This window comes from Dreissena polymorpha, chromosome 12 (genome assembly GCF_020536995.1).
Source record: "Dreissena polymorpha isolate Duluth1 chromosome 12, UMN_Dpol_1.0, whole genome shotgun sequence".
In the NCBI taxonomy this organism is placed as follows: Eukaryota; Metazoa; Mollusca; class Bivalvia; order Myida; family Dreissenidae; genus Dreissena; species Dreissena polymorpha.
This window is the reverse complement of record NC_068366.1, coordinates 11,941,815-12,068,547: the sequence shown is the minus strand read 5'-3', so window position 1 is coordinate 12,068,547 and position 126,733 is coordinate 11,941,815. Positions and strand designations below refer to the sequence as shown.

Below are 126,733 nucleotides of genomic sequence, written 5' to 3'. Positions count from 1 at the left end.
CGAAAACCTAGTGATTAATATAATTATAACAAAAATATGCATGTAAAATTAAAATAATCATTCTTTTCGGCGATTGAGCCAACGCATACTAATCATTATACAAAATGCTCAAACATAAATAAGTATATCTGCTTGTCGTCAATATCATTTTTGCACAAAATGAACTTTCCTGGAGACTATGTAAGCCTACCTAACTGTTATATCATATATCTAAGAAAAATGACAAAAATCATATACTGTTAACTACTTAAGCTTTATGTGATTTCTTGGTGAATTAATGATTATACATAAGCTGTCCCATGTGACTGACAATAGTAAAAACATAAATTACTTTAAATGACGTCGTTAGCAAATATTCACGCCACGCTCGTCTGTCTTCATATAACAAACACACTAACGTATACATGCACGCATCCCCCACACATACACCAACACCGACCCGCACACGCACACGCACACGTACGCGCGCACACCCGCATGCACACACGCACGAAGCACGCACACACTCCTACACACACGCACGCACACACCGAATTACCCACATAATTGTATTTCAACATTATCAAAATTTATTGAATGGGATAATGATATGTTATAAATTCATAGGTTTAGAGACTTCTTGTATAAGAAAATCTGACTTCGACTGAAACAAGTTCTTAACCACCTTAATTCCCTTGTGAGGTTATTTTACATACCTTATCAAGTAGTCGCATATATTTGATACGGGTGAATGTTACTATTGGTGTACGTTTTTGGTCTAAAATAACGATGCTCGGGGCTTTATGTACGATAACAAAACAAGGCCGCCCGGCGATAAATGTAGTATGATCAGCCGTCTACTATTTCTTCGTTGTCATAGTAGTGAGAAGACCAGTGTTTTGACTACAAGTGAACGTCAACTTCAATCAGGCGAGATTCTTCAGAAGCAGCTTGGTACACATTCGATGTAGAAATATGCTTTGATGGAACGATCTTCTTCCTTTTTAACAAGAGTAAAGAGTTAAGGCTTTTTTCCTTGACATGTCTAGAAAAAACATTATGTTGGATAATTCTATTCGGCATCCAAAATCTACAATATTGCTGACCATGTTCGGCCCATGTGTACACAGACGATGTTGGACAAGAATTAGAATCATGAATTGCTATGTAACATGCGAAGAAGAACTAGGCCTCCCTGCATAAGGCTCAGCAACCCTTTCCTCAAAGAGTTAATTTCGGCGGTCAATATTGATTAATAATCTGCCTCCAATTAAGAACAATACACTAGTTTAAGACGGGATCCTTTATTTAAGTCTACCGAAGGTTAACTGGTAGACGCGAGACAGGAGAAAGTTTGAATATACATCCTTATTTTGTAATCTGGCTGTTTACACCGTAAACTGTAAATCACGGTTTCTTCTTGTTGTTTGTCTATATGTTGCTTAATTCTAAAATGTTGCTTTCAGGAATGCATTTAGTTGATTTTCGTTTTGACTCCACTTCATCTTGCCTCGGAAAATTAGTCGTATGTTGCGCTGGTGCATAATTAACCATTAAGAAAAAATGCATTTTAATGGAATGTATTTTTGCTTTAATTGCATTAGTATAGGGTTAATATTTATTTACACTGGCATGTTAGTGATACATTCTGGGTTAATTATGAATTTCTACGCGTCATTTGACCGGTCTTAAACCTCAATGTTTCTTTATTGACCGTTTCAAGACGGTGATCACAGCTTATAACATTTTTATTTGTATGTCGTGTTGTTTGTTTCGCCCAATATTGTAATAGCATTTCCTCAATATATAAAGAACGAGTGTGATTTAATATGCATTTCTTTTCGGATAATGTATCAAAAGTAAACATACGGCGTTGACAAATACAAACCATTTTTCAAACGAATAATTCAATAATTTTATGTAAACGTAGTCTATGTTGGTTACCGCATTGTCATTTATCATAAATTCTGTAAAAACTCGACGACAACGTAGATGAAAAGGGTAGATATTTGCTTCTAAAGCACACCTATCGTCGAATCAAAGCGCCTTGTATGTAGATCTCCGTGTTCAAGAAATATTCACGGGAGGTAAATTCCTTGATGAGCACTATTATCTTTTCTATGTATCAATCTTTTCGTCCAGAGAATATAAACGTATGTTTATGTCGCGAAAAGTTATTTTGTATTTTGTATAATTATTGAATCAAAGCTAACTTCCTTGATGCGAACAACCTCGATTTTATTGATACAATTTCTGTTTGTGTGATTTAATCAATAGTATTTGAATGGACTTATTAACGACATTTTCCCCTAAATATAACTTTGCATATACCCTTTTCAAGCAAATATGTATCTGTGCCGGATTGACTTCGTAGAGGCACATAGGCAAAGAAACTGTTGGGGCCCGAGCCTAATGCCTCTAGTCAGCCTTGTGAATATATGAAAGCGAGTGTCTAGTCGATTTCACTCTTTCACTATTCAACTCCCACTGCTGGCAAGGCATACAATATGACAATGCAATTAATATTATATATGTATAAAATGACCTCTCGAAAACGAAATCGCCGGAAAAACAACACGGTTTTGAAATTAAGATTGGTTGTCACTTGGTTAGACAATGCCAGGCTTTCAATCAGAACATAACATTGATATAAAATAATTGAATTTGTCAAATCATTATAGCAAGCTAAGTAAGTAAACACATTATTTCGTCACAGTCTCACGGGGCACCTAAAAGTCGCGGGGCCCATACGCAGTTGCCTGCTCTGTCTAATTGCTATTTCGGGACTGTGTATCTACTTACAATATCATATTGCTACAGTTGTTCAAAAATATACAATCAATATATATATATAAATATATATACAAATATATATATATATATATATCACACTATGTATATATTATACATTTTTGTACAAATGCCAACAGTGTGATTCGAACCCACCCCTTTAAAATGTCAATAGGGACAACTGTTTATAAATAATAAACAAATATTGTATAATATCACACACTATGTGTTTGCCTAAACATTATGTGACCGTGAAGGAACCATTACATAAATACTAAATAAATAATATCACTGAATAAAACTTCGAATAAAATAAACTTTTCAAATATTGATGAAAAGATATTTCGGGGAACGACTTTTTCTATCTGAGTAACATAAGCCACAATTAGTAGTACACAGCATTCTGTTCAATCCGAGTATGAAACACATATTGTGTTGAGCAAGGAGATTGACTCCAAACTGTCGGGTCAATTTCTATTTTGGGCACCGTAAGCAGGTAAACGGCATGACTGGTAGTGGAATGTATTGCAGTCCATATGTATACAATAGATAAACTAATATAATTTTTGCGTTTAAAATTCATTGAATGCGACGAAAACTACTTTCCCTTCAGTATGTATTTGCCACTTGGGGACGCTGTAGTAGCACGATGATATTCGTGCATGAGAGCACGGTGGTCAGTTTTTATTCATTTAGCCTTGGGAACTCGCATGGTGGACATATTATTTTTGTAGTGAATATTTCATATTATGGGAATGATATATGGAATTGAATAGTAGTTGATGCATGAATCGAACTAAATTGACATAGGATACTACTGTATGATGGCTGAGTAACGATTGTATTATCATGTGTGCTATTGTGTGATGTATATTTTATAATGGTTTTTAGGATGTTAAGTTTAATAATAAACGGACAGCCGGTGTAAGGGAAACACGGAATTAATAAGTAGAATGTGCTTATAGGAACGCTGTCATGCTTTCGCAATACTCGTGGCTGTTACTTCCCGTACCCAGGTATCACCGACATCGTTGTCAAAATCTATATATATATGGATTGATTTAAATAAAGAACCGAAGTCCTACAGTCCTCGCAATGTCGCCGTAACCAAGTACCGCTTACGTTACATCGTTCGTGTGAGCATTTCGTCGGCAAATTAATAATCTTCATAGATGTTTAACATATATAAGAAACAATGCATGATGTTACTGCTGCGAAAAGAAGATAAAAGCGGCTTGTGAATTTTAAATGTTTTCTACATCATTTTACTTCAGAGTGATTGTAACAATTTTCAGGTAATATTAACAACTGGCTGTATAAAAGCTATTAAAAATATGTTTCATCCACTTCGTATAATCTGAATATTTGCCACAGCATAAAGTTGACCTACAGAAGTTGGGTTAATAAATAATCATTCAATTTAAAATATACACAAAACGTATTGTTTCTAAAGATTATGTCAAATGGCAATGCTTCCTGTTGTCTACATTTGATTGGCTGTGCTTTGAAGACAACTCTGCAAATCTCACATGATACAACGAAGTTTGTATCTCGCTTTACTACAAATGTAAGAAAGTTTACTGTGAATAGATAACCCAAACCAACTTCCTCTAACCACAAGTGTGTTATAGCGAGTGTAGTGAATTTCAAGACGCCAATGATGATTGTACTAAGAAGTCGATGTTATTCACCAAATATGTTATAGGTTGGTTAAAGCTAATTATACCTCCTTTGATTTTCAAATGAGCAAACCGAAAGGTTTTGACCAAATTTTAAAGATGAAAATGCCGATCATGCTTCGTGACAATTGTCAATGCGGTTTATAATAAACTGTTTGCGCACAATGGGCGACCTACGACGGACAAAGGCGATTCCAACAGCCCATCGCTGTAAATTAAACATATAGATTGTATCACTTTATAGTATGTACCTGTCAACACAATTTAGTTTTATTAACAGGCAATATTGAGCCCACTGTGCAAAGAACGCCGTGCTCGACTTGGGAATTTCTGCCAGCATCGACATTAATATGTTTTGTATGCATCTGCAACTTAGAAGCATATCTGTTTGCTCCGTTATTGCCAAACATATCAGGCCATTTACTTTGTATCCATGTGTTTTCTTAGAAGAACACGACGGCTCTTTCAAAAATAGGGGACAACATTATTAAAAGCGTAATCGAACTGTCACGTTGCGCAAACGTTCAGTCCCTTACCCCCTCCCCCACCATCCCCACACAAATATCGACGAAAAATAATAATATGTACACCTAAGTTAAACGATCATCCGCAGTATAGGGCAAGCGGCCAGATTATTTTACACAAAAAGTCCTATGTTCTACTCTGCGTCTACACAATCTGATCGCCGGTAATATTATGCATGCGAGCCGCTGTACGTAATCAAGTTTTATGGCATTGAACAATGATTGGTTTGTGACAATTACAAGAAAATCTTTAAAATAAAATATGTCTGAGTAGAGCACACTTTAAGATAGATGTATCGCTTATTTAACTTTAGCTAATTAGTAATTTATAACGTAAAAGGAAGCTACACGAATGTTACTTCCAGTGCTGCTCTGCAGATGGCGGTAAAACTGACAAACATACCCGGAGATCAACCTTTCTGATTACTACTTAGTAGACAGTATCAGCGATGGAATACCATCCGTTTGACGTACCGGTGATTGTAGAGAAATTAGCGTCCAAATCCTCAAAATCGGGTCGTGAGAAATGTACAAAATGATGGTGACCAGATAAAATCTGAATTAACTGTTGACTGTTTTGATGACAAGTCAATATTCAAACGATTGTAAATAATTTAGAAAAAATGTGTGGGTACTTAAATAAAGCAAAATATTATTGATCCCGCCGGTAATCATAGTATATGATATTGTCGACAGTTTAAAGTATTACATGTTTTGTGTGTTGTAATGGTTTTGTGTAAATTATGTCGTGTTTTTTCTGCATATCGTAAATATATTTGTTAGATACATTTATGCATGCTGATATGATATATGTATTGTTATTGTACTGAGATGCAAAATATTACCAAACAAACTATATTTACCAAAATATCTATATCACTAGCGGATCAAATGGATGCGGATCCTGCTTCTAAATCTATCGGAACATATGGACATATACGAATATACAACTTTCAAATTTGAAAGTATTTTTATTATCAGTTCATTGCAGTATGCGTTGCACTGTTATTTCCCCGGCTATGTCTGGTATCTTCTGTATCGTAGGAAATGCTTGAAAGTCAATAATGCTGTTTCAAACGCAACTACAGCACTTTAAATGACACTACCCAATTTACACTGTATGGTCAATTTATTTTCATTTTCTATTTCGCCAAATCGAACGTATGATAGTAATACCCAAAATAGAAATATATGTTCAAATGCAATCAATATTCAACCAACGTACTATCAAACATAGAAATACATACATTGATAAGCATAAACTTTACATCACAAAAACACACTGGTATCACATAATACATCAACATCTCAACATTAACCACACACGTTTTTAATAATTAACATAAACAAATGATACACACAATCCCATAGCTCGCGACAAACGTGTATCTCAAAGTTTACATCAGCATCTCAACACTGGCTCAACGGGTCTTGTATGCGCCACAACCATACAATAATACGCAAACATCGCATTTCTCATGATTAGCATGCATCTTTTCAATTCCCATCGATATCTCAACACTAACCCCATGGTTCATTTTACACATAACAAAATTACATACATAGATTGGAACACAAAAATCTCACCTTTCGAGAGAAAAAAAAACTTTTCATCATAATTTAAGCCAACCACTCAACGCTGATCTCCGGATCTGTTAATACATCAGATCAAAACATTGACACGTACAGATTGTATATCTCAACATTGTGTATCTTATATTTTACATCAATAGCTCGATATTAACCACACGGGGCTTTATGCATCACATCCACACGTTGATACACAAACATCTCAAACCCCGTGACAAATGTCATTTCTCATAATATACATCAAGCTCTGAGGACAGATCCCGCGGATAACTTCTTGACTTATAATATGCTTCTGAAGAAGCTGCGTTTTCTGAATATGATTTAGGCCTTATTAGCCATATCACTTACGAAGAAATAATAATGCGTATTAATACATTAAAAATGGAAAGTACACAGGGGTTCGGTGATATAGATGCAGAGTTGTATAAATACTACGCTAATGTTATATGTCCAGTATTTCATTCGCATATGTTTGAATCATATTCGTAATACAGGAGTATTTCCTGACATAAGGGCCCCTCATTGAGGGGTGAAAGCATTATTGGTCCCTTACATAAATGCTGTTCTCAATTTGAACCGAGAAATTACAGAGGTATTTCTAGGATAATTGAAATGTATAAATATTTGGAAATATTACTTATTCACGACTGTGCACTTGGTCGGAAGAATTTGGCAAATCAGATGAGTCGCAAACTGGTTTTTGGAAAGGTTATTTTACAATCGATAATATGTTCGTATTGCAAAACATGATGCAAAAATATATAACTAAACCAGGAGGAAAGTTTTATGTCTTATTCGTTGATTTTCAAAAGGCCCATGGTAGGATATTTCACTATAAAGTATTTGACATAATGAAACAAATTTGGGGAAAACTATATAAAGTCTTTGTTTCTTTTACTCAAATCAACGGAGTCGAGTGCTTGCCATAAATAACTATGTCACCACTGATTTGAAGTGTCATATTGATACAAGGCAAGAGGGCGTAACTAGCGCGATTTCTTTATTTAGTCGTCAATGAGTTATCCCTTTACCTACTTTACCTTGGCCATAAAGGGATTTTAATTACTAAAGATATACCAAATATGCAACGTATATTATTTGCCGATGATCTTGCGAGTTGTTCTGAAACCTATTGAACTACAGCGTCAATTATATAATATTTTTGAGTATGCCTAATAAGTGGCATGACTGTAAATGAAAAGAGAACCCAACACATTTCATTAAGAAATGGTGGTTCATTGCGGCAATATGAATATTGGTTCTTTAATGGAAATCGTGTGAATGTTTCATCAGTGTACACGTAATGAGTGTACTGTTCACTCTTAAATTAAATTGGTTCACGGCTTGATTAATAAGTTGGCAATGCAAGCTAAAATCTATTTATTCTGTTAACAATTACCAAGGATTTAAAAAAAAGACATGGTAAACTCCACCCTTACATAGAGGATATTTGTTGGATTATATGGAATATCGATTTTATTTCACGAGTGATCATATAAAATAATATTTTCACGAGTAGCCTTCCCACGAGTGAGAATATGTATTTTTTATGATTACGAGTGAATTAAAATCGATATTCCATCGAATCAAACAAATTATATTTTTTATTTTACGATTTTTAAACCGTTTGTTGTCATTATAAAAGAGTTTAACTTGATAATTTCGCTGAATTTATGACGTCACTTCGTCGAAAAAATGACGTCATTTCACAGTGAAACAGTGAAAAATATCGATATGTTTCACTGTTTTTTTTTTCACTATTTAAAACAGTGAAATATCAGTTTTATTTCACTGATGTTTTTCTATAAACCACCGGAAAGCATAACATAAATACGGGTATTACATATGTGGTCTAACCTTTTATGAAAATATCAAATAACTCCAGGCTCAATTTTGAAAAGATTGTCTTAGTCTAGGTAAAGAAACAATTGCATGGCTCAAGGGCAGGTCGCTATATTAGACTTTCGTGTAGAATATTATTTCAAGTGTGTTAAATACTGGTGTAAACTTATTCACATGTCATTGCATAGATATCCCAAAAGCTGTTATAATATATTGAAACGCCAGGATATAATCGGAAAGACAAATGGGTCTACTTTTGTTAAAATATGTTATTTAATTATTGATTTTGTTATGTCTGGGCTTATAAGGATGTTGGTTATGTTGATGTATTTGTTCAGCTGTTTATAGATCGCCTTATTTGTTGTAACACACAAAAATGGTCAGTGAGTTTATTCTACTTGTCTAGATGTGAAACATATAGAATGCTTAAATAATTTAAATAAATTGCTTGAATAAGAAAATAACTTTCGCCACAAATTCCATTCTACTATTTTTTAAAAGCATTTGCAGAATTCAGATGTTTCAATCACAAGTTTCTTCTTGAAATTGCGCGACATCTTGGTATAGAGCATGATCTTAGACATTGCACATATTATTTTAATGAAGATAGCACGTGTGTCATTGCAAACAAATTTAATGTTGTTTTTAATTGTTCTTAATTTCACAAAGAACGTAATACTCAACTTTTTTTCTTGGTATAGTGGAAACAAAGAAGACATCAATTTTATTATTTTATTAATCTGATGAAAACAAAAAAGTGATCTGACAGTATTTGTATATATCTTAATGCGAACAGTATAAACATAAAACTATTCAAATATGACATGTTTGTAAGTAATTTGATCTTCGCCTCACGCAAGGCTGTAAATAAATCCGTATTTTTTACCAAATCGACAAAATCTGACTCGAAAAATGTTCAATGCATTGCTTCGTGCTCATGTCGTACCATGGTATTGCGTCTCTGTCAAAATTATTTATTCGATAAAATTAGTTGATTGTTAGTATCCTTTGCCAAGTACCTTGTTCAATTTAATCCGTATTTCTTGCACTGTGTTACGATGGTCATGCAAAAGTTTATGCTACCATTGTATAAAGAGCTGTAAATCCAAGAAACTCCTATCCTATGGCGAGTTATTCGTCATCGAAAAATCTCAGTTTTGAGATATCAGCAGTCTCATCCGCTAAGATTTAGAATCCAGTTGAACTGTTTGCTGTAATAAAACTAACCTATCCGATGTTCGCATAGCCTCATCAGTTCATTTTTGATTCGAACAGAGGTATACATGGTCACTTGCGAGTTTCATAGGTAAGTTCAACACATCATCACATCACATTCGGTTCGAAACGATATTAAATCATTTCAATAGCCGGACTTGGAATCTTTACCTCATAGGGCAATGCTGCCATGGGTGTCACAGAAGACAATGCTTGACACAATTGTAATTAATTTTTTATACGGTTCATTGAAGGCACTGTCTCAAAATTTGTCGATACGACGTCCTGTATTTTTCGTGTTATAGGTCGTTATTCTTTCGACAAGTGGCACTTACTTGTAACCTCCCAGATACACTTGATTATATATCATTATCTTGCCTTTTTTTCAAAATGTTCATCCCCGCCCCCCTGATACCCACCTATAGGATTATTCCTACGAACGCCCACGATTTATGTATATTATATTCTGGGCCGATGGCAAATTACTACGAAATAATTTGTCGTGTCTTGTCTTGTATAACACATCTACATATTGGTTCACGGTTCAGTTAAGTTGAACACCTCGACTCAACGGCTTATCACATAATCAAGATTCATATTTAAACACAGAACCTCAACATGTGTTTTTAACCAGAACGATAACTGAAAAACAACCGAAATATACATCAAAACATTCAAATACATTAATATTAATAGTATTACCAAATTATTTTGCTGTTAAGACTAAGCTATTTTGGTTGTAGGTATGCGTAATGCTAAAATCTAGGATTCTTTCTATCTTGCTTTCAAATCGTAAAACATACATAACGTTGAATCCACGACATCACAGACAAAAAATCATTCAGAACAATCTACTAGAGATAGTCTTCTGTAAATCATTATGCCTGTTTAATATATGTATACAAGTCTTAAAACTGAAAAACTAGTTTATACTTTATAATCAGCGAATAATATAACTGGTTTACAATCTTTTACTTTTCAAATTTATATAAATTTACTTGGAGGATGTATATTATTTTTGTATTTTTTTAACTTTAAATCTCCATTAGTACTGAACACACACTACTAAATATGATTGATGAAGTGTGCTGAAAGGTGAACTCGATTGTATTTTAACATGATATTTCATGAAAATAAATATTCCTTTATTAAATATAGGCAGAAATACATCTAAATATAAATTATACATGATACAAATTTGCTAGAAAACAAACAATAATTTAAATAGTTATCATATGAGCGTTGCTGTGGGGAAATGGGGCTTAGTACGTACACACAGGCAAATCATGGACATTACATACCACCTTATGTTGATATTTGTTCAGAAGACTCTTCTTTTAAAACCAAATATACCATTTAAAAGTAAAGTGACTGCACAGGCTAATCTTGGGATGTCACTGAATGCGTGCATTTAAGCCCAGTTTCCCAGAACAATTATCAAGTATCCTTAAACAGAAAATTACCTGCAAAACCATAAACTTGAATAACTTAAATTATTAATAACTTGTTCCAAATTTTCAATTAAGTTTATTGGTCATTGACACAAATGTTGTTGTTGTTGTAGGAAGGTGATCAAGTGGCTGAAGCGATTGTACCGGCGTAAGTGGCTGAAGGAGACAACCGAGCAGAAGGCCAAGATGGCCGCCTGGGAGAACGACTATCAGCTAGAGGAACACTCCAGCCTCTACCATGAGTACCTTGAAATGGGTAGGTGACTGCGTTCATTACTTCCTCCTGTTGTATGTCTGTGACCGATCCCCGTACACATCTTCGATGTTGTTATATTTTCAGCCTTCTGAGGCTGGTAAAGAATTCAATACTGCTCCAGCAGCTGGAGTTTATATTGAATTGCACAACAGTTTGGTGTGTGCTGCGTGGATGCAGTAGCGTGTATCCCAGTACACATCTTCGGTGTTGTTATATTTTCAGCCTTCAGAGGCTGGTAAAAATTCAATACTGCTCCAGCAGCCTGAGTTTCACTTTTTTATATTGGTCTGGGAAAACTGGGCTTTATCCATGAGCAAAATTGTCCTCCTATGTTAGCCTGTGAAGTCTGCACAGGCTTATCTTGGATGACACTTTCAGCTTTTTTTAAATCTTTTTAAGGAGTTTTTCTCTTGAACAAAATCAAGCTAATGCAGAAAGTGTCGTCCCTGATTAGCCTTTGTCGACTTCACAAGCTAATCAGAGATTGCACATTACGCACCTGCAATAATCCCAGTTTTCCTAGAACTATGCTTCAATTGTTTAGGTTGTGACATTATTACCTCTCTTGTTACCAATAGGGAGAGGGAGCTATATCGGACTCATTCTATCACAGAATTAACTCGATCTGTCTGTCTGTCTTCAAGGTGAAGGTGATAGGTCAAGTACAGAATGCCATTTGACCAAGCCTCAACAGATAAAGATACATCTCAAATATTGATAAAACAGTTTTGTGCGCTTCTAAACAATGCGACTAGATTTGGTGTTATTTTGAAGTCAAAATGAAAAAACATGATCGTCAAAATTATACACTTTTGAGCATGCATTAGAATAGTTTGCAAAAACATCGAACACATTTAAAAATAAACAAGAATCACATTGATGTCTCATTTGTAAATACTAGAGATCAAATGTCAAAATGCAGGATTCAATACAAAGCTCTACATCTGTGTTAAATTGGTATGTGGGAGGATTAATTACTGTCATTGAGCACAATAAATTGTTGACTTACCTTGTAAAGGAAGGTCTTCAGAGCCTGCACAGGCTTATCAAGGACCACCCTTTCTGCTCTTGCAGTATTTTTCATTTAAAGGGATTCCCTTCTTGGTAAAAATCCAGTCTAGGTGGCAAGTGTTTCCCTGATTAGCCTGTACAGACTGCACAGGCTAATTTTGGATGATACTTTACATTCATTCATTAAAACAAGTTTTCCCAGAACGAGGCTCATACATCTTCTGTATGACTTTTCAGTGTTGCAGTATGGTTTCCTCACCATCTTTGTTGCTGCGTTCCCCCTTGGCCCACTTTGCTGCCTACTAAACAGTATCATTGAGATTAGAACCGACGCTGTTAAATTCTGCACTGACCTGCGACGACCTCTGGCTGAGAGGGCTGCTGATATAAGTAAGAATATCACCAACAGAGTGCTGTATTCAATTTGTTGTTGTTGGTTACTTATGTGTTTTTTCACCAATTTGGGAATAGAGACGGGATTTTTGGATTCGAAAACAACTTTTGTATTTTGACTAAAATTTGTAAGTTCGTGAAATTTATGTTTTGCTAACAAATACTTAAAAAATTAGATAAGTTTTTTCCATGTAAATTTACTAATGTTAAACCCATAGAGCTGCATAGTAAAAATTGTGAAATTTAGTCAGTCATTGAAGACAAATATATACACGTTGATATTGTGAATGATGCTGAATAACGGCCCCGAATTTTAAACAAATGGGTCGTGTTCTGAGAAAACTGGGCTTAATGCATGTGCGTAAAGTGTCATCCCATATCAGCTTTTGCAGTCTGCACAGGCTAATCAGGGACGACACTTTCCGCTTCAACTTTTCGGTAAGGAGGGACTTCATTGAAACTAAAAATACCATAAAAGCGGAAATTGTCAACATAGTTTGTATGCCCCCGGATCAAATGATCGTGGGTATATTGTTTTTGGCCTGTCTGTCTGTCGGTCTGTCTGTCTGTCTGTCTGTCATTCATTTATTCATTCATTCATTGCGTCTCAAAACTTTAACCTTGTTTAAAGTTTGATAACTTTTGCAATATTGAAGATAACAACTTCATATTTGGCATGCATGTGTATCGCGCGGAGCTGCACATTGTGAGTGATGAAAAGTCAAGGTCAAGGTCAACCTTCAAGGTCAAAGGTCAAATATCATTGTATTTGTCTCTTTTTAAAACTTTAACCTTCATTAAAGTTTGGTCATAACTTTTTGAATATTGAAGATTGCAACTTGATATTTGGCATGCATGTGTATCTCATGGAGCTGCAAATTTTGAGTGGTGAAAGGTTAAGGTCATCCTTCAAGGTCAAAGGTATTTTTTTTGCTCAAAGCCGCGCAATAGGGGGTATTGTGCTTCTGACAAACACATCTCTTGTTGAAATAAGCTTCATACATCAAAGGCCTGAGATGTTCATTGGTTTGCCAGCTTGTTCTTCTAAAGGTCTCCGGTTCTATCCATGGGGAAAGCAAACTTTTTATTTTACTAGTTTTCTTTGTTTTATAGTTATTTAAAACTGTTTATTTAATAATAAATGCATGTCATTTCATTTAAAAAATTTGAAACTCTATAAACAAGCCCCTGTTCATGATTGGCTTGGTACAATCAATTATATATACTTTACAGTACTCATTTACCTTTTTCGCAGGAATCTGGTATGAAAACTTGTATGCTATATCGCGGTTGGCAATTGTGTCCAATGTAAGTATTCTGTTACCTGGTTTCTCTTTACTTTAATCTTTTTGTTTCGAGAATTATGCTGCTGGAATGTAATTTTATATGATTTTACCACTTAGATACGTATTTTTACGCATGTGTAGACCCTCAGAAAGTAAAATTTAATTAAAGACCTTCCTTACAAGATTCAAGTTTAAAAGGCCTCATTTCCTAACATTAGATACTGGTGAGCAGCAAACAGCATAACACCTGAACAGACAGCGAGTTACTCGCAGGCTGTTCTGGTTTTATGCTGTTTGCACATAGCCATTTTCACTTTGCTTCTGAGAGGGAAAGGATTAAATACATGCACAAACATTGTACGGAAATATTTTGTGGTGCTTTTGAAAACAGTTAAACAGCAAAGCTGTTTAACTTTTCGGAACAATTGATGAATCAAACATTTATCTGGAGATGCAGTCAATATTGGCTTGATGATCTATTGATATGCTTTTTGCAATCATGATTTCTGGGTAAAAGTTATCTGTGAGACAATTCCTTAGTATTTATAAAAATTATCTTCCTCCCTCATTTTGGCAATCTTCAATTACTTGTCATACTGTGTTGTTTTTCCATTCTGGGCTTTGTGTTAGTTCTTTTAACATATCTAAGACATATGTTCTCCTGCCAATAGGTTCCCCAGCTGATTTGCCTAAGTTTACAACATTTTGTCTTCCACAGTTTATTTTATTTTGATTAGATACGGTCAAATGCTGTATAATTGTAAAACCCTCATGCCTTCAAATAATTTGTAACTGATTAAATCTATACTTTTCATTTGACTATTTCGTATTGCTGAGGTGTGTTGATTTTTTATTGATGACTGATGAACAAAGAAGTAAATATAAATCCATCTCTTGAGTATGTTTAAGTGCTGTATACATGTAAGTCCTGTTACATAAATCAGGCTGTCTTAAATTGATATTAAAGAACTACTCAGTAATAAGAAAATGTGCTCTTGTCAATCTCTTTGATATCTAACTCAAAGTTCAAATTGTCAGCTACCCTATCAGTGATTTATTTCACTGAATTATATGAGCCTTGTTCTGAGAAAACTGGGCTTAATGCATGTGCGTAAAGAGTTGTCCCAGATTAGCCTGTGCAGTCCGCACAGGCTAATCAGGGACGACACTTTCCGCTTAAACTAGATTTTTGGTAAAAAGGGGCTTCCTTTAAATAGAAAAATACCATTAAAGCGGAAAGTGTCGTCCCTGATTAGCCTGTGCGGACTGCACAGGCTAATCTGGGACGACACTTTACGCACATGCATTTTGCCAAATTTGCACGTAGCAAGACACATATTTACCTTACAGTTTAAATGTTGGTACATTACTAAGCTGTGTTGATATGTGAGCTGCACACATTGTAATACGGCTTTCACATTTCCACATTCGTCAACAGTCACTAGTAAAGCTGATTAAAATTGTATAGACATACACTGATATCCACTTTTAAGGTCGATTTCTTTTGCCTACTGCAAGAAGCACTCTGGCATAGGTTTACAGGGAGCTGTACCATTTATATGTGTTTTGTTCCAAATTTTTCTTGCAGCATCATGTTCATGCAAATATTTTGCTTGTGTTGCTAGTAGTAGTGTTATATGCTCCTCGCAAGGGTTTTAATCAGGCAATACAAGCAGTTGCTCAGAATTATATTTTCGAATGCCATTCCTTATCTAATTAGTTCTGTATATATCTTCAGAAAATCGTTGGATCCAGGACTTTAAAACTACATTGTTGCAATCTGCAACTGTTGGCCCCAAAAACAGATGGCTTAATTCATTGGTATAAAACTTGATATAAAAATGTTTTGTTTCATTAAATCACTACATCTGCATTAAGTGTAATCCCAGATTAGCCTGTGCAGTCGACACAGATTAATCAGGAACGACCCTTTCTGCCTTAACTTGAATTTTGCTAAGAAGAGAGTTACTTTAAACAAAAAATATCATTTAAGTGGAAATTGTTGTACCTGATTAGCCTATGTGGACTGCAATTGTGCGATATTGCTCTTGAGGTCGCCATGGCGTAGTGGATATGGTGTCCGCCTAGCGATCGGGATGTCACGTGTTTGATCCCCACTGTGGGAGCGTTCTTTAGATCTCCCCCATAGACACCAAGGAAACGGACTCTAGAGCGTTTCATATAAGCCTTAGGCTTGTTACGCAATCGAGCTTAAATAAATAGGTTAAAAAAAAATAATTGTGCGTTTTTACTCTTGCAGGCGTTCATTATAGCCCTAACGTCAGACTTCATCCCACGGCTGGTCTACGTCTACTACTACAGTAACAACCAAACACTGGTCGGCTACACACAGTGGGGGCTCCCCAAGTTCAACACGTCAGACTTTGAGCCGGACAAGAGAGTCCTTGGGTCCGATGTTTGATGGTGTGTGACAAAAATATAATATAACAATATAATAACATATTTTGTTTTGAAAGACATTGACATTTTTAATTCTATTTTGTGGGTTGATCAAATATTTGACGTGTTAAAAAAAAAGAGTACTGTTCCTCCTGAACGAAGTTAAAGAGTTTACACTCATGAAATCCACATCACACATACATTTCATCACTTGGGCATAAATCTGTAATTTAATATGTATAAGGTAGTAACTTGTATTTCATGTGATTTTCTTCAGCTCAAATTATTTCAGATTTTAAGTTTTCTTTTTCAAAAATATTCTTGCAATGTGCAGTGACATTATTAAATGTGACCCAATGCATTATCATATTAATGGTTGTCTATAAGGATATCAATTGAAATACTTCATAGTCAGCATTATTTCAGTCGCCGAGATTTCCACTTACCCTCATCCTTGTACTCAGATTCTTTGAAACTAGAATATTGATTCAATTTCTACTAACATGAGCCACATTCTGGGAAAACTGGTCTTAATGCATGTGCGTATTGTCATCCATGCATGCTACCCGGGAACAACACTTTCCACTTGTATGGAATTTTTGTTTAAATCAGGTGACTCATAAATAAAATCCAGTGAAGGCAGAAAGTGTTGTCCCAGATTAACCTGTGTGGACTGCACAGACTGATCTGGGTTGACAGTTTACACACATGCATTAAGACCAGATTTCCCAGAAGATGCTCATACGATAACTATTCTAGTTGGTTAGATTTTTACTACCCATATCTTTATATTAAAATCATTTTTTTCTATAATATTAATTCATTAATCTAAGAACGCTCTGGGAAAATTGGGTTTGATGCATGTGCTTAAAGTGTCATCACAGATAAACTTGTACAGTCCGTACAGCCTAATCAGGGATATCACTTTTCCCTTATTAGTATTCTTTGTTTAAAGAAGGTCTCTAATTAACGAAAAGTTAGTGTAGGCGGAAAGTGTCGTTCCTGATAAGCCTGTGGGGACTGCACAGGCTAATCTGGGACAACCCTTTACGCACATGCATTTAGCCCAGTTTTCGCAGATGGTGGATCATATGACTACTATTTCAGGTACCGAGATTTCCGCTACCCTCCCGGCTACAAGGATGAGACAGGGGGCCAATGCAGTATGAGTACTCTGAGAAATTCTTGCATGTCCTGCCTGCTCGCTTTGCATTTGTCGTAGTCTTTGAGGTGAGATGCTCACACTGTATTATTGGTAATGAATGCATTTTTGTTGTTGATGATTATGCAGTCAAAAATGATGAAAATATTTTCACCTTTATGATCTGCTTTCACTACATATGTATTTGTATTATTTTGTAATATTGCTTATGTAATTTTTTGTTTTTAATTAAAGAGTCAGAAATGGGAAATGATTTTTATCTATTGTTGTTGCACAGTTGTTACACGAGTGCCTTTTCCTAACTTTAAACATATATCAGTACTCAAATGTTTCTTTCATTTGTGAAAACTTTCCACTTAAACTAGATACTATTTAATTTTTAGTTGTATTACTTCATAAAACATTTTATCCCATCCATTACTAATTGATCAAAATAAAAACTATATTTCTCCGCCCATTCCCATAATGTAATTTATATATCTCTCCCCTACCCAAGAATCTGCTGTCATAAGACATATCTCCCCCTATCCATGACTCAAAAAACAGATACTCTTACTCAAGTCATTTCATTGTATAATTTTGATTTCTCTCCCAAACTCACTCTGAATTATCTCCCCTACTGACTCTGATTTTTCTCCCCTACTCACTCTGATTCTCTCCCCTACTCACTCTAATTTTTCTTCCCTACTCACTCTGATTTATCTCCCATATTCACTATGATGTCTCTCCCATACTCAATCTGATTTCCCTCCCCTACTCACTCTGATTTCTCTCCCATACTTACTCTGATTTATCTCCCCTACTCACTCTGATTGTTTCCACTTCTTACTTTGAGTTCACTTCCATACTCACTCTGATTTCTCTTTCCTACTCACTCTGATGTTTACCACTACTTACTCTGATTTTTCTTCCCTACTTACTCTGATTTATCTCCCCTACTCACTCTGACTCATCACTCCTACTCACTCTATTTTCTCTCCGCTACTCACTCTAATTTCTGTCCCCTACTCAATCTGATTTTTCTCCCCTACTCACTCTGATTTTTTCCCCTTCTTACTTTGATTTCACTTCCATACTCACTCTGATTTCTCTCCCCTACTCACTCTGATTTTTACCCCTCTTTACTCTGATTACACTCCCCTACTCACTCTGATTTATCTCTCATACTCACTCTGATTTCTCTCCCCTACTCACTCTGATTTCTCACCCCTTCTTACTCTGATTTCTCTCTGCACTCACTCTGATTTCTATTCCCTTCTCACTCTGATTTCTATCCCCATACGCACTCTGATTTCTCTCCCCTATTCTAGAACCTGGTGGTGGTCACCACAAGCCTGGTGGCCTACCTGATCCCAGACGTGCCGGCCAAGGTGAAGAAGGAGCTAAGGAGGGAGGCGTACATCTCCAGTGAGATCGTCATACAGGTAATTAAGCCTCGCTCTGTGAAAAGCATGTGCTTACAGTGTCATCCCAGATTAGCCTGTACAGTCCACACAGGCCAATCAGGAATAACACTTTCAGGCTTAACTTAAATTTTGTCATGAAAAGTCTTCCTTAAAAAGAAAAAATACACTAAAAGTGGAAAATGTTGTCCCTGATTTACCTGTGCGGACTGCAAAGGCTTATCCGTGAGGACACTTTATGCACATGCATTAAACCCCTTTTAACAGAGCAAGGCTCAATATCATTTGCTAAGCCAAAAAGTAATGACTCCAAATCCCACTGTTCTCTTGGATATTTTGAAGATATATTTGCATACAATTGTACTAAGATTTTGCGCCATTTCTCGACGATAGAATATATTGAAATAGAGTTTTGCACAGTTTGTTGCATTTGTTTCAAATATGAAATATGTCAAATTCTTTATATTGTATACTAAAACTTCACGACATTCCCCATCTGTAAATAAACACTACAATAAAATCAATCACTACACAGATAACATAATAAAAGCCAGAGCACAACTTCCTATCACTTTATATTATTATGGAAATTATCTCCATTCAGACTGAGCTTCAGAAGGCGAAGGAAAACACAGTAACGGACATCCTGCTCGGTAAACTGCGGAAGGGAGGGGCAGAGGGTGATAACGGGTCAAGCGCGCGGAAACGCAATGGGAGGGGTGACAACAATGATGCGATTGTGCGGGTTGATGAAGTGTCAGTGTCCAACATTTGATGAGAGATATGAGGATAGTTAAAAACTTGGAGAATTCTCTGTAATCTGTTTAATCTCTGCTTTGGTGTATTTTCAACCCTTGCTGAGAGCACTAATATTTTGGTAGATGGAATATGCGACATGTTTTTTCCCCAAAGAAATGGTGTAAATATTAGGGCTTGTTCAACCAAGCTGCATTTGCAATGATTTATTTAGGGATTGGTTGTCAAAACATTTTGAGGATTAAGTTTGGAAATATATAATCCGATAAGGACATTTTTAAAAGGTGCAACACTTTTCAAGTGATTGCCTTGTGTGATTATATGATTGTTTATGTATACCTTTATAATTAGATTGTTTGTCTTCATTGGTTGTGTGACTGTCTTATTTATATCATATGTAATTGAAGGATCCCCATTTTAATGATTGTGCTTTTTTTACCAGACTGATATAATGATATACTGGAGTCACATGCCAACGTTTTAAATATTTTCTATATCTCAAATTGGATTAACAGAATTCAAATGCAGACTAAAGATTCACCATGGAAACACCAGTTATAAGTTTCTGGTAATTTATGTGCGATTTTGGTTACACAAATTTAAATTTGTATATTAAGGGGTTGAGCAAAAAAGTATTTTATCTCCTTCGAATATCTATATAATAAAAAAATCTATATTAGTTCTGATTATTTTTTATTTGTCCACTTATGCGTGGTTAGTAAAGATATAATTGTTTAAGGTATTTAGTGTTTGTTACGTATTGCATATATACTATTTTCCATACATGTTATGTATGTAGTTAACAATTGGAAACACTTGTAAAGTGAAAGAAAGTTTTACTATGTTTTAATAATAGTACTTTGTTTAAATAATTATATATTTTTACTTATTGATACAATTTTAGTGTTTATATATTCATAGTTATTTTCATTTTAATGCCTTATTTTTGTATAAATAATGTTTAATGTTGCTTTTTATGTTAATTAAGGGAATACAGAGACAAATAGTTAAACATTAGTATTAAGAAAAAGAGGATTTCTAAGAAATGTGTAATGACACTGGTTGTTATTGGCCAGAGTTGTCTAATTTTTAGTTTATTTCAACATTTTAATCATACACTTTTTCATTGTGTTGATATGTACATACGTTATGCTTAATTTTAACTGCTTTCATCTATTGAAAATTCAAAATATCAATAAACAATTGGGATGATAATAATCGAAGGAACTTTATTTTACATTCAAGCCGGTTGTGAAGCACCATGCTGGTAACACATGATGCTTATCCTGGTCCCATTGATTGCTGTGTTTGATTTCTACCTCCTGTGGCTATACAAAGGCTCAAACATAAATGCTACTTGTTTGTTTTTAGGCATTCAGCATTTGGCATCCATTTATTTACATGTTTAGGTTATAATAGATTTCTTATCTGAGTTATATTGCATTTTCTTTGATAAACATGAATAAGGGTAGTGTATATTTTTAAATACAATATTAGGTTGTCTGTTCTTAACTGTATGACAATATGTCATAAATTGAAATTGACTTAAATTGTAAATACTTGTGTCTTTATGTGTTCACAACCATTTTTTCAATAATAATGATAATAAGTCATACAACTCAAAGCACATACGTGTCCTTTTATTTTATGCTTTCCGGTGGTTTGTAGAGAAATATCAGTGAATTAAAACTGATAATTCACTGTTTCAAAAAGTGAAAAATAACAGTGAAAATTATCGATAATTGTCACTGTTTTACTGTGAAATGACATCATTTTTTGACGAAATAACGTCATTATTCCAGCGAAATTCTCCAGTTAAACTCTTTTACAATGTAAATAATCGGTGAAAAAAAGCAAAAATAAAATATTTTTTTTAGATTTTGTGAAATATCGATATGGATTCACTCGTGAACATAGAAAATATATATTTTCACTAGTGGCTGCGCCACTTGTGAACACATTATGTTATATGATCAATCGTGAATTAATATCAATATTCCACCGAACCCAACAAATATCCCCTATATATTCCATTCAGGGATTATTATTTTTTATTAACTTCTTCTAAATATGTTTGCTTACACAATTAGCAAACTTTGATTTGAAGTAATATGCAAATAAATTCAGTTTCTATTACAATGTGTGTAGTATTTCATTTATTTTTTTCTCTATTATTATTAATTATTTTTAACATTATTCCCTACTGTTTTATAGTTTTGTTATTATTCAACATTTCTGTTTTAAAATAGTTCTTTCAACTTATGGCTGTAATTTATACCCAATATTTGTATGTGTATACTGTGCAATATGTGTATATTTTTATACTGTTCATTTTTATGTAACATAAGACTTGAAAAGGTGCACACAATGCTTGTTTTCTATTTTGTTAAACACTATGTGACCTTGAAAAACGTATGTATTAATTGGTGATATCATTGAAGAAATATACTATTTTATTCTTTAAACACATGTTTTAGCATTATATTACTAATTTTAATATAAGATCTAGTTGTGTTATTTCTTGAAGTTTTTCTTTATGAATCATTCACCACTTTCAGATCTTTTTTATTGATAACTGCTATTCCAATTATATGCATTGTTTGACATATGTATGGTCATTTATAAAGAACAAATACGACATAATGAACAAGGTAAAAACTAGATTTGGTGTAAAAGCTTAACAAAATTAAGGTTAGTGAACTAAAAAAGTCTCAATCCGAATGTTAAGAAAACATTGTTATCTATTGGATTTAACATAATCTGAATTAACTGAATAACCATGCGTGTGGATAGGAACATTAATTTGAGAACTGCATCTATAATACATCACGGACTCTACATGAGTCAATATACGCTCCGTAAATACATGTATTGTTGATATTTACACAGATATCAAAGTGTGACGTTAATTATTGTAATATCTTTAGAGTTCTTTTACCCAAGCATAACTGTAACAAATGCCTGAAATATTTTTGAAATATTTGAGATATTGATTAATTTGTTTTCATTTGTTGATGTATTGCTAAAGCCTATGCCAACCTTCGCACAGCCCTTCCCCCACACCGCTTAGAGCATTGTCCGTGTCCAGAGTGAAGGGGAGTGTTGTTCATAACATATAAGTGTGTACCATATGAATATCTCAAACTATTTGATACTGCATGCATGAATCTCTTATGTGTATCTTACCATGTTGATATCTCTATCTTTTATAAATTAATAAAAACAGTATCAAAATAATTTGAATTTCTCTTTAATCATACCCTTCAATGAGAAGTGCAATGCCTTATGAAAACAACGTCACCCGTTTAACAAGCAAAATGTGAATACCCTGTGGTGAAGTTTGTACTTCGCCCCAACGGAACATCAACCCAAAATAATTGACAATAAACAAAATAAACTTTGTTTCAAATGAGCCAATTATTTTTTATTCGGTTTAATATAGTTTAAACCTTTTTATTTTAGCTTGATTGCATCGACAAGCATGATGCTTATTTAAATGCTCTCGAGTCTGTCTCTTTGGACTAAGAACCAGTACTTGTTGTCTGAGGATGACAGAGGAAACGCTGCCACAATGGGGATCGAACCCAGGCCCTCTTGGTTGCTAGGCAGACACCATATATGCTTCACTACGGCAACATTATTAAAGTTGTTGCAAATACAAATTTCCATCTTTTAAGGGACCAGTTAACAGTTTGGAAAAAAATATTTTTTTTTAAAGATAACCTTAAATTCAAGAAAAAATGTGTCCATTGTAACCATACAAGCAAACTAAGACTCCTGACTAAGAAACATTTTACACATGTCTTTTTGTTTATGTCAAAGTGTCAGAAAATAAAGCATTTGTTATCCATTTATAATCTTATTTGAAATCTCTTACGCTTTATCACGGCCGGAAGTTGTGTCCAATGTAAGTATCTTTCATAATACTTCATTCATGCTGATCGAACAGTTTAGTGCTGAAATTTAACCTTAACTGATCCATTTAATGTACAACTGATGGACGGGTTTTAAAGGCATTTTTTATAGCATTTAAACACGTTCAGCATTTTTACTTTCTGTGAATTATTGATGAATAAAACATTGATCTGGATTTGCAGTCAAGAGTGGATTGATGATGCATCATTACGCTTAATGCAATTAGTTTAAACCTTTGTATTGTGTCGCCTGACTAAGGTAAGGGGACATACAGGTGTTACTTTTTTGGCGGTGTCGTCGGCTTTGTCGACGGCGGCGTCGCACTTTTAGAAAAATGCTAATAACTTCTGTGTCCCTTCAGATATTACTTTCATATTTTGTATGCATGTGTATCTGGACAACACCTTTCTATGCGTATACAATTGTTTACCATGTGACCTTGACCTCAAACTTGATATCAGCGTTCAGGTTTCGATATCTGCAACAGCGATTCGAAAAAGGCTCATAACGTGTGTGTCCCTTTAGATATTGCTTTCATATTGGGTATGCATATGTATCAGAAAACACCTTTACATGCGCATACAATTGTTTATCCCTTTGACCTTGACCTTGAACCTGAGGTCAGCGTTCAGGTTTTGAAATCTGCGACCGCGATTCGAAAAAGGCTCATAACTACTGTGTCCCTTCAGATATTGCTTTCATATTTGGTATGCGTGTGTATCTGGACCAAACTTTTTCATGCGCATACAATTTTTGACACCATTGACCTTGACCTTTAACTTAGGTCAGCGTTCAGGCTTCGGAATCTGCAACCGCGATTCGAAAAAGGCTCATACCTACTGTGTCCCTACATATATTGCTTTCATATTTGGTACGCATGTGTATCTGGACAACACTTTTCCATGCGCATGCAATTGTTGAACTTGGGGTCCGCGTTCAGGTTTTTTTTAAATCTGCGACCACGATTCAAAAAAGCTCATAAAGTCTATGTCCCTTCAGATATTGCTTTCATATTTGGTATGCATGTGTATCTGGACAAGACCTTCCATGCGCATAAACGTTTTGAGCCTTGTGACCTTGACCTTGCAGTAAGGGTCCGCATTAAGATTTCGAAATCTGTTACCACGACCAAAAAAAGGTTCATAACTTCTATGTCTTGTGCTTTATTTTAAACCTTTTTAATTATAATAATAAAAATAAACGACTTAATATTTGTGAACTTTGACAGTTATAAAGATGTTGGTGAACTAGAAACGTACTACATCCACTACAAACCTGTGTGGATAGCAGTTTAGAATTGAAGAGAATTCACAATTTATAGCACAAAGGAGGGCATATTGTGTTTTGTCTTTCTGTGTGTTTTTGTTTGTTTGCTATTAGATTTACAATATTCATACAAAATTATTATGGTCATTCATTAAAAACAGTTTTGCTTATTCAATATGTTACTAAATAAAACAAAAAAGGGTATGTAACAACATGAAGAATTAATGCCCCATCCCCGATATAATAGTAAACAAGTAATACAGGTATGCTACCATCAGACGACACATCAAACTTGCGGAGTTCTAGTTTTAGCTCGATTGCATCGAAAGCCACAGGCTTATCAAAACGCTATCAAGTCCGTTTCCTGGGCCCACAACCAGTACTTGGTTTCTTTGGGGAAGATCTAGAGAACGCTCCCCGAGTGGGGATCGAACCCACGTCCTCCCAATTACTAGGCGGACACCATATCCATTACGCCACGGAGAACTCACTTTGTGGTTTACCAGATTTACCAAGTCGTATGTACTAAACAGCCCTTGTATTTTTAGACATTAAATCGTCGGTTTTAGGAACAATATAAGCAGTGTGACTTGTATTATTCAATGTGTGTGAGGTATAATTAAAAAAATATAATTGCTTAATAACTTTGGCTGACATAAACACTAATATTCAATATTATTTCCAATACCAACTTTGGTCTTCTTATATTCACGTCTTTGTATTTATTTGCGTCTACTATAAAGAATCTCAAATGTTCGCTTATTTTAAAAAGAAACTCTGATTCGGATACAAAATGTAAGAAGTACTATTTTCAGTGCACTTTTAGAATTGACCAAAATTTATAAATGAGAACACATTTTTACCCACTATTTGTTTTATATTAAAGTAAAAGAGATTTAATACAAACTGCATTTGTGCGAGATTTTAGGATGTTTTATCATACTGTTCTGCTCTTGAAAGACAAGCCTTTTAATTTTTGTCAGTTATTCATGTTCTTAAACGCTTTCCACTCAGAGTGAATATTTAATTTAACTAAACATACCCGTTCATTGTTTTGCAAAGTGTACTCAAACTGATATCTTTCATCCAATGCAGATACCAAATCACTCTTGAAAAATGAATGGCAATGTGGCTTACACATGAATTGAGTCATAGGTTATCATTGGTATGGAGTTGTTTGCCGAACACTGGTGAATTAAATAGTGTGGTCTTTGTCAGATTATCAGATTTCTTAAATGTTGTTCTCTAAAGTAATTATAATAATATCATGCACACATTCATTATGTTCACAGAAAGTTATTACTCATTTACTCAATTCATAGTGGTTATTCATTGTACCCCTCTTAAGTGTTTTATATGTCGGCTCCCTATTTTGATAAAAATATATATTGGCTTTTCATCGCCCTCCAAGGGCAGAGGGATATAGAATTGGCGTTGTCCGTCCGTCTGTCCGTTCGTTAGTTGAACAATTTTCCAGGGCTATTTCTCAGATACCATATTATCCTTTAACATGAAACTGCATGGGTTAATTGATATTAATGAGGAAGTGCCATGCTTAGAACCATAATACTTCATTTTCTTAAATAAGTCATTTCCCTTTTTAGATTGTGTTTGATGTAACTTTTCTAGGCTCTATCTCAGATACGATACAATATTTCAACATAAAATTCATGGTTGTGTAGAAATCAATGGGAAAAAGTGCCATGCACAAGCACCATAGCCCTAATTTTTTAATAAGAGTTAGTTCCCTTTTTGTAGGATGTAACTTTTCAGGGCTATATCTCAAATACGCTACGCGATTTCAACATGAAACTGTATGGTTGTATCAATAAGGCGAATGGCAATGCGTAAAAAAAATAACCCTACACCTACATTTAAATATGTTTTAGGATTATACCGTATATGAAGGGAATTGCGTCCATTTATAACACAAAATATATTTTTCGGGGGATATCAAATCACCGAATTTTCTTTTTTATTTTGTTGTTATCATGTCAAATTCTGTATTATTCTCCAGCACGAATGCATACAAATAATTTTAAACGGATTAAATGTTGATTTAGCTATGACGTATTGCTGATGTGTGTAATATTGATGTTTGATTAATGACTGTTTTTTAGACACAAGATTGAAGTATATATGTCAATTCAAGTCTAATCATAGGCAATTGTTCAATGTGTACCTTAAAATAAATCACGCTGTCTTCAGCTGATAGTTACGAACAACTTGGTAATCTAAGACCTAATGTGGTTGTGTCAGTCTCTTTAAAATTCTATGCCTGATTTTATTGCATGGGTTTAATTAATCAGCTACCTTATCAGTGCTATATTTGACTGAATTATATTAAACTAACAGTTTAAACATTGGTACTCTTTATTTGCGTTGATGGATTTGTTATTTCCAAAGTTCTAATGTAGCTTTCACATTTCAAAAAGTTCGACTACAGTCATTTGTTAAACCAATTTAAATTGTAAATACAGACACTGATAACCACGTTTGAGGCCAAGGTCTTTAGCTTAAAGATAGAAGCAATCTGGTATGACTCAACTAGGAAGTGTTCAGATTAACTGATAGTAATTAAAGTTAATATCATTATCATATCGTAAGTCTCATGATGATAGTTTAACGTTTATAAAATTGAAGGAACAACAGTTTTCATTTAATTACAAAAATACATTAAATAAAAACTGTTTTCATGAAATTAACAAGTGCCATGCTTTCACATGAGTCACGAAGTCATATGTGTTTGTATCGCTTTAAGGAAAAAAACGCGACATTTAAAAATAGCGAACGTTTTTGTCTTAGCCAGACGATCAAATCCAAAAGATTATTTGTCTTGTGGATTTATGCGAACATATTGTGCAACCTGTCCCTTATCTCGTGGCACATGACCTAGTATTAAATAATCCTCCTGGATTTCTTATCACCCACGTAGTGTACCCAGTTACTGCGATCTAGAAGTACCGAACTGCCGACAAAGCATTTTAGTTTAAATTGAACCTCTGATTAAGAAGAAATGCCTTTATCGTAGAAAATGGATTGCAACAGAATTCTACTGTTTTTTCATATTGTTATATTCTGCAATGTACAGCCGATTGTGCCAGGTATTTTGCTAAATGTTCGGATATTGTTTCATACAATTTAACGTGTATAAATATTCCCGAATAAAGGAACTTTTTATCATTTATAGCATTATCTGTTGTGTGAGTGTGTCTCTGCGTTTCTTTTATTCCTCTTTTTTACAACGATGGATATAACCAATGATGTATGTATAACTGTGTATGTGTAAGTTTTTATATAAGCAACTGAATATTTTATACGATCTTTTGTTGGAGTGTTGCTTAATATAAGAGTTGAGTCAAAATTAGTTATAGATGTTACATCAGACTCAAACCTATTCAAGAGACCATATGTTTGCGTCATTTTTTATCGAAGTCTTACGGAAAGTTATTCGTCGCAACTTTCGCGAGTCTAGTAAATTAATAAGGTTGGAGTGCTAGATACAGCCCAGGTCTACATTTACGCAGCTTCAGGCGCGGGCGGACCTCATTAACTTCGAAATTCACAGCCCAAACGGCATGTAAACAAAATGACATAGGGTCGCGTGGCCTTTCTTTACAAACTGTATTGTGTGGCCCCGTTTAAGTATGAGCTAGGTAATATACAGTACACAGTTGTAGAGTGTATACTTAAAATTTCTTATGAGTGTTCATTGTTCTATAGTGTCATTTAACATACATTATTATTTTCGAGCTCATAGTCCGTGTAATGTGCGTACATTTGATGTGCGTACAATTTATATAATGATACTAAAATAACTATAGTTCGCCCTCTATCTTTTTGTCGGCCTGTAAAAACTGAACTCAATCAAAAAGTAAATACAATGTGTTCTTCAAACTTGGTTTAAACTTTTAAAGAATGATAACGTATAACAATTACGCATATTGAACATAGTGAGCATTAAATACAATTTTGGAAATAAAAAAAGTTTGTTTCAAAAAATACTTTATTATATTGCTTAAGGCTAAAACCATTTCAAGAATACTATTTGGTCGTTTAATTTTATCATTGCGATCATCTGAGTTGTATATGAGGAATCAAAACAAAATGGTGGTCACATCAACTTTATATTTTAACATTTTATGACAGTAATGAATATTACAATCTTCGCCTGTCATGTCTTAATCTCGATGAAATATATGTGGCGTATTTGTGTCCTAGTCACGAGTTCGTATTCCCTGTCTACGACTTTCCGGTACTAATTTCTAAGTCGTTCTCACTAGTTGTTTGCATGACTTAATATTTGCACTTGCAACATCTATCACACCCTACTTTATAGATACCAGATATTGATTGGGACTTTTATATTGTATTCTTGTATATATTATTGTTGTAATGTTTTGTTGGGCTACCGTATAGCAAAATAAGGAAAAAGCTCTCTTCTTGGCTATACGTGTTGGTAGCCGTATGACAAACTTAGCGAAAGCTCTATTCGTGGCTATACATGTTCTTCGATCAATATACAAATTATGTTACAGAGCTTTATCGATACACGAGTTTACGCATTGACGGTGATTTGTGGTCATTTGCTGATACGAATGGGTCCGACTTTTTCGCTCGGATGTTGAATATATATATCAAACTTTTATTGAAATATCTTAGCTGTGTTGATACGTCACAGATTGAAGCCGCATAATGCATAAAAAATTTCCCATTGCTTTCTAAAAATAAGTGAATTAAAGAACCTTTATGATAAATACAGCAACAGTTACATTTAAATTATTTGAATGTCTTTTTTCAATTATTAAATATAATGATTCTGTTTACCATAAATGTTAAAGCTGATTCATACTGTTGCATTTCAAAATATTTTGTATGATACATCGATGTTTGAGCACTGAATCTACAATGCCTGTATTGTTGATATTTCCAAAGTTATTGCAGTGTGACGTTAATTCATTTAACATTTTTACCCAAGCATAACTGTAACAAATGCCTTAAATATTTTTGAAATATGTGAAATATTGAGATATTGATTTTTTTTTTCATTTTATGATGTATTGCTAAAGCCTATCACAACCTTTGCACATCACTTATATTTATAAGCTTTCTCCACACCGCATTTACCGTGTCTTGAGTATAAGGGCGTGTTGTTCAATAGATATAAGTGTGTACCCAAACGAATTGATCTCAAACTATTTGATACTGCATGCATGATATATCCATATTTTATAAATTAATAAAAACAGTATAAAAGTAATTTTAATTTCTTCATTAATCATACACTTCTATGAGAAGTTCAATGTCTATGAAAAACAACGTTGCCAGTTTATACACTTTCAAGCAAAATTTGAATACCCTGTGGTGAACTTTGTACTTAGCCCCTAACGGATAATCAGCCCATAATGATTGACAATAAATCAAAATATACTAATAAACCTTTTTCGAATAAGCCAATTATTTGTTGTTTGGTTTTATTTAATTTAGTTTAAACTTATTTTCTTTACCTGGCATCAACCTGCATGGCTTATTTTAATGCTCTCGAATCCGTTGACTGGGACTAAGAACCACTACTTGGTGTCTTTAGGAAAGATCGAAGGAACGCTACCACAGTGGGAATTGAACCCGTGACCTCCCAGTTGATAGGCGGGCACCATATCTACTAAACCACGACAAAATTATTATTCAATTTCAACATTAAGTTTGTGCATATACAAATTTCCTCCTTTAAAGGGACCAGTTCACAGTTTGGAAAAAAATTGCATTTTTTTTCTTAGATTCAAAAAATAATGTATTCATTGTAATTATACAAGCAAACTAAGACTCCTGACTAAGAAATATTATACACATGTATGTTTGTTTATGTAAACTTATCAGAAAGTAAAGCATTTGTATTAATCTATTATCTGGTTTGAAACTGTGTATGCGATAACACGGCTGACAGTTGTGTCCAATGTAAGTACCTTTGATGTGGCTTTAATAATACTTCATTCAGGTTGTTAAATCAGTTAAGTGCTGAAGTGTAGCCTTATCTGAGCCAGTTCATGTACAACTCATGGATAGTTTTTAAAGGCACTTGTTATGACATTTAAACAAATAAGCATTTTTACTTTCTTGGAATTATAGATGAATCAAACATTGAATTGGGCTTGCCGTCAAGAACGGATTGACGATGTAACGTTACGCTTTGTGCAATTGTGGTTTCAGCCCTAGTATTTGTAGAAATTAAAGCGTTGATACGAGGAATCTTGTAGCATTTTGCATACCTATGACTTTAATTATTCAATTGCTTGCTACTTAATTAATTGATTATAATTATTAAATAAATATGACAGACATCAACACTTAACTTCAATATTGTTCCCAATACCAGCATTGATCTATTTATAGTAATGTCTTTTTTAGGTGTATCTGATATACAGTAACTAAAATTTTCAAATACTAGTACGTTAAAACGAAACTCATTGATTCTGATAGTACGTGTAAAACGTACTATGTTCAGTGCACTTATAAAATCGATCCAAATATAGACCTGAGAACACATATGTATCCGCTTTTTGTTTTATGATAAAGTAAAATAGATTAAATACAAACTGCATTCATGTCAGATTGTAGGATGTTTTATCATACTGTTTTGCACTCGAAAGCAAAGCCTTTGAACTTTTATCAGTTATAAATGATCTGAATTATTGTCTTTCCTTTTAGAGTGAACAAATCAACGTGCCCATTCAAAGTCTTGCAATGTGTACGCAAACTGATATCGCTCATGCAATGAGGATACCCATGCACCCTTCAAAAATGGATGTACATGTAGCTTACAAATGAATTGAGTCATAGGTTATCATTGGTATGGGCTTGAAAGCCGACCACTTGTGAATTAAATAGTGTGGTCTTTTTCAGATTCTCAGATTTATACAATTTCGTTCTGTAAAGAAATGGCATAAGTATTATGCACACATTTCTTTTTTTGCAGTAAATTATTATATATTTACTCAATTTATAGTGGTATTTTAAGGTACCCCAACAGTGTTTTATATGTTGACTCCCTTTTTTGGCAAAATTTAACGTATTGTTTTTTGTATTAGGTAATATTATAAATTATTCTCCAACACGAATGCATACAAATAATTTTAAACGGATCACAACTTGCTGAGGTTATTTATGTATGATTGATGACGTTTACTTTGACACAATATTCTAGTACATGTGAATCCAACCCTGGGTATAGTCAACTGTTCAATAAGGCCCGTCAAATAAATCATGTTGTCTTTAGTTGATAGTGATGAACTACTTGGCTATCAAAGACTGCGCTTGTACAAACCTCTCTGATGTCGGAAGCATGATAGCAATGCCTAGGACTGATTGTGTCAACTACCGCATCAGTGCTTTTTTGAAACTAATTATATTTACTTAACAGATTAAATATTTGAACACTGGTAGACTTCGTTGATTTATTTGATATTGCTAAAACTCTTATTTAGCGTTCAACAAGTTGAACTTCATTCACCAGTAATCCCATTTAAACCGTATAGATATGAACTGATATCCACTTTAAGGCCAATGTCTTTTGCTTTAATCTAGAAGCCATCTAGCATGGCTGAAAAAGAAAGTATTCAGATTGACTGGAAGTAATTAAAGTAAATACCATTTGCATTTTAAGTCGTTACTTGGTATTTTGATATAAAGGTTATAGAAGGAAAATAGCTTATTTACACGATACACAAAATTAAAACTAGAAAATGGATGACTGCATTACAACAACTGACATGGTTTTACATAAATGTAGGCCTTACATAAGGCAATACATGTATATTGTTGAATATTATAATGAACACAATCATGCTATCACAGAGTGTTTTTGCAAGGCATGTTTAATGTCTATGATTATAATTGGCCAGAGGTTTTAGTATACGTATATTTCAACATTTTAATCTTAAATAAATATATACCGTTTTGAAAAGTGTTCTTTTCATCTGATGAAAATCTAAAATGACTCTCAATAATCGTTCCGACGAGACGTCATAAGAGTTGACAGTGGATGGTTGCTAACAGAACCTACTTCTTTTATTCTTCTAAAGCAAATAAATAGACCAATTTCTTAAATTTACACATTTATAAATACACGGAATTTGTTTTGAGCCTTAGGCAGGCGACAAAACGAACCGGATAATGTTGATCTGTGAGGCACTATTGTTCAATCAGTCCGTTATCTGGAGGTTTATGACCCAGTATTGAAAAAAACTCTTGGTGCTTTCTTATCGCACTCGTAATGTACCCAGGTACAGCAATATTAAGATACCAAATTACCGAGATAGACCGTTCAGTTCGAATTAAACAACCGTTTGTGAAGAAAATGACTTCATGACGCTAAAAGCCATGCATTGTCACAAACTGCTACTGTGGATTTATATATTTATATTCTGCACTGTTTCGCCGATGTACAAGGTATTTTGCTAAATGTTTGGATATTGTTTTTATAAAATTATACATGTATAAATATTTTTAAATAAGAGCTCATTAAATTTCAATATATGTTGTGAGCGTGTGTCTCTGTGTTTTTTTAATATAAATATGTATTCATCAGTTATTTGTTAACAACGATGAATATAACCAACAATGTATGTCTGTATTAAATCTAAATGTGACATTAAAGTTTAACTTGTTTTTTTATTGTAAAAGCATGCACATCAACTTAATATTTAAAAAATATATATATTAATCCCATTGTTTGTTTATTTAAAGCGCTTGCTTAAGAGTCGATATACATGCAATCTTTTGTTGGAGCGTTTGCTTATATCAGAGTTAAGTGTAATTATTTCTATACGTTACATAAAGCTCAACCATATTCAATAGACTATATGTTTGTGTTAAATTGTGTCGCAGTCCTGTGGGCAGCTATTCATCGAAACGTTCGTGAGTCTAGTAAGTTAATACGGTTGGAGTGCTAGCATACAACCCAGGTCCTACACGTATGCAGCTTCAGGCACGGACGGACCTTATACACTTCGAAACTCACAGTCAAAACGTCATGAAACAATAGGATAGAGGGTCGCTTGACCTTTCTTTGTAGACTTTCGTGTGTGAAACACTTGCCCCGTCCTATTTTAAGTATGAGCTAGGTAATATAGATGAGAGTGTAATTCTGAGATATTTTTAATTTGTTTGCGTTAAGCATTTTTTAAGACAAATGTGGGATTTGCCGATTGTATAAAATGTGGATTTTTACAAATAGTGAGTCAACACTGTACTTGTCTTCGAGTTATTTTTTAATATGATGAATTAATATACACGATTGGTGTCACTCTAGGGACTTTAAGCATTCTAAAACTTCCAAACCTCTTTAACATTAAAGGCATCTTAGCAGGATTTATCCCCCTCACACATAATGACGTTCCTAGTGCACCACACTATACGGAAATGAATCCTCCGTACAAAGATTTTACGCATGAAATATAAAATTATTTCATCCTCGAACAATGGCTTGAAACAAGTTTGGTTTTCCAAAGAACTTGCTTTTAATGTACCTTAAAAACGACTTACGAATTACTTCCACGCCAAATGTAAGAGGTTTGAACTATATACAAATAAATGATTGTCGGTCAGTGATATAAGTCGTCTGTGGTGTTGTAATGTATTTTTTTAATTTAAGTTAGGCTATAATTTTAGTGTCACAAACTGGAACCGTTTTTCCCCACTTTTAAATGTATGTTTTTTTCTAGTTGAAACACCATTCACGGGTTATATCATGGTAGACATGGGGTAATGATTGTCTAATGCTATGTATTTATTTATGTATATAATACGGACGCTACGACCATTACATTTTAAGATTTCGATTTTCTTTTTAAATTCAAGTTGCAGGTGCCTCTACATACGAATCATCGACTGTCGCCACTAAAACGACGGTACCGACAACAACCGCACCGTACTCTACCAACGAATCATCGAGTGTCGATAACAAAACGACAGTACCGACAACAAGCGCATCGTCATCCACACATACATTAAATGCCACTGACGATCAAGGTTCGTTATCATATATGAATAAATAGTATAGCATAGTTTTCTTGCTCACAAACAAGATCAGTCTGACGTTGATGTAAACAGTAAATCAATGGTTTGATATCTTTGTTTTGAAGCAGTCCGTGAATATCGATTATTTTAATAATGCTTTGTTAATGTTGTAAATGTATATTGCATGATGTTTTACACATTCGTCAATTTACAACAATAACACCTTGTAATTTGATTTCTTTTGGCATACAAAAGTAAACCGAAGTTATCTATAATTGTAATATAAAGACATAAGTTAGTAAGTTCAAGACGAAACGCTTCTTTTGTATTAGTATATTGAAGTCAATTGCAATAATCATAATTCAAATTCAGTTTATTGCATCTGCATACACATGTAATGGAACATAAGCAATAGATTAAATTTAAGTACACAGTTGTAGAGATTGAACATAGATTATCAAGTGGTATTTCATTTTTTTAAATCTCCTTCAACATATAGTATTATATTCGAGATTATAGTCCGTGTAATGTGCTTACAATTGATTTAATCAATAATGATATTGGCATAGCTATAGCTCGCCATTTTTGCGGTCGGATATTGAATATAATATCTTACTGTTTATTGAAAGATCTTATCTGCGGGTTTACTTGATAGATTACGGTCGCATGTTCTATACAATATTTCCAATTGAATTTCATTTCAAAGAAATGAATTATGATTGGGGCAAACTAAATTACATATATTCACATGGTATGAATTCAGAACAAATAAACTTTTTTTCTCAAAATAAGTATATTTAAGAAAATTCATTTGTAATCAAGCAACGATAACACTGGCTTATATGAATGCGTTATTTCATTTATTCAATGTACTTATGGTGTTTAAAGTGCCCATTCGCGGAATAGATTGCTGTTTTGCATAAAAATCGTAAAGCGAGAGATAAACTTTACATAAATTCGTTGAAATATATTTTTTTTATCGAGGTTGACATCGAAATCCTGGTCAAAATCGGTTTTGACTCTATAAAATAATATATAAATGATCATTGATAAATATAATAGGCGAAAATCATTGCACCGTCGCGAGTTATGCAAATTATATATATATTTAGCTTTCGCTAAACATTATTAGCATATGGAAGATAAATGCATAGATTTAGCAAAAACGTAGCGTTGCAACTTAGTTTCCGTCTGTAACAAATGTATTTACATTTGTTCTTACCTTCTCTCCGTTAAATTCGCTCGTTTCCGCAATTTTGTTTGTTTATTTTGAATTAACATGTCGAATCATGAATATTAATTAGTTCGTTTTCGTGCTTTACCGGACTCGACCCCAAAATAAAAATTGCTATATTGTTTGTTTTCGATTTCAACCGGACTTTCAGTGATATTCTCAATAAAAACACGTTTTTTACGATTCTGCCCATATATATCTCCGCGAACGGGAACTTTAACATAAATGTAAAAGCCGATCCCTCCGTTTTCGGATTGCATTTTGCATTTTCATATATGGCGTTATTTCGTACTATAAATCGATATATATATATATATATATATATATATATATATATATATATATATATATATATATATATATATATATATATATATATATATATATATATTTATATATATTATTTTTCACTAACTTGCGATATGGCAAATAGGATTACCTGTTACTTGCAGTTTGATTATTTTAGATTGAATGTATAAACCAATACCAAGTGCCTTATTGAATAATATATTAGTTGAAGTCTTCACGCTTCCAACTGATTGCTAGTCAATGCAAGCTTCGTTATATCTTGATACCTAAACATTCCGTTGGTTAAGAGCCTGGTTAACGAGGTTCAATACCTGCAGCATATATAAGGTTCGATTGACTCTCTTTCAGCGTCCCTTACCATTCATGTTGACACTGATTAAATGCCTACATCCAATACCGAAGTTTATGGGGTAAAACGTTGCAAAAGTATTGACTGTAAAACGTGTGCAACATAATCTTGATGCGACGGGAATCGCAAAAAGTGCTAGGTATTTATAGCATAATCCTTTTTAATATCTTAGCCGGAAGTGTAATTGCTTCTACTTCAAACGCTTTGTCGAAGTTAATAACAGCGAATTATGCAGCAACAACTACTACCGCACCACCAGCAAAAACTAACATGATGTTCCAGGTAATTGTTCTTATTCCAATTAATGCAATATTATCTGCAAACGAGCCACAGACGTGCTATATTTTTAATACAAATGTCAATGATTAAACGCATGCATAATCCGTTCAAAGGCGCTAATGCTAATCATGTAAAACAGGAAGTCTCGGTAACGTGTGTTACTATTGTTCTGGTAGTTATTCGTGGTTATATTTGATTTTTAGCTCGGATATTTTCGGAGAAAACCCGAGGTATTGTCACAGCCAGCTCGTCGTCCGCCGTCCGGCGTCTGCCGTCCTCCGTCCGTGTCGTGCTTAAACCTTAACATTGGCTCTAAAAATAAAGTGCTTCCACCTACAACTTTGAAACTTCATATGTAGCTGCACCTTGATGAGTTCTACACGCCATACCCATGTTTTGGTCACTAGGTCAAGGTCACTGTGACCTCTTATATAAAACTTTAACATAGGCTCTAAAATCTTAGTGCTTCTACCTAAAACTCTGAAACTTCATATGCAGATGCACCTTGATGTGTTCTACACGCCACACTTTTATTTATTGAAAACTGCACCCACAGCCGAGCGTTGGCACCCGCTATGAGGTGCTCTTGTTATATGATTATGTTTTACATAGTGGACAAAGTATTATGTCACAGTATAATATTTTGTATAATTATCCAATTCACTTTAGGCATGCTAAAACATCGTATACAGCTTACTACTTTTTTAAATAAGTGGGCAATATTGATAAATTATATAAACAAACGAATAAACATTCAGCAGATAACATTTTGATTCTTTTCATGATAACGTATTTCGTTACCGGATTGTCAACCATCGAGCGGTGCTAACAATAAAACAACGGAAAACCGGAAATGATCGAACTGCGAAATTACAAATGTGCCATGCAGTGAGTTATGATATTTATATCTGTACACTGTTTTTAATAAACAACAACACAATATTGTATTTAGCTAGAAAGATTTGCGATTTCGTTTTTGTTTTTAGAAACCTATAGGTTTTCGTTACGTACAAACCGTGCTAACAAGAAACACGATTTGTTTCTGAAATCGCAATGACTTGTCAGAACATGCCTTTTAGTTTTCATTCGTATTTGTTTCGTTAATATGTATTCGATAATCGTTTCACAACACATTAAATATGCAAATCAATTTCCAATTATATGTGTAGCCACTGCTCATTATATATTAGTGTGAGAATACGTTACACATAGGTTGCCTTAATTTTACTGTTCATCCAATACATAGTTTGTTTAAACACTATATATTAAATGTATTAATCTATTGTTAATCACAATCTATGTTCCGAATGTAACCTCATGTTTTTAATGGACAAAGTCATAGGCTTTGGTAACTTCCCATTGACGTGCCATCCTGTTACCACGACACGTCAATTCACAGTTTTGAAATGTGTACCAAAACTGACAACTCTCATACAATGCAGATAGCCATACACGTTTCAAAAATGGATTGATATTTATCCCATTTTCAACGCGACATTGACGGTATAACACCTTATGGAATATAGTAGCCTGTATTCAACACTGTGGGATATACCTGTCACGTGCACGGACTACTATTTACTTTACAACTAAATGATTTTTCATAATTAATAAAGTCGAGACAACTTTAGCTGCAAAATTATACGACCTTCAACCTTTAAATCTAGTCATATGACATAATTTTTCGCCATCCGTATAATGAATCAGCTGCTTGATGGCGTCATAAAATGACACTTATTGCGTCATTTTCCCCAAAAAAAATGACGATTTATTATAAACGCGACTTATTTCACATGTACATGTACTGTATATCGACATACGGTATTTGAATTGTCAATTAATCACATTTTCCTTATTTCTTGTAATCTTAATTGTTTATAATCCATGCATATACTTTTGACATTTAAGAATGTACAACAAGCCATACAAATATCGCACAATTCATAAATAATCTGCAATATTTGCTATCCGATTTAATTCGCGTTAAGCATAGAGCTGTGTAAAGTATAAGATGGTAAAAATAGCACCACACTGGAATTCAGAACGTCCCATTTTGTACACGGGTATTATCCACTGATTTATCTGTTGTGTAATGGAATGTTTTCCATTCTTTGTGTATTTATATATTTAAATTATGTTCGTGTACACAATAAGGATATATATCATAGACAAATAACATTGTGCAAGTTTAAACATAATTATGTTTGTATGCAGAAATCTGCAAATGCATCCGAGTTTACCAACGGCTATTATTTGATAAACTGCTCCGGTTCATTTTAACAGCAGTAATGTTCATAGAGTACATGACGTAGCGTGTGACGAATAAGAAAGTTTAACGAGTTCATAAATTCATTTGAAAATAGTGACAGAATGGCATAAGGGTCTTTATTTAAATATGGTAAAATAATTATTAAAGACCCTAGATGCAAAATCGCCAATTATTGAGTTAAATGGATTATTAGATGGATTTTAAAGGATAATTAAAGGTAAGATACTAGTTCGAACGTGTTTTGGTTTTTGTTTGTACTTTTGTCGTTCCCTGTTCTCGGGGAAATGATTTTAACATTGGGGCCATTAATGCATTGGATCACACACGGCATACCCATAACATTATATAAAAAACACGTTATGCGCGTCCTTAAATTCGTCGTCCGAAGTCGGAAAACGTATTGCCCTGCATATTAAGTCAATTTAAGTGTCAGTCGCTGCAATTGTCTGTTTACTCGTCGATAGTGTACATGTAGAATCTATGTTGACATCGACATCATTTTGTCAGGAGCAATCGCCGCCATATTGGATTTTGATCATTTTCTTTCGAAAATAAAATGAATTATATTCAAGTAAAATCTTCTTTTCGCGGTCGTAATGTGTTACAATTCGCATGCTGCGAAACATTGAATTGCGGCATATGGTGATATTTGTACAAGTTTTACAGTTTGTGTGTGAATTTTTGAAAGACTATTTTGCGTACCAGAACAAATGCATTTATATCACTACGCATGGTTACATTCGTTAGATTTTAAGCGATTTTTAAGAATTAATTAAAATAATTGTTAGGCTAAGGTTATTAGATCTAGTTATGTTAAATGTCACGTTGAAAAAAAAATCAAATGGGATAAATAGAATACTAGAATAAGCGTTGAATACAGAGACGTTTATGTTGCTTGGCTCGAACACCGAAAGCGCTCGCCAAGGCTCGCGCTCCCGGCGTTCTAAGCCTCGCAACATAAACTTTTCTGTATTCAACGCTAAACTAGTATTCTCTATATAATTTAAAATGAATGTAAGCATCGGGTAAAACTGAAATGAGCTTTTAATCCTAGCACTAAGTAATTTAATAGCATGTGGTCTTTTACAGATTCACAGTTAATGTGAACAAGTTTCCAAAATGTCTTCCTCTAAAGTAATGGTATAAGTATTATGCACACATTCATCGTTTTCACATATATTTATTATTTATTTACTCAATTCATAACGGTATGATTCAAAATTCATAATCAAGTATTGCTTTCTTGTTTCGTGCAAAAAATTGGATCAACTCTTTTGATGATTATATATATATATATACATATATGTGATGTGTTACTCCGTCATTTATTGGGAAATTTTAAAATAACTAACCACACATGATCACCATGTGGTGCAATATGCACGTTTCGAAAACTCAATGGTCACATGCAAGCAGTCAATCAATAATGGCATTCTATTTATTTATTTGGTCTCATCTTGATATCATTTTATACCCGCAAAAGGAGGCATCATGTGTTCAACTGTTAGTTATGTGCAGTACACGAGAACCATAACTCTTGTTATTCTTTTATTATACTTATTGCACGTTGTATAATTTTGGGCAATAACACATATACATCGTCATCACTATCAGCTATCTTTTTTATGGCAGGACACTTAGCAAGTGTTGTTAAAAATGTTAAAATTTTACCATTAGAATGCCATTTTTTAGAAACGTATATTCATGTTGATTAGTTTACTATTGACTCTTTGTGCACAATATAACTACTTACTAAATTAAACAATATATTTACTTATCGTGAAATAGAATGGGAGGAATGGATTAATGTCGGTTGTTTAGTTTCAAGGACCAGGAATCGTTAGGCCGGGTTGACATAAGCCCTCCTGTGCTTAAGTTATCAGGAGAGCATATTTGAGGGAGGGAATGTTTCCTGCTCCTTCTTTTGATAAAAAACACTTTGGCGTTGTGATTTTTTTTCTTTTATTGGGACAAATGCTGTATTATTCTTTAACACTAATTCACACAAATAAATTAAAACTGATCAAATGTAGACTATTCAATTGACCTTGAACTATTGCTGAGGTGTATTGAAGTTTGATCGAAGACTTTTACTTTGACACAGGATTGAAGTAAATTTCAATCCAACCCTGAGCATAGTCAACTGTTCAATAAGTCTCGTCAAATAAATTATGTTTTCTTAAGTAGATAGTAAAGAACAACTCGGTTATCAAATGCTGTGTTTGTGCAAATCCCTTTGATATTGGGTGCATGCTATCATTGCCTAAGATCGATTTGTCAGCTACCATATCAGTGCTATTTTTGGACTTAAACATATTTACATAATATTTTATACATTGGTACACTTAAGGGCTGCGTTTATCTATTTGTTACTGCCAAAATGTTAATGCATCTTTCGGATTTAAACAAGTTGGACTACAGTCATTTGCAAATTCGATTTAAACTGTATAGACAATCACTGATATCCATTGTTCATGCAAATGTCATTTGCTTTAATTCAGATGCAATATGTCATGGCTCGAATAGGAAGTATTCTGAGTGACTGGTAGTTATTAAATTCAGATCTTTAGCATATATATAAGTCTAATGTTGATAACTAAGTGTTTATTAAATTGAAGGGAAAAAGCTTTCATTTAGTAACAAGAATACAATTCAAAAACCAATGTTAACGTGGTTGAATGTAATACAGAAATGACATGTTTTATGTAGATGTAGGCAAATTCACTCGTTGAAATTTTTACCTAATATTTTAATGCGCAAACATTCATTAGTAAACAGTGCAATTTGTGTACATTTATATAATTGGTCATGTTTATGAATAAAGACTGGCAAAGTCTTACAAAATGCTTTGTTCTTATACTATGTGTCCTTTCCAAAATATGTATTGAATGGTTATATCATCACAAAACTATTTTTAAACATATTTTACCTTTAAATTAACTTGTTGAATTTGTTGTAGTAAATAAATTAGTGTGTACCCTCATACATATATCGAAATATTAAATAATACATGTAACACTCGCATACGTTTATCTTATAATTTTGATATATATATTTTATAAATAAGGAGATACAGTATAATTTATAGTAATTTTAATTTGTAATTAACTCATGCCCTACAAAGAGGTGGATATTTCCTTATAAAACGTGTTGCCATTGAACGTAAGTGCATACTAAATTATGGTTCCCAATAAGAAAGGCTGTGTATTCTTGTCTCCTTATTGCACATTAACTTTAAAGGATTTACCATGCATCAACTCGATGAGAGATGCTGCTACATGTATCTTTTTGTTTTATTGGCCTATACATGTGTATAGTGTTTGTCTTATATTGAATAAAAAAATCGATGAGATATCATTTAATTGACATTGGATGGTTAGTTTCTATGAGAACACCTCTGCTTCTTCAGAAAGTAAGTTAACAGCGACATGCAACATACTTGAACGTGCATCTTTCAATACTTATCTTTAACTTACCTGATATATTTTCCGAAATTTAGTAATACATTGATTAAAATAGGTAGATATAACAATAACCGCTGTAACCCTACGACTTAAAGTTTGTCCTATAATGTATATATACATATATATATATATATATATATTAAAAGTTTCAAGAGTTATAAAAAGATATCTTCAATTTATTATCTGGTTTCAGAAATAAATGTCTATGTTGATCGCATAGTGGTTTAATAATTCGTATATATATATATATATATATATATATATATATATATATATATATATATATATATATATATATATATATATATATCGGTTAATTTCACAAGTCCAATATATTCATTAATAAAAGAAAGAACCGGTATAAACAGTAGAAAACAAAATGTAAAAGTTAATTTCAAAATAGCGTGTGTAATCAGTGTGATGTAAAGTGAAAACAGTGCACAATAAGTGAATATAAAGGACTGAACTTCAATAAAATGTATGTATGATTGAAAATATATAAAACAAAATAAGAATTTTGATCGAACTCTAATTTTGCCAAAGCAAATGTGTTGGGTGGGGAATAGATTTTCGTTAATAATGTTATGTTTTTGAGCGGTTGTCAAGTACCGTTCATTCGTCACGCTCTGCTTACGCGGATCATCGTCACGCTTGAAGGGGTAATAATTGTGATTTCAATAGTGTACTTGTATTGGTGTATTGGTATATTGGCATAAGCTGCGCATTTAACGTATAATCAATTTTCACGCATAAAAAAGACGCTCATGCCAGCGAAAATGAATGCAGGCAAGCGGACACTGTCGTCTACCGCAAGTGAAACCTCTACCAACAACAGTATACTAGAAACGTCCGTGTTTGAAAACAGCGACCATAAACAGAGCAAAACCAAATTAAAACAAAATAAACCTGACCCCAAAAAACAGAAAACTATGACTACTTTTGTTACTAGCACGCCAAACGAAAATTGTGACATAAGTGGATTATCGATCGAAAAACGATTAGATGAAATATGCAATAAATTATCACACGTACTAACAAAGGATGATTCAGCGTTTATTAAAGATATTATAAAAAAAACTGTAGAACAATTAAAAGATAAGCTGCTGGGAAATGTAATCCGACGAATTGAAATTCTAGAGAGTGATGTGTTTAAACACAAACGTGAAATTGACCTACTGAAACAGGAAAGTGCCGCCAAAAACAAACAAATCGAAGTGCTCAAAACAGAAAATGAAACCCTACAACGCGCGAAAAACGGTGATTCAATAAGCCACGACGAGTTCGCTAACAACACCGAACAATATAGTAGACGGAATAACCTCAGAATAGCCGGTGTTCCGGAGGATCAGGACCGACAATCCTCGGTGTCTGTGACAAACAAAATCGTCTCGCTCGTCAACACACACCTGGGAATCTCGATTGAGCCTCACGATATTGACATTGCTCACAGGCTAGGAAAATTCAGTCCTAACAAAAATCGGCCTGTAATAGTGCGATTCGTAAGACGCCAGATAAAAATTGACATCCTTCGCAAAGCAAAATTATTCAAAGGATCCGGTATCTTCGTGAACGAGGACCTCACGAAACTAAATGCCGAGGTGCTAGCGTCCGTGCGCCTGAAGCAGCCCAGTGCCGTTGATAAGACATGGTCCTTTGAAGGGAAAATTTTCGCTTTGTTCAAAGGGAACGAACATGCTATCCAAATAAAATTCGCTGATTTCAAGGACTGGCTTGAAAAGCCTTGGCCCAAAAAATCATACTCAGAGTGTGTTGAAACCCCAGCTTGTGCAACAAACCGAAAATCATCAAACAAGTCATGAAACGTTTTTTTTTTGACAACCTTTTATTTTACTGTTATGAATAGCTAAAATACGTCACCTGTGTTTTCAATAATATCACTCCATCAGGCTACGCAAATGCATTATAGTTGTTCTTTAGGCATAGTTATCTCCCTGTTAAGAAATATTTAATTAATGAGCATTTAAGCGCACGTGTGTATTTAGACGCACGTGTAAATTGTTTAATACCTTTATTTTTCATGGGGAATATAAAACACATATAAACATGGCGTCATGTATAATTAAATTAACTTTCTTAGCGGAACGTTTGTTTGTTCTTTTCAACAAAATGGTCTATTTATTTCAGTAAAGATATATTTGATCTTGTAAAACCCGGTTCAAAACATGTCTCAATTTAATTAAATTGATTTCGCATAATAACATTTTCGTGTATTATTAAAAGTGTTTTTAATAATAATACATTATGCTACCAGTCCACTGTTGGAAAAATTGTGTCAGAAAACAAAACATTAATCCTGGATATATCTTATTTAAGCTTGTATAAATTGAATATCTGTTTGGAACAGCTATTGTGCGTGTTAATCTTCTTTGCATTTCTAAACCTATTTGACTTGCTAATGTTTCATGTACATGAATGTGTTGTGTTTATATTTTATTTTTGCTTGTAAAGATTGGCTGTCGGTTTGTTTATAAATTTTTTTGCTTGTATAGACTGTCTGTTTGCATGTTAAATGTATTGGTCTTACTACCCTATTAGTCATCCCTGTCACTCGACAAAAATACTTACTAATATTCATATACATGAATTTTGAATTTGATTTTCTTGTCAGCAGCTTAAAGATAGTTTCATATATTTTATAATGTTCATAATGAGACATAAGCTTTAATACTTAAATAAAATAGTGTAAATTTTAAACCTCATTTCAATACTGATCTTGCAGTATTACCACTTACTTAATCAGGTTTGCATGTAGGCACCTTCAATGCCAATTATAACATTTAAATTTTATCTGTGAAAATTAAACATGGTTTTGAAAGAACTAGGATACTAATCTTTCAGTATTACAACTTACTTAATAATTTATGCACTTATGTACCTTCAATGCGGATTAATACATTACGTTTTTAACTGTGAACATTAAAAATGTTTTGAAGGTACAAGAAGTGATGAACATAAGATCATCTGCTTGTTTTCATTTAACACTTATAGTTTAGCCTTTCATGCTATATAGTTGTAAACCTTGCTTCATTTTCGCTTTCATCTGAAGCTTTTTTAAGTGTTAAGTGAACTTTAGATGTTGAATGAAATAAGTATCTGATTTAATATAATTGCCTCCTTAATAATTATACTTTTTTGTCTTGTTTTAATTTGTTACAACATAACATAATAGACACACTTTAGTTTGTGTTTTTTTCTGATGCTTATTAGCAACCGCATTACATGCTTGACACTTTTTGGTCTTTATACCTGTAGTTGTAGTTTTTGTTTAGTTGTTTATAACAACACTTATAACCAAAATCAGCGTGTCTGTTCATGTTGTCATAATTCTGTTTCTTGTTGGTTATTCATTTCTTAATAACATTGTATGAGCTTATAACTGCATTAAAAATGGGGGGGGGGGAATGAGACAACAAAAATATAAATGTTGTGAGTAAAAATTAAATCAAGTTAATACATTTTTAATAACATTATATTGATTGATATAACAAATATTACGAAAAATACTTTATTTAAACATAACTGTTCGAAAAATAACTCTGAAATTAACTATTTACTGATTGTAAATGACTGTTAATCTATTTTTAATTGAATACACGGTCATTCAGTGTTACACATCGCTAAATAATGTATCCACTAAGATACCTTCATTACATGATTTTTCTTTCTAATCTGTGAATGTTAAACAAGCTATAAATACATTTGAATAAATTATATTGTTGAAGGTATTAGAGGCACTGAACTTAGGATTATTTGTTTGTCTTCATTAACATTCTGACGCTGTATTGTTTTTTGTTTTTTTATGAAGGTGTAAACAGTGGAGGACTAAAATCATCCTTTTATTTTTCACTTTACACTTTATAAGTAACAACTCTTCAATAATATATTAACTCTTACTTCATTTTCGCTTTCATATGAAGTTTTTTTTAAGTGTTGAGTGAAATTTGGATGTAAAATACAACTAGACTGTCTTATTCAATATCACTGTCTTTGTATTCTCTTTCTCATATAGATCAGTTACAATATTATTAAAAAATGTGCTTGTCAAATATATACCTCCCCTACATGCCGATTAAAATAAACTGATACTACAAATAAAAAAGGATTGAAGGTGATTATTTAAATATACTGTTTGATTCCAAAATTAACATGCTTGTTAAAAATCTAGTTTTCACTAGTATGAATAAATGATAATATAACAATATTTATTCTACAAATTACTAATTTATGTTTGAGCAATTGATTATATAACTGTATTTATTTTACAAAACACTATCTTATGTGCTATCATTATGGCATTTAGACAAACATGAATATTTACATTTACTAATCCAAATTAAATTGTGTCAAGTATTAGGTTTGATGTGAACATGCAAAATAAATACAAATTGTTACTTCTGCATTTTTAGTTATTGATTAAAAAACTATTTATAACACTGTTTATTACAGCAACTGGCATATCTTACTTATACCTCAACTATGTGTATGTTATGAGTTTATGAAACATAAGCAAAACTGTTTTAGAATTCTCCTGATAAAGCATCTGTAATTCAATTATAGATATTAATCCTTAAAAGAAGGTGTCATTAATATGTTAAGGCTTTGATCCATGAAACGTATGTGTATTTTTCCATGTTTAATCGGAAAATATCTGGATTTTTTTTTATATTTGTTACCGCTTCAGATCGACATCTCTTGTTGCCTGCTTACTTGTACATAACTTGAACCATTGACATCGCTTGTTGCCTACTTATTTGTACATTACTTAAACCATTGACATCTCTTGTTGCCGACTTAATTGTACATAACTTAAACCATTGACATCTCCTGTTGCCTACCTTATTGTACATAACTTAAAAAAACAGTCGCATAACCACTGTTATCGATTTTTGTTTAATGCTACTATTACATGTATAATTTATAAAATAGTCAATTGTTAATGGCAGTTATACGTTAATTTTATTGATCTTATGATTACATGAAATTAACAATAATCTTCCATAAGAATTCAAAAAGTGTTTCATTACGTGTGTTTTTTGTTTGTTATATATAAAAACACAGTTATTCATATCTTATTAACTTTATATTTTTTCATTTCTGCATTTAAAAAAATGCGTCCAATGAAATAGCATAATTTTAATACATTTTTGTTATTTTAAAAATAAATCAACTTAATAAATTTAAATAACATTATATTGATTGATATCTGCACTTAAAAATATAACAAAATTCTTAATTTCAACATAACTGTTTGAAAGATAATGAAAAAATATACTATCCACTGATTGCATATGCTCTTTTATTTTCTTTATCTTTGTAATGTTTAGCCAAGCTACCATTACACTCATTGTCATTTTCAATTTTATGTTTTTCTCTGTCTATTATGTTGGTTTCCTAGTTGGGACCAGTGGTTCATTGTGTTTTTTTCTCACTTTTGTGATTATTTCTTTTCACTTCTTCATATCTAAGGAATATTCATCTTTCTGTATCCATAATTTTTGTTTTCTATTTTTGTTTGTATGTATGGACATCCTATGTCTTATAATAGAAACAAACTGGACATGTTTTAAGATAGAAACTAACTGGACAAGCACATACAAATTACCATTCACATCACCCTCCACCCACTTAAATGATTAAATTATGTACTTTAAATGTTAAAGGATTAAACAATAAAGACAAACGAATAAAAATCTTCAAATGGTTAGACGAAAAAAAATATAGTATATGCCTTTTACAAGAATGTCATTGGACACCTACTTTAGCACAAACCTTAAAAGATGAATGGGACGGAGAAATCTATCTCAGTGGAGAACATACCAATAAACAAGGCATTGCCTTTCTGATAAAAAATAATATAGGGGTCACAGTCGATAACTTTAAGGAAATAATAATTGGTAGACAAGCAAGTATAGATATCAAAATACACGAAACACAAATAACACTAATCAACGTCTACGGCCCTAACATAGACGATTCCACATTTTACGAAACATTACAATCCTTTATAATTAATTACCAAGATAAAAATATTATAATCGGTGGTGATTTCAATACTGTCCTGAACCCATTATTGGATAAAAAGAATGGAAACCTTTATACTCATACTAAAAATAGAAACATTTTTAACACCTGGCACTCAAACACAAAACCAACAATATTTTGTAGATTAGACTATTTTTTAATATCTGAATCTCTATGCAACATTATTGACACATGTAACATAAAACCAGGATTTATGACTGACCACTCTCTAGTTGAACTTAAACTCCACAATATACAACCAGAAAGAGGCCCAGGATACTTTAAAATTAACAACAGCATTTTATTAGATACACAATATCAAACACAAATAAAACAGGAAATATTAAATACAGTTCAAAATAATAAAGATGCAAACCCAAACACCTTATGGGAAGTAATTAAAGGAAACATACGTAACACAACAATTAGATACACATCATTTAAACAAAAAGAAACACACAAACTTGAAACTGACACCATCAAAACCATTAAAACACTTGAAAAACAATTGCATCAAACAAACACAAATGATACCACCGACATTGAAAATGAAATAACATTAAAAAAACAAATATTAGATGGAATCTATCATACACATCTCAATGGAATAATACTAAGAGCGCGTGCACAGCATGTTGAACACAATGAAAAAAATACAAAATATTTCGCAAACATTGAAAAACGTAGAAGTGAACAAAAAACTGTACACAAATTAGTAGTCAATGGCAAAGATATAACAAACAGAACTCAAATACTAGAAGAACAACGTTTATTTTTCGAAACCCTCTATAAAAGAAAAAATGTTGAAAATAACACCCTTTTTAAAAACACACATCACGCTTTAAACCAGGAGGAAAAACAACTGTGCGACGGATGGCTTAATGAATATGAATGTGGATTAGCCCTAAAAGAAATGCAAAATAACAAAAGCCCAGGATCTGATGGCATCACAATCGAATTTTATAAAATATTCTGGAATGATATAAAAACACATCTAATTAATTCACTTAACTATTCATTTAACAACGAAAACTTAACTACGCTACAAAAACAAGGTATTATATCACTTATTCCAAAACCTGGAAAAAACTTAGAATCATTATCAAACTGGCGCCCGATAAGTTTACTTAACAATGATTATAAAATTGCAACTAAAAGTATAGCAAACAGAATAAAAAAATATTACCATCAATCATTTCAAAATCTCAATCTGGTTTCATAAAAGGACGTTACATTGGTGAAAACGTTCGTCTTATCCAAGAATGAATAAACTATTTCAACAATTCAAATAATCCTGGTCTAATATTCTTTGCAGACTTTGAAAAGGCATTCGATTCGCTTGATCATTCATTTATGTTCTCTTGCTTAGAAAATATGAACTTTGGTGAAAGTCTCATTCAATGGGTCAAACTATTCTATACCGATATTAACAGTATAATCATTAACAATGGCTTCTTTTCAAACAGTTTTAACATCGAACGAGGGGTTCGACAAGGATGTCCACTCTCATCATCCCTATTTATTATTTGCATCGAGTATCTATCACATCACATCCAATCAAATAAACACATAAAAGGCATATCACTAGAACCTGACGAAGAAATCAAACAATCCCTATTTGCTGACGATGCAACTTATTTTTTAAATGACAATTACGATTCTTTCCATAACCTTATAGAGTCGCTAACCCTTTACGGAATGACATCGGGTCTTAAACTAAACAAAAGTAAATGTACTGTGCTACGAGTAGGTAAATTAAAACAAAGTAATGTTCAATATAATAAAGAAATGAAATTTAATTGGACATCCGATGAAGCCACAACGTTAGGAATTACTTTCACAAATAATGAAAAGGATACAGTTCTAAAAAACATACTACCTAAATTACAGAATTTTAAAAACTGCTTAAAATCATGGCATCATCGTAAACTTACACTTATTGGAAAAAACACAGTATTGAAAACGTTTGCACTTCCTAAGTTAATATATGTATTTACAGTTCTCCCAAATCCACCAATTGATGTTATTAACGATATAAAATCAGCAATATTTAATTTCATATGGGACGGTAAGCCTGATAAAATAAAAAGAACTCAGCTAATTCAATCTGTAGAAAATGGAGGTATCCAATTAACGAACATTGACTCATTCTTGAATGCAATCAAATGCAGCTGGGTTAAAAGATACCTAGATAGTACCAATACGAGTAAATGGAAATTATTCTACCAGAAAATCCTAAACAAATATGGTGACTCCTTACTCTTTGAATGTAACATCAGCAATACTATCTTACATGAAATTGCAAACGAAAACATATTTCCGTCTGATGTTCTATCAGCGTGGAGTGATGTCACTCATAATTTAGAAACCCAAACCAGCAGTAAAACAATAATATGGAATAATAAAGACATAACGTCAAACAATAAGACGTTTTTCTATAAAGACTGGTTTGAACGAAGCATTAAATATGTCGACCAATTATATGACTACAGAATTAAGGATTTCTACTCTTTTGATAATATATGCTACATATACGGAATACCTTCAAATAATTTTCTGAAGTACTACACACTAATCAAAAGCATACCCATACATATTAAATCTGAAATCAATACAAATAATACACCATGTACTCAAACAACATTTGTAGAAAACATACTTGGAAGAAAAAACAAAACAAATAAAATATTTTACACACTACAAAATAAAAACCCTACAGAAAACTCCAAAATCAAAAATAAATGGCAAGTCCTTTTTGGAGAAAATGAACTAAATTGGAAACACATATTTACCATGCCATATAAAGCAACAATTGAAAGCACACTGAGAAATTTTCAATATAAATACATCCATAGAATTATAGCTACAAATAAATATCTCTATAAATGCAAATTATCTAACTCAAATCTGTGTGACTTCTGCAGTGAAAACATTGAAACTATAGAACATCTTTTTTGGGAGTGCAAACACATCCAGCCTATTTGGAATCAATTAATATCTTTTCTTGAACAACATCAACTAAACATTAAACTATCTTTCTTAGATGTAAGTTTCGGAATTAACTCATTGAAATCAATAGACTGTAATAATATTGTGAATTTTATGGTTATATTGCTGAAATATTTTATCTTAAACATGAAGTACAAAAAACAAGTACCAAATTTTAATTGTTTTGTCCATAGTCTTAAACTAAAAATCCAGATTGAGAAAGAAATAGCCCTCAGTAATGACACATTACAAATCTTTGAACAAAAATGGAATCGGATTAAATTCTCATAATGTTTTGTCCACTAATATACATTTCACTCTAATGTTAGTTTATCCCTCTAAAATAGTTTTGTTTATTTTTTTTTCTCAATCGGACAAGATCATTGTGAATATACAACAAAACACACAAGTCCAGTATGCTTTCATTAGACTTTATACAACTCATCATTGTTCATAACTATTTCTCTGTTGTTCTTTTCTTTTCTCACTAAAAAATATATATATATATTAGCATATCTTGTATAACATGTCTGAACTTTATTGCTTTGTACAATCACTGTGTTGTATGCTCATATACATGTCTATATTGTATGTATGATATTGAATAAAAAAAAAAAAAAAAAAAAAAAAAAAAAAAGAAAGAAGCGAAACGTGTAACGAAAATTCCAAACAGTATAATCCAAATTACCACTGCTCTCCCTTGACGCAACTTGTGATATCCAGCAGTCACCTTGAAGGAATAGCGCGCTGGGTTGATTTCGTTCGGGTTTATACACCGACTGATCACATTTTACGGTAACGTGAGTTTTGTAAAGCTGGTTTTAGATGGTAAACAGAGCTTTTAATCATCTTGTCAAATTGTTTCTTAATTGGTTTCAGTTGTAAATAAATAGTTCAATCATCGTGTCTGATTTGTCTCAATTCTCCTCCCTACCCTGTCTTCAAGCAGTTCGTGAATAATAATAATCGCAATTAAATGCTTTGACCGGTAAATAACTATGTGCTCGGTGCGTTCGTGCGGGCTAAAAGTTCAAATTGGACTTACATATTTGGTAAAAAAAGTTCAGTAGCTGCTGACCTATTTGCTTTGTCAGCTATCTAGTTCGCTGCGTGAACAAAAGTGTTACACCGCATATAAAACGGCAACGAAGTCATATGTGTTTGTATCACTTTATGCAACAAATATAACCTGACATAAAATCAACATGATTATATGCCTTGTGTATTTATTTGGCAATATTATACAACATGTCATTAATCTGAGGGCACATGGCCCACTGGATTTCCTATCATGAGGTTACCCGGCTAGGGTGATCTAAAAGTACTGACCTTCCGACAAGGCATTTCGGTTAAAATTTAACCTCTGTTTGAGAATATATGTCTTGATCGTAGCCGATCATAGAAATGGTTTGCCACAGAAATGCACAGTGGATTTAGTTTTAAGTAATTTGCAATGTGTTGGCGAATCGAACTTGCATTTAGTTAGATGTTTATATAATGCTTTATATTATTACAAAATTTTGTATCTTTATATGCTTTTATATCGTTATCTGGTGTTTGGCTGTGTCTATGTGTATGAAGATATTTTCGCCATCGACATACAATCTATGATAATTTGCATATGGTGTCGATTCATATCAACATTTATATATTTGGCTCTTATATCAGTATATAAAATGCATTTCAAAATTAAGTGGTACTGGTTCTTCAATCTAAAAACATCATTTTATAAAACAAGTGCAGGTTTTTGCGTTTATTGGGACTTCTTTATCCTTGCCAGCATTTTGAACAAAAATAAAAACAACATGAAAACTTGGAAAATTTAGTCCTTAAGGGCACCAACGATTTGTGTTGATGGTATCATTTTACTCCACAACTTAACTCAATAATTGATAAAGTTACAATAAATTTGGGTTTGGCGGTTTCCTTGCCCAATTTCGTAGTTTATGTATTTTACATTTCGGACATTTTCACAAATGTACACACTTTACAGCATAGCCTTGAATAAAACACAATAGCTAATAAAATACTTAACTTAAGAACGAGTGGAGAAATACAAGTTTGTTAAATGATAATAATGTTACTATATCAAATTTATACAGATACCCATTTATTTTAAAAATGTATTTCAATACTTGCCCCCTGTATATTTGTTGAGAATAAAAAACAACAACAACATAATTAACAGTCTCAAAGGCGGTATAAGTATAGTGAACTTTTCCGCAACACCAATACTTCAACTTCGTTCATTTTAATCACAAACTATCAACATGTGCAATACTCATTTAATTCATTAATACAGTTCTGTACTTGTTGTAAATGGTTGCAATTATTACAATGCCATTGCAGACCGAACAAGTTGAATAGCATCACTCTTTATTCCTTCAAAACAGTGTTTACAAATAGTAAATTTTAAGTTATGTTAGAACACTGAAATACGAAAGAAGAAACAGATTCGCATTGCCTCACACCCAGCACAAATTGGTTAAACACACTTAGTTGATTACAATATTGCATTCTATAAATAATTTTATTTAAAGCATAATAATTGTTTGACTAAAATAAACGAAGATATACAACATAATTCAATTAGGATTCGAACTCAAGTAAAACTAAAATATTATCCCCAAGCCTCCCCCGCATGCGGTGTTATTCAAATAAAATCATACTAGCTAAACGATTTTAAAATACATTTCACCCAACTCAAATCACTATAATTGTTTTGCTAAATTGTTTATACCGCAAAACATTTTTAAGAAATTTGAAAATCAGTTCCTTTAAATGCTTGTTTGTAATAGGTTTATTATAGTCTTAATATGCTTCACTCGTTTGTATTAAGTTTTCAAACAATTACTTTCAATAAATCAGTTCTTCGTTGCGAGCGAGGATAACGCAGTGTGATTTAATGTATTAAGCAAGTGGCTCTGAAGACACGGAATAAACATTAATAGTTTGCAAGTCGACCGCTTACGCAATACTAATACATGATCCACAGACAATAAAATAACTATATGTTCAAAGATTTTTATTTTGCAGCTGTTGACAACTTTTCGATTGGGATGTCATCAACAGCTACTCCACCTCGATCGCCGGAAGCACCAACAAGTACTTCATCAACGCTTGAAACAAACGACTCAACACAGGCGTCAACAACACTAAATGTTTCAACGACTGGTACGAATTTTTTTCGAACCAGCTGGCGTTGCACATATCTGAATATAGATACATCTAAATGAAGCAAAGAGCTTTATGTATATGTATACTTTTTGACTAGTAGCTAAAAATTCTTAGGAATATATAAAATTGACATCGAAAACTCAATGATTTGGTCAAGTTTCAGGTACTGGTAATATAGAATTTGCCTTCTGATTTAAACCGATTTACACTCCCGTTATCCATTTATATTGAAACCGATGTTTTTTCATGTTTTCAGTATCTTCAATCTTATTAATCTCAGTTCTATTCTAACGTTTATATACATTCCACTAACTGGATCTGATGTCATCGAATAAGAAGCCACGTTCAGTAACCAATCCAATCGTCGCATTAAATGCCTTTGGACTAATATTTGTTTATCCGGTAAGGATACAATCCGAGCTTCCGATTTTGTAAGATAAGGGCGCCCATACGTCGTGAGCAAGTTTTGAACTTTGATCGCCGATGTCAAAATAACGTGTACCAACCTCTGCGCTCACCGAACAGCGACTGAAACTCAAACACGAGTTTCACTGTTTATTAACACTTATTGAATTGCGACACTGATGGAATGAGTCGCCAAACGGCGTTAAATAATAAGCTATTTGATATGCCTAACAATATGTACGTGCGATACACCTGAACAGAACCTATTATGCAATGACGTCAGATCCAATGTTTTTCAAATAATGCTCGATCGTTCACTATGCATTGGATTGCCAAACGTTTAGATATTAATTAAAACACAAGAGTGTCAGCAAAGTGTTTCAAGAGCTAATCAGAATGATCAAGAGTTGCTGTGAACATTATTCGATTTTAAGATAGTTGACCATAGATTAGTATTTTATCTTTAGCTTGCTGCATTGTCCTCAAGCTAAAAATCATTTATATCATTTCCAAGCGGCAGTTTTACGACAAGAAATGTTTTCTATATCAAAAAACAATGGGACGCGTATCTTTTGTTTTCATGTTTTATTTGCTAAGATTCGCATTTCTAAATGTTCTTAAGCCTCAACATCGACGAATGGTACCAGTTTAACAACAAAGACGTCTTTACCGGCAACAACAACTGCAACAAAAACATCGACTACAAAACTCACAACATTAATATCATCGCTAACTACACCGACATCAACACCAACATCGACAACAACAATAAAACCTACATCTACAACGGCAATATCGGGTGAGGATATGCATTTTTTGGTGTTGTAGAAACACGTTAAATCTGCCACTGACTTGCATCGCGTTTATACTTTATAGTGTTTTAGTGGCATGCATTTGTTCATACTCGTTTTTTGTAGCAGTGATTTTAAGAAATAGCAATCAAGCAATATCTGCATAATCTGCACTAACGTTGATGTAGCGGTATTACCTGTTTGCGCATTACTGTTAAATAATTTATACAGGGATATACAAACTGTTAAATACTTAACTAGGACTAATGAATCTAATTAGTATTTAGTGCGTATTACAATTTTACGCACATGAATCAATTACTAGATGAGCAAAGGTCAATTTTATAATTTAATCAGAATGTTGTCTCATAAAGGACCGATGTTTCGCGCACATGATCCATGAACGTTGCTTATAGGTAAAGGTCATGTGTCAAAGCCAAATGTTGAATATTTTGTATTTCGTTCCTCTCTGTAACTTCTTTATGCATGCAAATATTATATTAAAGCATGCTTTTCTTATGACTTGGTCAGCGTGTTGTACAATGTCAATTGCTTATCATGTAGAGGCTGAGCTCCCATTATACATTTCAGCATCATCCCTCCTACCCTCTCTCCCTACCTCTCTTCCACCCTCTCTCTATCTCTATATCTGTGTTATTTCTCTTTCGCTATATATATATATATATATATATATATATATATATATATATATATATATATATGAAGCGAAAGAGAAATAACACAGATTTAACTGTGTATGAAATGAGACGTTTCAATCGTTGTTATGGGACAATGTGATCTCTTTTGAGTAACAACGCACAGGGGTACAGTAAAGTTTATTTCTGAGAGCGTAGTTCAACTATAAAATACACGTCTAATTATTTTAAACAGTCTGCAGTGGTCCAAACAAATCCGAAGACAGTCATTGGACATATAATGCAACTACACTAACCAAATCGAATACGGCCCGCAGTACCACTTACCTGACACTCGATTGCGAGAACGGTTACTGGCTGTCTTCTCAACGCGCACTAACACAAACTATTCACTGTGGAATGGATGGCAATTGGACAAACCCAGAGAAATGTGTTGAAATAGGTTAACGTTTTATGTTCGATTACTTCGTTTTCTGGTGATTAACAAGTGAACTAAATCAAACAGAACAATCATTTAATAACACATAGATCTTCAAGCTGATATGATAATGCATATAAGTGTAGTTAAGTAAGCCTTCGTGATTGATATCGCAAGATTCTTTGTAGACAAAAACATGTATGCTCTAAAAACACATCATGTTGTAATGATTACCAAACACATTTGTATTCATAATATACTATGTGCATACTAATTTAAAGGGATCTTTTCACGGTTTGGTAAATTGACAAAATTGAACAAAATTGTATCAGATTCGCAAATTTTCGTTTAAGTTATGATATTTGTGAGGAAACAGTATTACTGAACATTTACTATAGTCGAATATAGCCATTATATGTATCTTTTGATGATTTGAAAACCTAAAAATTATAAAGCGTTGCAACGCGAAACAATTGAATAATATGGAGAGTTTTGTTGTTGTCGTTTGAATTTACGAAACTACGAAGATTGCTTATATAAGGTACAAAATACTTAAATTGTGTATACCCGGCGGAATAGCCGAGAGGGTTAATGCGTTTTTACTTCATACTAACTCCAGGTCTCCGGGGGTCACTGGTTCGAGCCCTGGTACCGGCTACTTTTTTTCCTTGTTTTAATTTTAACCTTGATTTTTTACTGTAGCTTTTAAGATCCAATGTTTAGATTTATCAATATAAAGCATTTAATGACAAACTTCAAAATATGCCAAAATCTGTGAAAAGGTCCATTTAAGAGACCTATTGCTAAAAGAGTATTAACTATATATCAGCCTGTCAGTCTGTCGCTCTGCCTGTCTGTCTATGTGTAAATTGTCTTCTGTCTGTATGTCTCTCTGATTGTCTCTGTCCCTCTTTTTGTCTATCTTACTGACCGTTTGTCAGTCAGTCAGCCAGTCAGTTTCCTCTCTGTATGTCTGTCAGTCTGTCGGTTAGTTTGTGTATATGTTTGTGTATATATCTTTTTGTGTGTCTGCCTGTGTGTCTGTCTGTCTGTCTGCCGTCCCGCCTGTATATGTTTCTGTTTTTCTGTTCTTCTGTGTGTCTGTATTTGATTCTTTTTTTACCTGTTTGTCTGCCTGCCTGTCAATCTGTATGTCTGTGTGCCTGTCTGTCTATCTCTCTTTCTGTTTGATTGCCTGCCTTTGTGTCTGTTTGTATGTCTGTCTGTCTGTCCTTCTCTGTGTAATTCTGCCCGCCTGTTTGTTTGTCTGCCTGTCTGTATGTCTGTCGTTCTGTCTGTCTGTCCAATTTACTGAATGGCTGGCTGGCTGGTTGCCTGGCTGGCTTAGATTAAGTCTTTTATAATATTTTTTTTTTATTTTTTCGTGTTTTGTCTTTCCGTCTGAGTGTTTGTTCCTCATTGTATATCTTTTTGTCTTTCATCTATTTATTTATTTATTTATTCATTCGGTATTGATTCTCTCCTCTCTTTGATGTGATGTTTATTTCTGAGAGCGTAGTTCAACTATAAATTAAACGTCTAATTATTATATACCGTCTGCAGAGATCCAAACAAACGTGAAGGCAGTACCACTAACCTGACACTCGATTGCGAGAACGGTTACTGGCTGTCTTCTCAAAACTCACGAACACAACCAATACACTTTGGAATAGATGGCAATTGGACAGATCCAGAGATTTTTTTTCTTAGATTACTTCGTTCACTGGGGGTTAGCAAATGAGCGCATTTAAACAAAATTTTCATTCAATAACGCATAGATCTTTAAGCTGATATAATAGTTCATGTTAGTAGAGTTAAGTGATACTTGGTGATCGATTTCGCAAGTTTGTTTTCAATATTGAGACAAATGCATTGTTTGCTCTCGAAAGAAATCAAGTTTTAATGATTACACACTTCTTTTGTATTCTTAATAAGATGTGTGCAAAATAAGTTAAGAGACCCTCTGGCAAAAGAGTAATAAGAGCCTCGCAGTTGGTATGTCTGTTTGTCTTTCTTTGTGTCTGTCTGTCTGTTGTCAGTCTGTTTGTCTGTCTGTCTGTCTCGTTTTGTCTGTCTGTCTGTCGCATGTCTGTCTGTTAATCTTACTGTCTTTCTGTCAACCAGTCAATCAGTCAGTCAATCAGTCTACTTCTCTGTTCGTCAGTCTGTGTGTATGTCTGTCTGTTTGTGTTTCTGTCGGTGGGTCTATGTTTATATCCGTTTGTCTGTCTCTCTCTCTGTCTCTCTCTCTCTGTCGTCTATCTGCGTGTTAATCTTTCTGTCTGTCTGACATACTGTTTGTCTGTCAATCAGTCAATCAGTAAGTCAATCAGTCTGCTTCTCTGTTCGTCTGTCTGTATATATGTCTGCCTGTATGTGTCTCTGTCTGTCGGTCTATGTTTATATCTGTTTGGTTGTCTGACTGTCTGTCTGTCTATCTGCCCGTCAGTCTGTCTGTTCTTCTTTTTGTCTCTCTGACCGGCTGACTGAATGGCTGGTAGATGGTTGCCTTGCTGGTTTAAATTAAGTATTTTATAATATTTCATTTTAATTGTTTAGTGTTTTGTCCTTCCGCCTGCGTGTTTGTCCCTTATTGTGTTTGTATGTCTTTTTGTCGTTCATTTATCTATGTATTCATGTATTTATTTATTTATTTATTTATTCATTGTGTATTGATTATATCATCTCTTTTATGAGGTGAAGCGTTTAAATCGTTGTTGCGGCATGTGATCTCTTTTGAGTACAAATGCACCGGGGTACACCCGGTACAGTAGTGTAGATTATTATGAGCGCAGTTTAACTATAAATTGCAAGTCTTATTACTTTAAACAGTCTGCAGTGGTCCCAACAAACCCGAAGAAAGTCATTGGACATATAATTCAACTACACTAACACAATCTAATTCGGCCCGCAGTACCACTAACCTGACACTCGAATGCGAGAAAGGTTACTGGGTGTCTGCTGAACGCGGACGAATACAAACAATACACTGTGGAAATGATGGAAAATGGACAGACCCAGAGAAATGTGTTGAAATAGGTAAACATTTTATTTTAGATTACTTCATTCTCTGGTGATTAACCCGTGAACGCAATCAAACAGAATAATCATTCCGTAACTTTATGTGAGGTTATTTCGTTCTCTGCTGATTAACAAATGAGCGCAATACAAGAGATTCGTCATTCAATAACACATATATCTTTAAGCTGATAATATAGTATTATAAGTATTGTTAAGTAAGCCTTCGTGCAACATGTATGCTCTAAAAACAAATCAAGTTGTAATGATTACCAAACACTGTTGTATTCTTAATATACTATATGCATAATAATTTAAAAGATCTATTGCTAAAAGAGTATTAACTCTCTGTCAGCCTGTGTGTCCGTCGTTCTGTTTGTCTGTCTGTCTGTCTGTGTGTTTTTTGTCTTTTGTATGCATGTCTCTCTGTCTGTCTGTATTTATTTATTCATTTTTTTTCATTTGGTATTAATTTTCTCATCTCTTTTATGAGAGGACTCGTTATAATTGTTATTTTGGCAGAATGTGATCTATTTTGAGTAACAACGCACAGGGGTACAGTAAAGTTTATTTCGGAGAGCGTAGTTCAACTATAAATTACACGTCTAATTATTTTATACAGTCTGCAGTGGCCCTAACAAACCCGAAGAAAGTCATTGGACATATATTGCAACTACTCTAACACAATCAAATACGGCCCGCAGTACCACTAACCTGACACTCGAATGTGAGAACGGTTACTGGCTGTCTGCTCAACGCGCACGAACTCAAACAATACACTGTGGAATGGATGGCAATTGGACAAACCCAGAAAAATGTGTTGAAATAGGTAACACATAGATCTTTTAGCTGATATATTAGTGCATGTTAGAAGAGTTAAATGATAATTGATGACGATATCTTATGTTTCTTTCTATCTTTTGAAAAACAAAAAACATTGTGTGCTCTCGACATAAATACAGTTTAATGATTGCATACATATTTTGTATTCTTAATAAACTGTGTGCATAATGAGTTAAGAAACCCTGTGGTAAAAGAGTTATAAGAGCCTAACAGTTTGTATGTCTTTCTCTCTTTCGGTGTGTCTGTCTGTTGTCAGTCTGTTTGCCTGTTTGTCTGTCTGTCTCTGTCTCTCTGTTTCTCTGTCGTCAGTCTGTCTGTTACTCTTTCTGTCTATCTGACATACTGTATGTCTGTCGACAGGTCAATCAGTCAATCAGTCAATCAATCAGTCTGCTTCTATGTTCGACAGTCTGTATGTATGTCTGTTTGTATGTGTTTCTGTCGGTTGGTCAATGTTTATATCCGTCTATCTGTCTTTCGCTCTCTGTCTCTCTTTCTCTCTCTGTCGTCTGTCTGTTTGTGACTCTTTCTGAGTGTCTGGCATAATTTATGTATGTTAGTCAGTCATTCAGTCAGTCAATCAGTCTGCTTTTCTGTTCGTCTGTCTATATGTTTGTCTGTCTGTATGTGTTTCTGTCGGTCGGTCTTTGTTTATATCCGTGTGTCTGTCTCTCTCTCTGTTTCTCTTTCTCTCATCTGTCTGTCTGTTAGTCTTTCTGTCTGTCGAACATACTTTATGTCTGTCAATCAGTAAGTCAATCAGTCTGCTTCTGTGTTCGTCTGTCTTAATGGCTGACAGTTACCTTAACTCTTACCATCTTGTGCATATTGTCATTGGCCAAATAACAGGAAAACCAACGAACACCTTTTTCATTTGTATAATCCTACACACAACGATTGTATAATAGATGTATTTACTAATGAAATAGACAGTATATAGCGTACGCTCAGATCAATATACATTCTGTAAAGTCGACAAAGTATGCCTCTTTTTTTAAATATTGCATCTGATACTGTTTGCAGTATTAAACAATTCGTTTAAATAAATGCACGCTACACGCGGGCAATCCAGCTTTTTAAGCAATACTGAAAGGTCTCGCACTCCGCTATATGCATGAAATCCAGCCATCTATCTGCAATAAAGGAACACGCATTTTGCAATGAGCATGCAATGCGGCTATTTACGCATTCGTCAATTAAGACACACTCCGCTATGTGCGTGGAATCCAGTCATTGGAGAATGTTCGATATAAATAATAACTCTTTGGCAAGGTTAGCCATGATATACGGATTTGAAATCACGGAGAATTGGTCCGTTTAGTGGTATAACGCAAGGGTTGCATTGGAACGTAGTCTAAATGGCACAGTCCGTACCGAACATCGTGAGTGCTCGCCCAAAGGCAATGCTTGACATTCATGCTTTATAGAACAACTTTGTTAGTATGCATAATTCAATATGCTTGTATGAGGTTAATGTTCATGCGCGTTCATATGTTTTGTGGACCATATACACTGTCAGAAATGTTGCATTTTCGGACAATACGAAAGCCTTTCTCGGATCGCTATACGACCCGTTTTTCTGGTTTTAGTGAGCACAAAAGGCAATTAGATGTACACATCGGTTATTAAACAAACTATTTGTAAAAACAGATTTTCTCACCGATTAATATGACTTATTTTTGTAATGTGATTGGTATATTCCTTGTATGTATTCTTTTGTTATTTTAGTACATACCTAGGCACCCGTTTTTTTTAATTTCTAATAACACAGCATTATTTATGCGAACTTACATTTTCACGAATGATTAAGTTCATAATATTTCGCATAGCTTGCCCGGCCCTCAAAACAGAACACACTAATAAAAGCCACTGGCATTTGGATGGTGCTGAGTTACACAATGATACGTTGATGAATTACGACGCGAACGTGCCACTAAGGTGTGACGTTGGATACTGGTTACATCCTGGGGGGATTTCGGGCAACCCAAATACAACCCAGACACTGAAGTGCGGAATAAACGGGACCTGGACACCTGCTGCAGATTGTTCTGTGATAAGTATGAATTTTTGAGAGAATTGTTTGACGTCGTTTCCTGTGATTAAACACCCAACAGACGTTCAGAGCTTGTACATGTTATAGCCAGCACACTTTTCTGATTGATCTTAAATAGTATATTGCCAATAGGAGAGACGATTGAATGTTAATCATAATCAGTTGACGATACAAACCGTGCAAGGATAGCGATTTTTCTGGTTTCATTTGTCTTGTTAAAGTGTCTATATATAGGTACCTGTACCATAACTCTTACCATCTTGTACATATTGTCCTTTGCCAAATCACGGAAAAACCAACGAGAACCTTTTTCATTCGTTAAATCTTACACCCACCGATTGCAAAATAGATGCATTCACTAATGAATCAGTATGCAGCGTACGTTCCGAAAAATATACACTCTGCAAAGTCGATAAAGTATGTCTCTTTTTCAAAATATTGCACCTGATATTGTTTGCAGTTTTAAACAATTCGATTTAATAAATGCACGCTACACGCGGGTAATCCAGCTTTTTAAGCAATATGGTAAGGTCACGCACTCAAGTATATGCATGAAATCCAGCCATCTATCTGCAATGAATGAACAGGCATTTTGCAATGTGCATGCAATGCGGCTATTTACTCTTTCGCCTAGTAAGGTACACTCCGCTATATGTGTGGAATCCAGCCATTGGAGAATGCTCGATATAAAGTATAACTCTTTGGCAAGGTCAGCAATGATGTATGGATTTAAAATCATGGAGAATTGATCCGTTTAGTGTTAAAACTCAAGGGTAGCAGAGCTGTCAGAGCTGGAACGTAGTCTAAATGGCTCAATCCGTACCTAGGAATTGCTTGACATTCATGCTTTATAGTACAACTTTGTTAGTATGCATAATTCAATATGATTGTATGAGGTTAATGTTCATGCGCGTTCATATGTTTTGCGGATCATATACACTGTCAGAAATGTTGCATTTTCGGACAATACGAACGCCTTTCTCGGATCGCAATACGACTCGTTTATCTTGTTTTAGTGAGCACAAAAGTCAATTAGATGTACACATCAGTTATTAAACAAACTATTAGTAAAAACAAGTTTTCTCACCGATAAAAATGACTTATTTTTGTAATGTGATTGGTTTATTCCTTGTATGTATTATTTTGTTATTTTTGTTATTTCAATTGTTTGACGTCATTTCCTGTAATTAGACATCCATCAGACGTTCGGTGCTTGTACATATTATAGCCAGCACACTTTTTTTTATCGATCTTAAATAGTATATTGCCAATAGGAGAGATGATTGAATGTTAATCATAATCAGTTGACGATACAAACTGTGCAAGGATAGCGATTTTTTCTGGTTTGATTCGTCTTGTTAAAGTGTCTATATGTAGGTACCTGCTGACAAGTACCATAACTCTAACCATCTTGTACATATTGTCCTTTGCCAAATCACAGAAAAACCAACGAGAACCTTTCTCATTCGTATAATCTTACACCCACCGATTGCACAATAGATGCATTCACTAATGAATCAGTATGCAGCGTACGCTCAGATCAATATACATTCTACAAAGTCGATAAAGTATGCCTCTTTTTTTCAAAATATTGCACCTAATACTGTTTGCAGTTTTAAACAATTCGTTTTAATAAATGCACGCTACACGCGGGTAATCCAGCTTTTTGAACAATATGGATAGGTCACGCACTCTAGTATATGCATGAAATTAAGCCATCTATCTGCAATGAAGGAACACTCATTTTGCAATGTGCATGCAATGCGGCTATTTACTCATTCGCCAATTAAGACACACTCCGCTATAATTGTGGACTCCAGTCATTGGAGAATACTCGATATAAAGTATAACTCTTTGGCAAGGTCAGCAATGATGTATGGATTTGAAATCATATAGAATTGGTTCGTTTAGTGGTATAACTCAAGGGTAGCAGAGCTGTCAGAGCTGGAACGTAGTCTAAATGGCTCAATCCGTACCGAACATCGTGAGTGCTCGCCCAAAAGCAATGCTTGACATTCATGCTTTATAGTACAACTGTGTTAGTATGCATAATTCAATATGATCGTATGAGGTTAATGTTCATGCGCGTTCATATGTTTTGTGGACCATATACACTGTCAGAAATGTTGCATTTTCGGACAATACGAACGCCTTTCTCGGATCGCTATGCGACTCGTTTGTCTGGTTTTAGTGAGCACAAAAGACAATTCGATGTACACATCGGTTATTAAACAAACTATTGGTAAAAACAAGTTTTTTCACCGATAAATATGACTTATTTTTGTAATTTGATTGGTATATTCCTTGTATGTATTATTTTGTTATTTTAATACATACGTAGGCACCCGTTTGTTTTAGTTTCTAATAACTCAGCATTATTTATGCGAACTTACGTTTGCACAAATGATTAAGTTCATATTATTTTCGCATAGCTTGTCCGGCCCTCAACACAGAACACACTAGTAAAAGCCACTGGCATTTGGATGGTGCTGAGTTACACAATGATACGTTGATGAATTACGACGTAAACGTGCCACTAAGGTGTGACGTTGGATACTGGTTGCATCCTGGGTCGACTTCGGGCAACCCAAATACAACCCAGACACTGAAGTGCGGAATAAACGGGACCTGGACACCTGCTGCAGATTGCTCTGTGATAAGTATGCATTTTTGAGAGAAATGTTTGACGTCATTTCCTGTAATTAAACACCTATCAGACGTTCGGTGCTATTACATGTTATAGCCAGCACAATTTTTGATTGATCTTAAATAGTTTATTGCCAATAGGAGAGACGATTGAATGTTAATCATGATCAGTTGACGATACAAACTGTGCAAGGATATCGATTTTTTCTTGTTTCATTTGTCTTGTTAAAGTGTCTATATATAGGTACCTGCTGACAAGTACCATAACTCTAACCATCGTGTACATATTGTCCTTTGCCAAATCACTGAAAAACCAACGAAAGCCTTTTTCATTCGAATAATCTTACACCCACGGATTGCATAATAGATGCATTCACTAATGAATCAGTATACAGCGTACGCTCAGATCAATATAAATTGTGAAAAGTTGATTAAGTAATCCTTTTTTCAAAATATTGTACCTGATACTGTTTGCAGTTTTAAAAATTCGTTTTCATAAATATACGCTACACGCGGGTAATCCCGATTTTTAAGCAATATGGAAAGGTCACGCACTCAAGTATATGCATGGAATCCAGCCATCTATCTGCAATGAAGGAACACGCATTTTGCAATGTGCATGCAATGCGGCTATTTACTCATTCTCGTAGTAAGGTACACTCCGCTATATGTGTGGAATCCAGCCATTGGAGAATGCTCGATATAAAGTATAACTCTTTGGCAAGGTCAGCAATGATGTATAAATTTAAAATCATGGAGAATTGGTCCGTTTAGTGGTAAAACTCAAGGGTAGCAGAGCTGTCAGAGCTGGAACATGGTCAAAATGGCTCAATCCGTACCGAACATCGTGAGTGCTCACCCAAAGGCAATGCTTGACATTCATGCTTTATAGTACAACTTTGTTAGTATGCATAATTCAATATGATTGTATGAGGTTAATGTTCATGCGCGTTCATATGTTTTGCGGATCATATACACTGTCAGAAATGTTGCATTTTCGGACAATAGACGCCTTTCTCGGATCGCTATAAGACTCGTTTATCTGGTTTTAGGAAGCACAAAAGGCAATTAGATGTACACATCGGTTATTAAACAAACTATTGGTAAAAACAAATTTTCTCACCGATAAAAATGACTTATTTTTGTAATGTGATTGGTTTATTCCTTGTATATATTCTTTTGTTATTTTTGTTATTTCCATTGTTTGACGTCGTTTCCTGTAATAACACATCCATCAGACGTTCGGTGCTTGTACATATTATAGCCAGCACACTTTTTGTATTGATCTTAAATAGTATATTACCAATAGGAGAGACGATTGAATGTTAATCATAATCAGTTGACGATACAAACTGTTCAAGGATAGCGATTTTTTCTTGTTTGATTCTTCTTGTTAAAGTGTCTATATATAGGTACCTGCTGACAAGTACCATAACTTTAACCATCTTGTACATATTGTCCTTTGCCAAATCACTGAAAAACCACCGAGAACCTTTCTCATTCGTATAATCTTACACCCACCGATTGCATAATAGATGCATTCACTAATGAATCAGTATGCATCGTACGTTCAGATCAATATACTTTCTGCAAAGTCGATAAAGTATGCCTCTTTTTCAAAACATTATACCTGATACTGTTTGCAGTTTTAAACAATTCGTTTTAATAAATGCACGCTTCACGCGGGTAATCCAGCTTTTTAAGCAATATGGAAAGGTCACGCACTCAAGTATATGCATGAAATCCAGCCATCTATCTGCAATGAAGGAACACGCATTTAGCAATGTGCATGCAATGCGGCTATTTACTCATTCGCCAATTAAGAAACACTCCGCTATATATGAGGAATCCAGCCATTGGAGAATGCTCGATATAAAGTATAACTCTTTGGCAAGGTCAGCAATAAAGTATGGATTTGAAATAATAGAGAATTGGTCCATTTAGTGTTAAAACTCAAGTGTAGCAGAGCTGTCAGAGCTGGAGCGTAGTCTAAATGGCTCAATCCGTACCGAACCTCGTGAGTGCCTCTCCCAAAGGCAATGCTTGACATTCATGCTTTATAGTACAACTTTGTAAGTATGCATAATTCAATATGATTGTATGAAGTTAATGTTCATGCGCGTTCATATGTTTTGTGGACCATATACACTGTCAGAAATGTTGCATTTTCGGACAATACGAACACCTTTCTCGGATTGCTATACGACTCGTTTATCTGGTTTCATTGAGCACAAAAGACAATTAGATGTACACATCAGTTCTTAAACAAACTATTGGTAAAAACAAGATTTTTTCACCGATAAATATGACTAATTTTTGTAATGTGATCGGTATATTCCTTGTATGTATTATTTTGTTATTTTAATACATACGTGGGCACCCGTTTGTTTTAGTTTCTAATAACTCAGCATTATTTATGCGAACTTACGTTTGCACGAATGATTAAGTTCATAATATTTCGCATAGCTTGCCCGGCCCTCATAACAGAACACACTAATACAAGCCACTGGCATTTGGATGGTGCTGAGTTACACAATGATACGTTGATGAATTACGACGCGAACGTGCCACTAAGGTGTGAAATTGGGTTCTGGTTGCACCCTTGGTCGACTTCGGGCAACCCAAATACAACTCAGACACTGAAGTGCGGAATAAATGGGACCTGGACACCTGCTGCAGATTGCTCATTGATAAGTATGCAATTTTTGAGAGAATTGTTTGACGTCGTTTCCTGTGATTAAATACTTAACAGACGTTCAGAGCTTGTACATGTTATAGCCAGCACACTTTTCTGATTGATCTTAAATAGTATATTGCCAATAGGAGAGACAATTGAATGTTAATCATAATCAGTTGACGATACAAACTGTGCAGGGATAGCGATTTTGTTCTGGCTTCATTTGTCTTGTTAAAGTGTCTATATATAGGTGCCTGCTGACAAGTACCATAACTCTAACCATCTTGTACATATTGTCCTTTGCCAAATCACTGAAAAACCAACGAGAACCTTTCTCATTCGTATAATCTTACACCCAACGATTGCATAATAGGTGCATTCACTAATGAATCAGTATGCAGCGTACGCTCAGATCAATATACATTCTGCAAAGTCGATAAAGTGTGACTCTTTTTTCAAAATATTGCACCTGATATTGTTTGCAGTTTTAAACTATTCGTTTAAATAAATTTACGCTACATGCGGGTCATCCAGCTTTTTAAGCAATATGGAAAGGTCACGCACTCAAGTATATGCATGAAATCCAGCCATCTATCTGCAATGAAGGAACACTCATTTTGCAATGTGCATGCACTGCGGCTATTTACTCATTCGCCAATTAAGACACACTCCGCTATATGTGTGAAATGCAGCCATTGGAGAAAGCTCGATATAAAGTATAACTCTTTGGCAAGGTCAGCAATGATGTATGGATTTGAGATCATGTAGAATTGGTTCGTTTAGTGGTATCACTCAAGGGTAGCAGAGCTGTCAGAGCTGGAACGTAGTCTAAATGGCTCAATCCGTACCGAACATCGTGAGTGCTCGCCCAAAGGCAATGCTTGACATTCATGCTTTATAGTACAACTTTGTTAGTATGCATAATTCAATATGAGTGTGTGATGTTAATGTTCATGCGCGTTCATTTGTTTTGCGGACCATATACACTGTCAGAAATATTGCATTTTCGGACAATACGAACTCCTTTCTCGGATCGTTATACGACTCGTTTATCTGGTTTTAGTGAGCTCAAAAGACAATTAGATGTACATATCGGTTATTAAACAAACTATTGGTAAAAACAAATTTTCTCACTGATAAATATGACTTATTTTTGTAATATGATTGGTATATTCCTTGTATGTATTCTTTTGTTATTTTAGTACACACGTAGGCACCCGTTTGTTTTAGTTTCTAATAACTCAGCATTATTTATGCGAACTTACGTTTGCACGAATGATTAAGTTCATAATATTTCGCATAGCTTGCCCGGCCCTCATAACAGAACACACTAATACACGCCACTGGCATTTGGATGGTGCTGAGTTACACAATGATACGTTGATGAATTTCGACGCGAACGTGCCACTAAGGTGTGACATTGGATACTGGTTGCACCCTGGGTCGACTGCGGGCAACCCAAATACAACTCAGACACTGAAGTGCGGAATAAATGGGACCTGGACACCTGCTGCAGATTGCTCATTGATAAGTATGCAATTTTGAGAGAATTGTTTGACGTCGTTTCCTGTGATTAAACACCCAACAGACGTTCAGAGCTTGTACATGTTATAGCCAGCACACTTTTCTGATTGATCTTAAATAGTATATTGCCAATAGGAGAGACGATTGAATGTTAATCATAATCAGTTGACGATACAAACTGTGCAGAGATAGCGATTTTTTGTCTGGTTTCATTTGTCTTGTAAAAGTGTCTATATATCAGTGCCTGCTGACAAGTACCATAACTTTAACCATCTTGTACATATTGTCCTCTGCAAATCACTGAAAAACCAACGAGAATTTTTCTCATTCGTATAATCTTACACCCACCGATTGCATAGTAGATGCATTCACTAATAAATCAGTATACAGCGTACATTTAGATCAATATACATTCTGCAACGAAGTCGATAAAGTATGCCTCTTTTTTCAAAACATTGTACCTGATACTGTTTGCAGATTTAAACATTTCGTTTTAATAAATGCACGCTTCACGCGGGTAATCCAGCTTTTTAAGCAATATGGAAAGGTCACGCACTCAGGTATATGCATGAAATCCAGCCATCTGTCTGCAATGAAGGAACACTCATTTTGCAATGTGCATGCAATGTGGCTATTTACTCATTCGCCAATTAAGACACACTCCGCTATATGTGTGGAATCCAGCCATTGGAGAATGCTCGATATAAAGTATAACTCTTTGGCAAGGTCAGCAATGATGTATGGATTTGAAATCATGGAGAATTGGTTCGTTTAGTGGTATAACTCAAGGGTAGCAGAGCTGTCAGAGCTGGAGCGTAGTCTAAATGGCTCAATCCGTACCGAACATCGTGAGTGCTCGCCCAAGGGCAATGCTTGACATTCATGCTTTATAGTACAACTTTGTTAGTATGCATAATTCAATATGATTGTATGAGGTTAATGTTCATGCGCGTTCATATATTTTGCGGACCATATACACTGTCAGAAATGTTGCATTTTCGGACAATACGAACGCCTTTCTCGGATCGCTATACGACTCGTTTATCTGGTTATAGTGAGCTCAAAAGACAATTAGATGTACACATCGTTTATTAAACAAACTATTGGTAAAAACAAATTTTCTCACCGACAAATATGACTTATTTTTGTAATGTGATTGGTATATTCCTTGTATGTATTCTTTTGTTATTTTAGTACACACGTAGGCACCCGTTTGTTTTAGTTTCTAATAACTCAGCATTATTTATGCGAACTTACGTTTGCACGAATGATTAAGTTCATAATATTTCGCATAGCTTGCCCGGCCCTCAAAACAGAACACACTAATACAAGCCACTGGCATTTGGATGGTGCTGAGTTACACAATGATACGTTGATGAATTACGACGCGAACGTGCCACTAAGGTGTGACTTTGGATACTGGTTGCACCCTGGGTCGACTACGGGCAACCCAAATACAACTCAGACACTGAAGTGCGGAATAAATGGGACCTGGACACCTGCTGCAGATTGCTCATTGATAAGTATGCAATTTTGAGAGAATTGTTTGACGTCGTTTCCTGTGATTAAACACCCAACAGACGTTCAGAGCTTGTACATGTTATAGCCAGCACACTTTTCTGATTGATCTTAAATAGTATATTGCCAATAGGAGAGACGATTGAATGTTAATCATAATCAGTTGACGATACAAACTGTGCAGGGATAGCGATTTTTTTCTGGTTTCATTTGTCTTGTTAAAGTGTCTATATATCGGTACCTGCTGACAAGTACCATAACTTTAACCATCTTGTACATATTGTCCTTTGCCAAATCACTGAAAAACCAACAAGAACCTTTCTCATTCGTATAATCTTACATCCACCGATTGCATAATAGATGCATTCACTAATGAATCAGTATGCAGCGTACGCTCAGATCAATATACAATCTGCAAAGTCGATAAAGTGTGCCTCTTTTTTCAAAATATTGCACCTGATACTGTTTGCAGTTTTAAACAATTCGTTTTAATAAATGTACGCTACATGCGGGTCATCCAGCTTTTTAAGCAATATGGAAAGGTCACGCACTCAAGTATATGCATGAAATCCAGCCATCTATCTGCAATGAAGGAACACTCATTTTGCAATGTGCATGCACTGCGGCTATTTACTCATTCGCCAATTAAGACACACTCCGCTATATGTGTGGAATCCAGTCATTGGAGAATGCTCGATATAAAGTATAACTCTTTGGCAAGGTCAGCAATGATGTATGGATTTGAGATCATGTAGAATTGGTTCGTTTAGTGGTATAACTCAAGGGTAGCAGAGCTGTCAGAGCTGGAACGTAGTCTAAATGGCTCAATCCGTACCGAACATCGTTAGTGCTCGCCTAAAGGCAATGCTTGACATTCATGCTTTATAGTACAACTTTGTTAGTATGCATAATTCAATATGAGTGTGTGATGTTAATGTTCATGCGCGTTCATTTGTTTTGCGGACCATATACACTGTCAGAAATGTTGCATTTTCGGACAATACGAACTCCTTTCTCGGATCGCTATACGACTCGTTTATCTGGTTTTAGTGAGCTCAAAAGACAATTAGATGTACACATCGCTTATTAAACAAACTATTGGTAAAAACAAATTTTCTCACCGATAAATATGACTTATTTTTGTAATGTGATTGGTATATTCCTTGTATGTATTCTTTTGTTATTTTAGTACACACGTAGGCACCCGTTTGTTTAGTTTCTAATAACTCAGCATTATTTATGCGAACTTACGTTTGCACGAATGATTAAGTTCATAATATTTCGCATAGCTTGCCCGGCCCTCATAACAGAACACACTAATACAAGCCACTGGCATTTGGATGGTGCTGAGTTACACAATGATACGTTGATGAATTACGACGCGAACGTGCCACTAAGGTGTGACATTGGATACTGGTTGCACCCTGGGTCGACTTCGGGCAACCCAAATACAACTCAGACACTGAAGTGCGGAATAAATGGGACCTGGACACCTGCTGCAGATTGCTCATTGATAAGTATGCAATTTTGAGAGAATTGTTTGACGTCGTTTCCTGTGATTAAATACTTAACAGACGTTCAGAGCTTGTACATGTTATAGCCAGCACACTTTTCTGATAGATCTTAAATAGTATATTGCCAATAGGAGAGACGATTGAATGTTAATCATAATCAGTTGACGATACAAACTGTGCAGGGATAGCGATTTTTTTCTGGTTCATTTGTCTTGTTAAAGTGTCTATATATCGGTACCTGCTGACAAGTACCATAACTTCTAACCATCTTGTACATATTGTCCTTTGCCAAATCACTGAAAAACCAACGAGAACCTTTCTCATTCGTATAATCTTACATCCCACCGATTGCATAATAGATGCATTCACTAATGAATCAGTATGCAGCGTACGCTTCAGATCAATATACATTCTGCAACGAAGTCGATAAAGTAGTGCCTCTTTTTTCAAAATATTGCACCTGATACTGTTTGCAGTTTTAAACAATTCGTTTTAATAAATGCTACGCTTCATGCGGGTAATCCAGCTTTTTAAGCAATATGGAAAGGTCACGCACTCAAGTATATGCATGAAATCCAGCCATCTATCTGCAATGAAGGAACACTCATTTTGCAATGTGCATGCACTGCGGCTATTTACTCATTCGCCAATTAAGACACACTCCGCTATATGTGTGGAATCCAGCCATTGGAGAATGCTCGATATAAAGTATAACTCTTTGGCAAGGTCAGCAATGATGTATGGATTTGAGATCATGTAGAATTGGTTCGTTTAGTGGTATAACTCAAGGGTAGCAGAGCTGTCAGAGCTGGAACGTAGTCTAAATGGCTCAATCCGTACCGAACATCGTTAGTGCTCGCCCAAAGGCAATGCTTGACATTCATGCTTTATAGTACAACTTTGTTAGTATGCATAATTCAATATGAGTGTGTGATGTTAATGTTCATGCGCGTTCATTTGTTTTGCGGACCATATACACTGTCAGAAATGTTGCATTTTCGGACAATACGAACTCCTTTCTCGGATCGCTATACGACTCGTTTATCTGGTTTTAGTGAGCTCAAAAGACAATTAGATGTACACATCGCTTATTAAACAAACTATTGGTAAAAACAAATTTTCTCACCGATAAATATGACTTATTTTTGTAATGTGATTGGTATATTCCTTGTATGTATTCTTTTGTTATTTTAGTACACACGTAGGCACCCGTTTGTTTAAGTTTCTAATAACTCAGCATTATTTATGCGAACTTACGTTTGCACGAATGATTAAGTTCATAATATTTCGCATAGCTTGCCCGGCCCTCATAACAGAACACACTAATACAAGCCACTGGCATTTGGATGGTGCTGAGTTACACAATGATACGTTGATGAATTACGACGCGAACGTGCCACTAAGGTGTGACATTGGATACTGGTTGCACCCTGGGTCGACTTCGGGCAACCCAAATACAACTCAGACACTGAAGTGCGGAATAAATGGGACCTGGACACCTGCTGCAGATTGCTCATTGATAAGTATGCAATTTTGAGAGAATTGTTTGACGTCGTTTCCTGTGATTAAACACCTAACAGACGTTCAGAGCTTGTACATGTTATAGCCAGCACACTTTTCTGATAGATCTTAAATAGTATATTGCCAATAGGAGAGACGATTGAATGTTAATCATAATCAGTTGACGATACAAACTGTGCAAGGATATCGTTTTTTTCTGGTTCATTTGTCTTGTTAAAGTGTCTATATATCGGTACCTGCTGACAAGTACCATAACTCTAACCATCTTGTACATATTGTCCTTTGCCAAATCACTGAAAAACCAACGAGAATCTTTCTCATTCGTATAATCTTACACCCACCGATTGCATAATAGATGCATTCACTAATGAATCAGTATGCAGCGTACGTTTAGATCAATATACATTCTGCAACGAAGTCGATAAAGTATGCCTCTTTTTTCAAAACATTGTACCTGATACTGTTTGCAGTTTTAAACAATTCGTTTTAATAAATGCACGCTTCACGCGGGTAATCCAGCTTTTTAAGCAATATGGAAAGGTCACGCACTCAAGTATATGCATGAAATCCAGCCATCTATCTGCAATGAAGGAACACTCATTTTGCAATGTGCATGCAATGCGGCTATTTACTCATTCGCCAATTAAGACACACTCCGCTATATGTGTGGAATCCAGCCATTGGAGAATGCTCGATATAAAGTATAACTCTTTGGCAAGGTCAGCAATGATGTATGGATTTGAGATCATGGAGAATTGGTTCGTTTAGTGGTATAACTCAAGGGTAGCAGAGCTGTCAGAGCTGGAGCGTAGTCTAAATGGCTCAATCCGTACCGAACATCGTGAGTGCTCGCCCAAGGGCAATGCTTGACATTCATGCTTTATAGTACAACTTTGTTAGTATGCATAATTCAATATGATTGTATGAGGTTAATGTTCATGCGCGTTCATATATTTTGCGGACCATATACACTGTCAGAAATGTTGCATTTTCGGACAATACGAACGCCTTTCTCGGATCGCTATACGACTCGTTTATCTGGTTTAGTGAGCTCAAAAGACAATTAGATGTACACATCGCTTATTAAACAAACTATTGGTAAAAACAAATTTTCTCACCGACTAAATATGACTTATTTTTGTAATGTGATTGGTATATTCCTTGTATGTATTCTTTTGTTATTTTAGTACACACGTAGGCACCCGTTTGTTTAGTTTCTAATAACTCAGCATTATTTATGCGAACTTACGTTTGCACGAATGATTAAGTTCATAATATTTCGCATAGCTTGCCCGGCCCTCAAAACAGAACACACTAATACAAGCCACTGGCATTTGGATGGTGCTGAGTTACACAATGATACGTTGATGAATTACGACGCGAACGTGCCACTAAGGTGTGACATTGGATACTGGTTGCACCCTGGGTCGACTTCGGGCAACCCAAATACAACTCAGACACTGAAGTGCGGAATAAATGGGACCTGGACACCTGCTGCAGATTGCTCATTGATAAGTATGCAATTTTGAGAGAATTGTTTGACGTCGTTTCCTGTGATTAAACACCTAACAGACGTTCAGAGCTTGTACATGTTATAGCCAGCACACTTTTCTGATAGATCTTAAATAGTATATTGCCAATAGGAGAGACGATTGAATGTTAATCATAATCAGTTGACGATACAAACTGTGCAAGGATATCGTTTTTTTCTGGTTCATTTGTCTTGTTAAAGTGTCTATATATCGGTACCTGCTGACAAGTACCATAACTCTAACCATCTTGTACATATTGTCCTTTGCCAAATCACTGAAAAACCAACGAGAATCTTTCTCATTCGTATAATCTTACACCCACCGATTGCATAATAGATGCATTCACTAATGAATCAGTATGCAGCGTACGTTTAGATCAATATACATTCTGCAACGAAGTCGATAAAGTATGCCTCTTTTTTCAAAACATTGTACCTGATACTGTTTGCAGTTTTAAACAATTCGTTTTAATAAATGCACGCTTCACGCGGGTAATCCAGCTTTTTAAGCAATATGGAAAGGTCACGCACTCAAGTATATGCATGAAATCCAGCCATCTATCTGCAATGAAGGAACACTCATTTTGCAATGTGCATGCAATGCGGCTATTTACTCATTCGCCAATTAAGACACACTCCGCTATATGTGTGGAATCCAGCCATTGGAGAATGCTCGATATAAAGTATAACTCTTTGGCAAGGTCAGCAATGATGTATGGATTTGAAATCATGGAGAATTGGTTCGTTTAGTGGTATAACTCAAGGGTAGCAGAGCTGTCAGAGCTGGAGCGTAGTCTAAATGGCTCAATCCGTACCGAACATCGTGAGTGCTCGCCCAAGGGCAATGCTTGACATTCATGCTTTATAGTACAACTTTGTTAGTATGCATAATTCAATATGATTGTATGAGGTTAATGTTCATGCGCGTTCATATATTTTGCGGACCATATACACTGTCAGAAATGTTGCATTTTCGGACAATACGAACGCCTTTCTCGGATCGCTATACGACTCGTTTATCTGGTTTAAGTGAGCTCAAAAGACAATTAGATGTACACATCGCTTATTAAACAAACTATTGGTAAAAACAAATTTTCTCACCGATAAATATGACTTATTTTTGTAATGTGATTGGTATATTCCTTGTATGTATTCTTTTGTTATTTTAGTACACACGTAGGCACCCGTTTGTTTAAGTTTCTAATAACTCAGCATTATTTATGCGAACTTACGTTTGCACGAATGATTAAGTTCATAATATTTCGCATAGCTTGCCCGGCCCTCAAAACAGAACACACTAATACAAGCCACTGGCATTTGGATGGTGCTGAGTTACACAATGATACGTTGATGAATTACGACGCGAACGTGCCACTAAGGTGTGACATTGGATACTGGTTGCACCCTGGGTCGACTTCGGGCAACCCAAATACAACTCAGACACTGAAGTGCGGAATAAATGGGACCTGGACACCTGCTGCAGATTGCTCATTGATAAGTATGCAATTTTGAGAGAATTGTTTGACGTCGTTTCCTGTGATTAAACACCCAACAGACGTTCAGAGCTTGTACATGTTATAGCCAGCACACTTTTCTGATTGATCTTAAATAGTATATTGCCAATAGGAGAGACGATTGAATGTTAATCATAATCAGTTGACGATACAAACTGTGCAGGGATAGCGATTTTTTTCTGGTTTCATTTGTCTTGTTAAAGTGTCTATATATCGGTACCTGCTGACAAGTACCATAACTTTAACCATCTTGTACATATTGTCCTTTGCCAAATCACTGAAAAACCAACAAGAACCTTTCTCATTCGTATAATCTTATAATCTTACATCCCACCGATTGCATAATAGATGCATTCACTAATGAATCAGTATGCAGCGTACGCTCAGATCAATATACATTCTGCAAAGTCGATAAAGTGTGCCTCTTTTTTCAAAATATTGCACCTGATACTGTTTGCAGTTTTAAACAATTCGTTTAAATAAATGTACGCTACATGCGGGTCATCCAGCTTTTTAAGCAATATGGAAAGGTCACGCACTCAAGTATATGCATGAAATCCAGCCATCTATCTGCAATGAAGGAACACTCATTTTGCAATGTGCATGCACTGCGGCTATTTACTCATTCGCCAATTAAGACACACTCCGCTATATGTGTGGAATCCAGTCATTGGAGAATGCTCGATATAAAGTATAACTCTTTGGCAAGGTCAGCAATGATGTATGGATTTGAGATCATGTAGAATTGGTTCGTTTAGTGGTATAACTCAAGGGTAGCAGAGCTGTCAAAGCTGGAACGTAGTCTAAATGGCTCAATCCGTACCGAACATCGTTAGTGCTCGCCCAAAGGCAATGCTTGACATTCATGCTTTATAGTACAACTTTGTTAGTATGCATAATTCAATATGAGTGTGTGATGTTAATGTTCATGCGCGTTCATTTGTTTTGCGGACCATATACACTGTCAGAAATGTTGCATTTTCGGACAATACGAACTCCTTTCTCGGATCGCTATACGACTCGTTTATCTGGTTTTAGTGAGCTCAAAAGACAATTAGATGTACACATCGCTTATTAAACAAACTATTGGTAAAAACAAATTTTCTCACCGATAAATATGACTTATTTTTGTAATGTGATTGGTATATTCCTTGTATGTATTCTTTTGTTATTTTAGTACACACGTAGGCACCCGTTTGTTTAGTTTCTAATAACTCAGCATTATTTATGCGAACTTACGTTTGCACGAATGATTAAGTTCATAATATTTCGCATAGCTTGCCCGGCCCTCATAACAGAACACACTAATACAAGCCACTGGCATTTGGATGGTGCTGAGTTACACAATGATACGTTGATGAATTACGACGCGAACGTGCCACTAAGGTGTGACATTGGATACTGGTTGCACCCTTGGTCGACTTCGGGCAACCCAAATACAACTCAGACACTGAAGTGCGGAATAAATGGGACCTGGACACCTGCTGCAGATTGCTCATTGATAAGTATGCAATTTTGAGAGAATTGTTTGACGTCGTTTCCTGTGATTAAACACCCAACAGACGTTCAGAGCTTGTACATGTTATAGCCAGCACACTTTTCTGATAGATCTTAAATAGTATATTGCCAATAGGAGAGACGATTGAATGTTAATCATAATCAGTTGACGATACAAACTGTGCAGGGATAGCGATTTTTTTCTGGTTTCATTTGTCTTGTTAAAGTGTCTATATATCGGTACCTGCTGACAAGTACCATAACTTTAACCATCTTGTACATATTGTCCTTTGCCAAATCACTGAAAAACCAACGAGAACCTTTCTCATTCGTATAATCTTACACCCACCGATTGCATAATAGATGCATTCACTAATGAATCAGTATGCAGCGTACGCTTCAGATCAATATACATTCTGCAAAGTCGATAAAGTAGTGCCTCTTTTTTCAAAATATTGCACCTGATACTGTTTGCAGTTTTAAACAATTCGTTTTAATAAATGCTACGCTTCACTGCGGGTAATCCAGCTTTTTAAGCAATATGGAAAGGTCACGCACTCAAGTATATGCATGAAATCCAGCCATCTATCTGCAATGAAGGAACACTCATTTTGCAATGTGCATGCACTGCGGCTATTTACTCATTCGCCAATTAAGACACACTCCGCTATATGTGTGGAATCCAGCCATTGGAGAATGCTCGATATAAAGTATAACTCTTTGGCAAGGTCAGCAATGATGTATGGATTTGAGATCATGTAGAATTGGTTCGTTTAGTGGTATAACTCAAGGGTAGCAGAGCTGTCAGAGCTGGAACGTAGTCTAAATGGCTCAATCCGTACCGAACATCGTTAGTGCTCGCCTAAAGGCAATGCTTGACATTCATGCTTTATAGTACAACTTTGTTAGTATGCATAATTCAATATGAGTGTGTGATGTTAATGTTCATGCGCGTTCATTTGTTTTGCGGACCATATACACTGTCAGAAATGTTGCATTTTCGGACAATACGAACTCCTTTCTCGGATCGCTATACGACTCGTTTATCTGGTTTTAGTGAGCTCAAAAGACAATTAGATGTACACATCGCTTATTAAACAAACTATTGGTAAAAACAAATTTTCTCACCGATAAATATGACTTATTTTTGTAATGTGATTGGTATATTCCTTGTATGTATTCTTTTGTTATTTTAGTACACACGTAGGCACCCGTTTGTTTAAGTTTCTAATAACTCAGCATTATTTATGCGAACTTACGTTTGCACGAATGATTAAGTTCATAATATTTCGCATAGCTTGCCCGGCCCTCATAACAGAACACACTAATACAAGCCACTGGCATTTGGATGGTGCTGAGTTACACAATGATACGTTGATGAATTACGACGCGAACGTGCCACTAAGGTGTGACATTGGATACTGGTTGCACCCTTGGTCGACTACGGGCAACCCAAATACAACTCAGACACTGAAGTGCGGAATAAATGGGACCTGGACACCTGCTGCAGATTGCTCATTGATAAGTATGCAATTTTGAGAGAATTGTTTGACGTCGTTTCCTGTGATTAAATACCTAACAGACGTTCAGAGCTTGTACATGTTATAGCCAGCACACTTTTCTGATAGATCTTAAATAGTATATTGCCAATAGGAGAGACGATTGAATGTTAATCATAATCAGTTGACGATACAAACTGTGCAGGGATAGCGATTTTTTTCTGGTTTCATTTGTCTTGTTAAAGTGTCTATATATCGGTACCTGCTGACAAGTACCATAACTTTAACCATCTTGTACATATTGTCCTTTGCCAAATCACTGAAAAACCAACAAGAACCTTTCTCATTCGTATAATCTTACATCCACCGATTGCATAATAGATGCATTCACTAATGAATCAGTATGCAGCGTACGCTCAGATCAATATACAATCTGCAAAGTCGATAAGGTGTGCCTCTTTTTTCAAAATATTGCACCTGATACTGTTTGCAGTTTTAAACAATTCGTTTTAATAAATGTACGCTACATGCGGGTCATCCAGCTTTTTAAGCAATATGGAAAGGTCACGCACTCAAGTATATGCATGAAATCCAGCCATCTATCTGCAATGAAGGAACACTCATTTTGCAATGTGCATGCACTGCGGCTATTTACTCATTCGCCAATTAAGACACACTCCGCTATATGTGTGGAATCCAGTCATTGGAGAATGCTCGATATAAAGTATAACTCTTTGGCAAGGTCAGCAATGATGTATGGATTTGAGATCATGTAGAATTGGTTCGTTTAGTGGTATAACTCAAGGGTAGCAGAGCTGTCAGAGCTGGAACGTAGTCTAAATGGCTCAATCCGTACCGAACATCGTTAGTGCTCGCCTAAAGGCAATGCTTGACATTCATGCTTTATAGTACAACTTTGTTAGTATGCATAATTCAATATGAGTGTGTGATGTTAATGTTCATGCGCGTTCATTTGTTTTGCGGACCATATACACTGTCAGAAATGTTGCATTTTCGGACAATACGAACTCCTTTCTCGGATCGCTATACGACTCGTTTATCTGGTTTTAGTGAGCTCAAAAGACAATTAGATGTACACATCGCTTATTAAACAAACTATTGGTAAAAACAAATTTTCTCACCGATAAATATGACTTATTTTTGTAATGTGATTGGTATATTCCTTGTATGTATTCTTTTGTTATTTTAGTACACACGTAGGCACCCGTTTGTTTAAGTTTCTAATAACTCAGCATTATTTATGCGAACTTACGTTTGCACGAATGATTAAGTTCATAATATTTCGCATAGCTTGCCCGGCCCTCATAACAGAACACACTAATACAAGCCACTGGCATTTGGATGGTGCTGAGTTACACAATGATACGTTGATGAATTACGACGCGAACGTGCCACTAAGGTGTGACATTGGATACTGGTTGCACCCTTGGTCGACTTCGGGCAACCCAAATACAACTCAGACACTGAAGTGCGGAATAAATGGGACCTGGACACCTGCTGCAGATTGCTCATTGATAAGTATGCAATTTTGAGAGAATTGTTTGACGTCGTTTCCTGTGATTAAACACCCAACAGACGTTCAGAGCTTGTACATGTTATAGCCAGCACACTTTTCTGATAGATCTTAAATAGTATATTGCCAATAGGAGAGACGATTGAATGTTAATCATAATCAGTTGACGATACAAACTGTGCAAGGATATCGTTTTTTTCTGGTTCATTTGTCTTGTTAAAGTGTCTATATATCGGTACCTGCTGACAAGTACCATAACTCTAACCATCTTGTACATATTGTCCTTTGCCAAATCACTGAAAAACCAACGAGAATCTTTCTCATTCGTATAATCTTACACCCACCGATTGCATAATAGATGCATTCACTAATGAATCAGTATGCAGCGTACGTTTAGATCAATATACATTCTGCAACGAAGTCGATAAAGTATGCCTCTTTTTTCAAAACATTGTACCTGATACTGTTTGCAGTTTTAAACAATTCGTTTAATAAATGTACGCTTCACTGCGGGTCATCCAGCTTTTTAAGCAATATGGAAAGGTCACGCACTCAAGTATATGCATGAAATCCAGCCATCTATCTGCAATGAAGGAACACTCATTTTGCAATGTGCATGCACTGCGGCTATTTACTCATTCGCCAATTAAGACACACTCCGCTATATGTGTGGAATCCAGCCATTGGAGAATGCTCGATATAAAGTATAACTCTTTGGCAAGGTCAGCAATGATGTATGGATTTGAATCATGTAGAATTGGTTCGTTTAGTGGTATAACTCAAGGGTAGCAGAGCTGTCAGAGCTGGAAGCGTAGTCTAAATGGCTCAATCCGTACCGAACATCGTGAGTGCTCGCCCAAGGCAATGCTTGACATTCATGCTTTATAGTACAACTTTGTTAGTATGCATAATTCAATATGATTGTATGATGTTAATGTTCATGCGCGTTCATATATTTTGCGGACCATATACACTGTCAGAAATGTTGCATTTTCGGACAATACGAACGCCTTTCTCGGATCGCTATACGACTCGTTTATCTGGTTTTAGTGAGCTCAAAAGACAATTAGATGTACACATCGCTTATTAAACAAACTATTGGTAAAAACAAATTTTCTCACCGATAAATATGACTTATTTTTGTAATGTGATTGGTATATTCCTTGTATGTATTCTTTTGTTATTTTAGTACACACGTAGGCACCCGTTTGTTTAGTTTCTAATAACTCAGCATTATTTATGCGAACTTACGTTTGCACGAATGATTAAGTTCATAATATTTCGCATAGCTTGCCCGGCCCTCATAACAGAACACACTAATACAAGCCACTGGCATTTGGATGGTGCTGAGTTACACAATGATACGTTGATGAATTACGACGCGAACGTGCCACTAAGGTGTGACATTGGATACTGGTTGCACCCTGGTCGACTTCGGGCAACCCAAATACAACTCAGACACTGAAGTGCGGAATAAATGGGACCTGGACACCTGCTGCAGATTGCTCATTGATAAGTATGCAATTTTGAGAGAATTGTTTGACGTCGTTTCCTGTGATTAAACACCTAACAGACGTTCAGAGCTTGTACATGTTATAGCCAGCACACTTTTCTGATAGATCTTAAATAGTATATTGCCAATAGGAGAGACGATTGAATGTTAATCATAATCAGTTGACGATACAAACTGTGCAGGGATAGCGATTTTTTTCTGGTTCATTTGTCTTGTTAAAGTGTCTATATATCGGTACCTGCTGACAAGTACCATAACTCTAACCATCTTGTACATATTGTCCTTTGCCAAATCACTGAAAAACCAACGAGAATCTTTCTCATTCGTATAATCTTACACCCACCGATTGCATAATAGATGCATTCACTAATGAATCAGTATGCAGCGTACGCTTCAGATCAATATACATTCTGCAAAGTCGATAAAGTATGCCTCTTTTTTCAAAATATTGCACCTGATACTGTTTGCAGTTTTAAACAATTCGTTTAAATAAATGTACGCTACATGCGGGTCATCCAGCTTTTTAAGCAATATGGAAAGGTCACGCACTCAAGTATATGCATGAAATCCAGCCATCTATCTGCAATGAAGGAACACTCATTTTGCAATGTGCATGCACTGCGGCTATTTACTCATTCGCCAATTAAGACACACTCCGCTATATGTGTGGAATCCAGCCATTGGAGAATGCTCGATATAAAGTATAACTCTTTGGCAAGGTCAGCAATGATGTATGGATTTGAGATCATGTAGAATTGGTTCGTTTAGTGGTATAACTCAAGGGTAGCAGAGCTGTCAGAGCTGGAACGTAGTCTAAATGGCTCAATCCGTACCGAACATCGTGAGTGCTCGCCCAAAGGCAATGCTTGACATTCATGCTTTATAGTACAACTTTGTTAGTATGCATAATTCAATATGATTGTATGATGTTAATGTTCATGCGCGTTCATTTGTTTTGCGGACCATATACACTGTCAGAAATGTTGCATTTTCGGACAATACGAACGCCTTTCTCGGATCGCTATACGACTCGTTTATCTGGTTTAAGTGAGCTCAAAAGACAATTAGATGTACACATCGCTTATTAAACAAACTATTGGTAAAAACAAATTTTCTCACCGACAAATATGACTTATTTTTGTAATGTGATTGGTATATTCCTTGTATGTATTCTTTTGTTATTTTAGTACACACGTAGGCACCCGTTTGTTTAAGTTTCTAATAACTCAGCATTATTTATGCGAACTTACGTTTGCACGAATGATTAAGTTCATAATATTTCGCATAGCTTGCCCGGCCCTCAAAACAGAACACACTAATACAAGCCACTGGCATTTGGATGGTGCTGAGTTACACAATGATACGTTGATGAATTACGACGCGAACGTGCCACTAAGGTGTGACATTGGATACTGGTTGCACCCTGGGTCGACTTCGGGCAACCCAAATACAACTCAGACACTGAAGTGCGGAATAAATGGGACCTGGACACCTGCTGCAGATTGCTCATTGATAAGTATGCAATTTTGAGAGAATTGTTTGACGTCGTTTCCTGTGATTAAACACCCAACAGACGTTCAGAGCTTGTACATGTTATAGCCAGCACACTTTTCTGATAGATCTTAAATAGTATATTGCCAATAGGAGAGACGATTGAATGTTAATCATAATCAGTTGACGATACAAACTGTGCAGGGATAGCGATTTTTTTCTGGTTTCATTTGTCTTGTTAAAGTGTCTATATATCGGTACCTGCTGACAAGTACCATAACTTTAACCATCTTGTACATATTGTCCTTTGCCAAATCACTGAAAAACCAACGAGAACCTTTCTCATTCGTATAATCTTACACCCACCGATTGCATAATAGATGCATTCACTAATGAATCAGTATGCAGCGTACGCTTCAGATCAATATACATTCTGCAAAGTCGATAAAGTGTGCCTCTTTTTTCAAAATATTGCACCTGATACTGTTTGCAGTTTTAAACAATTCGTTTTAATAAATGTACGCTACATGCGGGTAATCCAGCTTTTTAAGCAATATGGAAAGGTCACGCACTCAAGTATATGCATGAAATCCAGCCATCTATCTGCAATGAAGGAACACTCATTTTGCAATGTGCATGCACTGCGGCTATTTACTCATTCGCCAATTAAGACACACTCCGCTATATGTGTGGAATCCAGCCATTGGAGAATGCTCGATATAAAGTATAACTCTTTGGCAAGGTCAGCAATGATGTATGGATTTGAGATCATGTAGAATTGGTTCGTTTAGTGGTATAACTCAAGGGTAGCAGAGCTGTCAGAGCTGGAAGCGTAGTCTAAATGGCTCAATCCGTACCGAACATCGTGAGTGCTCGCCCAAAGGCAATGCTTGACATTCATGCTTTATAGTACAACTTTGTTAGTATGCATAATTCAATATGAGTGTGTGATGTTAATGTTCATGCGCGTTCATATTGTTTTGCGGACCATATACACTGTCAGAAATGTTGCATTTTCGGACAATACGAACGCCTTTCTCGGATCGCTATACGACTCGTTTATCTGGTTTTAGTGAGCTCAAAAGACAATTAGATGTACACATCGCTTATTAAACAAACTATTGGTAAAAACAAATTTTCTCACCGATAAATATGACTTATTTTTGTAATGTGATTGGTATATTCCTTGTATGTATTCTTTTGTTATTTTAGTACACACGTAGGCACCCGTTTGTTTAAGTTTCTAATAACTCAGCATTATTTATGCGAACTTACGTTTGCACGAATGATTAAGTTCATAATATTTCGCATAGCTTGCCCGGCCCTCATAACAGAACACACTAATACAAGCCACTGGCATTTGGATGGTGCTGAGTTACACAATGATACGTTGATGAATTACGACGCGAACGTGCCACTAAGGTGTGACGTTGGATACTGGTTGCACCCTTGGTCGACTGCGGGCAACCCAAATACAACTCAGACACTGAAGTGCGGAATAAATGGGACCTGGACACCTGCTGCAGATTGCTCATTGATAAGTATGCAATTTTGAGAGAATTGTTTGACGTCGTTTCCTGTGATTAAACACCCAACAGACGTTCAGAGCTTGTACATGTTATAGCCAGCACACTTTTCTGATTGATCTTAAATAGTATATTGCCAATAGGAGAGACGATTGAATGTTAATCATAATCAGTTGACGATACAAACTGTGCAGGGATAGCGATTTTTTTCTGGTTTCATTTGTCTTGTTAAAGTGTCTATATATCGGTACCTGCTGACAAGTACCATAACTTTAACCATCTTGTACATATTGTCCTTTGCCAAATCACTGAAAAACCAACGAGAACCTTTCTCATTCGTATAATCTTACACCCACCGATTGCATAATAGATGCATTCACTAATGAATCAGTATGCAGCGTACGCTCAGATCAATATACATTCTGCAAAGTCGATAAAGTGTGCCTCTTTTTTCAAAATATTGCACCTGATACTGTTTGCAGTTTTAAACAATTCGTTTTAATAAATGTACGCTACATGCGGGTCATCCAGCTTTTTAAGCAATATGGAAAGGTCACGCACTCAAGTATATGCATGAAATCCAGCCATCTATCTGCAATGAAGGAACACTCATTTTGCAATGTGCATGCACTGCGGCTATTTACTCATTCGCCAATTAAGACACACTCCGCTATATGTGTGGAATCCAGCCATTGGAGAATGCTCGATATAAAGTATAACTCTTTGGCAAGGTCAGCAATGATGTATGGATTTGAGATCATGTAGAATTGGTTCGTTTAGTGGTATAACTCAAGGGTAGCAGAGCTGTCAGAGCTGGAACGTAGTCTAAATGGCTCAATCCGTACCGAACATCGTGAGTGCTCGCCCAAAGGCAATGCTTGACATTCATGCTTTATAGTACAACTTTGTTAGTATGCATAATTCAATATGAGTGTGTGATGTTAATGTTCATGCGCGTTCATATATTTTGCGGACCATATACACTGTCAGAAATGTTGCATTTTCGGACAATACGAACGCCTTTCTCGGATCGCTATACGACTCGTTTATCTGGTTTTAGTGAGCTCAAAAGACAATTAGATGTACACATCGCTTATTAAACAAACTATTGGTAAAAACAAATTTTCTCACCGATAAATATGACTTATTTTTGTAATGTGATTGGTATATTCCTTGTATGTATTCTTTTGTTATTTTAGTACACACGTAGGCACCCGTTTGTTTAAGTTTCTAATAACTCAGCATTATTTATGCGAACTTACGTTTGCACGAATGATTAAGTTCATAATATTTCGCATAGCTTGCCCGGCCCTCATAACAGAACACACTAATACAAGCCACTGGCATTTGGATGGTGCTGAGTTACACAATGATACGTTGATGAATTACGACGCGAACGTGCCACTAAGGTGTGACAGTTGGATACTGGTTGCACCCTTGGTCGACTTCGGGCAACCCAAATACAACTCAGACACTGAAGTGCGGAATAAATGGGACCTGGACACCTGCTGCAGATTGCTCATTGATAAGTATGCAATTTTGAGAGAATTGTTTGACGTCGTTTCCTGTGATTAAACACCCAACAGACGTTCAGAGCTTGTACATGTTATAGCCAGCACACTTTTCTGATTGATCTTAAATAGTATATTGCCAATAGGAGAGACGATTGAATGTTAATCATAATCAGTTGACGATACAAACTGTGCAGGGATAGCGATTTTTTTCTGGTTTCATTTGTCTTGTTAAAGTGTCTATATATCGGTACCTGCTGACAAGTACCATAACTTTAACCATCTTGTACATATTGTCCTTTGCCAAATCACTGAAAAACCAACGAGAACCTTTCTCATTCGTATAATCTTACATCCACCGATTGCATAATAGATGCATTCACTAATGAATCAGTATGCAGCGTACGCTTCAGATCAATATACATTCTGCAAAGTCGATAAAGTATGCCTCTTTTTTCAAAATATTGCACCTGATACTGTTTGCAGTTTTAAACAATTCGTTTAAATAAATGCACGCTACATGCGGGTAATCCAGCTTTTTAAGCAATATGGAAAGGTCACGCACTCAAGTATATGCATGAAATCCAGCCATCTATCTGCAATGAAGGAACACTCATTTTGCAATGTGCATGCACTGCGGCTATTTACTCATTCGCCAATTAAGACACACTCCGCTATATGTGTGGAATCCAGCCATTGGAGAATGCTCGATATAAAGTATAACTCTTTGGCAAGGTCAGCAATGATGTATGGATTTGAGATCATGTAGAATTGGTTCGTTTAGTGGTATAACTCAAGGGTAGCAGAGCTGTCAGAGCTGGAACGTAGTCTAAATGGCTCAATCCGTACCGAACATCGTGAGTGCTCGCCCAAAGGCAATGCTTGACATTCATGCTTTATAGTACAACTTTGTTAGTATGCATAATTCAATATGAGTGTGTGATGTTAATGTTCATGCGCGTTCATTTGTTTTGCGGACCATATACACTGTCAGAAATGTTGCATTTTCGGACAATACGAACTCCTTTCTCGGATCGCTATACGACTCGTTTATCTGGTTTTAGTGAGCTCAAAAGACAATTAGATGTACACATCGCTTATTAAACAAACTATTGGTAAAAACAAATTTTCTCACCGATAAATATGACTTATTTTTGTAATGTGATTGGTATATTCCTTGTATGTATTCTTTTGTTATTTTAGTACACACGTAGGCACCCGTTTGTTTTAGTTTCTAATAACTCAGCATTATTTATGCGAACTTACGTTTGCACGAATGATTAAGTTCATAATATTTCGCATAGCTTGCCCGGCCCTCATAACAGAACACACTAATACAAGCCACTGGCATTTGGATGGTGCTGAGTTACACAATGATACGTTGATGAATTACGACGCGAACGTGCCACTAAGGTGTGACATTGGATACTGGTTGCACCCTTGGTCGACTTCGGGCAACCCAAATACAACTCAGACACTGAAGTGCGGAATAAATGGGACCTGGACACCTGCTGCAGATTGCTCATTGATAAGTATGCATTTTTGAGAGAATTGTTTGACGTCGTTTCCTGTGATTAAACACCCAACATACGTTCAGAGCTTGTACATGTTATAGCCAGCACACTTTTCTGATAGATCTTAAATAGTATATTGCCAATAGGAGAGACGATTGAATGTTAATCATAATCAGTTGACGATACAAACTGTGCAAGGATATCGTTTTTTTCTGGTTCATTTGTCTTGTTAAAGTGTCTATATATAGGTGCCTGCTGACAAGTACCATAACTTTAACCATCTTGTACATATTGTCCTTTGCCAAATCACTGAAAAACCAACGAGAACCTTTCTCATTCGTATAATCTTACACCCACCGATTGCATAATAGATGCATTCACTAATGAATCAGTATGCAGCGTACGCTTCAGATCAATATACATTCTGCAAAGTCGATAAAGTGTGCCTCTTTTTTCAAAATATTGCACCTGATACTGTTTGCAGTTTTAAACAATTCGTTTTAATAAATGTACGCTACATGCGGGTCATCCAGCTTTTTAAGCAATATGGAAAGGTCACGCACTCAAGTATATGCATGAAATCCAGCCATCTATCTGCAATGAAGGAACACTCATTTTGCAATGTGCATGCACTGCGGCTATTTACTCATTCGCCAATTAAGACACACTCCGCTATATGTGTGGAATCCAGCCATTGGAGAATGCTCGATATAAAGTATAACTCTTTGGCAAGGTCAGCAATGATGTATGGATTTGAGATCATGTAGAATTGGTTCGTTTAGTGGTATAACTCAAGGGTAGCAGAGCTGTCAGAGCTGGAACGTAGTCTAAATGGCTCAATCCGTACCGAACATCGTGAGTGCTCGCCCAAAGGCAATGCTTGACATTCATGCTTTATAGTACAACTTTGTTAGTATGCATAATTCAATATGAGTGTGTGATGTTAATGTTCATGCGCGTTCATTTGTTTTGCGGACCATATACACTGTCAGAAATGTTGCATTTTCGGACAATACGAACTCCTTTCTCGGATCGCTATACGACTCGTTTATCTGGTTTTAGTGAGCTCAAAAGACAATTAGATGTACACATCGGCTTATTAAACAAACTATTGGTAAAAACAAATTTTCTCACCGATAAATATGACTTATTTTTGTAATGTGATTGGTATATTCCTTGTATGTATTCTTTTGTTATTTTAGTACACACGTAGGCACCCGTTTGTTTAGTTTCTAATAACTCAGCATTATTTATGCGAACTTACGTTTGCACGAATGATTAAGTTCATAATATTTCGCATAGCTTGCCCGGCCCTCATAACAGAACACACTAATACAAGCCACTGGCATTTGGATGGTGCTGAGTTACACAATGATACGTTGATGAATTACGACGCGAACGTGCCACTAAGGTGTGACATTGGATACTGGTTGCACCCTTGGTCGACTTCGGGCAACCCAAATACAACTCAGACACTGAAGTGCGGAATAAATGGGACCTGGACACCTGCTGCAGATTGCTCATTGATAAGTATGCAATTTTGAGAGAATTGTTTGACGTCGTTTCCTGTGATTAAACACCCAACAGACGTTCAGAGCTTGTACATGTTATAGCCAGCACACTTTTCTGATTGATCTTAAATAGTATATTGCCAATAGGAGAGACGATTGAATGTTAATCATAATCAGTTGACGATACAAACTGTGCAGGGATAGCGATTTTTTTCTGGTTTCATTTGTCTTGTTAAAGTGTCTATATATCGGTACCTGCTGACAAGTACCATAACTTTAACCATCTTGTACATATTGTCCTTTGCCAAATCACTGAAAAACCAACGAGAACCTTTCTCATTCGTATAATCTTACACCCACCGATTGCATAATAGATGCATTCACTAATGAATCAGTATGCAGCGTACGTTTAGATCAATATACATTCTGCAACGAAGTCGATAAAGTATGCCTCTTTTTTCAAAACATTGTACCTGATACTGTTTGCAGTTTTAAACAATTCGTTTTAATAAATGCACGCTTCACGCGGGTAATCCAGCTTTTTAAGCAATATGGAAAGGTCACGCACTCAAGTATATGCATGAAATCCAGCCATCTATCTGCAATGAAGGAACACGCATTTTGCAATGTGCATGCAATGCGGCTATTTACTCATTCGCCAATTAAGACACACTCCGCTATATGTGTGGAATCCAGCCATTGGAGAATGCTCGATATAAAGTATAACTCTTTGGCAAGGTCAGCAATGATGTATGGATTTGAGATCATGGAGAATTGGTTCGTTTAGTGGTATAACTCAAGGGTAGCAGAGCTGTCAGAGCTGGAGCGTAGTCTAAATGGCTCAATCCGTACCGAACATCGTGAGTGCTCGCCCAAGGGCAATGCTTGACATTCATGCTTTATAGTACAACTTTGTTAGTATGCATAATTCAATATGATTGTATGAGGTTAATGTTCATGCGCGTTCATATATTTTGCGGACCATATACACTGTCAGAAATGTTGCATTTTCGGACAATACGAACGCCTTTCTCGGATCGCTATACGACTCGTTTATCTGGTTTTAGTGAGCTCAAAAGACAATTAGATGTACACATCGCTTATTAAACAAACTATTGGTAAAAACAAATTTTCTCACCGACAAATATGACTTATTTTTGTAATGTGATTGGTATATTCCTTGTATGTATTCTTTTGTTATTTTAGTACACACGTAGGCACCCGTTTGTTTAAGTTTCTAATAACTCAGCATTATTTATGCGAACTTACGTTTTTGCACGAATGATTAAGTTCATAATATTTCGCATAGCTTGCCCGGCCCTCAAAACAGAACACACTAATACAAGCCACTGGCATTTGGATGGTGCTGAGTTACACAATGATACGTTGATGAATTACGACGCGAACGTGCCACTAAGGTGTGACATTGGATACTGGTTGCACCCTTGGTCGACTTCGGGCAACCCAAATACAACTCAGACACTGAAGTGCGGAATAAATGGGACCTGGACACCTGCTGCAGATTGCTCATTGATAAGTATGCAATTTTGAGAGAATTGTTTGACGTCGTTTCCTGTGATTAAACACCCAACAGACGTTCAGAGCTTGTACATGTTATAGCCAGCACACTTTTCTGATAGATCTTAAATAGGTATATTGCCAATAGGAGAGACGATTGAATGTTAATCATAATCAGTTGACGATACAAACTGTGCAGGATATCGTTTTTTTTCTGGTTCATTTGTCTTGTTAAAGTGTCTATATATCGGTACCTGCTGACAAGTACCATAACTCTAACCATCTTGTACATATTGTCCTTTGCCAAATCACTGAAAAACCAACGAGAATCCTTTCTCATTCGTATAATCTTACACCCACCGATTGCATAATAATGCATTCACTAATGAATCAGTATGCAGCGTACGCTTAGATCAATATACATTCTGCAACGAAGTCGATAAAGTATGCCTCTTTTTTCAAAATATTGTACCTGATACTGTTTGCAGTTTTAAACATTTCGTTTTAATAAATGCACGCTACATGCGGGTAATCCAGCTTTTTAAGCAATATGGAAAGGTCACGCACTCAAGTATATGCATGAAATCCAGCCATCTATCTGCAATGAAGGAACACTCATTTTGCAATGTGCATGCACTGCGGCTATTTACTCATTCGCCAATTAAGACACACTCCGCTATATGTGTGGAATCCAGCCATTGGAGAATGCTCGATATAAAGTATAACTCTTTGGCAAGGTCAGCAATGATGTATGGATTTTAAATCATGGAGAATTGGTTCGTTTAGTGGTATAACTCAAGGATAGCAGAGCTGTCAGAGCTGGAGCGTAGTCTAAATGGCTCAATCCGTACCGAACATCGTGAGTGCTCGCCCAAGGGCAATGCTTGACATTCATGCTTTATAGTACAACTTTGTTAGTATGCATAATTCAATATGATTGTATGAGGTTAATGTTCATGCGCGTTCATATATTTTGCGGACCATATACACTGTCAGAAATGTTGCATTATTTTGGACAATACGAACGCCTTTCTCGGATCGCTATACGACTCGTTTATCTGGTTTTAGTGAGCTCAAAAGACAATTAGATGTACACATCGCTTATAAAACAAACTATTGGTAAAAACAAATTTTCTCACCGACAAATATGACTTATTTTTGTAATGTGATTGGTATATTCCTTGTATGTATTCTTTTGTTATTTTAGTACACACGTAGGCACCCGTTTGTTTAAGTTTCTAATAACTCAGCATTATTTATGCGAACTTACGTTTGCACGAATGATTAAGTTTATAATATTTCGCATAGCTTGCCCGGCCCTCAAAACAGAACACACTAATACAAGCCACTGGCATTTGGATGGTGCTGAGTTACACAATGATACGTTGATGAATTACGACGCGAACGTTCCACTAAGGTGTGACGTTGGATACTGGTTGCACCCTTGGTCGACTGCGGGCAACCCAAATACAACTCAGACACTGAAGTGCGGAATAAATGGGACCTGGACACCTGCTGCAGATTGCTCATTGATAAGTATGCATTTTTGAGAGAATTGTTTGACGTCGTTTCCTGTGATTAAACACCCAACAGACGTTCAGAGCTTGAACATGTTAAAGCCAGCACACTTTTCTGATTGATCTTAAATAGTATATTGCCAATAGGAGAGACGATTGAATGTTAATCATAATCAGTTGACGATACAAACTGTGCAGGGATAGCGATTTTTTTCTGGTTTCATTTGTCTTGTTAAAGTGTCTATATATCGGTACCTGCTGACAAGTACCATAACTTTAAACATCTTGTACATATTGTCCTTTGCCAAATCACTGAAAAAACAACGAGAACCTTTCTCATTCGTATAATCTTACACCAACCGATTGCATAATAGATGCATTCACTAATGAATCAGTATGCAGCGTACGCTCAGATCAATATACATTCTGCAAAGTCGATTAAGTGTGCCTCTTTTTTCAAAATATTGCACCTGATACTGTTTGCAGTTTTAAACAATTCGTTTAAATAAATGTACGCTACATGCGGGTCATCCAGCTTTTTAAGCAATATGGAAAGGTCACGCACTCAAGTATATGCATGAAATCCAGCCATCTATCTGCAATGAAGGAGCACTCATTTTGCAATGTGCATGCAGTGCGGCTATTTACTAATTTGCCAATTAAGACACACTCCGCTATATGTGTGGAATCCAGCCATTGGAGAATGCTCGATATAAAGTATAACTCTTTGGCAAGGTCAGCAATGATGTATGGATTTGAGATCATGTAGAATTGGTTCGTTTAGTGGTATAACTCAAGGGTAGCAGAGCTGTCAGAGCTGGAACGTAGTCTAAATGGCTCAATCCGTACCGAACATCGTGAGTGCTCGCCCAAAGGCAATGCTTGACATTCATGCTTTATAGTACAACTTTGTTAGTACATATAATTCAATATGAGTGTGTGATGTTAATGTTCATGCGCGTTCATATGTTTTGTGGACCATATACACTGTCAGAAATGTTGCATTTTCGGACAATACCAACGCCTTCTCGGATCGCTAGACGACTCGTTTATCTGGTTTTAGTAAGCACAAAAGGCAATTAGATGTACACATCTGTTATTAAACAAACTATTGGTAAAAACAAGTTTTCTCACCGATAAGTATGACTTATTTTTGTTATGTGATTGGTATATTTCTTTTATGTATTCTTTTGTTATTTTAGTACATACGTAGGCACCCGTTTGTTTTAGTTTCTAATAACTCAGCATTATTTATGCGAACTTACGTTTGCACGAATGATTAAGTTTATAATATTTCGCATAGCTTGCCCGACCCTCAAAACAGAACACACTAATAAAAGCCACTGGCATTTGGATGGTGCTGGGTTACACAATGATACGTTGATGATTTACGACGCGAACGTGCCACTAAGGTGTGACGTTGGATACTGGTTGCACCCTGGGTCGACTTCGGGCAACCCAAATACAACCCAGACACTGAAGTGCGGAATAAACGGGACCTGGACACCTGCTGCAGATTGCTCTGTGATAAGTATGCATTTTTGAGAGAATTGTTTGGCGTCGTTTCCTGTGATTTAACACTCAACAGACTTTCAGTGCTTGTACATGTTATAGCCAGCATACTTTTCTGATTGATCTTAAAAGTATATTGCCAATAGGGGAGACGATTGAATGTTAATCATAATCATAATCAGTTGACGATACATATTGTGCAAGGATAGCGATTTTTTTCTGGTTTCATTTGTCTTGTTACAGTGTCTATATGTAGGTTGCTGCTGACAAGTACCATAACTCTAACCATCGTGTACATATTGTCCTTTGCCAAATCACTGAACAACCAACGAGAACCTTTCTAATTCGTATAATCTTACACCCACCGATTGCATAATAGATGCATTCACTAATGAATCAGTATGCAGCTTACGTTCAGATCAATATACATTCTGCAAAGTCGATAAAGTATGCCTCTTTTTTCAAAACATTGTACCTGATACTGTTTGCAGTTTTAAACAATTCGTTTTAATAAATGCACGCTTCACGAGGGTAATCCAGCTTTTTAAGCAATATGGAAAGGTCACGCACTCAAGTATATGCATGAAATCCGGCCATCTATCTGCAATGAAGGAACACGCATTTTGCAATGTGCATGCAATGCGGCTATTTACTCATTCGCCAATTAAGACACACTCCGCTATATGTGCGGAATCCAGCCATTGGAGAATGCTCGAAATAAAGTATAATTCTTTGGCAAGGTCAGCAATGATGTATGGATTTGAAATCATAGAGAATTGGTCCGTTTTGTGGTAAAACTCAAGGGTAGCAGAGCTTTCAGAGCTGGAACGTAGTCTTAATGGCTCAATCCGTACCGAACATCGTGAGTGCTCGCCCAAAGGCAATGCTAGACATTCATACTTTATAGTACAACTTTGTTAGAATGCATAATTCAATATGATTGTATCAGGTTAATGTTCATGCGCGTTCATATGTTTTGCGGACCATATACACTGTCAGAAATGTTGCATTTTTGGACAATACGAACGCCTTTTTCGGATCGCTATACGACTCGTTTATCTGGTTTTAATTAGCTCAAAAGACAATTAGATGTAAACATCGGTTATTAAACAAACTATTGGTAAAAACAAGTTTTCTCAACGATAAATATGACTTATTTTTGTAATGTGATTGGTTTACTCCTTGTATGTATTCTTTTGTTAGTTTTGTTATTTCAATTGTTTGACGTCATTTCCTGTAATTAAACATCCAACAGACGTTCGGTGCTTGTACATGTTATAGCCAGCACACTTTTTTGAATGATCTTAATTAGTATATTGCCAATAGGAGAGATGATTGAATGTTAATCATAATCAGTTGACGATACAAACTGTGCAAGGATAGCGATTTTTTTCTGGTTTGATTCGTCTTGTTTAAGTGTTTATATATAGGTACCTGCTGACAAGTACCATAACTCAAACCATCGTGTACATATTGTCCTTTGCCAAATCACTGAAAAACCAACGAGAACCTTTCTCATTCGTATAATCTTACACCCACCGATTGCACAATAGATGCATTCACTAATGAATCAGTATGCAGCGTACGCTCAGATCAATTTACATTCTACAAAGTCGATAAAGTATGCCTCTTTTTTCAAAATAGTGCACCTGATAATGTTTGCAGTTTTAACCAATTCGTTTTAATAAAAGTACGCTACACGCGGGTAATCCAGCTTTTAAAGCAATATGGAACGGTAACGCACTCAAGTATATGCATGAAATAAAGCCATCTATCTGCAATGAAGGAACACTCATTTTTCAATGTGCATGCAATGCGGCTATTTACTCATTCGCCAATTAAGACACACTCCGCTATATGTGTGGAATCCAGCCATTGGAGAATGCTCGATATAAAGTATAACTCTTTGGCAAGGTCAGCAATGATGTATGGATTTGAAATCATGGAGAATTGGTCCGTTTAGTGGTATAACTCAAGGGTTGCACTGGACTGTCAGAGCTGGAACGTAGTCTAAATGGCTAAATCTGTACCGAACATCGAGATTGCTCGCCCAAAGGCAATGTTTGACATTCATGCTTTATAGTACAGCTTTGTTAGTATGCATAATTCAATATGATTGTATGAGGTTAATTTTCATGCGCGTTCATATGTTTTTTGGGCCATATACACTGTCAGAAATGTTGCATTTTTGGACAATACGAACGCCTTCTCGGATCGCTAGACGACTCGTTTATCTGGTTTTAGTAAGCACAAAAGGCAATTAGATGTACACATCTGTTATTAAACAAACTATTGGTAAAAACAAGTTTTCTCACCGATAAGTATGACTTATTTTTGTTATGTGATTGGTATATTTCTTGTATGTATTCTTTTGTTATTTAAGTACATACGTAGGCACCCGTTTGTTTTAGTTTCTAATAACTCAGCATTATTTATGCGAACTTACGTTTGCACGAATGATTAAGTTTATAATATTTCGCATAGCTTGCCCGACCCTCAAAACAGAACACACTAATAAAAGCCACTGGCATTTGGATGGTGCTGGGTTACACAATGATACGTTGATGATTTACGACGCGAACGTGCCACTAAGGTGTGACGTTGGATACTGGTTGCACCCTGGGTCGACTTCGGGCAACCCAAATACAACCCAGACACTGAAGTGCGGAATAAACGGGACCTGGACACCTGCTGCAGATTGCTCTGTGATAAGTATGCATTTTTGAGAGAATTGTTTGGCGTCGTTTCCTGTGATTTAACACTCAACAGACTTTCAGTGCTTGTACATGTTATAGCCAGCATACTTTTCTGATTGATCTTAAAAGTATATTGCCAATAGGGGAGACGATTGAATGTTAATCATAATCATAATCAGTTGACGATACATATTGTGCAAGGATAGCGATTTTTTTCTGGTTTCATTTGTCTTGTTACAGTGTCTATATGTAGGTTGCTGCTGACAAGTACCATAACTCTAACCATCTTGTACATATTGTCCTTTGCCTAATCACAGAAAAACCAACGAGAACCTTTTTAATTCGTATAATCTTATACCCACCGATTGCATAATAGATGCATTCACTAATGAATCAGTATGCAGCGTACGCTCAGAACAATATACATTCTGCGCAGGCGATAAAGTACGTCTCTTTTTCAAAATAGTGCACCTGATACTGTTTGCAGTTTTAAACAATTCGTTTTAATAAATGCACGCTACACGCCGGTAATCCAGCTTTTTAATCAATATGGAATGGTCATACACTCAAGTATATGCATGAAATCCAGCCATCTATCTGCAGCGAAGGGACACGCATTTTGCAATGTGCATGCAATGCGGCTATTTACTCATTCGCCAATTAAGACACACTCCGCTATATGCGTGGAATCCGGCCATTGAAGAATGCTCGATATAACGTATAACTCTTTGGCAAGGTCAGCAATGATATTTGGATTTGAAATCATGGAGCATTGATCCGATAAGTGTTATAACTCATGGGTAGCACTGGACTGTCAGGGCTGTATAGCGAGTCGGAGCTGGAACCTAGTCTAAATGGCACAAGTCATATCGAGCATCGTGAGTGTTCGCCAAAAGGCAATGTTTGACATGAATGCTTTATACGACAACTTTGCCAATACACATAATTCAATATGATTAAGCATTCGGCTATTAAGACACACTCCGCTCTGTGCGTAGAATCCAGCCATTGAAGAATGTTCGATATAAAGGATTACTTATTGGCAAAGTCAGCAATGGTATATGGATTTAAAATCATGGAGCATTGATCCGATTAGTGCTATAACTCACGGGTAGCACTGAACAGAGCTGTATAGTGAGTCGGAGCTGGTAAATAATCTATATGGCACAAGCCATACCGAACATCGTGAGTGCTCGCCGAAAAGCAATGCTTGACAGTCATGCTTTATAGTACAACTTTGTTAGTATGCATAATTCAATATGATTGTATGAGGTTAATGTTCACGCGCGTTCATATGTTTTGCGGACCATATTCACTGTCAGAAATGTTGCATTTTTGGACAATACGAACGCCTTTTTCGGATCGCTATACGACTCGTTTATCTGGTTTTAGTTAGCTCAAAAGACAATTAGATGTACACATCGGTTATTAAACAAACTATTGGTAAAAACAAGTTTTCTCAACGATAAATATGACTTATTTTTGTAATGTGATTGGTATACTCCTTGTATGTATTCTTTTGTTATTTTTGTTATTTCAATTGTTTGACGTCATTTCCTGTAATTAAACATCCAACAGACGTTCGGTGCTTGTACATGTTATAGCCAGCACACTTTTTTGAATGATCTTAAATAGTATATTGCCAATAGGAGAGATGATTGAATGTTAATCATAATCAGTTGACGATACAAACTGTGCAAGGATAGCGATTTTTTTCTGGTTTGATTCGTCTTGTTTAAGTGTTTATATATAGGTACCTGCTGACAAGTACCATAACTCAAACCATCGTGTACATATTGTCCTTTGCCAAATCACTGAAAAACCAACGAGAACCTTTCTCATTCGTATAATCTTACATCCACCGATTGCACAATAGATGCATTCACTAATGAATCAGTATGCAGCGTACGCTCAGATCAATTTACATTCTACAAAGTCGATAAAGTATGCCTCTTTTTTCAAAATAGTGCACCTGATAATGTTTGCAGTTTTAACCAATTTGTTTTAATGAAAGTACGCTACACGCGGGTAATCCAGCTTTTAAAGCAATATGGAAAGGTCACGCACTCAAGTATATGCATGAAATAAAGCCATCTATCTGCAATGAAGGAACACTCATTTTTCAATGTGCATGCAATGCGGCTATTTACTCATTCGCCAATTAAGACACACTCCGCTATATGTGTGGAATCCAGCCATTGGAGAATGCTCGATATAAAGTATAACTCTTTGGCAAGGTCATCAATGATGTATGGATTTCAAATCATGGAGCATTGGTCCGTTTAGTGGTATAACTCAAGGGTTGCACTGGACTGTCAGAGCTGGAACGTAGTCTAAATGGCTAAATCTGTACCGAACATCGAGATTGCTCGCCCAAAGGCAATGTTTGACACTCATGCTTTATAGTACAGCTTTGTTAGTATGCATAATTCAATATGATTGTATGAGGTTAATTTTCATGCGCGTTCATATGTTTTTTGGGCCATATACACTGTCAGAAATGTTGCATTTTTGGACAATACGAACGCCTTCTCGGATCGCTAGACGACTCGTTTATCTGGTTTTAGTAAGCACAAAAGGCAATTAGATGTACACATCTGTTATTAAACAAACTATTGGTAAAAACATGTTTTCTCACCGATAAGTATGACTTATTTTTGTTATGTGATTGGTATATTCCTTGTATGTATTCTTTTGTTATTTAAGTACATACGTAGGCACCCGTTTGTTTTAGTTTCTAATAACTCAGCATTATTTATGCGAACTTACGTTTGCACGAATGATTAAGTTTATAATATTTCGCATAGCTTGCCCGACCCTCAAAACAGAACACACTAATAAAAGCCACTGGCATTTGGATGGTGCTGGGTTACACAATGATACGTTGATGATTTACGACGCGAACGTGCCACTAAGGTGTGACGTTGGATACTGGTTGCACCCTGGGTCGTCTTCGGGCAACCCAAATACAACCCAGACACTGAAGTGCGGAATAAACGGGACCTGGACACCTGCTGCAGATTGCTCTGTGATAAGTATGCATTTTTGAGAGAATTGTTTGGCGTCGTTTCCTGTGATTTAACACTCAACAGACTTTCAGTGCTTGTACATGTTATAGCCAGCATACTTTTCTGATTGATCTTAAAAGTATATTGCCAATAGGGGAGACGATTGAATGTTAATCATAATCATAATCAGTTGACGATACATTTTGTGCAAGGATAGCGATTTTTTTCTGGTTTCATTTGTCTTGTTACAGTGTCTATATGTAGGTTGCTGCTGACAAGTACCATAACTCTAACCATCTTGTACATATTGTCCTTTGCCTAATCACAGAAAAACCCAACGAGAACCTTTTTAATTCGTATAATCTTATACCCACCGATTGCATAATAGATGCATTCACTAATGAATCAATATGCAGCGTACGCTCAGAACAATATACATTCTGCGCAGGCGATAAAGTACGTCTCTTTTTAAAAATAGTGCACCTGATACTGTTTGCAGTTTTAAACAATTCGTTTAAATAAATGCACGCTACACGCGGGTAATCCAGCTTTTTAACCAATATGGAATGGTCATGCTCTCAAGTATATGCATGAAATCCAGCCATCTATCTGCAATGAAGGGACACGCATTTTGCAATGTGCATGCAATGCGGCTATTTACTCATTCGCCAATTAAGACACACTCCGCTATATGCGTGCAATCCAGCCATTGGAGAATGCTCGATATAACGTATAACTCTTTGGCAAGGTCAGCAATGATATATGGATTTGAAATCATGGAGCATTGATCCGATAAGTGTTATAGCTTACGGGTAGCACTGGACTGTCAGAGCTGTATAGCGAGTCGGAGCTGGAACCTAGTCTAAATGGCACAAGTCATATCGAACATCGTGAGTGTACGCCAAAAGGCAATGTTTGACATGAATGCTTTATACGACAACTTTGCCAATACACATTATTCAATATGATTAAGCATTCGGCAATTAAGACACACTCCGCTCTGTGCGTAGAATCCAGCCATTGAAGAATGTTCGATATAAAGGATTACTTTTTGGCAAAGTCAGTAATGGTATATGGATTTAAAATCATGGAGCATTGATCCGATTAGTGTTATAACTCACGGGTAGCACTGAACAATCAGAGCTGTATAGTGAGTCGGAGCTGGTAAATAATCTATATGGCACAAGCCATACCGAACATCGTGAGTGCTCGCCGAAAAGCAATGCTTGACAGTCATGCTTTATAGTACAACTTTGTTAGTATGCATAATTCAACATGATTGTATGAGGTTAATGTTCATGCGCGTTCATATGTTTTGTGGACCATATACACTGTCAGAAATGTTGAAATTTTGACCATACGAACGCCTTTCTCTGCAAGGTCGATAAAGTATGCCTCTTTTCAAAATATTGCTCTTTTTTATAAAGTTTCTTTATGGAGGGACGTGTCGTTAATGAGATAACTCTAACCAATTGCGTGTAACCTATTAAAACATTTTCAATATAAAGTATAACTTTTTTGGCAATGGCAAAGTCATCAATTGGTTATGGATTTGAAGCTGTGAAGCAAGTCGGCCCTGGTACTCATACCGAATGGCGCAATCGATACTGTACATCTTGAGTGTTTTCCCAAAGTGCAATCGTTGAAAGACATGATCTTTACGACAACTTTACTAATATGCATAAATCATAAAGATCTGATCGGGTTAATGTTATGTTGAATTGTATGATTTTTTTTAGAAAGATAAAACAAAATAACAAAACGAACACGCACTACGCAATTTGCGTCAAATGGTGAAATTAAATGCCAGCCTTGCATAAGGTTTATCAATTTGGAAAGGGTAAAACGATGTTTCTGAACCGAATTTTCAATATATAAGCAGATAGTCTTATTTCTGCAAATCGACGTAAACACATCCTATTAACTTATGTTAATATAATATATAAATCAACCGAGCAGCAAATACTACAAATGTGTGCGTTACATAAAAAACATGTTATTCATGTGTATTTTCCGGATTTCCTGTTTCAGTAATTAGACAAAAACACACGACAGAGCTGGGTCGGACGTCTATAATCGACCCGCTGCCGGCATAACGGCCTTTGGCCCGAGGGCCATTATGCGGCTTCGGCCGATTATAGACGTCCGGCCCAGATCTGCCGTGTTTTATCGTTTATACTACATATCAAACTAGTTTTTTGTTTCATTCACTAAAATTTGTTACAGAGCAAGCTTTCTGTGCTTTTATTTTCATTCAATTGATTACGCAATTTATGACGTATCTTATGTAAAGTTATTTATGTGAAGATACACATAAGTTTTATCTAAACTGTCTGTATTTAAGAGAAAACTATTCGGATGTGGAGGGGGGTATTTAACAGCTAAAGAAATAGCATCAAACGAATCCAAAACATGTCATGAATAATTGGATGCTTGGATAGGACAAAATATTGTAATCGCTCTGACAATTCATTCGATTTCGTAAATGGTGTTGTTGTTTTTTCTGACAGTTATTAGCATTCGATACAATCGTTCAAAAAAATGTTATTTAGAAGCAATAGAGATAAACGGATAGACTAACATAAAACGAAACAACACATTGTTGATATTTTATTCTTAAAAGCATCAGATTAAAGGTGTCATCGTGGTAAGTGTGTATTTTACTTTACACTTTGATGTTTGATGAATCGTGTTAAAGCCCAAATATAGGCGCCAATCTAGTGTACAGAAGAGTTTCAGTTTCAATCGATATTTGTATTATTCTAATTGTGTGCTACGTGTCAGTATATTTATGTTTGATTCGTTTGTTAAGGTGTGGCCTAATTTAGTTAATCACCGTTGGCTAAGCCTGAATATGGACGCAATTCTGTTCAGTATTAGCCGCGCGATCCCATTCTATTCTTATATGAAAAATCGGCCCGGCTCAGCGGGCTTATATAATTAATATTGGCCCGCTAGATAAGAATATCGGCCCGCTCCCGACCTCATTTTGTTACTATTTATAGTAACGATATGTAATGTATGTATGCAACGACCCCTTCAAAATTTAACAATAAAACTGATTTTCTAAAATGAAAATAACAATCACTCACTCGTCTGTAAACAATTAGTCCACGTCCGATTGCCATTTGAGCTCATATGTAGATTCCAAAAGGGTTTACTGAATCAATTTCATTCTTAATTCACATATTTTATTTACATTTAAATTACACTTCTTTTGATTCCGCCGACCTAAATAGCCTTCCTGGAACAGAATTCCGTTTTTTAACGTTTCCGAACCATTTTCTAACTCATTTGCGACACATGTTCTAAGCAAGAGTCTATTTGGTGAATATGGGAGACGGACCGGGACAATTTTAATACTCAATATGGCAAAGACAATGTGGTCATCCACGTTCTGAACATGTTTCATGAACATTAAGGAGCACTGGAAAACACATGTGATTAGAAGAGTGTTTTTAAGCTGTTTTCAATCTGACCTTGTGGCTAAATGTTTTACCCCACGTATCCAATTTTGAAATTGACAAAGATATCATGGCAAAACAGGCTTGCACCGAGTGATGTGAAGATTGGAAAATAAATGTACATCTTCACTGTTCAGTAGGTAAATCCTGATGACTGACGACGCTCAACAGCAAATAAACGATGATGGAGTGTTGGACAAAAAAATTAATGTGGTTACCTCAATTTTAGATGGACATTTACTATATTCACTTCAATTTTTCGTTCCATTTTAAGAATTTTTATTAATCTCAAAGTATCACTTACTTTTTACTTACACATTCCAATCGTGATAATAAATAGAATCGCATGCTTCGTCAAAAGTGTCATTAGAGTTATTATAATTATTTCTACACTAATAGTATGATCTGTAAGAAGCCAGGATTTTTTCATTACCTAAGGATTTTGTGCACATGCAATGTTTGACTTTATTTGTTTTAGTATCCATGTTCGACCTTAATTAAATGTACATGTTATACTACTAATGCTGCGGTTACTACTATATTTAGTTAATACATAGTTCATTATATATAGAGAGAGATTATATATGTATATATATATATAATATATCTATATATATATAGGATATATATATATATAATAGATATTATATCTATCTCTCTCTAATATCTATATCGCTATTCTCTCATCTATATATCTCGATCCTCTATATATCTCTATATCTCTCTATCTATCTACTATCTCTATCATCTATCTCTATCTATAGTATCTCTATATATAACAGCAATTACTACTACTCCTGCTACTACTACTTCTATTACTACGTACTTCTTGACAACAGGTAATAGTATACTCATCATTAAATGTATTATAAGTTTAAGTGTTATAACTAGGATTACATAATACTATTTTTTAATATATCGCTTTTTCAACCGCTTCGTTTTGTTTTTTATCATACAGGTTAAACATAATCATATATATTTAAAGATATATATTTATTGATTGATTGAATTATTTATTTATTTATCTTTTTTCATTTATACTAACATAAAAATGCCTACCTGAGGTATTAGATACATACTTTTTTAATTACTGATTTTACAAGTAATACACCCTATAATATGTTTTGATCCATTATCAATCAAAGCTAGCTAAATAAAATGACCAATCAATCCTAGAAACATTAAAATATGTTTCAAGGAGTCGGAACCTATTGTGATACACTTACAGTACTTCCATGTACATTCTATTAAGAACGCATCACACAAATCATGATTTATGCATAAACTATCAAAGAATCAATATCAATCTATTAACTGTGTAAGCATTCCAGTATTGGATGGGATTGAACAAAATATTCATTCCGTGTCATTGAACATAATAATAGTAATGACAACTCATATTAGAATCTGGAATAAGATATTTAACTTGGAATGCGATTCATTTTGGTGATTAGCTATACACATAATCATCTCATGTTTGTAATAAATGTGTGTAATGGATTAGCTCAAAAGTTTGTAAACGAAACATTAATATAAATTACTTTTCCTGTTATCTTCAGTAATAAATAATATTCAGGCACGGGAAAATTTTTCACGATGTAGTTTTTATTCCGTACTTAATGATTACCGAAATATTTACAAACTATCTTCGCATTTCGAATAGTATTGCTGACATAAATGTTAACGATCAATACTCCAGTTTGATAATTGCCTATTGCTTGCATATCATTACGAGAAGTTAATCATTTTACATTTTAGATGATCTTGCGGAGTTGCGATGATTGTCATACGAAACTATATCTTGCGAAACATGTCTGATTATATACGATTGTGTGTATAACATGTAATTTACTATGTTAAAGTTAATATCTCGACTTTGTAGTACTGGTTATATGTTTTAGATTGCGGTAAATTTACTAGCGATGACCCAATCTCCGATTATGCACAAATAACATGGCATAGTGGAACCCTCTTTGGAGATGTCACTACTGTAAATTGCAATGACGGGTACAGAATCGTGGGACCCCACGTGAATAAACATGTATCAGAGAATATAACGTGTGGTTCCGATGGCCGTTGGAGAAACATGTCTGGCTGCGAACTAAAAGGTACACTGATCCTATAAGTATATAACAATGCATCCGTACACAACCGTTTTTGTCGTAAAATAACAGAACATCGTGAAAAAACTAGTTTCAGATTTTCTGAAACCTAACTAAAAACATTATATAGGTTGCATTTGTTTCTATCAAGTAATTGGATCCAAGTATTCAGAATCTCCCAGATTGATATATAGCAAATATAATACATATAATTACAAAAACATAATAGCAATATATCGAGATAGAAAACAACACTTAAAACAAACGATTCTTCGTTGCATTCTTCTTGAATGCGCAATATTTTCGCCTTTACTTTGGATTCATTTTTTGTTTAATACTTGCAAAATATGAGACATTCGTTCATCCATTCCCTACTGATTGCTTTAAATAATCAGGACAACTTTATTGTGATTACCTTAACACATATTCGGCTTAAATAAAGAAATACTAGTGTGCTTCAAATACATATTATCTTTCGATACCGAGCTATACTCAAAATGTTACAGATTGTGGAAAACCTTTTGAACCAGACCATGGCTGGGTAAATATCTCAAATGGAACCGCTGTAGGAAACACGGCTACATTCTTCTGTGATATAGGCTACACTGTTGTCGGAAACAATAAAACAACATGTCTTAACAACAACACCTGGAACCGTCCGACACCAGAGTGCAAAATCAATGGTAAAACAAACACGCATTTATTGATTTTACATAAGCACGCAATATAATAATTAGATAGTAATTGTCAGAAACAATGACAACTTGAAACATTGGAAAGGTTTACATAGCTTATATTACGCAGTGGAGCAAATGATGAAACACATTTTTGTCGAGAATCTCATCATATCAATCCAAGAAAGTAATAAGATAACATAAGACAAACAAGAAAAGGCGCAAAGATTGGTCCTATATTAACAGTAAATCAAATAAGCACACAATTAATTAGTCAAATACATAATTCATATGAAATATTTCCATAAGGCAAACAAATTATGTAATAACTTATAATTAATGCAATGCTGCCTGAAAAGTATAGCAACGAAATTCGTTTGTTCTACTTTTTCTAGATTGTGGGAACCTGACGCAACCGCGACACGGAAATGTGGATACCTCTAACGGAACAACATATCTTTCGGTCGCCGTGTACTCGTGTGACATTGGATACACGCTGCTTGGAAATATATCCCGTCTTTGTTATGCAAACAAGACATGGGGTGATCTACCACCGACATGCATAATTAATAGTATGTGCAATGTGTTATTACATACTTCGACTTAAAGTGCGTATCATTTTTTAAGGGTTTACTTGGATTCATATTACAAATTAATTAGCGATTGCAAATCTCTTCTATATATATTTAGTATGTAAAACGTTAACTATTTTTTCTTTATCATTAACATACATAATAAATGCTTCATTAAATAAGTTTAGCTATTTGGTTCCATCCTCTTTCAAATAATAAATTCGAGCTAATTAGTTATACATCGGCGTTCTTGGCAGATTGTAAAGATCCGAACCCCATCTCAAATGGTAACTACACCCTTTTGAACGGCACAACGACCTATGAGTCGACGGTTCGGTATTCGTGTAACACGGGGTATACACTGCACGGTACCGACATTAGACGTTGCCTTTCCAACAGTAGCTGGACTCCGCTGGATGTCAACTGTACAATTAAAGGTTTAGGTGTACTTCAATAAACGAGCGCGATTGTTGAAGATGTATTACTTTAATTAGTAACAAACTGACGTCACGAGCAGATTATTAAATAAATGTGCGGACCTTTTTAAAACGCAAAAGCTTGTGGTTTTTTTTGCAGTTGTATGTTATTTGGGACGATTTTTGATAAATATGAATGACTTTTACAAAATTATAAAGAAGAAGTCATGTATATTTAATCTCTCCATTTAAAAAAAATACTTTTTCCTTATCCTGTTTCATGTTTATGAGATAGATGCTGTTCATTTGTTTTCGGGTCTTATACATACCTGTCTTTGTTGACAATTTAGCAAGAAATACTTTGCATCTTCCGCATTTTTTTACGTAAATGTTGGGTATAATCTGTAGCACTTTGTTGTATTAACCAGTTAAACACTATTTTTTTTATTTATATGTTTTGATTAAGTGCTGATAATATCGGTTCGATCTGATGTATTTATCTGAAATGAATCCGATCGAGGAAGGTCAACTGATCACAATGCCCACGCTCAGTCTTAGTAAACGGTGAAATATAAAATAAAGCCACAAATAAGCATATACTTAGACAATATCATGATTCAAAGAAACACATAATTTGAATACTTGACTTATTGAATACAATTGAAACTGGTGTTTAGGTCGATCACGCTGTTTTAGATTTAAAATGAGTCATCAAACAAAATCTTATGAACACGGCCCTTACCTCAATGATACCTTTAATGAAAACTAATAACAATACAATAAAGCGCTCTGCTGTTTCATTTTCTGTTCATCAATCCATTAATCTGAATTTAATGTAGACGACAGTATTTTTTTGAAAACATCTGTATCGATGCGAACCATTCTTACAACAAACACGATTTACCCTCTGGTCATATCGATTTATGTAATTGTTATTATAGTTTCAAATTATGCATGAAATACACACAATCCGAAATGTATTTTGGATTCGTTAACTGCTAATAAATTCAACTTGTTTTATTACCTTACTGTTCAAAAACAAAAACAAACGTCAGCATTGGTATCCCGATAATGCCGAGTGTCTAGCTTAAAATGTCTTTCATCACATAAATTACGTCATCTGATATATGTTATAAATTGCAAATTCAGTAGAATGGACATGAAAGTGTGAACCACTGGTTTTGTAAAACACTTTAGTGAACTAACAAAATATCATAATGTGTATTTTATACAATAACATAGAGCTGGGTCGAACGTCTTTTATTGACTCTAGCCGTATAACGCGTCTCGGGGCAAAGGCTCTCAGCGATAATATCGGCAGTGGGCTTGTTATGGACGTCCGGCCAAGATCTGCCGTAGATTACTGCCTATGTCTTTAATATAACTTATAAGAAGTGACTCTGTTCATTTCTTAATGTTGTAAACTTTATATTAGCCCCTTGAATTTCAGATTGTTTTGATAAAGTTTTGCCCGAATTCGCGAATGTAACTTTCTGGAACGGAACAGTGTACGTGTCCATAGCAACTGTACAATGTAAAGAGGGATACAGAATAATCGGTCGTAACGATAACTGGTTAACAGCGGAAAACATAAAGTGCACTGCCTACGGCAACTGGTCTGAATATGCTGGTTGTGAAAAGAAAGGTATTGATGCATGACTATATACCTTTGTATTCATTGATTGCTTTAAAATAATGCTTTTTCGTAAATGCTTGCAAAAAAAGGCTAGTTCACGCATATACTCATATATAGAACGGTATTTTAAATGTCAGAACACAATAGTTCATTTATTTATTTTCAAACGATAAACGATGTTGATATTGTGAACCAGTGTTATTGACGATAAGCTGCATATGTTTTAGTCAAAATATATTACTTGCTTATGGAATTTAGGGTGGAGGCTTCGTATATAGTTTACTCGTGACGAATATACGTATTTTCGTTCAGGTATTTTGTTATTGTTAATTTTTTAATATTTCGTATGAATGTGTGCGAGCTATACATGACTATCACGTTCTATTATAGACTGTGGTAAAAATGAATCATACGATAACGCTTCTGTGCTCTGGACAAATGAGACACGGTTTGAGTCTTCGGTAATTGTTCAGTGCGCTGAAGGATATCGAATAAACGGTACTCATGACAATAACGTAACAAATGAAAATATAAAATGCCAGGCGGATGGTCATTGGTCGACATCACTAGGATGTATCAAAAAAGGTAATGATGGTCAAATAATTATTACCAAGATAATTTATAATATATATAGTGTATAATAATTGTATTTTAAATATGTAATAATAAGAATACTTAGCATTATTTTAATTATTATTATTATTATTATCATGATTATGATTATATTTATTATTATTATTATTATTATTATTATCATTATTATCATTATTATTATTATTATTATTATTTGTATTATTATTATTATTATTATTATTATTATTATTATTATAATTATTATTATTATTATTATTATTATTATTATTATTATTAATATTATTATTATCATTATTATTATTATTATTATTATTATTATTATTATTATTATTATTATTATTATCAGTATTATTAGTATGCGTATTCGATATAGTTAATCCAGTTTGTGTGTATATGTCTCTTAGAATGTCCAATAAATATCGAAGTCAATCACGGTAATGTGACATATTATGGGCAACTGTACCGTGACATTGCCTCTATAAGATGCTCCCCGGGCTATAAAATTAACGGCACGGAAGGCAACAACATCGTCAATCAAACTGTGAAGTGTCAATCTACGGGGAGATGGCAACTTCCAAGTGGTTGTGTACAAAAAGGTATGTTTGTCAAAATAACTAACGTTTAATACGTATCACTCACATTTTAAACACTATATCAATGGTTTTCATCATGTAACATACTCTTAAAGTTACCTTTTTTTAATTCTTACATATACAACCCAACTCCGCATCAACATCAGTATAATATGAATGCAGGGTTTTGTTTTGAAAGTAATATTCTTAATAATCAAGCACAAACCATTAGATTAACTTTCATATTTTACAATGACCATTCCGTAAAAAAGTTACCCTTTGTAACTCGTATAAATAATAGACACGGTTTGCAATTCGCTAAGAGCTATTTAAGGTCGTTGCAGAAGTAAAAAATTATATAATAAAAAAGTGTACATTTTCAGATTGTTTAGACAAAGAACAACCCGCGAATGCGAGTGTTAATTACTTGAACGGTACTCTTTACGAATCAATAGCAGTCAGCACATGTCGGGAGGGTTACCGTATCAAAGGAAGAAACACAAATGCCAATATATCGGAGGAAATACGGTGTCTGGATACGGGATTATGGTCTCATTCATTAGGATGTGAACGAAAAGGTGCTTAAACATATGATGTATTGGAAACAATGCTGTTCCATTGTGTGTTACTTTTGTCAAAATAAAACTTAAAATGCAATGCAATTAACAGTTATTAAATATAAATATCCACACGGCTGCCTTGGCTGTTATGTCAGTTGTATATACTGTTGTTTATGTTTTCATGTGTTTTGTCTTGTTTCTAAATGTATTGCTATTGATCTGCTTAAGTACAGGAATTCTAAGTGATGTGTTTATTGATCTATTATTAATATAACTGTAATTTTACTTTGTTTTATATTTGAAATTGTATCACAAATTAATCAAGCATAGGCAGTCAATTTTGAGTAAATGCGTTTTGCCCTGAATGCGTTTGTAATTATTTTTATTTATAAAAATCTGCATGGTAACATTAGCGTTACTTAGAATTTTGAAATTCCCTAAAATAAACCAAGGGCAGAATCGTCTTTATAACAAATATCCGTTACATAGTTATTATGTGTATACTTCTGTTATTGTATAGACTGCGGATCAGCTGTAACCGTAAACAACGCCCATGTTGGTCTCCAACCATCTGGTAATACTTTATACGAGGCCAATGTCACTGTTACATGCCTTACCGGGTATCGGCTCTACGGACTTCATTACAATCATCAAGTTGATGAACAAATCCAGTGTCTCTCAAACGGATCTTGGCAACTTTCATTCGGCTGTGAACGGAAAGGTCAAACAATTTGAAACAACCACTTTGAAACGCGCTTACAATTTGTTCCGTATAAACATGCGTTTTATGTACATTTGTGAGTAGGTATAGTAAAAGAAATACAAATGTATGGTTTTATAAGGCAACTCTGTAATCGTATTGTCACTGTTTAAGTTCTTAGTTATATTATGTAATACCGTCAAACGTTGAGAATGATTTAAAATTACAAAAAAATACAAAAAAATGCATTACAGATTATTGATTAGTAAGTTACAGATTCATGTATAAGTAAAAACTTGCTTTGGATTACCAGTATGCATTTCTTTTAATTCTTAGAATCATGTGTTATCATATTTTATGTTTAAATGTGTACTGTTATATAAGAATAACTTTATTATAAAAGATTGTGGAAATGATTTGAACCCAAGAAATGCCAACGTGACGTTTCCGAATGGGACAACGTATCAGTCAACTGCCAACGTGCAATGTATTGACGGTTACCGTCTACAAGGCCAAAACGACAACAATAAAACGGTCGAACACATTCAGTGTACTGATGGCGGCTATTGGGACGTGTCGCATGGGTGCGAAAGAAAAGGTATCACGAAGCGAAACAACACTACTACGATCTCAAATAGATGTTAACGTGTTACACTTTATAGAAAACAGGTTCACGCCGAACAACCTTTAGTTCACTGTTATTGTTTGTTGTTTTACTTGTTCATATTAATATACCTAATTAAATTACGTTTGTTAATTTGCCATGTATAAATATCCAAGATTTAAACTGATTATTAAATTAAAATTCGGTGCGTGTTTTTGATTGTAATTATCATAAGATAAGACTTATTTCACTGTTTATGTCGTTAAAGGTCAATGCTTGCACACATAAACATTGTTTTTCCCGAAAGTTATACCTACAAATGTTTTATCTAATAATTCCTCACCGTTCTTTTGATGCTAACTTTAACTTAAGATCCCAAAGCTAAACATGCATTATCCATCAGACTGTGGAAAACCTCATGATATCAGCAACGGAAAAGTTACGCGTGGACCTTGGACATTTGAGAGCACTGTAAACTATACGTGTAACAATGGCTACCACACCGTTGACGTAACCACTCTGAAGTGTAACAGCAGTGGTCTGTGGAATAATAATCCGCCGAACTGCACTGGTAATTGTTTTACAAACAACGCTTGCTGATAATGTATAAGGATACGTTGTATAAATAATATGTGTTGTCGCATTTGGTAATTTTGACATTCATGATTAATAGCCATTTATAATATTCTCGTTTTTTGCAAGATGAATTTTGAGGTTATACGTATTTTATTAGGTAAGCCATTAGTTGTCATCATTCGAAGTTTTATTGAGGGTTTATTTTTTGTAAAAAAAACTAAATGTTTTCTTTCATGTGCACGTGTTTATTAATATAATAATTTAAAAACATGCACATTAAATTTGGTTTAAATAACAAATCTAGCTAATTTACTGTTATATTATTTTTGGAATAATTTTTGCTTTTGACTTGAATTATAATACCATACCACATTCGAATAACTATGTTAGTACATTTAAGAATCACTTCGTTATCGAGTTAAAGTAGAAGTAGCAGTAATACAAGTTAAAATTGGTATTAACTTTTTTGTTCAACATCCTGTACAGTATGACTTGATTTTTACCTATGCACATAGATATAGATGAATGCCAAAAGCGCGATCAAAACGACTGTCACTACTACTCCAACTGCACGAACACTCCGGGAAGCTACACGTGCAAGTGCATCGAGGGTTATGATGACCTAGAAGGGAACAGAGGTCGAAGGTGTGAAGGTGAGATCATTGGACATTTTTTCCGATTTAGCAAAATCATAAAGTCATATTCGACTGACCATTGATATTTATTCTTTGAGAATAAAATTTGGAATATCGTTTTAATTTAAGATCCTTTATTTACTATTAAAAGGTAATACTTCTAAACCGCACATCTTGAACGTACCTAGTATCCAAGTCAAGCAATAAGTCTTGTTATTTTAGAGACAAATACGGCCTTTCAGATAAGAACTAGCAGCACTATGGCATGTTTGGTTATAACTATAAAACAAAATGAACTCTGTCTCGATGACAAAAAGACAAACTAGTACGCGTCTTTCTGAGGCAAATGCTGTTTCCTTTGTGAAGCTTTCTTATCAATAACCGATTGCTATCAATGTGCAATATCCAAAACGCTGGATTATGTTATGTGTATTTCATCAATAAATTACTACAGATCACAACGAATGCGAGGACCCTCCGAATACCCAGTGCAGTTTCTGGCTCAACAAAACGCGCGCATGCGTTAACTTGCAGGGTGGTTATATTTGTATATGCAACAAGGGATGGAACGGTACAAAATGTGATAATGGTATGGGCGAATTGTGTTATTTTTTTACTATCTTATTAGTTTATTTGTAATGCGAACAAAACGTATACATCTGTATCTGTGAAGCGTATGTGAAAACGGGTGAGCTCAATGTTGTAAAATGTTATTGTAACGTGTTGCCATAACAAGACGCTGCACTGTATGCTCGAATGTTATTTCAACTGAATATACGTTATTTTCATTTTAAGGAATCATTTTATTATCACAACACAACTTGACATAGTGTTCAGTACATTTCAAAAACTATTTAATGTCAAAGACTAACTGAGAATCTGTGTCATTTAACATCTATAATTATGTATTTTTTGCAGATATTAATGAATGTTTGGAACCACACCCATGTGGTGAACATGGTCATTGCACAAACCTTTTTGGAAGTTATAACTGCTCATGCCCACCTCAATACCCACAGGGTAACGCTTTCCTTGGCTGTTTCGGTAAGCATCAGTTATCGTTTAAAACATGTTATGAAACTAATTAAAGGGGCCTTTTCACAGATTTTGGCATGTTTTGAAGTTTGTCATTAAATGCTTTATATTGATAAATGTAAACATTGGATACAAAAAGCTCCAGTAAAAAATCAAGATTAAATTAAAAAAAGAACAAAAAAGGTAACCAAAGGCTCGAACCAATGACCCCTGGAGTCCTGGAGTAAAAAGTCTATCACATAGACCAATCGGCCATTCTTCCAAATACAATGCCATATGTATTTTGTAATTTATATAAGCAATCCTCGTAGATTCACAAAATATAAGGACAACAACAGAACTCTCCAAATTATTAATTCGTTTCGCGTTGCAACGCTTTATAATTTTCGGGTTTTTAAATCGTCAAAAGATGCATATAATGGCTATTTTAGAGCATGGTAAATGTTCAGTATTACTGTTTCCTCACAAATATCATAACTTAAACGAAAATTTGCGAATCTGAAACAACTTTTTTCAATTTTGTCAATTTACCCAAACGTGAAAAGGCCCCTTTAATACCTATTTACTCTTCGTCGATAAGTTTTGTTATAGATTAAAACAGTATGATCAATATATGCTGTGCATTTGAACCTCATTGGGCACAAATTTGTATTCAATTGGATACATTTATGTGTATTCTAATTTAAGTTTTTAAAATCCATTGTGTATTCTACTTGCTTATATATGCCTTGTTTGTTTAGTCGCTTTGAGGTTATGTATTTGAAAATGTTAATTGGTCATGAACACAATATATCATTTTAATCGATTATCCGTTCGTGTTGATTCTCATTGTTTTAGAGCCTGTAATCATTTCATTTGAGACCAATGGTACAAGATTCAATGGTGACAACGAAATCTTAGATACATTTCAAATACCCAACAGGTTTCCGTACTTTGGAACATACTACACGTTATTCAGGGTAATGTATCCATTTTATTATAATATTCCAATGGTATGTACGTTACATATTAGACAAATGGAAGCAAAGTCTTACCGATATTAAACAATGTGCAATTACAAGTTTGTCCCTAAATATTGTTCTTTAACTGGTGTCCCGTCCTACCTTTTTTTTAACATCTTGTGTATTCAATAAATGCTAGCATTTAATTTAAATTTATACAATGTAATAGAAGTGTACCGACCCTTTCTGGATGACGCTCGCACATTGTGATTTATCTAAATTGTGCAATGTTTCAAACAATAACGTTGTGTGTTCCAGCCAAGCATGGATGGATTCCTCGCTCTCGACTTCCAGCCACTTTACAATCAATATGGGGGCGAAACTCCCAGCGAATGGACAGCTGCTATTCAGAAGCATATCGTCATTGCTCCGCTATGGACTAACATTGACAGCCGAAATATATCAAATGGTGGTCTTTGGATCAACGTGTTGACTTACAAAGACAAGTCTGACGTGGCAAAAATCCAGGACCTCGTTCGCCATTACACCAACCAGACCGAGTTCAATGTCAGTGTGGCCCTGGTCGCCACGTGGAAACACGTTACTATTCACTCGCCTTACGAACCCGGATATGAACTCGTCAATCATCAGGTTAATTACAAATAGTGTTTTAATCGATATTTTTGAAAATTATGAAATATGTATGACTTACCTGTGCACATCACACCAGTACACCAGTTTCTGCTCGCTTTTTGTTATAACCAATCTATTGAAGTTTTTCGCAATATTCGTCATTTAACACTGGCCATAATCAGACAGAAATTAGTGTAACTTCGTTTAAAACGAAAACACAATAAAACAATTACAAGTACATTTAAGTTAATTACAGTTGATTCGAAGATGCAATTTTAATGTCTTTTTTATTAAAAATATGCATGGTTTATTTTCAGCACATCCACTTCTATTTATATATGAATTTTGCTATTGTATTTACAGAACCTTTCCATGCAAGTCATATTAGTGACAGATGGTATGTACACGTACATTATGTTCAACTACGACAGAGAACAATTCAGCATCAGACCACTACCGGAAGTACCTGTTGCCAGTGGTTACACTCATTTGGACTATTCCGCATCCGTTCTGTCAACAAGAAACAACTTTACAAATCTAAATAAGGAATCAAACGTTTACCCGGGTAATTTATGAGACCACTTCAATTTTTAGAGAATGAATGTTATCATGAAGTGTGTTCATATAGTATCAGATTATTTTAAATAAAGATACAAACAGCTACAACTTTCGGGAACGTGTATAGAGTAATACTAAAGTTTTAAAAAATGATATTAAATCTTCAATATAACCTTTATCTTTTGTAATGAAAACACATACGATTGCGCTTAAGTTATTGACTTAATAGGCTAATGGTTCGGATAGATCTATGATATATAGTAACGTTTGGAAAAGGCCGTCTGGTTTTATTCAATAATTAATTACTCATTAAGTTTGTTATCATCATTTTAAAGTTGCTTGTTTGCGTTATAATTTGATACAAGTGTTTACTCAATGTTGTCTTTTGCATAGCATTCCCGGGCCGATGGCTGTATAACGTTACAACTATAACCGCCTCAATGTGGAATGAGACCAGGTGTTTGCAGTTTGTGAAGGAAAATAACCGCACATTAAAGAGCTGGATAACAGAACAGCTGGTGTATGCATTACCCTGTCCGTGCCAAGAGGTGCTCATGTTGGAGGTATGAAATTCAATCGTGTGTTAGCTTCGATTTGTTTATGAATTCAGCTTCATTCACGAATAAAAAAATTAATATTATTGATTATGTATTAAGTACAATGAACTATATTTACTCAATTAATAGGTTTAAGTGAAGTGTGTTTATATACAGTAACCAATAGACGAGCATTACTAATAGGCCATTTCCTCCTTTGTATGCTATTTTTAAATGAGATCGCCTGTATAAAAGACCTTCTACAACAATATGTTTACCTCATTTTTGCTAAGTGTCATAATATCCATGGACGTCATTTTTTAGTATTTTGTCCATTGAGCTTATAAACATAGACCACGAGACAAATATAAACTGGTGGCCGTTTTCATCCTTTGTATTGTTATATGTTTTAGGATTACACGTTTACTCGGAAAGATGAGATATTACCTGGTATTGGAACCAAGTTCACCCACACCACTTGCTACGAGTCCTGGTTCTTCAGCGCCTACGGGATCAAACAGAGATGCTGCTACATGTGAGTTAGCATGTTTAATTAAAGTAAAATTATATTAGTTATTCATTTGATTCAGGTGACATCCGTTTGTTCATATTGTGTTGTGCGTCTTGTGTTTTAATTGTTCAATCCGTGTTTTTAACTGTTTCTTTGAAAATAACGTGTTTTCAGGTTCAGCAAACTACAGTCTCAGTATCCGGGGGCTGTAGCAGCGGAGTTTGAGAACACCACCATTGCATCACTCCTCCAGGAAGGCTACTACCAGTGCTGCTCTCCTGAGGGCAGCCAGAAATACTGTCACTTGTACCAGCAGATCAATCCGCCTGATGACTGCTCCAGATACACGATCAGCGATGAGATACCACTGGAGGACAAGAAAGACACTCCACAAATTAAAGACGTGTCGGTGGATGTGGAGAAATTAGCAACGAATCCTCGAAATCGGGTCGTGAGAAATGTACAAAGTGATGGTGAGCAGAGAAAATCCATATCAAATGTTGACAGTATTAATAACGTGTCCATGTTTATGACTATGTACAGAAATCTGAAAAAGATGTTTGGGTTCGGATAAAAAAATATGATTTTTCTCGAAGGTAATCATATAACTTGACATGAATTGACGTATTGCATAATTTGTGTGCAGTAGCGTGTAAGTTTGAAGAAATGTATGTGGTGATTTTTTCCAGTCATAAACATTATTGTTTCCATACATATAGAACATGTTGCAGTGTTAGTGTAGTGTGTGTATTGTGTGATGATGATACCAGTATTAACATCGTGTGTTGACATATTAATCAGAAAAGGTTGTAATATATACACATTATTTTCAATTTTAAAACGTCTTCTCCCTTTATTGAATTCAATACTTGGTGCTCGATTGTGCCGCGTATTGTTTCATTTAGTAATAAACTAAAGATCGGGCGAAATGAACACACTAATGTTTATAATGAAGTTTGTAAGTGTAAGGGTATTTATAATTATCTGCCCCTCATTAAGAGCCTGTCACGTACACGTTGTACAAATCGCTCATCAATTGCTGCTTTAGTTCATTTAAGGTTTTATGGTAGAAGATTTACATTCTTAACGGCAAGACTTTCGATGTCATTTGTGTTATCAAGTTGCTTTTAATGCGTTGTATCAAAATAGTTACATTAATCCCTACATGTATACCTTAATTAAATAAACATACTCGTCATATGAAACCTTCTATAATTGTGATTACATAAAACGTACACGTTATTGAACTTAGCAATAAAATATTCATGTATGTTAGAATTCATCATTTTTGTATTATTGATTAAACCGACGTGATTGTTTTACCTTTCTTTTTTCTAAAAATAATAAATCTGCCTCGGCTATTCTCTAGCAATTGACAATTATATTCACGTCAGACAGAGCAACAAAATGGCAATCAGTTGTGCAGCCTGAAAAAGTAACTACCACTGACCTATGAAACTCTTAACATATTATGTCCTCAAATATGTGAAAAATACAACAATAACACCATATCCGACGATTGCACATTTTCATTATAGTAAACTTATATTAATCTAAGCACGCTGACGTACGATTTACAAAAAGAACACTTACTACACAAACCTAAAATATATCCAAAGCAACTTTCGTCATGGCCCATTTAGTACTACGATAACAACATATTTTACAGCGCAAAACTAGCATCAAAATGTCACACCTTTCTGGCAATTCACACCATGGCATACACCAAACGTACATTATCAATGTAATTTGAAGAAAATAAGGAAACAGAGTACTCGATAGGTTATTAATCATAAATTGTTATTCACGAATAGTCGTCTACTTGGATGGAAAATATATGATCATATATGTTTATTGATGCCTAACACAGCTTCTTGACGCCAACAATCTTGATTATATTGATACATATGAAAATTGGAATATTGCGATAAGAAACAAAATGGAAATTATATTTTTAAAAGTAAAGTGTTTCTGCTTGATTTAAGCATGTTTTGAAAAGGACGTATTAAAGATACCTGAGAACGAATACCGAGAGCAGAGAATGAGGCTTAAACAGGGAACATCTCAAATTCGTCTAAGTGTATACAATACACCGAGTTATTTTGACAAGATTAAACTTCTGAAGACTCGTAACGGTTAAGAACGAGACTTTTAAAGAATAATCATTTCGTCGACCAACCAGCTCGGCACAAACTTTAAATGTCAGAGATAGCATCCGTCTCGGATGTTGCCACACTCAATTCTAGCATCTGTAGCTTTGTATTTCAGCAATCAATTATTCTATACATATCCTTTGTTAAAAAATAATATTATTCCGACGTATGACAAAACGGCGACCATTCGCGCCGTTCCATCTCAATGATTATCTACATATGAACTTACCATATCGTAGATGTTGTATCTCAATTAAATACAATCCTTAAGAGGGAAGCTCAGCACCTACTTGTGCCACCTTGCCTTCATGCACTTCGTAAACCAAGCTATACTTGGGAAAATTGCCGTTTAAATTTCATTCTATCCAAAAAATCATCTTGCACTTGTGACAACTGCATTAAGTTACGTTTAAAAGTGACTGATGTTTTACATAACAAATTTGTTTAATATTGTTAATATGTTGAAATTGAAAATGTCCGATTGTGTCTGAGTTTTCCCCGGTGATTTTTAAAAAGCAATATCATTTGTAAGCAAACATGTACAATACGTATTTATTTTATATTGAAAAATGCAGAAATGCAACCGATTGAAATGACAAAAATACACTAACTTTATATAGGACCATATTCAGAAACTGACGTTAATCAGGAGATGGCTGAGAAAGAAACACACGATACGTAAGACACGTCCTACTGAAGCAAAAGAGCATATACATTAAAAACAAGATCAACGCGAACTCCAATGTATATGTATTTTGCTTTCAAAAACAGGCACGAAGATCTCGCGCATTTGCGATGTATACATAGGACGCTAAAGTGTATTTTAATTCTTTCTCATCAGAATTTTAAATAAAGATATTAATATAATTGATTGACCACGGAAATAAAGTTGCGCCAAGACTGTCGCCAATTTCATCTTATTAAATACATTTTATACAGTAAAATTGATAACCAGTACATTGTATTGTAATCTACAGCTGACCTAAAGAAAGTTCAGGACAGGATATTTTACTTGCTTAAACACAGAGAGAAATGCTCGTAAATAAGATCACTGAATACAACTTTAGAATTGGATGTTTGTGTATATTGGTGTATAATTTGACACGGTGTTGTTATACGCATGGTTTGTTTAAGTCAGGAGAGTATATAAGAATGGCGAGCTCGATTCCTATTGGGGGGTGGGGGGCATCGGAAGTCTCTGGTCTTGGGATGCATTGCAACCCATGGCGTATGAACATTATAAATAGAAGATATGGGTAGAATGTGCAGACAGGAACGTTGTCATGTTTTCGGAATGCGTATTACTCGCATTTCTTGTACCCTTGCATGTCATCTAAATCGATATGCATTTCACGTAGGTTTTGCAATACCTCAAACTGTGTCGCAACTAAATGCCATTCTTATTGTGAACCCATCAACTGTTGAAATAAAGACACGCCGAACGTGTAAAATTGACAACCGACGGCTTAACGTTCGGCGATGTCTCCTTAATAATATAATGCTTAAGAAATAAAGACACGCCGAACGTGTAAAATTGACAACCGACGGCTTAACGTTCGGGCGATGTCTCCTTAATAATATAATGCTTAAGTTAAACTTAACGTTGGTCGGATAAGGACATTTAGTTTGCAAGACAATATCAAATAATATAACAATCATAGATACAAAACATCTTTTAGGTAAAGATGCATGTTGCATGTTGGCATTCCTGCGAACGGAAGACAAAAGCGGCTTGTGAATGTGTACATTTATTCTGCAACTTTTTATATCAGAGAAACCTTGATAATATATGTTGCATACATTAAACTCAAAATAGTAAGTTGGCTTTTAGAGATTTTTTAAATGAATATTCATTCAAATGGAACTCACTTTAGTTTATAAAGGTTATGACATACGAAAATACTGTCTGTCGACTGCATTTAATTGGCAATGTTTAAAAGACAGCTCTGCAATCTTAATCAAAACCATGACCAGATCTCGTTACTCAGAGAGTTTGTGGTGAATAGTCTAAGATAAGATAACACGAATCAATTTCACCGATGACAATGTGACAATTGTGTTATGGCGAGTGTCAAGACGACAACGATGTCAGCATTTCTAGTCGCGATATACATAGGGGTTTTCTGTAGCGCATCATCTAATGCAGAGAATAACGGTAATTTTTTAGATCTTACATTTTCCGTAATCAGCTTTTGTCAAAAATATTCTTAAGTAAGTTTACTTATTTAATACATTGAGCCAGTACAAAAACAGTTAAGAATGAACATAAGCATGTCAGTCGCCATGGATATTGGTCTAAACATAATTAGTTTTGGTTTATTTACTATTTTACCTAAAATGAAAGAAACATTAATAATGTAAACGATAAATGCAATTAAAAAGAAGAATATATTTTTCTTGCTATAAAACGCAATCATTGTGACACCGACGAATTGCTTCTTCATGTTGTATTAACGGTGGAATTTATTTTTCAAAAGGATATTTTATAAAAATGTAAATCACTTGCTTTAAACTAAGCTTTCTATTAATGGTAATAATGCAGAACATATTAACATATCTATATTATACGGAATACAGTAATGCCATCGAGGTTACGCATTAAATTCCAGAGGGCGACAATGCGATTGTGCGATAGTACGATGGCGGCAATGCGATAGTACGATGGCGCAAATGCGATAATACGATGACGACAGTATGACAACGCGATAGTACGATGGCGACAATGAGATAGTACGATGGCGACATTGCGACAACGCGATAGTACGATGGCGACAATGCGATAGTTATATCGTAATGTGGCCATCGTATCATCGCATTGTCGCAATCGTACGATCGCATTGTCGCCATCGTACTATCTCGTTGTCGTACTTTCTTCGTCATATTATCGCATTGTCGCCATCGTGCTATCGCGCTGTCGCCATCGTATCGTCGCACTGTCGTCATCGTATTATCGCAATATCGCATTGTCGCATTGTCGCTATCGTACTATCGCACTGTCGCCATCGTATTGTCGCACTGTCGTCATCGTATTATCGCAATATCGCATTTTCGCATTGCCGCCATCGTACTTTCGCACTGTCGCCATCGCATTATCGCACTGTCGCCATCGTATTGTCGCATTGTCGCCATCGGACTATCGCGTTGTCGCATTGTCGCCATCGTATTTTCGCAGTGTCGCCATCGTTTTATCGCTTTGTCGCAATCGTACTATCGAATTGTCGCTATCTTACTATCGCGCTATCGCATTGTCGCTCTCTGGCTTGTATTGTGTAAACAGGATGGCCCTTACGGTATACCGTTATATTAACGTTGTTTAAATCCGAATGAAACCATTTAATTGTGATCCGCATTTTAAGGGTTCTTCATTGTTCCCCGACTCGATAGACGTTTTAAGTGTAAATGTATTTTAAAGAAGCCGAATGTTAATTACAGAAACTCTAAATAAGATAAAATGTTCAACAAAAACTAAAAATACATGATCGTGTATGAGCACATATCAATTGAAATTTACCAAATACGAACGTCACACGATAAAGTACTTTAGTATATCTGTTGTTTCTTAAACTTCTAATAAAAATGCATAGCCTTTACTGTTGAAAGTTTAATTCATGTTAAAATATAATAGTACTGATGGCCGAGATATCAATACAGTCGCTTTTCAATGCATATCTCGATGGAGGTTAACTTTCTTCTGTGTATTTTATTGTTCATGTATTGTATTTTAGGTATAGGCTACTTTAGGTTTGTACGATATTTACCGCTATCAATCAAAGGCATTTAGTGACAAACTTAAGAAAATGCCAATATCTATTAACATTTGTTGTATAATAGTTTTATAAAAGTTAGGGGATACCGCGAGTGCGTCCGAGATTTATAATAATTAAAATCGCGCTAAATGCAGCGTATGCACCGGAGGTACAATTCGACGCTTACGCCTATGAAATACAATTCGTCTTTACTTTCCATATGTGGACAGTTGAGTACGTCATCAAATGGAACACGAATCAAAGATAAGGACATTCCACGTTTCCGAAAGTATTTGTATTGCGTGCAGACATCATTGGGGCAATCATGTTACGTATGTTGATGTGTCTGTTTTCCGGATTAAATTTATCCAACTGCATTGACCTTTTTGGTATGTTGTTTATTTTTCTAACTTAAGTTGATGTATCGTTAAATTATTAATAGTGTAATCAAGACATTGCAGTTTTAAAAAGGTTGTAGTATACGTTTAAATGGAAGAAATGTTTAAAGTACATGGCTTGTTATCATTAACACGTACTATTTTCGTGTTTTCTAAACGTAATTAATTATTGTTCATTCCACAAATGTATGTGAATGATCCGAGGAAAAAACGGAGTAAAACTTCCCAGCATTCGATAAGAATTTATTAAATGTAATTTATTAATTGCATATTTAATACAGGCCAAAAAGCAACAACTGAAAAGGTACGCTAAACAAAAGCTATAACAGTTCAGTTTGCTCTAAAATCCTCAGCGTACCAGGAATTACTTAATTAATTTACACATACAGAAAATGTACAGTGAAACCCCTCTAAACCGGACATCCCCGGGACCGAGAGGAAATTCCGGTTTAGAGAGGATTCCGGTTTAAAGGGGACATTGAATATTTTACTTTCAGAAGGTCAATTACATAGTCTAATTTGGGGAAAAAACACTTTTAGCAAATTGTAATAGTTTATTTACATATAACATTCATTCATACTTCATCACATAATAACAATACATGTCACTTAATCTGTTGTTTCAAAGCACAACATAAATCAAACAGTGCAGCCTAAAAAAACAAACAATGGTATATTTATGCATTTGTTAGTTCCTTTTTTACACTGAAAAACATGTCAAGAACGACCTGTTTTTTAAACATCTACCACGCATAAGAGTCTTCTTCATCGTGTTTATCATAGCCTGAATGGCTTCCTACATAAAAAAACACACTTAAGAACTCTTTGTTTGTTATCAGTTATTATAATCAGTATTATCATCTCTATTGATCGATATGTACATCACAGGACTAGTATATTTAAATTGTTTTGCGATATTTACAGTTTGCAAATTTTTCGACCACCTTTATCAATTTCACGCGTCTTTAATCCGCTATTCACAACTTGTTGACACTAGGTCTGAGGTGCGATAAATCAACCGTGAGAGGTTTAGAGAGGTACAATTACGTATGGAATAACCTAATTTTGATCCAAACAATGACCGGTATTCGGAATTGAGGGGATTCCGGTCTTGAGGAGATATTTTACGCATGGTTTTATAGGAAAAAAATTTGGACCGGACCGGACAATTTGTCCGGTTTAGAGAGGATTCCGGTATATATATATATATATATATATATTGTTCATTTATTACAAGTACATGTTTTGTAAAATAATTCTAATTTTGTATCATGATCTTTAGCAATAATCACGACAATATTGATCTGCATAACATTTGTGATGGGAAATTAAATTTTCAAATAATATCAACAAGTTGCCTAGAATTATCTCAACATGCTATTAAACCATATCATAATGCTCAACGGTATAAGAAACATACGATTTAACATAACAACATTTTTTTTTCATGTAAAGTGGTAAATAAGTAGCAGTGCACGTAAATATAATTTTTTTATACCCGTATATGTTTTTAATAAAATAGTTAATTCAATTAATACATGTATAGTGTTGTTAAAAGTAACATTAAATAGTAATTTTACCACTTTAAGTTCAACTGA

General features: G+C 35.0%; 2 protein-coding genes across 51 annotated transcripts; both read left to right on the top strand.

Moving 5' to 3' along the window:
• Positions 1 to 9,687: 9,687 nt before the first annotated feature.
• LOC127853906 (anoctamin-4-like) lies at positions 9,688 to 19,756 on the top strand. The gene is made up of 6 exons (XM_052388708.1): positions 9,688 to 9,710; positions 11,184 to 11,326; positions 12,575 to 12,747; positions 16,277 to 16,432; positions 18,889 to 19,002; positions 19,586 to 19,756. The coding sequence occupies exons 1-6, from the start codon at positions 9,688 to 9,690 to the stop codon at positions 19,754 to 19,756; spliced, it is 780 nt and encodes a 259-aa protein (XP_052244668.1).
• Positions 19,757 to 27,824: 8,068 nt separating this feature from the next.
• LOC127854079 (sushi, von Willebrand factor type A, EGF and pentraxin domain-containing protein 1-like) lies at positions 27,825 to 120,157 on the top strand. 50 transcript variants are annotated; one of them, XM_052389020.1, is made up of 49 exons: positions 27,825 to 28,022; positions 34,774 to 34,944; positions 54,903 to 55,040; positions 56,071 to 56,247; positions 57,131 to 57,337; positions 60,146 to 60,352; positions 60,954 to 61,160; positions 63,004 to 63,231; positions 65,660 to 65,887; positions 68,340 to 68,448; positions 69,963 to 70,081; positions 71,370 to 71,597; positions 72,882 to 73,109; positions 74,402 to 74,629; positions 75,915 to 76,142; positions 77,429 to 77,656; positions 78,950 to 79,177; positions 80,467 to 80,694; positions 81,980 to 82,207; positions 83,492 to 83,600; positions 85,113 to 85,231; positions 86,520 to 86,747; positions 89,548 to 89,775; positions 91,060 to 91,287; positions 92,578 to 92,805; positions 94,095 to 94,322; positions 95,607 to 95,834; positions 98,300 to 98,527; positions 101,319 to 101,546; positions 106,885 to 107,091; positions 107,592 to 107,768; positions 108,155 to 108,331; positions 108,589 to 108,768; positions 110,198 to 110,392; positions 110,774 to 110,968; positions 111,382 to 111,573; positions 111,933 to 112,127; positions 112,630 to 112,830; positions 113,213 to 113,407; positions 113,817 to 113,984; positions 114,505 to 114,642; positions 115,079 to 115,213; positions 115,543 to 115,668; positions 116,497 to 116,618; positions 116,919 to 117,251; positions 117,597 to 117,798; positions 118,185 to 118,354; positions 118,741 to 118,862; positions 119,013 to 120,157. In XM_052389020.1, exons 1-49 carry the CDS (start codon positions 27,953 to 27,955, stop codon positions 119,410 to 119,412), a joined length of 9,567 nt encoding a protein of 3,188 aa, XP_052244980.1. In that variant the 5' UTR covers positions 27,825 to 27,952; the 3' UTR covers positions 119,413 to 120,157. The 50 variants fall into 50 exon arrangements, with proteins under 50 accessions (XP_052244980.1, XP_052244979.1, XP_052244978.1 ...); XM_052389018.1 differs by lacking the exon at positions 83,492 to 83,600 and having other exon boundaries at positions 27,826 to 28,022; positions 85,004 to 85,231; XM_052389027.1 differs by lacking the exon at positions 83,492 to 83,600 and having other exon boundaries at positions 27,829 to 28,022; positions 71,370 to 71,478; positions 72,991 to 73,109; positions 85,004 to 85,231.
• The last annotated feature ends 6,576 nt before the right edge of the window (positions 120,158 to 126,733 follow it).

What these genes read in the sequence shown, in the direction of transcription:
- LOC127853906 (XM_052388708.1), top strand. Translation starts at nt 9,688, where the DNA reads ATGGTCACTTGCGAGTTTCATAG. An exon ending in GTCACTTGCGAGTTTCATAG is followed by an intron (nt 9,711 to 11,183) that starts GTAAGTTCAACA and finishes TTGTTGTTGTAG; the next exon opens with GAAGGTGATCAAGTGGCTGA. An exon ending in CCAGTGAGATCGTCATACAG is followed by an intron (nt 19,003 to 19,585) that starts GTAATTAAGCCT and finishes ATCTCCATTCAG; the next exon opens with ACTGAGCTTCAGAAGGCGAA.
- LOC127854079 (XM_052389020.1), top strand. Translation starts at nt 27,953, where the DNA reads ATGGATTGCAACAGAATTCTACTGTTTTTTCATATTGTTATATTCTGC. An exon ending in ACTAAATGTTTCAACGACTG is followed by an intron (nt 55,041 to 56,070) that starts GTACGAATTTTT and finishes AATGTTCTTAAG; the next exon opens with CCTCAACATCGACGAATGGT. An exon ending in TGCAGATTGCTCTGTGATAA is followed by an intron (nt 95,835 to 98,299) that starts GTATGCATTTTT and finishes TATTTCGCATAG; the next exon opens with CTTGCCCGACCCTCAAAACA.